The sequence below is a fragment of the Myotis daubentonii genome, chromosome 4, assembly GCF_963259705.1.
Source record: "Myotis daubentonii chromosome 4, mMyoDau2.1, whole genome shotgun sequence".
In the NCBI taxonomy this organism is placed as follows: Eukaryota; Metazoa; Chordata; class Mammalia; order Chiroptera; family Vespertilionidae; genus Myotis; species Myotis daubentonii.
The window spans coordinates 8782587-8923257 of NC_081843.1; the positions used below are offsets into that span (position 1 = coordinate 8782587).

Here is a 140671-nt window from a genome sequence, read left to right on the forward strand (position 1 = left end):
ACGGAGGCCGTGGCCCCGAGAAAGTGACCGCACTGCTTCTGGCCTGGGCTCCTCTGCCCCACTCCAGCCAGGCCATCAGTGTGACCAGCGCCAGGAGACCATTGTTGCCTCACCCCACACAGGCACCTCACAAACCCCATCACCATGGCAACCAGGCCAGCCAATCAGAGCACTCTGTTTTGAAAGGGAGCCTTAGACATTGAGCCTCCCCTGCCCGGCACAAGCACACCCAACATCCAGAGGCCTCCCGGGCTCCTTCCCTCTGGATAAGCCAGCTCAGCTGCCCCCCACTTTCCTCCAGGACAGGAAAGGGGACTCTTGTGGCTGGAATGTCCAGGGCCAAGATGTAAGCCTACAGCCGCCCTACTTAGAGCGCCAGCCACCCTTGCGGCCACGCCATGACACAGGAGCCACCCCGGAGCCCCTGAAAGTCCCCGGCAGTAACCTGGGACCAGCCTGGAGCAGCGGGAGCAGCGACAGCAGCTTGCGGAGCGTGCGACAGGGCAGCCTGCAGAAGGGTGGCCACCTCAGCCAGCTGAGCAGCGGGTACTCGGGGGACGAGGAGAACAGCGAGGTCAGCCTGGTGGGCGGCAAACGCACCGTGCAGTTGAACAGAAGACTCGGCACCCAAGCGGTGGGCACCCAGACCAGCCAGCTGTGCGCCACCTACCGCCCCGACCAGCTGAAGAGCCCGGCGGCCAGCCCAGCCCAAAGCGCCCGGCAGCCTGGAGGGGAAACGTGAGGCCAGCCTGCACGGCAGCACCCCCGACAGCAGGGCCAGCAGCCTGACCAGCCTCGGCTTCCTCAGCCCGGGCAGCAGCTTCCTGACCTACCAGGTGAGCGGGCTCACCGTGGGCAGTTCCCTGCGCAGCCTGCCCCCTAGCCACGCCGGCAGCTGCCAGAGCGTCCGCGTGGACAGCCCCGCGCAGAGTGGGCCGCAGAGCACCGCGGGCCCGCAGGAGGACAAGGCGGGGGACAGCGGCGGGGACAGCGCCAAAGCCGGCGACCAGGTCGCCGAGGAGAAGCAGGAGAAGCAGCCCGCCCAGACGCCCGTGCCTCTACGCGAAAGCCCTCGGGAATCGCAGATGTGACGTCACCCGGGTGAGGGCTCTGCCGGAACAAGGAGGGAGGCCCTTAGGAAGGGCACGTGGGCTGGGCCAGGACCAGCGAGGAGCAGCGCCATCTGCAGAGCAAGAACTAGTGATGGCGAGCGCCACCTTCACCGGGCATCGCCCTGAGGCCCCGCCGGGGCCCGCTGTGTCCAGACCCCCGTGGCAATGACCTCCACCCTCGAACACCAGTGAGTGACAGGCCGTCCCTCCCCGACCCACCAAGGGCAGAGCCGTCGCCTGAGACGGGCATTATCAGTGTCAAGTGCCAGCTCTGTTAAGACCCACCTGCAGCTCTGGCGACTCCACCCTGAGCGATGGCGCCTGCAGCCGCGCTCAGAAGGAACAAACACCAACCGCGCACTCGACGCAACGCGAGGAGCATGTCCCGGGCTCGGTCCCGGCCGCATGGTCACACAGCCAGCAGCACCCACACAGCCAGCAGCACCCCCACAGCCAGCAGCACCCCCACAGCCAGCAGCACCCACACAGCCAGCAGCACCCCCACAGCCAGCAGCACCCCCACAGCCAGCAGCACCCACACAGCCAGCAGCACCTAATGAAGTGCTCCTGACAGCCGTGCCAAGAGAGCCGCATCCCGGGCATCGCCCAAGGCTGCTTCCCACTCATTGTGAGCACCGTTCCCGGGCAGCATCCGCCGGAATCTGCCAGACATGCTCCCTGGTGTCTGCGTGGCTCTCTGGTGGATCCGGCAGCGCTGCCGATGGCGGGACAGCGCGGGACACGTGCTGAAAGGTGACAGAGACCAACCAGCGAAAACGCTGCCATGGGAGTGCTCTGGGCCGGGTAGTGGCCGTGCCCTCGGGGGCGGGAGGCCTCGGTCCCCGCCTGTCCCTTCACAGAACAACCACGCAGCCCTGGGGGAGTGAGGGGGGCCGTGGAGCAATGGAGGCCAGAACGGTCCTGAAGGCTCCACCAGGCGCCTGAAGGCAGCTGAGGGGGCACCGCAGACAATAAAGGTGTCAGGAGAGGTGGTCAGTGTGTGAGTCTGTGCGCGCGCCCAGCCGAGGTTATGGTGACAGGGCAGGTAAGAAAGCCAACACCCACAGTACAGCAGGGCTTAGCCGCCAACTCTGCCGCTCTAAGCTGGTGAGTACCTGGGAAACCCTTAAACTTCCCAAGCCTCGGTTTCCTCATCTGGAAAATGGGAACGAGAACCCACTTCATACATAGATGGGAGAGTCAGTATATGAAAACCCACAGGAAGTCCCTGGCAAGCAGTGGGCACCAAGCGTCTGCTTCCCTGTCCTCGCTCGTCCGTAAAGTGGGCTCATGGCCTCGGCCTTTCTCCACTCGGCACAGAAGGGACAGTGACTGGACCTGGAGAGGGGTCTTCCCCGCTTTCCTCTGGGCAGAGTCGCTCAGCGGGTCCCGAGCACCCACAGCCAGGCAGACGAGAGAAGCCCCGCTCAGTGAGCCCCGTCTGCCACGGCCCTGGGGCAAGCTCTCCCCTTAGGACAGTCCCTGCTCCCCAGGCTGAGAATGCAGGGTCACAGCAGCACTGGACAGCTGCACACACAGCCCTCGACCAGGGGCCGCCTTCCCCTGCCCACCTCCTCCTCATCCCCTCGCACCGGGTGGCATCATCCGCCCCCGGTGTCCAAGCCCAGTCCCTGTGTCACACGGGAGTCTGCCCTGGCCCTGCCTCAGCCCACATCCCATTGGTCTCCACCGCGACTGCTGACCCTCACCCGGGCCGCCTCTGCCAGGCCAGTGGCTGCTGGGCCTGGCTGCACATGAGGATCACCTGGGCCATTGACACATATAGATGCCCAGGCCGCCCGCACGGCTCAGGCTGGGCATGGGGTGGGGCCCTGAGCTCCTGGGACCCACTTCCACCCCTGACGCCTGTAGGGCCCAGGCAGGGGTGGGCTTAGGCGGACTGGACAGCGTGTGTCCCGTCTAAAGAGAAGCCAGAAGTCCAGAATCCCATGAAAAAATCTCTGATTTTAAATATTGGTCATGAATTCAAAATCCTTTAAAAAGTGGGGGCAGCGCATGAAAGCATTTCTGAGGGAAGCATCCGGCACAGACATCTTGCGGCTTCCGCTTCTACACGGACAACGGCGCAACCTCTGAAACAAACCCTGCTCACATTCGTTGGCCGCTCAGACACATCTGAACCCTCCACGGACCAGAGGGCTTGCATGGCATTTGGACAGACGGACACACTGGCCTAAACATGTCCGGCTCGACGCCCGCTGCTTCCTTCTCCTGACCGCCACACACCATCGCAGACCCTGGGCCTTGGCACGTGCATTCCTCTGCCTGGACTGATGGACACGCAGCATGATGTACATGTAGTATGATGTACATGCAGCATGATGTACCTGTAGCATGATGTACCTGCAGTATGATGTACCTGCAGCATGATGTACCTGCAGTATGATGTACACGCAGCATGATGTACCTGTAGCATGATGTACCTGCAGTATGATGTACACGCAGCATGATGTACCTGTAGTATGATGTACCTGCAGTATGATGTACCTGCAGTATGATGTACACGCAGCATGATGTACCTGTAGCATGATGTACCTGCAATATGATGTACCTGCAGCATGATGTACCTGCAGTATGATGTACACGCAGCATGATGTACCTGTAGCATGATGTACCTGCAGTAGGATGTACACGCAGCATGATGTACCTGTAGTATGATGTACCTGCAGTATGATGTACCTGCAGTATGATGTACCTGTAGCATGGTGTACATGTAGTATGATGTACATGCAGTATGATGTACATGTAGTATGATGTACATGCAGTTTGATGTACCTGTAGTATGATGTGCATGCAGCATGGATGTACCTGTAGCATGGTGTACATGTAGTATGATGTACATGCAGTATGATGTACCTGTCGCATGATGTACATGCAGTATGATTTACGTGCAGCATGACGTACGTGCAGTATGACTCACCCTTTGCGTGTACAGCTTCATGATCTTTGACAAAACACCCGGTCGTGTGTCCACCACCACACACACCCAGAGCCCAATTGTTTCATCAGCCCCGAATCCCCTTGTGCCCGTGGTCAGCCCCCTCCCCCTCCGCAATCGCTGAGCAGTTTCCTGCCCCCGCCCCCGTTTTCTAGAATGTTACATACGGGGCGTCACACGGCACGCAGCCCCTGAGCCCGCCGCTTTCACTTGGCTGGAGGCCCTGCGAGCCACCGTGCAGCTCATGTTCTCGGCTGCTCCGCGCCATGGCCTCTCTGGCTGAAAGCATTGTCCCCTCCAGCCGTCCACGCCTGGACCCGCCCGAGCCCCACGTCCCATCTGTCCCCTAACGCCTCCCGCCCCCCGCCCCCCGCCCCCCCGCTGACTCTGCCCTGGCGGTTCCCAGGTTGGGAGCTTGGGAAGCCACTCCTAAAGGCTGCCCACAGGACTTGGTGAGCGTGTGTTCGACGTCGCCTGGGTCAGCACCCAGGAGAGGGATGCCGGGTGGGCTGTGTGCTTAACCTCGTAAGAAACAGCCACTTCATCTCCTGGAAGTAGCTTCATAGTGGTCAGCACCTTGTCACCGTTTCGGGATTTTTGATTGGACTAACCCCCTGTTCATTCTGTTAACAACAGAAGGTAGTTTGCATGTCTCCCATTAGTGACTCCGTTTCACATATGGGGAAACTGAGGCATGGGGTGGCTAACTCTTCGTAAGTTGTTGGCAGGGCTGGGATTTGAACCCGGGCAGCCTAACCCCAGGCTCTCTGGTCTTAACTATTAAGCTCTCATCGCCCCCCGCCCCCCTCCCGCTCGGCGTTGCACACTCAGGGCCCCTCCAGACCCAGGCAGCAGGCTGCAGCCATCGAAGGGCCCCTACTGTGCGCATCTGCCTCCCTTAAGGGGAGGTGCTGACCTCCCCACTGTGTGTCCTCGCTGCCCACTTTCCCGTCAGCAGCATCAGTGACTGCCCAATGAATGAATGAATGAATGAGCAAGCAGGCGAGAGGAGAAGGAAAGGCTGAATCGGAGGGAGACAGCTGGGTCCTGCCACGTACAAACAGCAGTGTGGCTCAGGATCAGCGTTAAACATGGCGAGGTGTGCAAGCTGAGCCCACGGACCCCCCCCCCCCCCCCCCACTGTCGGCCCCAGACACCTCTGCGCTCTCCCGCCCAGCACGGGACGCGGCAAGTACTTGAAGTGAGGCCATTTTTCACGCGGGCATGGTGATTTTTTCTTTCCTGTCCACTAGCTCGGAGATCGGGGTGCAGTGGGGTTGGAATGATGGGTTGGCTGCAGGCCCTGGCTCCTAAATTATTAACTGAGCGGAGGAGAGAGCTGCTTACAAATGCTGTCTGTCCAGCAGACCGCGGCAGCCAGCCGCAGACTTCAAACAGGCCTGGAGCGTGCAGGCAGGAAGGGGGCAGGGTTCGCGGCGGGCCTCACAGGCTGGCAGCTCTGGGGCACCTGGGGCCGCTCCTCCTGAGCCGCCCCAGCCCAGCCTCGTCCCCTGGCCTGGCAGGAGGTCATTTCTCACACAAGCAGTGCCCGACCCCTCTTCTGCCCATTCAGACCAGGGGGCCGGAATGGATGGATTGCTTCTGGTGACTGTGGTTCTTTCTGAGCCAGGAGCTGGTGGGTGCGCAGGACTCTGGCTCTGAGGCTCATCGTGGGCAGGGGCAGCGAGTGGGGTCAGGGTGGGGTCGCTGGAGGCAGAGCCTGAGACAGGAGTCCTGTGAGAGTTCCAAGGAAAAGGGGGTGCGGACGGAGGATGGGAGGGGATGGGGATGGGGCTGGGGAGCGGCAATTGTAACTCGCAGCTGGTTCCACCTTCAGTCAAGGGTGGCCATCACGCCTGCACAGCCTGCGTGTGGGGAACATAACGTCCTGCTGGACGAGCTCCCCTCCAACCCAGAGCAGTTCTGCAGAGCAGGGACAGCTGTCGGCACCGGTGGCAACACCGGGCAGGTGGTCCAGGCTGGCACGGTGGCGCCACAGTGATGAGGAGCCCAGCCCCTTCCAGATCTCCAGTCCACCATCCTCATGGCCCTCCTCCTCATGGCCCAGGATGGCTGCCCAAGTGCCAGCAACACATCTCCGTCCAGCAGCAAGGAGAACAGGGGTCTGGCGAAGGAGAGAAGTAAGGCTTGACCCTTCTTTTTTGTAGATTTGTTCAATCCTCACTCAAAGATCTGGTTTTCTTTATTGATTTTAGAGAGAGAGGAAGGGAGAGCGGAAGAGAGAGAGAGAGAGAGAGAGAGAGAGAGAGAGAGAGAGATCAGTTGTGTCCTGTACACATCCAGACCAGGATCAAACCACAACCTGGGCATGTGCCCTGACAGGGAATCAAACTCAGCATTTTGGTTTATGGGACGATGCCCCAACCAACTGAGCCACACAGGCCAGGGTTTTACCTCTCTTTTTTAAAGAGACTTCCTAAAAGCCCCACACAACATGGCGACACCTTCCTGTAAGGGACATGAGGGAATCTGTTCTTATTCCAGCAAGCAGTGCGTAGGAATCACTGGACATTCTGTGACGAATGATGAGAGGCGGGGAGGATATTGAGGCAGGTACTGCCCCAATCCATTCTCCCCATCGAAGCTAACAGGCCTCTTTACCTCCCAATGAAATCACCTTTTTTAAAAATATATATATATATATATTTTATTGATTTTTTACAGAGAGGAAGGGAGAGAGATAGAGAGTCAGAAACATCAATGAGAGAGAAACATCGATCAGCTGCCTCCTGCACATCTCCTACTGGGAATGTGCCCGCAACCCAGGTACATGCCCTTGACCGGAATCGAACCTGGGACCCTTCAGTCCTCAGGCCGGCGCTCTATCCACTGAGCCAAACCGGTTTCGGCTGAAATCACCTTTTAATCAAGACCTATGTGGTAGCCGGCACGCATGGCCCAGCCCTGAGCAGCACCTCCCATTGCGAGGAGTGTGTCTCTCCGAGGCCTGAGCCTGGGCTGGTCTGTGATGTGCTTTCCCCAGCCGTGGGGGCAGCGATGGCCTGCCCTGCAGGGTTTGGGCCCTCAGGGCTGTGCAGCTCCTGCCCCCACCCTCTTCACTCCGCAGCCAATGCGTGAGCAAGCTCTGCCAGCCTGTCATGGGTGAGACAGTCCCCGGTCCCCGGTCCCCAGCCACAGTCAAGGCCGTCATAACGCAGGCAGCCCCGCGTCACCCACCAGCCCACAACAGACGCATGAGCAGCACGGCCACAGCTGAGCCGGGCTCCGACGCTGTATGAGAAATCTCCTGGTATTTAAACAGCATTTTCCATTTCCCCCAACAACGCACTGTTCCAACAAAGCATTCCCGCGGGCCAGACTCACCCCGGGAGCCCCAGCGCGAGACTTCCTCTGGTAAGTCTGGCCGGTGAAGGTGGGTCTCGGTGGGCACTGGCCGCCTTCCTACCCCGAAGCGGGCAGGGGCAGGGGCAGGTCTGAGCTGACAATGCGGAAAAGGGGTGGGCGGGAGTCCTCCTGGGGAACCCCACATCAGCTCCTTCCTGCCCCCACCCCTCAGAGCTCATGCGAAGGAGGGACAGAAGGGCAGCAGCAGCGGGAGGCTGGGTGGCCCGTGGGAACCCAAGGGCGCTGTTCCTGAAAGGATGACGCGATCCTGAGAAGGGTTCACACCGAGGCCTGAGGTTTCCACCAGAAAGCCAGCCCGCCGGCCCACCCAGCTCCCGGGATCTTTCCAAAACAGGCCCTGCTCCACCATCAGTGGTTCCCGTGGCCTTCAGGCTCACGTCCAAACGCAAATGCCTCACCCTCAGGGCCCTCCAGGCCCCGGCCATTTACCCACCCACCCACCCACATGTGTCCAGGTCGCCATGCAGTCCCACAAACACACTTTTCCTCCTCTTGCTTCGGTGCTTTTCATAAACTCTTTCTCTACCTGGAACACCCACCCCCTTTCCTTCTTTTCCTACCCAACTCTCCATAGGACTCAATCCAGGTGTCCCCTCCACCAGGAAGCCCTCCCTGATCACACCCCAGGCAGGGAACACCTTCTGCTCCGCTCCAGCCTTCTCCACTGGATTGCAATTGTCCCTTACAGGCTTCTCCTCCGCGGGCACGATGGCCCCGGGGTTGGCACGGAGCAGGCACTCTGTGAAGGCGAGCTGAAGGGAGGAGGGAGGGGGCTGAAAACAGAATAGACTCGCCTACACATGCTCTGGGCTGCAGAGGCCTCCGTGTTGCTCAAAGTCCCTCCTCAAAGAATCACCGTCCACTCAGAGATGGCAGGACAGCCACTCAGAGAGGGACAGCGTCTACCAGCGATCGCAGCCGCAGGGCAAAGCTGCCACCAAATTCAAATCGGAACCCGTTGCATTGCTGGCTCTTATTTCCCTCCCCAGGTGCCTTTCCCCACCGAGGTCAGGACAGCGCCCAGGTGCCCGGCGGTGGCTGGTGGGGGGACAGACACGGAAGGTCCATGTCCCGTGAATTATTCATCAGGAAATCGGCTTCAGGTGGTGCCTTGGTCTTAGTTTTCAATTCCCCTAATGCCGGCCAAGTAAGTCTCTGCTGAAACCCTCTCAATTATTCATATTTCTGAAACAACAGTTTGTTTTCCTGCATCTATCAGCAAACCACGCCTCCTGGCCGGCGATCCGCTAGCAAAGTCCCGAGAGGCCTGGCTCGCTGGTGAGGCATTTGGGGAGCGCGGGGGGCGGGGGGGGGGGACAGGGTGCTGGGCAGCAGCACCCACTGAGAACAGGAAGCCCGTGCGAAGACGGGCCCTTAAAGGCCCCCTGTTGCCAGGAGCACCCAGGACAAAAGCACCTACAATAAAAGGAAACGCCATTGCCATGCATTGGTGTCTCGTGTGCCAAGTGTGAGGCTAAACACTTCCCTTTTACTTTATTTAATTCCAACAAAAACTCCGCGGGGGATGATTTCTCACGCCCACTTCACAGATGAGGAAACCGAGGCCCGCGATTCCACAGCTCACTGATGTGGAATTTGGACTCAGGTCTTCCTCTTTGCCTTAGTGGCCAGTAGGTTCTCTACTTGGACACAACAATGTCCCCTGGGATTTTAGGTGCAGGCAAGAGGGAACTTTCTGGAAGCAAATTAGGCTCCTCGCCAAGGGCATTTGGAACAAGCCATTGCTGGGCAGGAGACAGAAATGAGACGGAATTCTGGAGCTGGGGTGGCCGAGCTGGGGGACTCTGAGTCTCTCATTATGCCACCTGGGCTGTGCCCCGTCTTGGTGGCAGTGGGCGCAGCCTCCATAAGCAGCGGCCAAGGTGTTCGTGTGCCACCTTGAGCTCTCAGACTCAAGCCCAGCAGAGACCAGGTGCAGGGGTGGAGTCCGGCAGAACTGGGACCCAGGGTTCAAGCCAGGTCAGCTGGTGGGGGGGCTGCCAACTGAGCCACCTCTGAGCCCGTCCCTTACCTTTCCATGCCTCGCTTTGCACACCTGTGAGGTGGGCCGTGGGCCACACGTCGGAGCCAGTGACCCTGTGCAAGGCTGCACACAGCAAGACCCAGAAATGCCGGCCTCCCCTTTTCTCCCCTCAGGGGAGCCAGAGACGGGCATTTCCCAAAGCCCTGCTTTCTGAAAGAGAAGAGGAGGGACAGAAAGTAGCCAGATAACAGCACTGCTTTTCAAGGCTCTTTCGTTGCAAGGGAAGAACAATCCGCTCTACAGGGCTGAAGCCGGAGGGCAGGTGAGGAAAGGAGCCGCTTACTTCAGACAGAGGGTCCCTCCAGCACACAGCGCATGAGGCTGGGTCCGTGGAGCCTCGTCCACCCCAGACCCCCCCCCCCCGCCCCCAAGGCCAGGACTGCTTCTCTCAGGGCCCCTTCCCCCCAGGATCACCGGTGCCTCTTACCCTGTCCCTTCCTGCATCTGCTGCCCTGACCCGCTCTGCAGACTCCCTCTCCCTCTGCAGACTCCCTCTCCCTCTGCAGACTCCCTCCCCCCTCTGCAGACTCCCTCCCCCTCTGCAGACTCCCTCCCCCCTCTGCAGACTCCCTCCCCCCCTGCAGACTCCCTCCCCCCCTGCAGACTCCCTCCCCCCTCTGCAGACTCCCTCCCCCTCTGCAGACTCCCTCCCCCCTCTGCAGACTCCCTCCCCCCCTGCAGACTCCCTCCCCCCCTGCAGACTCCCTCCCCCCTCTGCAGACTCCCTCCCCCCTCTGCAGACTCCCTCCCCCTCTGCAGACTCCCTCCCCCCTCTGCAGACTCCCTCCCCCCCTGCAGACTCCCTCCCCCCTCTGCAGACTCCCTCCCCCCCTGCAGACTCCCTCCCCCCTCTGCAGACTCCCTCCCCCCTCTGCAGACTCCCTCCCCCTCTGCAGACTCCCTCCCCCCTCTGCAGACTCCCTCCCCCCTCTGCAGACTCCCCCCCCTGCAGACTCCCTCCCCCCTCTGCAGACTCCCTCCCCCTCTGCAGACTCCCTCCCCCCTCTGCAGACTCCCTCCCCCTCTGCAGACTCCCTCCCCCTCTGCAGACTCCCTCCCCCCTCTGCAGACTCCCTCCCCCCTCTGCAGACTCCCCCCCCTGCAGACTCCCTCCCCCCTCTGCAGACTCCCTCCCCCTCTGCAGACTCCCTCCCCCCTCTGCAGACTCCCTCCCCCCTCTGCAGACTCCCTCCCCCTCTGCAGACTCCCTCCCCCTCTGCAGACTCCCTCTCTGGCTTCTCTAACAGGGAGAGGGACACAGCTGGCTCCGTGGTGTTCTGTCCTTTCTAGTGTTCAGCAGCCTGATCAGCCTGATCTCGGGTCTCAATTCCAAATTCTGGTTGGCCCAGCTTCCAGTCAGGTATACATCCCGGGCCAATCAGAACCCCTGAGAACCCTGCACCCCCACCACAAAGGCAAGGCTGTGCAGCAATGGGCACTCTCCCAGCTGCTAGAGCGGGGTGAAATGGCTCCTCCACTTTGGGAAACCGCTGAGCAGTGTATCTCCAAAGCTCAATGCGCCTGGCAATTCCGCTCCTGGGTGTACACCCAAGAAACACGGAGAACACACGGAAGTGTTCACGCAGCCCCACACTGGAAAAACCCTAACATCCATCGACGGTAAAATGAGTAAACTGTAGTGCTTTCTTTTTGTATTTATCTTTACTGTTGAAAGTATTGCAGATGCCCCCTTTCCCCACCTTGGCCCCCCCTCCCCTGCTCCCGCCCCCTCCCCGGGCCTTCCCGCCCTGCCGTCTGTCCATGGGCTTGCATATATGCATGTAAGTTCATTGGTCAAGCTCCCACCCCCACCACCGCTTTCCCTCTGAAATATGTCAGCGTGTTGCATGTTTCAATGTCCCTGGATCTTTCTTGTTCAACTGTGGTTTTCCCTCCAATGGGCTGGTGCGCCGCGGTGAGGAGAGTGGGCTGCGCACACAGCACACAGCACGGGTGAGTCACGCGGTGCACACGGAGGGAAAGAGCGTGCACAGGAGCAGACGTGTATGATTCCGTTTCCCAAAACCAGTCCGTGGTGGCAGAGACCCTAGAGCAGTGGTTCTCAACCTTCCTAATGCCACGACCCTTTCATACAGTTCCTCATGTTGTAGTGACCCCCCAACCATAAAATTATTTTCGTTGCTACTTCATAACTGTAATGTTGCTACTGTTATGATTCGTAATGTAAGTATGTGATATGCAGGATGTATTTAGGCGACCCCTGTGTAAGGGTCGTTCAACCCCCAAAGGGGTCGCGACCCACAGGTTGAGAACCGCTGCCCTAGAGGGCTGTCCCTGGGGGATCTCAGCTGGGAGGGCAGGGAGACGTCTCGGTGTCCTGAATGCTCCGGGACACGGGAGATTTGTGCCCTTTACTCTCTGCAGGTCATTCCCCAACCAAAATCAGCCCGTCTGTGTCCCACTCTGCCCCTGGGAAGGCTCGGCCTGGCCAGCTCCGAGCTCCCAGCTCCATCCCTCACCTGCGCATGCTCCCTGCTTCCCAGTCTCCCTCTGTTCCCAGGGAGCAGCTCCTCCTGATGCATTTTTGATAAAAGAGCTGGGTTTTCCTTTGAAGCAAACACGGGGAGAGTGGAGCCCCTGTTCCCACCGTGCCTGCTTGGGGCTGCTCAGTGGAGCTTTGGGACAGGTGTCAGCAGCGGGGCACAAGGTCAGGGGCTGCCTCCACGGGCCGGGACAAGCCGCTCCGGGAGGGGCTCTCACACCTCGAATGTGATTCGTCGGCAAACCCCGTTGCATCTACCGTCAAAGTATATCCAGGTCTCCACTGCTCACCACTCCCCCTGCCGCCAGCCGCTCTCACCGACCCCTGCAGTGGCCTCCGGTCTCCTGCTCCCGCGCCACCCCAGCCCCTCTGTGTCCTCTCAGCACAGCAGCCACCCCAGATCCCGACCCTCCTCGGCTCAAATTCCACTTGGGGGCCCACCTCTCTGGGCCTTTCTGAGCCCATTCCTCTCCCGCCCGCGCACTCCCTGCGTTGCCACATTTGCCTCACCGGCCCCAGGGCCTTGGCACGTGCTGTCCGCCCCATCCTGGAGTACTTGCTGCAGTCCAGCCTCCTTCAGATCACTCAGACATCACCCCAACAAGCCCCCCGCCCCCCCACCGAAACCACAGCTCCTCCCCACTCCATCCCCCAACCCTGACTCGTTTCCCCCCAGTTCCTCATGCGTTGGCATCGGACATCTCTAGCCTCCTCATCAGGAACGAGCATGCTACCTGTGCTGAGTAGGACGGCTCCGTGTTTGGTGATTACCTGGCTTAAGCGATGAATAGCAGGTGGGCTAGCTCAGGCTGCCACAGCCAACACCGTGGCCTGGGGACCTACCGCACGGAGACTCACCCCTCACAGTGTGGAGGCTGGAAGTCCGAGCTCAGGGCCAGCGCGGCCGGGTTCTGGTGGAGCTCTGCCTGGCGTGCAGAGGGCCACCTTCGCCCTGTGCCCTCACGTGGCCTAGGCTCGCTGGGGTCGGGAGGGGGTGGGGAGGAAGGGGAGGTGGGGAGACCACTCTTCCTCTTCTTTTTTTATTTTTATTTATTTTTTTAATTATTGTTTGTGTTGGGTTTTTGTTTTGTTTTTGTTTTGTTTTTTTGGTTAATCCTCACACAAGGATATTTTTCCCCATTGATTTTTAGAGAGAGTGGAAGGGACGGGGAGAGACAGAGAGAGAAGCATGGATTGGTCACCTCCCACACATGCTTCCGCCGGGGCCAGGGATGGAGCCTGCAATGAAGTACGTGCCCTTGACTGGAATCAACCCATGCGCCTTAGGCCCTCAGCTGACACTCCAACCACTGAGCAAACTGGCCAGGGCTCTCCCTCTTCTTATGGGGCCACCAATCCCACTGGGTTAGAGCCTCACCCTATGACCTCATTTAACTTTATTCCCTCCCCAAAGCCAGTACTGTCACCTCAGCCACAGATGAAACAGGAGGCCGAGCCCAGGCGGCCAAGGACACACGCTCCGGAGGGGCAGGCGGACCGCGGGCAGCTCACAGCCCCTGCTGGGCTGGCTCCGCTCCTCGCCTCCTCGGCGGGCGCAGCTCAGTCACAGCTGGCGCAGGGGGCCTCCCTGACCCGCTCCACGCTCAGCCACCCCTGCCTCCCCGTTACCAACACTCCGTCCCCTCCTTCCCTTCACCGCCCACTGGACCTTGGACACTGCCTCCTGCCCACCGTCCGGGTGCAGGCAGAGTGATGGGCTCAGGAGGGCGCTGTGGGCGGCGGGGAGTCCCTGGAGATGACCTCAGACACTGGGCAACACGTCCTCTCAGGGGACACTCACAAACGCATAGAAAACCAGTTTGCCAAAGGACCCATTTACCCGGTCGCTGATTCACTAAATACTTCTTTCTATTCTGCTTATGCAATTTCAGCAACTTCTGGCAGAAGGTAGTTTGGGCAGCCTTTGAGGACTGTAGCCAGAGAGAGGGGACAGCCCTGCACCCACATGCTGCGGGCTGCGTGCAGCCGGGGCCGGCATGGGGCCTGCTGAGCAGCACTGGCCCAGGCCGCGCCCGCGAGTGTAAAAGGCTGCGGGAACCAGGACCAGGACAGGCTGGGCCAGGGTGGCACGGGCTCGGGGGCAATATTTAGGGCCCTCACCAAAACGCAAAAACCAAGATAAACATTTTAATGCGATATTTCTCAAAATTAACAAACAGCCGTGGTGAACCAAATAAAAGCATTTTAAATTAATGCAGGGCTAGTAACATGCTGTGTCAAACCCTACGGGAGCCAAGGGCACTGACACTGACCCTGTCGTTACTTCAGATCTGTGGGTTTTGTTCGTCCTGATAGTCTTTGCACTCACTCTGACTTTTTAATATCGCACTGAACTATGACCTGTCGGTGTCTGCTTTCCCGTTCTCCCTACTTTAGCGCCACAAGAGAGCCCGCCGTCACGTACGGGACAGCCCTGAGGCCCTGACCGGTGGACAGAAGGAGACCAGGGGGCTCAGGACACTGGGGCCCAGGGCACGACACCCCCGCGAGTCCCTGGGTGTCCTCCTGGCCTCAGACAGAGAGCCAGACTCAGAGCCGAAGAAGCCAGCAGCCCCGAAAAGCCGCCAGGCACAGACACAAAGCCCGGACAGGGGACAGAGGGCGGCCTAGCGAGGCAGGGAGAGTGCGGACAAGCCCCTCCACATGCAAACTCCGCAGCGCCGGGCTCTGCCCACCCCCGCCCCCCCCCCCCCGACAAGGCCCAAGAGCCTGCACCCCACGCTCACCAGGCCGAAGAGGCCCGGCCTCCCCCGTGGGGGTTAGAACTGCATCCCCTCAGGGTGCTAACAGCTCCTGCACCCACATGGAGAACCCGATTTCCATCGGACAGTCATGGGCGCCTCTCACTGTCTGGAGCAGACCCGGTGCCCCGCCCATGGTGGTGAGGACGGCACGCCCGCAGCCTGGGTGTCAGTCAGGGCGGGTGACGAAGGCTTCAGAAGCCGATCTGAGGGACCTGGGCACGGCCTCGGGCAATGGGGAGTGTCGGTCGCAGACGGCGGTTTAACCAGCAGGATGGTACTGCTCAGCCCTGGAGGCTGGAGGCCCAGGGTCATGGTGTCCGCAGGGCTCCTTTCTGAGGCCGCTCCTGGGCTTGTCGCCAGCCATCCTCTCCGTGTCCTCAGCGGCCGCCCCCTGTGCCTGTCTGTGTCCCCGTCTCCTCGCACAGGGACACCAGGCACATGGCCCAGGACCCAGCTCTCTGCTCTCGTTTTAGCTCAGCCGCCTCTTTCAAGGCCATGTCTCCAAAGGCAGCGCATTCAGAAGGACGGAGGGTCAGACGTCGGCCTGTGCCTTTGGGGGGATGCGGCTCAGCACCTCAGGTGCAGCCATTAGAGCAGCGGTTCTCAACCTGTGGGTCGCGACCCCTTTGGGGGCCAAACGATCCTTTCACAGGGGTCACCTAAGAACATCGGAAAACACATATATAATTACATATTGTTTTTGTGATGCATCACTGTGCTTTAATTATGTTCAATTTGCAACAATGAAAATACATCCTGCATATCAGATGTTTACGATTCATAACAGTAGCAAGATTACAGTTATGAAGTAGCAACGAAAATAATTTTATGGTTGGGTCACAACATGAGGAACTGTATGAAAGGGTCACGGCATTAGGAAGGTTGAGAACCGCTGTATTAGAGGGCGGCCGGTGGCGCCAGTGAGGTTGTTCGTGTTTGTGCCGTGCGGGCTGGCCTCCGGCCTCCATGTGGAAACTGACAGCAGGTAGAGGGGAGGCAGGGGGCCTGGTGAGGAGCCTGTCACTGTCGTCCGGGGAAAGGAATCGGGGTCTGACTGGGCAGAAGAGAAGGCAAGGGAATTCACAGTCCGAAGGTGTCCCTGTCAGGCTCCCCGGAAGCAGAACGTGAGACAAGGGCTTGGGTGCAGGTGGTTTATCTGGGAGGCGACTCAGGAAGCACCGAGAGAGGGTGGGGACGGGATGGAAAAGAGGGGCGGACCAATCAGGTGCCCAAGGAGAAGTCACCTGGGCACCAGCAGGTACCACTGGGGCCACCTGCAGAACCGAGACGGACGGCCACTGGAGACAGAATTGGCCCCTGAGGACGGGCACCCCAGACACCCCGTCTCCAGGGGCTGGAGGAAGCCCCGGGTGTCAGCTCACAGGCCTGGGCAGGATGTGCACGCAGCCAAGGGCCTTTGCAGGGTTTGGGGCCGAGCTGCCTGGGAGACGTGTGTCCTGCATCTGTGCTGCCCCGTCTGTTGCATCGGGGAGCCTGGGAAAGAATGGATTGAGGGCATTGCAAATAGAACTTCAGTTGTTGCCATATTGTTTTAATTTCTTCAAGAAAGCACACAAAACGAGTCAACAACGGACTGGACAAAATCGTTCACATTTTATTAAGAGTTCCTATGAATGGGTAAGAAAAAACAAAATCCACAGGAAAAGGAAATGGGCGAACAACATGAACAGGCATTTCCCAGAAAAGGCAACTCCAGCAACCCGTGAACATTGAAAAGAAGCTCACCCTCATTGGTAACTAGGGGAATGGGGATGAAAACGGGAGGTCTCAATTCACGCCAGACAGATTGGCAAACGTTTTGAAGTAAAAGATGAGCAAATAGCACGGATGCGAAAGGCAGGAATTCTCACACGAGAGAACGGTCTGAGTGAACTGCTCAAACAGGCTGCATTCGCCTCTCGAGTTTTCGATAAGAAAATCCATGAGCGCGCAGCCAGACTCCCAGGCACAGAGCTCGATAAACCCTGAACCAGTGAGCCAGCGACACAAGTAAAAATGTCCACAGTTCCCGACGCTGAGAGCCACCCTGTGTCCATCACCAGCAGAATGAGAAACACTGCCGTCGACCCACGCACGTACCCCAGACAGCCGGCGTGGTGCTGTCATGGGGGCACAGGACGAATGGCCAGGTCCTGGGAAGGAGGCGCACCGCCCAGCAGGGCCCGCGGCCAGGGAAGTGAGCGGTAGGTGACGCGGGAGGTGCCGGAGGAGAGCAGACACACGTCTACGCTTTCAGTAGACTCAGTCTGGCAAATGCAGCCTCGGAGGAGGGGACATGATCAGGGCTATGGTGGAGTGCGGCCAGCGACGAGGGTGTTCACAGAGGGCGGGGGTTGCACAGAAACACCCCACCAGGTGGAGGATGCTGTCCTTTTCCGTGAGCTGTGCCCGCAAGACTGGCGTCAGCCATGGGTCACCTCTGAGTGGGCATCGTGGACTGCCCCACCGGGAGGCTTGTCCGGCAGGTCTCTGGGTGAGGAGGAACCTGTGAGGGATGCAGAGCAGGAGGGAGGTGAAACCTTTGCGGGTACAGCCTCTGAGGCTGAGCCGTGAGGGCGTTTGCTCCTGCAGGTTGCACAGGCCCTGGTGGCTGGGTCAGAGCAGGGAGCGGGAGGGGAAGGACTGGGATCACCCCCAGGTCTGGCCCCACGGAGCCGCCCGTCTAAGCCAGAGCCACACCCAGGCCGCTGGCACTCAGAAAGACGGACAGGAAGACAGGCCCGCTGTCTCCATCTTCATTCTAGGAACTTCACAGATTCCCGGGAGGGGCCTGGGGAGCTCTTGCTCTCTCTCTATTGCTTTCTGAGGATTCCTGGGCCCCTGTGTGGAGCCTGCGTGGATCCTGAACTCTGTCCGCGCCACTGAGCAGCCTTGAACCAGGAGCTGTCGGAAAGGGAATCCACAGAGAAGAGTCAGAGCCAGGGTCCTGGGGCCCAAGAGGGCCCTCCGAGGAGGGAGCCCCGCAGGGCCAGCTCTCACCAGCCGGCCGGCCTGGCATCCCCCCTCCCCCCAGGGAGCTGTCCGTGGTGGCGAATTCTGCCTCCGGAGATCCGCGGGGCCCATATTTCAGCTCATGGGAGAGGCCATTGATTGCAGGGGGCATCTTTATGGGCCACTAAGAAAGAAAAAACGCCGCCAATTAAACAGGGCATGCTGCTTTATTATCACGGAGAGTTTTTATTTTATGTGCATTGAAGGGGCCTCTTAGACGTATTTAAACTGAGTTTTATTACGTATGACTATTGTGCATGTACAAAACGGAAAATATCAGCACAACAATTTGGTCAAGTCGTCCTACAACATCTTCACCTTCAGAATTTGACCTTTGTGGGTGTCTTTCGGCTCAGCGTCCCTGCTGTGCGCTCTCACACAGTGCGGTCGTGGGGACATCCAGCAGAGGTGGCGCCCGTTCCCTGGGCGTGCCCGCCGCTGCCCGGGGTTCCTCTCCCGGAGACGCACACTCTCCGGGGTTTGATGCTGACACTTTTTAAAAATCTTGCCCAAAGGTTTCGGGCAATGACAACTGTGTCACGTGTTGTGAGAGGCCACGATTACCAGGCAAACCTGGTTCCGGGAATGTTGACATGTGCATGGGGAGCGGGGAGCGGGGAATGAGTATCTTTCAATGAGTTTTATCAGCACCCGCCTTCCCAGGTTCTGGTTCTAATGTCATAGTAAGTCTTTGGTGGGAAAGGTGTGGGTTCGGATCCCCGCCACCCCTCTTCCTGGTTGTGGGGTATTCATCAAGGTGGGCCAGAAGCTGCTGTGGTAACAGAACACCCCCACATCTCAGTGGCTTAACACAAAGTGTTTGTCTTTGTGCAAATCTACTCAACCTCAGGGCGGCCTGGCAAGACCTGTCCTCTGGGTGCTAACTGCTCAGCACTGTGGTCCCTCCACCCCAGTGGGTGCATGGTGGGTAGGAGACATGCCATCATCAGAGAAGGGTGCTCCCTGCTTCGGCTCAAAAAGACATCCATCACTTGCGCCCACTTCCTGGCCTGGGGCTAGTTCTATGGCCCTGCCTCACCCCAAAACCTGGGAAATGTACCTTCTGAACACGGAGAGATGGGGAAAGCCCGGAATGTTTGCACCCACAGTCTAGTCGAGCACAGTGATGCTAACCTCTCTGAGCCTTCCTGCCTTGTCAAACGAGGGCTATGAATATATTTTTATTGATTTCAGAGATGGAGAGAGAGCTAGAAACATCAAAGATGAGAGAGAATCATTGATCAGCTGTCTCCTGCATGCCCCACACTAGGGATGGAGCCCACAACCCAGGTGTGTGCCCTTGACTGGAATCGAACCCAGGACCCGTCAGTCCACAGGCCGATGCTCTATCCACTGAGCCAGTCTGGCTGGGGCTGTGCTGTTTCTTTGGATAACAGTTGGGACACACTCACATTGTGCCTGCTGTGGACGAAAGGGGCCACATGCTGACCTGACAGGCTCAGGGGAGGCCTGCGTGGCAGTCCTGCAAACTCAGACCTAGAGTAACCACAAAGGATGGTCTGAAATTAAACTTAAACTAAAAGCAGTGATGGTGGGTAGTCGCATCCTAAACTGGTATCTTCACTGACTAGGTCAACCTTTACCTTAACTGAGCCTATCGGTCTTTTTGCATCTTTGATAACATACCCTAGAAATGTCTGGGTCACTTGTAACCTCCCTTTGTCCGGACCCCTTGGGGCACAACCGAATGTGCTGGGCGCCAGGACAGAGACCACACATTCCTTCATTGTTATTCTTATATTGTTAATTTTTCCTGCACCCATGTAACTATTTGTCTATCATTTTACCTTTTATCCAATCCCAGGGATTTCCCTGCTTTGCTTTCTCCCGCCTCTCTAGCCTATCACCAATGGATGTCGTGTAACCCACCTACGTCCCTTCCTTTGATTGCAATGTATAAATACAGATGTAACCCGCCATTCTCCGGAGCATTATCCCTATCCGTTGAGATTCTGCTTCCGGGCAATTGTGGACAGATTGGCTCAAATAAACTCACAAAAATTCTTTACAGGTTTGAATGTTTTCATGTTACCACTGCCAAGTGGTGACACTGAATCCTTGGCTGCGATGCATCATAACCCCAAAAAGTTTCACGGAGCACCCTTCCCACCTGGAAATCACAGATGGAGCTCCCAGTTCCAGGAAGAAGGGCGGGGGGGCGGGGGGGGGGGGAGTAGTGTGTGGGGTAGAGGGGATGAAGGAAGAACGAATGGATGAAGGGAAGGAAAAGGTGGTGGTCTGCTGCCCTGGGCAGCTCTGGTCCTAGGGCCCAGGCGCAGCCAGAGCAGAGGGCGGGAGGGTAGCAGGGAGGAAGGGGGAGGCGGTGGAGGGAGAGGGCCACGCCTAAGGCTCCAGCAGCCTGGAGCCCTGCTGCAGTAACACTCCCGCCTCTGCTCCAACGTGGACGCATCCGCAGGCCCTTGCTGCCCTCTAGCGGCAGCATGCAGCACTGCAGGCCGGCCAGGGGGACAGGCGCGCCCCGCCCCGCCCCGCCACGGGCCCCGCCCCCGCGTGTTTCCTGGCAACCGGCGCTCCGCACCAGGGCCCTGAATCCCGCTCCGCACGCGGCTGCAAACTTCAGCATCTCCTGGGCTGGCATCCGCTGCAGGGAAGAGGGAAGCGTCTCCCGTAGCTTTTTCCTGAAAAGATTTTTCTCTTCCCTCCTCCGTGAAGAGGATAACGAGGTGGGGAGGGAGAAGGAAATGGTTTAAGTTAATTTAAACCGTGTTTGCCGCGGGCAACAATCCTGGAAAGGTTTCCCTTTTTTTTTTTTTTTTTTTTTCCTTTAGTCACGTTTGAAGCATCGAGGGAAGCTCTTTGCTGCAGCCCAGCGGCCACTGCTAGAGCTTGGACAGTCCGGCGGAGAGCTGCTTGGAGAGGGTCGCTGGGAGGTGGCGCACCCAGGCCGCTTTGAAAGGGTCCTTGAAAGGGCGCGGCTGGTACTGGCCGAGGCTTCCTTCGCCGGGCACTTTTCAAATGCGGGCTCATGTTATCCGCAGGCAGCCACGGGCAGGTAGGAACTGAGGCCCAGGGGAGCCTGTAAGAGGCGATGCCGGGGTTTAAGCCATGAAGGCCCATCCAGAGCTCACAGGCTTAGGGCCCCGCCATCCTACAAAAAGCGGGTGCCGCGAGGTCCCCACCTACAGATAAACACCCCAGCCTCCACAGGCGTCCTCAAGACAAGGCCCCTTGTCCACAGTCTGCTGCCCACACCCTACCTCCCCCACCCCCAAACCTGAAATTCTCCCTTCAATTCCAGGGGCTGAGCTCACACAGCCGCTGGAGCTGGTGGGGAAGTGTTGGGAGCCCAAGGCTGCAGGCCCTGCCAGCACCCCGATGGCAGGCTGTGTGCAAGGCCCTGGGTGTCAGGGAGGCTCCCACGGAGGCACCCAATCCCTCCACACCTGTCTCCTACCTCCTTCCTCCATGTCAGGAGGCGTAGCACTGACTCGTGAACCTCATTTCACCCATCAGCTCACTCATGCATTCGGCCAGTATTCACTGAGTGCCTACTAATGCCAAGCACTGTGCTGGCCTGTGGGGGGGAGTGGTGGAAAGTGTACTTAGTGATGAAGACAGACGACAAGCGAGCCAGCCAATGAGGGCACAAGATAATTTTGAATACTAAGAAGTGCTGAGCAATAAATGACAAACGGTAACTCAGCAAAAGAGGGTGAGGTGGAGACCACTGTTACAATCAGTTTCTATAACAGCACCTGGTACATTCTGAAGTGTGTCCCCTGCCTGCACCTGTTTCCCCACCAGGCGTGACGGCCTGAAGGCAGACTGTCCTCCCATCCTGTGCCCCACCCAGGGCCTGCGGCCGGGCAGCGTCTCAGGAAGGGGAGCCGCGTTGATCCGGTACTTGCTGCTTTCTGAGTAAGGGAGCCCAGACATGGCTGAGGCATCTGCACCGGGCGCTTGAGCTTGACACTGTTCTGGGGAAGAGAGATCAAGTGATGCTCAAGTGCTCTGAGCCCTTGCTCAGCCCAGTCATTCATAGGCCTCATCGCCATCAACCTTGCAACAGCCTCTCAGAGAGATGCTATTACTAACCCATTGCACGGAGGTGGACATCGAGGTCACACTTCTATTGAAGGAGAGCCAAGAACTGAAGCCTGGTTTCCACGCCATGCTTCTAACCGCTGCTCTCTGCAGCCTGCCACCAGCCAGCGGGCCTGCACTCCGTGGGAAGTGCCCTGCGGCAGAGAGGGGGTGGGTGTGTTGCCTTGAGCAAGCCCCTCCCCTCTCTGAGCCTCCATTTCCTCAGGTCTGCAAAACCAGGCACCGGCCTTGCTGGGCTGTTCACTTGGGGGATTAAGTGACAATGCAAGTGCCTGCCCAGCAAGAAGCCTGGCATCCAGGAGCAGGTTTTTGAGGTAAAGAATGAATAAATGAATGGATAAGAGTTGTAAATGTTAGTTTCCTTCCTTGTCCCCCAATTCTGTAAAATTGGGGAGACGGGGACTGAAACACTTCTGCTGGGGCTGCTGCTCTGCCCAAATCCAGCCCGTAGGCGGGCATGCGGCCTGGTGTGCTGGCAGCCCCTAGGCGGGCACACGGCCTGCTGTGCTGGCAGCCCTAGGCGGGCACGCGGCCTGCTGTGCTGGCAGCCTGTCCAGGCCGAGCGCACTGGCAGCGCAGCCCAGCTCGGGGCTGAAGTACCAGGCAAGAGGCCCAGCGGGTCCCCTGCACAGGGTGCTCCTAAAAGGCAGACCGGAGTCCAGACCCCCATCGGTGCCCGCGTGCGGGTGATCCCGGGCAGATCGCTTGTCCTCGCTGACGTCTGAACCCCTCACCTAAGAAGACGCCTGCCCCGTAAGGTTGTCCTAAGGGTGTTGTCCCTGAGGAGCAGCGAGGGGCCAGGGGGCAAGTCCCGGGGGTGAAGGGCCACCGCACAGAGCTGTGAGCTCCCCGAGCTTCGAGTGAGCCTGAGCCTGAGGCCTCCGCGCTCCCCTCCTCGCCCCTTCCTCAGGGCCTTGTCCCCCCCGCCACCCCCCACCCCCACCCCCAAGCCTCCTGAATTCCTGTCAGTCTCACCTCAGGTCACCCTGAGCCCAGCGCTGCTCTCCACCCTCCCTGACCCTTCCTGGTCCCCGCGCTGTCATCACCACCTGGACAACTAGACTGCCTCCAACTGCTCCCCCAGCCCTGGCCCTCCCCACCCCACCCCCACCCCACCCCACCCCACCCAGGCTCCAGGCGGCAGCCAGACAGCCGATCCCAGGTCAGATCACACCCCCCCGCCCCCTCCCTCCAGGCTAGGAGCTAAGAACAAAATGCACACTGGCGCCATGGCTCTGCGCCTGAGGGGGGATCCCGGTGTCCCCCAGACCATGCCCGTTTTTTACTGAGAGAGAGAGAGAGGGAGAGAGAGGGAGAGAGAGAGAGAGAGAGAGAGAACCATTTGTTGTTCCATCCATTCATACAGTCATTGTTACTTCTTTTTCTTTTTCATCCTCACCCGAGGATATGGGGCGGGGGGGGGGGGGGGGAGTATTGATTAGAGGGAGAGAGAGAAACTTCAATGTGAAAGAGAAACATCGGTCAGTTGCCTCCCATATGCACCCGATAGGGGATCAAACCCAGGGTTTGATGTGCGTCCCCTGCCTGCACCCGTGCCCTGTCCAGGATCGAACCACAGCCTTTGTGATACAGAAGACACTCCCACCCACTGAGCCACCGGCCAGGCCATTGGTCACTTCTCATATGAGCCCTGACCGGACCGAGCCCGCCACCTTGGCCTGTCAGGATGGCACTCTCACCCACTGAGCCACCGGCCAGGGCCAGGTCACGCCCCATCCTGCGCCTCCTTGCTGCTCCAGGGCTGGCCTGAGGGGCCGCATCAGCCTTCGCCCTCTGGATTCTCCCCATCGGACCATGAGCAGCAGATCTCGGCAGGGCGGGGGGGGGGGGGGGGGCGGGGGGACCGCGGGGAGGCTGGGTGTTACTCCCCAGCTTCCTCTCTGCGTGGCCGTGGTGGCCGTGGCGGGTCCCACTGAGGACAGCGGCCGGCGGCCTCCTACAGCCACAGCTCCTCCGGCTTCCCCACTGCTCCTCCCTGGCCTGAGACTAGGGGTGGCAACAGGGACCCCATTGCTGGTCCCAAGGCGGCTTGTCGCTCCCTGTTGGCCTCCCTCTGCCCACCCGCACCTCTGGAACTTCCTCTCCCAGCTTCCGTCATCACCCCTGAGCATGCCCTCTGGTCCTGCCTGGGCGGCGGCTGGTCCTCAGCCTCCCAGGTCCTCGCCACCGCCCGCTCTCCACCCTTCTCTCTTGTCACTACACTCTGGCCACACCCGGCTCCTGTCCTCCCTCCAGCCACCGAGCTTGTGGCCTCAGGGACACGGGCTCAGCTCCCATGTCACTCCTCAGGAAGGCTTTCCTAGGTCGGGGCAGCGATGCCACAGGACTGTGGATGGGACGAGGGACGTGCTGTTTAATTAATACAGCGCCGATGGCATGGCCGGCGACGAGCGGGACCCCTGGGAGAGGAGGTGAGCCTCCCGGCCCTGGAGGCGTGCAAGGAGGTACCGTCAGAGGCTGCGCTGTGGCTGGGGCGCCCGCCTGACTAACCAGGCTCCTTGGAAGCTCAATAGACTCTGAGGCTATAAGCAAAGCCCAGAGCGATGGGGAGTGGTCAGAGGCAGGATCCAGGGGACCTATGTACGGGGAGGGAGGAAGAGGAGGAGGGGGAAGAGGGTTGGGGAGAGGGAGGAGGAGGAGAGGGAAATAAGGGGCCCAGCTGGGAAGGAGACGAGGTTCTGGAGGCCCATGTTGGCAAAGGGCTCTTCGAAGGTTGTGTTTCCCACGTGTGGGCACAGCCGGAGCCGGAGGCAGGCACACGTCAGCCCCGCACCTCGGTGCCTGGCTCCTCTCATCCCTGCGAAGGTGGCCTGCGGCTGCGACGCTGGGACACACGGCCTCCGGGCCGCCCGCCGGGAGATGCCACAGCCCGCTGCCAGGGCCGGTCACAGGACCCACCCGCTGGGAATGCGGGGAGCACGCGGGTCTGGGAGCACGGGCTTCCCACAGAGCACAGGCGGGCCCCAGGCACCACACAGGTCGTTTGGGTGCAAATGGGCAGAGCATCAGTAGCACCGACGGTGCAGCGGAACGCGGTGTCCTGGCTAATGACCCCCAGGCCGTGTCATTCCGAGGAAGTCACAGTGTGGTGGCGGCAGTCCTTCGCTTCCTGTTGCTGTGATCTCCTTTGTGGATTCTTAAGTGTCTGCCTCAGATCCCAGCTGAGAGAAAACGGGATTTCCTGCTAAGTTTCCGAAATTGCTCTCCCCCGGACCCAGGACGGCCACTGGCCTGCGTGTCTCCCCGTGCGGTGAGTGATGCCAAGTGTCCTTCTAGGACGGCAGAGCAAACGTTCCTTTTCAATAACTGTATTTATTTTTTTCAGTTGAGTCTATTTAAAGAAGAATATTAATTCAGTTCCAAGTCAAGCTGTACAGCACATGTATTAATATTTATTTTAGAAGAGGTAATACATACTTCAAAAGTCAAAAAGTATTAAAGTCCAGAGAGTGAAAACTCCCCCCTCGCCGCCACTCCCAGCCCCGCTCCCTGTCCTGGGTGTCACGGGTGTTCACAAAGTGTATGAACGCTTCTGCTCTTACGAACAGCACCGGCGGAAAGTCGCTGTGTGCGCTCCGCTCAGCACGCATCTGGCAGCTACGCACATCCCTGCAGGTACGCACATCCCTGCAGAAGGGAGTTCTGGCTCCAGTGCAGGCGCTGTGATTCATGTGGTCCAGTCTGGTGCGTGGCCGCCATGTCAGTGGGACATGTTAGTGTCAGCAAAGCCCCAGCTCAGGGCACTTGGGGCCACGGGCAGTGTCACCTGTTCTCAGAAACATGTGCGAGCACCCACTCCGAGCTAGGTGCCCGCTGGCTCTGGAGCCAGAAGATGAATGTGACTCTGCACCTCAAAGAGCCCACAGTCCAATGGCGGACAGACGCGCAGCCGCCGCTCTGGATGTCTGCTGCGTGGCCCCTCCGGAGCTCAGAGGCGTGTGGCAACCACGATGCTGACGGCGTCTGTGGGCCAGCCCCTGAGGAAGGCACAGCCAGGTGGACCGTGTCTGCTCCCTGGTACCTGAGGCCTCGTCAGTGACTGGGTGCAGGGCTCACTGCCAAGCTGGCTTCCACACTCCCAGCTCTGGTGGCCGCTGGGTGGGTCAAGGACTGTCACCAGCGCACTTCACCTGTGGCCCCTCCAGGTGCCCTCACAAGGGGCCCGACTGCCGATGTGGGGCTCAGGGCTCCAAGGGCCAGTGTTCTCGTGGCCTGTGTGACTCGCCTTGGAAGCCACCCTGTCCTTCCACCACTAGCAGCCAGGACTCAGCAGAGGGGAGGGGAGGCGAACGCTGAGATAACAGAACCCACCATTCCTCCCGAGAGAGATGAGAAGGGCCTGGGAAAGCCTTTCAGAAGAGCTCACGTATGGAGTGGGAAAACGAAGGGGAACGTTACCAAAGGCTAAACCTGGAGCGGGCGGAGGAGGAGCGCGTCCCAGGCAAAGGGCCCGCATGTGCAGCGGCCTAAGGTGTTTTCAGGGGTGTGCGTGGGGAGGGGAGAATCAGGCAGCGTATGAGGCCTGACCGGGGTCGTGGGCCAGAGCTGAGGTCTTTGCTCTCCCACCTGCTGTCTGTGTAATAACAAGGGAGCCTCCTTTTTCTCGTGTATAAAAAGCCTCGGGGTCTTGAGGCCGGTGGGGTTGTTGTGAGGAATAGGCATGATGAGCCGTGGCCTGGAACAAAGCTCTGGAGGCATCGTTCACGTCATCATTATGAAAGTTTGGCTGCAGATTAGACTCACCGAGGGCCCGTTAAAAACTGATGTCGCGAAAGTGCAAACCCTCTACTCTGAAAATTACAAAACACCGTTCCAGGAAATTAAGAAAGACCTAAATAAATGAGTTGCCATCTTGGTACTTGCACGAGGATGTAAATAAAGTCCAGCACAGGGAAGACAGTCAATAATATTGTAATAAGTATGTGGTGTCAGGAGGTACTAGACTTATTGCGGTGGCGGGGGGGGGGGGGTCACTTTGTAAGTTATATAAATGTACTCTAACCACTATGCTGTACACCTGAAACTAATATCATACTGAGTGCCAACTGTAATTGAAAAAAAATTTTTAAATTTAAATGCAATCACTATCCATATCCCAGTTGACTCTTTTTCAGAAATTGATAAGCTTATCCTAAAATTCATATGGAAATTGAAGAGCACAGAACACAATCTTACAATGTTGAAAAAGAAGGAAACATTGGAAGTATCGCACTTCCTAATTTCAAAACTTGCCATAAAACCTCAGTGATCACGACAGTATGGCATTGGCATAGATATCAATGGGATAGAATTGAGAGTGCAGAAATAAACCCATATATTTATGGTCAACCGATTTTTAGCAAGAGTCCATTCAATGGAGATAGAATAGTCTTTTCAACAAATGGTGCTGGACAACTGGATACCCACATGCAAAAGAGTGAATGAAGCTGAACCCCTACCTCACACCACATACAAATATTACTGAAAATGGATCAAAGTCCTAAATGTAAAAGCTAAAACTATCAAACCCTGTGTGGGGGGGGGGGGGAGGGACATGAGAGAACGTCTTTGTGATGACCTTGGATTTGGATCTTAGACATGATACCAAAATCATAAGCAACAAAAGAAAAACTAGGTGAATTGAACTTCATCAAAATTTAAAAGGTTTTGCTTCAAAGGACACCATCAAAAAAATGAAGACAAGCCCTATCCGGTTTGGCTCAGTGGATAGAGCGTTAGCCTGCGGACTGAAGGGTCCCAGGTTCAATTCCAGTCAAGGGCATGTACTTTGTTGCAGGCTCATCTCCATTGGGGGTGTGCAGGAGGCAGCTAATCAATGTTTCTCTCTCATCAATGTTTATAACTCTCTATCCCTCACTTCTTCTCCCTTCCTCTCTGTAAATAAATCAATGAAATATATTTTTTTTAAGTGAAGACAATCCACAGAATGGGAGAAAAAAATGCAAATTATATATCTGACTTGTATCTAGAACACATAGAACTGTTACAACTCAATAATAACAACACAAATAACCCAATTTTAAAATGGGCAAAGAATTTCAATAGAGATTTTCCCAAAGAAGATATACAAATGGCCAATACCCACAGGAAATGATGCTCAACAGGGAAATGCACATCAAAGCCCCAGTGAGAGATCACTCCACACCCACAAGGAGGCTCTAATAAAAAAGACAGAAAATGACAAGTGTTGGCAAGGATGTGGGGAAACAGAAACCCTCTTACACTGCTGATGGGAAGGTTAAATGGTGCAGCCACTTCAGAAACAGTCCTGCCAGTCCTCAAACATGTCAGCATAGAGTTACCCCAGGACCCAGCAATTCCACTCCTAGGTGTATATACTCAAGAGAAATGGAAACACGTGCCCAAACAAAACCTGGTACAGGAATGTTTATGGAGCATCATTCATAATGGCCAAACATGGAAACAACCCAACATCCATTAGCTAATGAATGGATTAATAAAACCTGGTATATTTATATAGGGGTATGTTATTGAGCAATAAAAAGAAGCAAAGTACTGATGCACCCCATAATATGAACGAACCTTGAAAACATTATGCTCAGAAAAAGAAGCCGGCACAAAGGACCAAGCATTACATGATTCCATCTTCATACAATGTCCAGAACAGGCAAACCTATACAGACAGAGGCAGGTTGCTGTTGCCTATGGCTGGGGGTGGGGAGGAAGAGCTGAGGGGTGAACGCTGCCTTCCTGAGGTACTGAGAAGGCTTTTACATCGATGGTGGCAAACGTTCTCCTTTGCTTTTTTTAAATCTATGTGGGATGATGGATGTTAACTAGACTTACTGTAGTTATCATTGCACAATGTACGGCGGTCAAGTCACCTGTACAGTGCTGTGTGTCAGTGACGTCTCAATCAAACCGGGGGAAAAATGATGGTGGTGTTGGACGCACAACTCTAAATATACTAAAGGGTATTGAATTTTAAAAAAAAAAAAAGAAGAAGAAGAAGAAAGAAACAAAGAAAAGAAATGCTGACGTCTAGTCCCCATCCAGGAGCGCCTGCTGTGACGGGTCGGGAGGGCAATGTGGGCACCAGAGTTCTGCCAGGTCCTGGACAACTCTACTGAGCAGCTGGCTGGCGGCCACTGGGCTAGAGAAATGGGCGCCAGGCAGAGAGAGAAGTGAAGAAGCGAGGTCAGATGTGCACTCACTGACTAACAAAGGTGGGTCAGGGTCCACCAGGTGGGGGCCTCTGGGAAGGCCAGGCAGGGCCACTTCCGCTCTCACACAAAGTGTCTGCTGGGAGGGCGAGTGGCTGCACCCCATGCTCTGCAGACCAGCCCGTGCCCAGCCGTCCCCCTGCAAGCTGCAGGCCGCTCCTTTTCTTCCAGAGCCTGGCCCTGTGGGGGGCAGCACCCCTCTGGCCTCTGGGCCCTGGGACTCAGTGGGGTGGGCCTCCCTGGTCTGGAGACAAACAGGTGACCCCAGCCTGGCCAACCCGAGTGCTCCATCCCCTTGGCCACAGTGACAGGCTCAGAGAAAAGCATGTGACCTACAATAATTATATAAAATTCTCTCTCAAGATTTGAATCTTGAATAAAGTGACACAGGGTGGAAAGTGTAACAGCTGTTCATCCTGGTGGTGCAGCCTGGGAACAGCGCTGCCAGCCCCGCCGCCAGGATGGGCAGCCGCGGGCAGCGGTCCCCACGCCCTGCACACCTTCCCGGAAGCCCGTGTTGTCTGCACGTGTCGCTGGCTCTTGCTTGCAACGCAGGACCCACGCTCCGTCTGACTGTGCAGGTCGCCCCGCCAGGCACCCAGCCAGCCTCCTGAAGCGTCCTGTCCGGGTTCCAGGCGGTCTCCGTCCGTGTGCCTCTCCGCTCGGCATCAATAGCAGCTGCTCAGCAGCCCCTCCATCCCTGGGCCAGGAAGGAGGCCTGGCCTTTCCTCCCAGGGGCCCTGGCCTGGTCCCACAGGGGCACCAGGGAAGAGACCCCGCTGGGCCCAGGACACTAGAGGACCGTGAGACTTGAGACAAGTCATCGCCGTCGTGGGTCCTCCGTTTCCAGCTCAGAAAACTGAGGGGCTTGGCCTGTGCCCCGGACAGCTCCCATTATGGAGGCGGCGAGGGAGGGATGCTGGGCGGTTAGGAGCCTGGAGACGGCCTGCCCTCCTCGCTGTGCGGCCCTGGGCCAGGAACTTGCCCTCCCCCTGCTCCAGCTCCCTCCTCCGTCAAGTAGAAATAGAAACAGGACCCACCTCGTTGGGTTGTCCTGAGGCTCAAATGACTTAATGTTTGTGCGCTGCTAGAACAGTGCTGAGCACATAGAAACTTCAACACATCAGTGTATCACCAGGTGCCTCGCATCTCTCTTTTTTATTCTAATCCTCACCCGAGGATATTTTCTTCCATTGATTTTTAGAGAGAGTGGAAAGGAGGGAGGGAGGGAGGGAGGGAGGGAAAGAGAGAAACATCGACGTGAGAGAGACACATCAATTGGTTGCCTCCGCACCTGCCCGGAGCTGGGCCAGGGATCAAGCCTGCAACCCAGGTTCGTGCCCTTCACTTGGAGTTGAACCCACAGCCTTTCAGTGCACCAGGCCGATGCTCTAACCCAGGGGTGGGCAAACTTTTTGACTCGAGGGCCACAATGGGTTCTTAAACTGAACCGGAGGGCCGGAACAAAAGCATGGATGGAGTGTTTGTGTGAACTAATATAAATTCAAAGTAAACATCATTACATAAAAGGGTACGGTCTTTTTTTTCAATAGTTTTATTCATTTCAAACGGGCCGGATCCGGCCCGTGGGCCGTAGTTTGCCCACGGCTGCTCTAACCACAGAGCCACACTGGCCAAGACGAACCTCACCTCTTACTATGTGCTGTGTATACAAGGTCTCGTTTAAACATCACAAGACACAGGAGGTCGATCCTATTATTACTATTTCCTTAAAGAGGAAACAGCTCTGAAACTCTAAGTGACTTATCCAAGTTCCCACAGGCAAGGAGGGGAGGAAGCTGGATTCTTGCCCGTCTGCCTGGCTCTAAAGCCTGTGACTTTGGCCCTCGTGCCCTTCGAGCCCTGACATGCTCAGCCTCTGTTTCCCAATGTGTCACCACTGATGGGACACAGATGGTTTTAAGTCATATGGGAACAAACAGTGTCGCTCTTTAATGTCATGCATTTATTTTCATGGTTACCTCTACTCATGGCAAGTAAAGGCGGGCTTTCCCTCTCCTCAAATTTACTTAAGGAAAAGGTTAAGTCCATGTTGGTACTAGGTAGTGTGGTGGACATCATGATTGTTGGCAATCTGTGCTGGGGCAGGAGTGTAATTTCTGCCCGTTGACATCAAGCCCGGTTCCGTGTTAAGAGCAGACACATGGTTCGTCATATTGTGTTTCCTCTGCCCTTCAGCCTGGGTCCTGGAGGGCAGGTGACATGCAGCAGGGGCGCAGCCAGCCCGTGATGGCCACGCAGCACAGGAAAGAAAGGTACCCCTTTCCTGAGGCGCTGAGATTTGGGGATTGTTTGTTACCACCGCCTAACCCAGCCTGTCCTGACTGATACCAGTAGTAAGTAAATAAAATGCAGGTGGCAACAAGAAATGGTGAAAGTCATGACGATGGCATTGGAAGGAGTGATGGGAGTTTGGGGCTCGGGATCTACCAGGTAAGGAGAGTGGAGAGTAACCATTCTGCTCCTCTCCTGGCCACACCGGCCACAGGCTCCGCAGGTCCAGCCTGGGGCAGAGGGAACCAGGATCTTACAGGCATGCCCCCTTTAACTGGCCTGAAGGGTTTGTTACTGAGCAAAACCTGTCCTATCCTGACTGATGCACCCCACACGGCAGTCCTAAGGTTGCACTCCACGCCCCGTCTCTGGATGAAAAGAGCGGGTCCTTTACTTCCTGAAGCGCGAGAGGGAACGGCTCTCGGGACAGCGTCTCACCGTGAAGACATCTCCCTCACAGTCCTGGGCCTCCTCTCATCCTCACGCCTTTTCTATTTCCGAGGTCGGTCCAAGGGGATGGGGAGCTGTGGCACCTGTTTCCAGCCATCGCCCTTGACAGGGAACTGGCACCTCACTTTGAAACCACACGCCTGTCTTATCTCGGTGTCTAACTGGAACCTCAGTTTTGACACCCTGTTACAAAGACTGTGTGCAGATCACAAGACGAAATGCTAGTCATCGCTATTCTGGGAGCAAAGTTCTGCTAAGCAAGTAACATGATCACCTTGAATCCTTACAGCGATTCTTCGAGAGAAACTAACTCTTGTTCTGATCCCCCCTTACAGATGACGACACGGAGGCGCGGTGAGGTAAGGGCATGGCCACACCCTAGGAAGCGGCAGAACCGGGTTTTGAATGGACGTCAGGCTGGTGCCAAAGGCCCTGCTGTTAAGACGTGTCCCCCTCCCGACCTTGCAGTCCTTTAGTCACAGGAGACTGAAGGCCCCTGATGTCACGCGTTTACCCGCTGGTCAGCAGCGGTAGTGACACCACCAATATGTGTACCAGGTCCCTGCCGCCGAAGCTGGTGCCTCCATTGTCTCCACGTTTGCTGGGCGCCCAGGACACAGTAGGGACATGATAATGTCTGCACCCGCTTCCCTCCACAGAGCAGCTTACCTGGGACCTTCCTCGCAAGGAGCCCTCTCGCTGGCGGACACAGCAGGCACACGCCAGGTTTCTTAGGGTTCCCGCGCTCCCCACTGCCCGTGCCATCCCTTAAGAAGCGCCGTCCGTCCTGCGTCTCGCTGTCTTTGGAAAGACCGAGCCTTGCTCTCCCTCCTCCCTGGGCGCTCACTCCAGACCTATTATTCACAGTGAACTCATTTGTCCCAAACGCAGATGCCAGGCGTAATTCCCCAAGAAGTCAATGTAATTTACAGTTATTTACCAATACCCAATTTGCCTTTTATTTATTTCGGGCAATATTTCAGTGGCAGCCTCCCAGCCCAGTGCCGAGCTCATTTACAGCGCCCAGCCCCTCCTCGGCAGGGAGCCACGGGCCCCAGACAGGCGTGTTACCGATTAGAAAAGTAATTACAACACTGAACACAGCCCTAAATAAAAGCGAAAATGCAGGAGACAAGAAGGGAAGCAGAAACATCAGTTGGGAACAATGTTGTTTTCCCCAGACGTTTTGTAATATTTGCAGCCTGCCTGGTGCTGGCTCCCTCCCAGGCTGCTTCAGACACGAGGACAGCATCCGGCAAGGGCTGGCTCTGCCCTGTGAAGAGGTGAGATCGCCTGTCGTCCTGTTCGCCTGTCCGTCTTTGTTTAGTGTCTTTCTCCAGTGAGAATCCTCTTACACTGCTGCTCAGGGGATGAATTAATGTGCTATATTATGACAAGTGGCAAAACTGAACCCAACTCAAACCGACTTAATTGGAAAATGGGTAGGTTCTGGCTCATGCAAAACCATCAGTAGTGTTAGCTTCAGGCACAGTTCGATCCAGGTGCCCAGAACTTTCAAGAATCCCTCCATTTCCGTCTCTTGGTTCTGCTGCCAGCAGAGTTTACTTCATCCTCAGCCAGGCTTCCTCCAACGGGTGGCCGAGATAGAATCCCAGCTAACATCCTACCAGCTTAGCATTCCCGACAGAAGGGAAGTGCTCTCTCCCCTTAGTTCTGACAAAAGCTCAGGTTGGCCTTTCATTGGCCCCATTGGGTCATATGCTGATCCTTGAACTAATCACTGTAGCCACAGAGTTTCAGTCCTCTGATGGGCCTGCCTGAGGCAGATTCCCAATTAATGACCTGCTATGCCAATCAAAGATTTTCAGAGAAAGGGGTGGAAGAATTGAGTCTCCACGCTACCCACGTAAGGGGCCGTCAAACCCAAAAACTGCAGCGCTAGCACAGCAATTCATTTTTAGCCAGTGGCACTTCAGCTTCAGTAAAACAACATCATCTCTCACATTGAGTACATAATATTAATTGAATGTTATTACTTTTATTTGTATTTAGTTTCTAATTTTTAGTCATATAGTTGTTTATGGATTTCTTTTGTTATTGATTCTAAAACATAATTTTTGTCACATTGTGACTCTGAAATTGGGATGCACCTTAAAATCTATAGCTTCTTACAATTACTATTGACAGTCTGACAGTAATGCTCTCTCCTGATGCTGCAGAAAAAACAATGCATCTTATCATTTTTGTAGTAGATCTTCTGAGAAACCATGAGATGCTAAACTGGGGGAATACAAGGGAAGATGCAGACATAACTTGAAGAGACAGGAGGCAGAATCCATCGGATTTAGAGGTTGATTAGATGTGCCAGAGTGAGGACGTATGGAGAGGGGAAGGGAGAAGGAGGGTCCAGGGATGGAGGGAGTAACATCCCCAAGGTACAGAAAGGTAAGGAAGGTTGAGACGGTGTGTTTGTGGCGGTCATGATGGTGGTAGTGACAATGGTGTTGAAGGCTGCAGTGATGATGGGGGTGGGAATGGGGGTAGTAAACATGGTGAGGATGGAAATGACGGAAATGGTGATGACAGGTGGTGGTGATGAAGCTCGTCTAAGTAGTGATAATGGTAGTGATGGTGGTGGTGGCGATATTGGTGGTGGTGATGGTGATGGTGGTGGTGGTGGTGATGGTGATGGTGATGGTGGTGGCGATGTGGTAGAGATGATGAAATAGTGATAATGGAGGTGGTGGCAGTGGTGGTGGGGAAATGGTGATAAACACTGGTCTAAGTACTGATAATGGTAATGGTGGTAGTGATGGTGGGTGTGGTAGGGATGGTGGTGGTTAATAATATAGTAGAACTAGACGCCCGGTGCACAGGGGGCCAGGGGAGGGGTCTCTCAGCCCAGCCTGTACCCTCTTGCAATCCAGGACCCCTTGGGGGATGTCCCTGCGGGATCAGGCCTAAACCCGCAGTCAGACATCTCTCTCACAATCCAGGACCGCTGGCTCCTAACCGCTCACCTGCCTGCCTGCCTGACCAGCCCTAACCACTCACCTACCTGCCTGATCGCCCCTAACTGCCTCTGCCTCGGCTCCCACACCTGGGACCCAGGCTTCCCTCCCTCTGGCCAGCCACAGGCACCCAGGACCCGGGACCCAGGACCCGGAACCCGGGCTGGCTTTGCCCGAGCAGGCTCCAGCACCATGGGCAGTTTCCCCCGGGCCAGCCGTGGCTTTGTCAGGAAGGACATCTGGAATGATGTCTGGAAGACGTCCGGTCTATCCAGTCTAATTAGCATATTACCCTTTTATTAGTACAGATTATAATCATGTTATAACCAAGAGGACTAGGAGACCTGCTGGGGAAGGTGCTGCCTTCCCAGGCCTCGTGCATGAAATGAAAGTCACTCCGCTCTCCCATCACAACTGGAGGTGCCCCCTCACTTTCTAATTACGCAATGGGAAACAAATTATAAGTAAGTGCTAGAACCAACGGGTTCCCTCACAGCAGGGAGATCCACTATTTACCCATAAAATATTTCAAGGGTTATTATTATGTAAACTGTGATTAATTAAATTCACAAAAATTGTTTCTGATGCATGCAAATGAGGGGGTTCCCAGCGGGTGGCAGGGGCCCTCCCGCGCTCTCTGCTGGAGGACGCACTTGTGGGAAAGTTACTCATCTTGTCTCCTGCCCCCGGCGCTTTGGGGAAAGACAGCTATCGGCTCCATCTGACATGAGGACGGCCCCGAACGCCGCCAGACTCGCGCTTCCGTGTCAGGAGATGCGTGTGGACGCCGGTTTTCCCCACTTGGGAGCTTAGTCACACCCTGGAGGGCCCTGACATCGGAGCTGAAGGAGGCGGAAGGGAGAATCCAGTCCAGTCTGACCACTGGCTCCAAGAAAGAGCAAGACTCGCTCACTGTTCCACCGGCTCCTTCCCAGGCTTCCGGATGCCACTCTGGATTCTCACAGGCTTTCCCTGGGGCCCGCGAGACCTGGGGCTGCATGTCCGAGGGAAGCTGGCCCACAGTCTGTGGCCACAGAAGAGAGTGAAGGCAGGAGGAGGAGCCAGGCCGAGCAGCTCCAGGATCCACAGCGTTTGCCCTGTCTGTCTCTCAGGCCTGCAGAGAGCCACCTGCTGACTCTGGGCATTTGGGGGGCCATGTGGGTCTCAACGTGCATGAGCACAGGCAGGTCCCCAGGGGCCACCCCAGGGCAAAAGTCTTCAGCAAGGACCATCCTCCCTCAGCCTCTGAGTCCAGTCTGTTCCCCGTGCCCAGCAGCGCCCACCTCAGCACAGACACCTGCCCCTGCCAGGCTGGAGAGAGAAAGGAAGAGAGAGAGAGAGAGAGAGAGAGAGAAAGAGAGAGAGAGAGAGAGAGAGAGAGAGAGAGAGAGAAGACTGCCGCAGGGAAGTCCCAGCTAGATCCACACCCCAGGAACACACTCTCTGTAGTAGGACCCACCCACCCAGATGCCACCAACACCTGCCCACAGGAGGCCAGACCCCGCTGTGCACTCCCAGACAGCCTGGAAGTGACGGCACTGCGCAGGTATCCAGGTGAGAACAGGAGGCAGCCCATAGGCTGTGAGGTCCCTACAGGAGCCCAGCCACAGCACCTCATTAGTAACTGTTAGTGACCTGGGATCTTCACAACCTCAATGTTGCATTGACTGGGTTAGTGCCATGGCGACGGGGTGATTCCCAAACCTGGTGGGCATCCCAGGCACCGCGCGACCTGTCTTTCTGCTGAAAGGCACACGGAAGAGATGGACGTGGTAATGGCTGAAGCAGTATCAGAGGGTGCGGAGTCAAAGGCAATCCTCCCGCCTTGCTCAGGCCCCCTCTCCCCACTTCCAACCCCCACTGGCGATGCTGTGACAATTCGAGGCGTGTCCCTTCCAGAGAGAGTCGTGACGGTAGTCCCTGCCTCCGCCTGCCCCTCCGCGGAGACGCTCCGTGAAGACTTTCGCCGTCTTGCTCCCTTCACGTAAGATTTATTGGAGAATGTGTCATAACTGTATGTGTAAATCTGTCTCATCGCTTTCAAGGCTAAGGATACTCATCACTTATTGAACGGACGTCCTTCTGATGGGCCTTTAACAAGTTATTAACTGCATCACGTTTACACCTCACACCTACCTCAGGAGACACCACGCTTTGCCTATGGAGAAACTCAACGCCATTCAAAGGCCAAGTCCTCGCACCCCCTACAGCGATTAGAGCGAGAGCCCGTAGCCCGGCAGCCCCATGGAATTGCCCGGGCCCAGCGCCCGTCCCGAGTTCGGGGCCACGTGGCCCACTCTTCCCCACCTCCAGCCCCGGCTGCTGGCGCCTGTGCGAGGAACCGCCCATGGGTTTTGATTCTGTACTGAAGTCGTATTCCTTCCCGCTGCCAGTGTCTCCAGGCTGTTCTCAGGACACTCACCTCTATGGCCTCCTCTGCCACTGCTTCTCAGGTGGCATTTTTTTAAAATATATTTTATTGATTTTTTTACAGAGAGGAAGGGAGAGAGATAGAGAGTTAGAAACATCGATGAGAGAGAAACATCGATCAGCTGCATCCTGCACACTCCCTACTGGGGATGTGCCTGCAACCAAGGTACATGCCCTTGGCCGGAATTGAACCTGGGACCCTTCAGCATGCAGGCTGACACTCTATCCACTGAGCCAAACCGGTTACGGCTTGAGTGACATTTTTGACTCCACTCAGGACCTGGGATGTAGCAGCCGCAGCAGCAGCCACTGGGCAGCAATGCTCCGGGCCCCGGCAGATGCCCTTGGCCGCTGGGAAAGACGAGGAGAGGGGCGGAGAGAAGGGAGACAGGTCTGGCAAGGCAGCGAGCTGTGCCCTCGTCCCGACTGCACAGACAGCATGTAGGACTTGGCTCCAGGCCACGCGCACCCACTGTGTAAATAAGTCCTTGTTAGGAGGCCGCTCTCAGTAGAAAGAATCACAGTTACTGAATGCCACCTGGATGCCAAAGGTAACATACATATCACGCCTGGTTCTCTCTGAAGCATACAAGGAGGTGTTGTTGTGGGAAAACTACAGCCCAGAGGATCAAGTTCTTTTGCCCAAGTGTACCAGTCAGCACAGCCTAGGTACTGCTGTGTGATAAACAGCCCCACGAGGCCCAGGGAGTGAAACAACGGGGAGCGGAAGAGTAGCTCTTGCTCACGTTACATGTCCACCCATCGAGGGTTGGCAGTGACTCCAGCTCTCTGTCTTTCATGGATGCTCTACTCCGTCATCAAGGAGGCCCAAGATGGCAGTGGTGAGGGAGGATGCTGACCTCGGCCCTCCCAGGAGCAAAATCAGATACGCACGGACATAGGCAGCCATCACTCCTGCGAGACAGCCACGCACTGAGTGAGCAGCTCCTGACAATAAACAAGAGAAAGAGACCAAACAGAGAGGCTGGGAAGCCACAGGAGCCTCAGGCCAGAGGAGCTAGTGGCACATTCCTTCCCCTCCACTGGACAGGGCGGGCGGGGCTCTGTGGGTCTGCAGGGCCCCTGCAGCCTGCCCACGGTCACGGTCACGGTCACGTCACCTGGAGCCTCTGCCTCTGACAAAGGGGCAGGAACCACAGGGCAGCACCACGCCCACCTGCTCCCCCTGCTGGGAGCCGCCCAGCCAGCAGGTTAGTGCCCCAGGTACCAGAAGTGCCCACTCATCGCCCAGGCGCAGGAAGTGTCTGCTTGTGCCCCAGGCACCGGAAGTGCCTGCTCCTCACCTCGACAGGCCAGAATGGGCGGCAGGACATCTGTGAAGAGCTGGAAGGAAGGAACCCACCCAGCAAGGTTATCACTCAGGATCGAAGGAGCGATGGTTTCCCAAAAGCATAAACTAAGAGTCCACACCACTCAACCAGATTTACCAGAGATGCTCAAGAGTCTCTATAAGCAGCAAGGAGAGGCCATAACCAGGAATAAGAAAATATGAGAGAGGGAAAAATCTCACAGGGAAACCAAATATTCAACAAATACAGTAAACCAGACCTTTTAAAAGCTACTACCAATGTTTAAAACAAGTGTCAAGTTCAACTCAAACTGCAATGAGTAGTAGGAGACCCACAACATAAAAAGAGATCAAATAAAACATCAATAACCTAAAGCATGGAGGAGGAGTAAAAATGTAGTCATGATAGCATATGTTCAAACTTCAACACCTCTCAGCTCAGCACGGTCTGCTGTTGGCAAAGAGTGATGTGCATAAACCTCATGGTAACCACAAATCAGAAACTACAAAGGCCATTCAGAGAACAAAGAGAAAGGAGCCCAAACACAACACTAAAAAAATAATAATAAAACACACACACACACACACACACACACACGCACGCAGAGGTCAAGAGAAGAAGAAAGGAGCAGAAGAAAACTATAAAACAGAGATTAAAAATGGTGGCGGAGTAAGTGGCTGCTACACAGACACACTCCCACGACCAAACTGAAATTACAACTAAAATACCAAAAACAACAACAACAACAAAGCCGTCCTGAATAACCCACTGAAGACCAGCAGAGAGAAGCCTGCTGACCCAGGACGGAAAGCGGATCCCCACAGAGGCCGAGGGGCTTCTTTCTGTGTGCAGGGCCCTTGGCAATGTGCCTCTCCCATTAGGAAGTGAAGTCCACTTCTCCGTGTGTACTTGAAAAAAATGTGTATTCTGCAGGTGTTGAGACATGCCATAAAAATGCCCATTAAGTCTATCTCATCTATGGTGCCATTCAAGGCCATTATTTCCTTGTTGACGTGTCTGAGCGATGACACCAAGAATTTCTGCCTTGTCTTTCTGTTGCCTGAGGATGACGTTGTTACAGAAGGATGAAGGGTGACAGAGCAAAGAGATGATAGAACCTTGGATGCTTCATGACATTGTTACACAACTGCATCTCTCCACCCTGTCCTACCTCTGGACTTCCTAGTTATGTGACAATAAATCTCCTTATTGTTTGAGGCGGGGGTGGGGGGGGGGACTATAAAACAGCCTGAAAACAATGAACAAAATGGCAAGACTTACCAATAATTACTTAAAAGTAAATGGATTAAGTGATCTAATAAAAAGACACGGGGTGCCGAAACCAGTTTGGCTCAGTGGATAGAGCGTCGGCCTGCGGACTGAAAGGTCCCAGGTTCGATTCTGGTCAAGGGCATGTACCTGGGTTGCGGGAATATCCCCTGTGGGGAGTGTGCAGGAGGCAGCTGATCGATGTTTCTCTCTCATCGATGTTTCTAACTCTCTATCTCTCTCCCTTCCTCTCTGTAAAAAATCAATAAAATATATTTTTAAAAAAAAGACACGGGGTGACTGAGAGGATTTAAAAGCATGATCCATTTATATGGTGCCTACAAGAGATGCACTTTAGATCGAAGGACACACACAGACTGGAAGTGAAGGGATGGAAAAAGATATTCTACGCAAATAGAAACAAAAGGAAAGCTGGGGTAGCAATAGTCATATCAGGCAAAATAGACTTTAAAACAAAATGTGTTTTTTAAAAAGACAAAGAAGGACATTACATAATTATAAAGGGGTCAATCGGAGAAGAGGGTATAACAATTGTAAATATATATGCACCCAGCGTGGGGCACCTAAATATGGAAAGCAATTGTTAATGGACACACAGGGAGAAATTCACACAATGTGAGGATAGCAGGGGTGTTTATTAGCCACTTATATCAATAAACAGGTGATCAGACAGAATATAAGGAAATAATGGCCTTGAATGGCACCATAGATGAGATAGACTTAATGGGCATTTTTATGACATGTCTCAAAAACTGCAGCATACACATTTTTTTCAAGTACACACAGAGAAATAGACTTCACTTCCTAATGGGAGAGGCACGTTGCCAAGGGCCCTGCACACAGAACGGGAAGGGTTTGGGCCGCTTTGCAACCTACCACAGCGGTTGAATAAATGAGGAGGTGCCTGCGTAGGGAGGTGGAAAGGGGCTGACAAAGGGGTGCGTCCAGGTCGAGGTCCTGAACACTGTGGGGCTCAGGGAGGCGCAGGGGCAGAGGAAACTCAGCGTCTGGGACGGGCACCGCAGGAGCCAGGCGCTGGGCAGGCCTGTGCTCACCTGAAGCTGGGCTCTGACCAACTCTCGCCCCCAAGGCCTAGGGCCCCAGGCAGCCCCGCGAGGAGGAACATGCTCAGGTGGCCCGCTGTCCCTGCACCCCCTGTGTCCCCCTCCCCCAAATCTGCATGCCTGCCTCTTGCCCAACCCCCGTCACGCCCCTGTGAGGCCCAGAGCTCCGGGTGTGCGATTGCTGTAGTGATTACTTACAGCCATTACATTAAGTTTTTAAACGCTCCCTTCAAATTGAACAATGTTTTTTCAAAGTCAACAGCTGGTTCACAGCTTGAATGCAACCGTTAGGATAAATTAAATAAAAAGGGTAATAAAATCACAGTCTAAATTTAATTTCTGAAGAGCGCATCGGCTCCAAAAAAAAAAAAAAGGCATTTAAAAAAATGCCTTTAAAATACAGCCAGAAAAGCAGAAGCTAATTCACTCCCTGATTATGTCAGCTAACGGGCACACTGGAGCGATTAGCCACATCATTGCCCTGGTCTGGACGAAGCCCCGAGCTCACTCCCGGGGCTCCCCTGCACAGCCACAGGGTCAGCGTGGGAGGGGTTACCAGACAGAGGACTTGCACATGCAGATGTCCCCACAGCAGGCTCAGAAAAGGGCCCCTGTGCCCTGACACAAAATAATGAAGATGATGTCGGAGGAGACGGGCCTCCATCCCAACCCATCCTCCCCGTTAACTGCAGCTCCCTGACCTGCGGGGCAAGTGTGAGCTGCCGAATGGCTGGAGGTCGTTTGCACTTGCTTGTGTGCAGTTTGCAAATTCAGTGACTGAAACCCTGTGCCTCTGAGGGGTTAGCAGGAGATGCCACTTTGGTGGAGGACTATTTCTGAGCTCAAGGCAACTGAGGAAAAGCCAGGCACAAGGAAAGCTCTCTGCCCTGCCCCCGTTTGTCTAAAGGCTGGGCATAAATTTCTAAAGGTGTCTCCCCCTCCTCTCTCCCCTCTCTAATCATTGAAGGTTAACCGCTCTAACAATGCACCGTATTATTCTTTTGTTAAGCTGCTATGTAAGCCCAAGTTCTAACCACGCCTTTGGGTTACTCAGCACTGGGTACTCCCCGGGTATGGTTGATGCACATGTTAATAAACTGTTTCTCTTGCTCTTCTCATGTTAATCTGGCTCTTGTCTAATTCACATGACCCTAGCCAATGACTCTAAGACGGGTAGAGGGAGAAAGAATTTTTCTCCCACACACTTACCTGGGGACCCACCTGAAAAGACTCGGCAGCACTGTTCCAGGACCCCGCCCTGTACTCCATGCTTCGGAGTCAGCCTGGACTTGCATCCCACTCGGCCACCTGATCGTGCCACCTTTAGGGTGAAATCTGGTAAAGGGAGGGCAGCTGCTGGCACATGGTAAGTGTCAATATGGCCGAGAGCTGGGGCCCTGCGTCCTGGGCAGGGAGGCGGACACGTTCGGGAGGCCTGTGTCCTGGCTCTGCTTTCTGCCCCTGGGTGAGGACGCTGGTTCCAAAACCCCCAAAACCGGTGGGAACTGCCCTTTACTGGCGTGTCCAGGTGGCTGGGGTCACTTCTTCCCAGATGTCGGTCCAGACACAGGTCTGTGTCACAGCAGGAGCGCTGCGGTCCGGTTGCCTCTCAAGGCTGGCAGCTGTGTGGAGGGGCAGGAACCGGTCCCTGTGGGGGACCGCGGGAGGGCATGGCTCTGGCTCTGGGGAGCCACCGGCTGCAGCACTGGCTAAGAAACTGGTCACCTTGGGCAGGGCATGTGCACACACATGCGTGCGTCTGTGTCTGCACGCTTGTGTGTGCCCATGTGCGCAGTCTCTTCCCTCCAAATCTGTAGCCCACCCTCAATACTGCAATTATTTAGTTTTTCTCCCTTGTTACCACCCAGCCGGACACCCTTCCCATTTATTACCCAGGTCAGGCAATTAGGGTGCTCAGTGCCCCCCTTTGCCCTCCTCCGACAAAGCCCGCGTCCCACCTACACACACACACACACCTACACACACACACACACCTACACACACACCTACACACACACCTACACACACACCTACACACACACACACACCTACACACACACCTACACACACACCTACACACACACCTACACACACACACCTACACACACACACCTACACACACACACCTACACACACACCTACACACACACACACCCCTACACACACACACACACCTACACACACACCTACACACACCTCTACACACACACACCTACACACACACACCTACACACACACACCTACACACACACACATACCTACACACACACCTACACACACACACCTACACACACACACACACACCTACACACATACCTACACACACACCTACACACACACACCTACACACACACACACACACACCTACACACATACCTACACACACACCTACACACACACACCTACACACACACACACACACCTACACACACCTACACACACACACACCTACACACACACACCTACACACACACACCTACACACACACACACCTACACACACACACACACACACATTGCTGTACTTTCATAAAAAACTCTTGGAAAAAGACACACAACAGTAATAACTGTGGCCCTCTAAGGGGAGAGAGCACACAACGGACAGGAAAAGGACTGATGCTTGTTTGTAAATATCTTTTGGTATTGTTTTTTCTTTTATATTGTTTTGATTTCTGAGCCATGTAACACAATGTAATATCTATTCAAAAACTTAAATTAAGAGAGGAAGCATATCAAAAACGCAAGTGACTTTGACATTCTTCCTGGGGCCACAGTATGAACTGCTCCGCAATTCCTGAGCTTAAGATACTAGTATGTCCCATTTCTTCCCATTCCTAAATCAAGGCACACCCCCATTAGTTAGTATACATAACAGGTCAGTGTTATTCCATTTCTGGGTCTCTGTTCTCCGTTGGTCTCACACGCATCCAAGGGTGTGGTCCAAAATAATTGAGAGGTTTCCATCTTCAGTTAGTGCGGTCACCATCCCACAGTCCCTGCATGCGGTTGCAAAAATAGACTCTCCAGCTACGGCCCAGTTTAAACCCGAGCTCTGCCTCTCACTGGCCGCGTGACCCCGGGCGAGTGGCTAACTACCCTCTCTGCTCCTCAGTGTCCTCATCCGCAAACGGGGGTAATAACTGTGACTTAGTGTATTCAGTACAGCGAGGCCAGGCCCAGCACTGGTGAGTGACTGAGAAACGTGTGCTACTGTCATCGTCGCCGTCAAGCACAACGCCCCTGTCGACAACTTACCCTTGGGAACGGGCGACAGATGGCCCTCGAGAGTCCCCGCCTGGTGCAGGCCGGTTCCGGGCGCCGCGGACAACACTCCCAAGGCTGCGGCCGGGGTCCTCGTGGAGCCACCCCCACCCAGCGCATGCCACCTTAGCGGGTCCTTTGTCACACAGTGTCACCCCCAGAACCTCAACACCTTCTTACCAGTTCCAGTGACCGAAATACCCCTCCAAGCACCAGCCCCCTCCACCTCGGCCCCCCCTTTCTGAAGCCAAACGCCCTTCAGAAAGGCTCAAATTCCCAGCCTTCCCAGCAACCAAGTCTAACTCTCCTGGAGTGCCTGCTAACGAGCCTCCGGCCCTGGGAGCAGGACCGGGAGTCTGTGTCTCTAGCCACGCTCTGCATCTGCAGCAAGGCCCTCAGAGCTGGGGGAAAGCTGTGAGCAAACAGAAAAAAGACACCGATTAATGCCCCAGCAGCTCACACAGCTGCCCGGACCTATCTTTGAGTCAGCTCTAATTTTGTTAAAGTGAATCCTTTGTCGATGTAGGGACCTGTCAGGTGAGTATGACCCAGCCTCAGCGCTGGTTACAGCTCCCCCAGTCTGGGAGGCCTGCAGCAGGGCACAACCTTCTCACCCCGGGAAACATCCTCCCACCACATCTCGCCCGGAGCCCTGAAACCTGTGCGGTAGGTTTCATGCAAATTTGCATTCTGTGACTTGGAAGCTGGGCAAGTCACAAGCACCACTGAAGACTCGTGTCTGTGCAGACTTTAAATAATGCAGGTCTTGCTTTACATTCCTCCCTCCAAGAAGCTCGGCCTTGAATAATGCACAGTGGCAGACCTGACCCCTCCTGTGAATCTGCTAAAAGTTGATCTGCTTCAGGCAACGGTGGGGTGAGGGACCAACCACTTAACCCTCTGTTCCCCTCCCTGCCCTCCCCATTTCTCCCACAGGAACCTGTGGCCCAGGAGCTCCCTGGTGTTCTTTTAGCTTTTTAGTTACGATCTCTTGTACGTGACTCTGCTGCCCAGCACAGTGGTCCACTCCATAGAAATCGGTTGAGCACCTACTGCGTGCCCATGTGCAGTGTGGACACATCCACGTAAAGCCACAGTGCTGTGTGGGCACATATTCCACATAAAGCCACAGTGCCGTGTGGGTACACTGTCCACGGGGAGCCACAGTGCAGGGTGGGCACACTGTCCACGGGGAGCCACAGTGCAGGGTGGGCACACTGTCCACGGGGAGCCACAGTGCAGGGTGGGCACACTGTCCACGGGGAGCCACAGTGCAGGGTGCGCACACTGTCCACGGGGGGCCACAGTGCAGGGTGCGCACACTGTCCACGGGGGGCCACAGTGCAGGGTGCGCACACTGTCCACGGGGGGCCACAGTGCAGGGTGCGCACACTGTCCACGGGGGGCCACAGTGCAGGGTGCGCACACTGTCCACGGGGGGCCACAGTGCAGGGTGCGCACACTGTCCACGGGGGGCCACAGTGCAGGGTGGGCACACTGTCCACGGGGAGCCACAGTGCAGGGTGGGCACACTGTCCACGGGGAGCCACAGTGCAGGGTGGGCACACTGTCCACGGGGAGCCACAGTGCAGGGTGGGCACACTGTCCACGGGGAGCCACAGTGCAGGGTGCGCACACTGTCCACGGGGGGCCACAGTGCAGGGTGCGCACACTGTCCACGGGGGGCCACAGTGCAGGGTGCGCACACTGTCCACGGGGGGCCACAGTGCAGGGTGCGCACACTGTCCACGGGGGGCCACAGTGCAGGGTGCGCACACTGTCCACGGGGGGCCACAGTGCAGGGTGGGCACACTGTCCACGGGGGGCCACAGTGCAGGGTGGGCACACTGTCCACGGGGAGCCACAGTGCAGGGTGGGCACACTGTCCACGGGGAGCCACAGTGCAGGGTGGGCACACTGTCCACGGGGAGCCACAGTGCAGGGTGGGCATGTCATCCTGGGGAGTGTACACTCTGGTCTGCCCCACCCCCGGCCTGAGAAGCCGGCATCGTTATCATTCCTGTTCGAGATGGGAAATTGGGTCTCCCCCTGAGGTCACACAAGTTGTGCAGAAGCCACATGACCGCTGATGGTCTGATTCTCAAGCAACCATTCCACCTGCTGGTTGAAGAGGACGGGGTCTGGGAATCATAGATCTGGCCAGACCCCATCTCATCTCAATCGTAAGTCTGCTGGGGGTCACTGTGACCGGATCACACGTGAGAAGTGCTGGAGGGGGGCGATGCCTGCATCACACCCGCGCCCTCCCTGAAGGGAGGTTTGGGAGGTATTTGGTGAGCACCCTGTTGCCTCCTCTCCTCCCAAAGATACGTATGTATTAGAGTTTCTGATATCAGAAGGCTCCCCAGGTAGCCCGTCGCTGAGAGGAAACTGGAGGAGGGTCTGAGGAAAAGGCTGGAGAGAGGCCAAGGGCTCGCCTAGTTCAACATTCAGGCAGGAGAAGGCATCTGCTGTCTTTGGAGACCCAGAGACGGAGGAGGGGCCGGGCGGAAGCAAGGATGGGCAGCTGCTGTGAGGACACAGCTGTGTGCTCTGGGGTGGGATGGAGAAGTGGGGAGGGAAACTAGATGTTTTAATTCACTGTTACAGCGGCCTCACATAGGCCACTTTGGCCCAGGGTGTTCCAGATTGAAGCAGCTCATTTTGACTTAGAGCATCTGCAACCCTGGGATGAGACGGGCCTCATGGGTGGGGCCACCGAGAAGATCTGCGTGTCTCCAGCTTCGGCCAGAGCAATGTCCTTGATGATGGCTGATCCCTCCTGGGTACACCTGCCCACCTCACGGGGAGCTCCTTCCTGAAAACTACCCCAGGAGGATGCGCTACCTCGGGGCATTCCATGGCACCTGGGTCCCCGCAGCCTAAGTTCTAAGAGAGGAAAAGTCCATGCCTTCTTGCCTTCTGCTATATCCCTCCTCTGAGGCAGCAGCTGCCTGCTTTGATGAGAAGGAAAGGGTGGAATGGCGGGGGGGGGGACTGGAGGAAGGAGGGACAACAGAAAACATAAAGTCACACAGTCTCACACCGCTTAGCGAGGGGAATACATCCTGAGAAATGCGTTTATGTGACTTAGTGGCTGTGAGCGTCCGGAGTGTGCTTACACACTAGGTGGCACAGTCTACTAGCACCCAGGCTAAAGGTGTGCCATGTCAGATGCGCTCCAGCGTTGACTGAATCGCCGCTATTCAGCGCGTGGCTGTGTATAGAATATAATGCTGCCTCGTGTGGGGAGATGGAACAGGGCAGACTGGTCACTGGGACTCACTTGGGACCAGGCCATTCCTCTCTGTGGGGCAGGGGTGGTCGGGGAAGGCCTCTCCCAGGATAAGGCACCAGCTGGAAACTAACCAGGGAGAAGGCACCCCAGGCAGAGGGAGCGGCGGGTGCACAGGCTCTGAGGGATGGTCAGAGAAAGCGAGGAGGCCAGAGGGCCGGGCGCAGTGAGGGAGGCCGATCAGCCATGCACAGGGACCACAGGAGTGTGGAAGCTGGTGCAAGCCCTTGCGGAGGAGGGTGAGCGGAACAGCAGGATCTGATTGTTAGCGCCCTCTGGCGGCTGTGTGGAGAACGCACTGTAGGCAGCGCTAGAGTAGCAGCCGGAGCAGGTAGGAGCTGTTGTCTGGCTGGGAGGTGATGGTGGCTCAGACCAGGGTACAGATGGAGGGCCTGGAGCCCGGTGCTTGCATGAAGGCGTGTTTGAGAGGTGCTGCTGGTCACAGGCACTGGTGTTGGTCGAAGAATAAAAGTAGGAATCTGGATGCCAACTTGTTTTTGCCTTGGGCGTGTTGAGTGTCATCTTGAGTCATTCTGTCAACTCTTTGTTCACCAACCATTTATTGAACACCTACTGTGTGCCAGGCTCGGGGCTAGGCCCTGGGAAGCTACAGAGATCAAAAATATAGTGTTGGTGCCCCTAAGTGGCCGGGGCTTTCTGTAACACACACACCGACAATGTGTTCCCCAAGTGAAAATCCTTTCAGTGAGTCAGCAAGTATTTGCTGAGCCCTTACTATGTGCCAAGCACACGTCAGCAGGGAGCAGGTAAGATGAGGCCCCTCTCATCACGAAACGTGTATGGAACCGGCAGAAATTAAGCTTAAACGCATGCTGTGTTAGGAAGGTTGTGTTAAGAAACTGAAACCAGGGGAGAGGGAGGCATGCTAGAGCTGAGACGTTAACTGGGGGTTCTGGGAAATGTCACCGGAGCACAGATTTGAAAGAAGAGTGAGCCCTACAGACAGCAGATGGGAGGAGAGCTCCAAACAGAAGCCGGAGCCCAGAACCCCCGAGCGGGAGCACCAGCACTCGGAGGCGGATGGCTGCAGCAGACCCAGGGACGCAGGCGAGAGCAGAGGGAGTGAGGGCAGAGGAGGACAGGGCACGGTCATCGGGGGGCCTGTGCACCCTGGCAAGGACTTCGTGTTCCACCCCAAGTGAAATGGGGACACATCAGAGGGTCCAACTTGCTGAGGTCCACTCCTTTGAGCTACCCCGCTGTGCCCCCCTCCCCCACTGTGTCCTGGCCCACCCAGTGTGGCTGCGGTCTCTCCAGGGCTGGCCGTGGGGTTTACAAGTCCCTTCCGGGCTTCTGTATTTGGGGGCATCTGTTCCGTTTTTACTGCTTCTGGCTAGGGCTTTGGTACTCCTTCACAGATCAGATCACTGCCCCCCCCCTTCAAACAGCTGGTTACCATTCCCCAACCCCCTGCTCCAATTGCCAAGGGAAGAATTAGAAATCAGTGTGTACAAGCAAACAGATGCTGTCATTTAAAAAACAGATCCATCCAGCAAAAATGCCCACTGAGGACCAAAGTGGCATCCCGCGGAGCGTGTGTCTTGGTGACATTTTTAATGGAAGCAGAAACACAACGGTGGAGACACTAATAAATTCCCAAGGAGCAAATGGCCAAGGACGGAGGGTGGGTAGGGCATGGGCCACTTTGCGGCTCCAACATCCGGGACCCAGAGCCATAGAAGGAACTCAGGGCTCCATCACCCCCAGCTGCGCTTCTCCTTTCTGCTTCTTCCTACCCCCCTGCCTCTTCAAACTGTGACGACATCAAGTCAGACTCATTCGTTGTCACCTTGAGAGTCTCAGAAGCAGTTGGCGACCCTCACTCTGTGTCTCTGAAAACCACAGCGGCTGAGGTGCATCCTCTTTGCTGTCCCAGGCGCACAGGTAGGCCATCTCCCAGCTTTCCTGGTGGCCAGGTTTGTACTGGGAGGCCCCTGGAGCCAGAACAGAAGTGACCCCTGTCAGGGCCGCCCATAAAAATCTCGCACACGAGCCCTCGCCAGTTTGGCTCTGTGGAGAGAGCGTTGGCGCAAGGACTGAAGGGTCCTGGGTACAATTCCAGTCAAGGACACCTCGGTTGCAGGCTCAATCCCCGGCCCTGGTCTGGGCATGTGTGGGAGGCAAGCAATTGATGTGTCTCTTTCATATCAATGTTTCTCTCTCTCTGTCTCTCCCCCTCCCTTCCACTCTCTCTAAAAATCAATGGAAAAATATATTCGGGTATGGATTAACCCAAAAAAAACCCCACAAAAACGACTCACACGAGATCCATCCACCACCATCTTTCCCATCCATGGGCTAAAGCAGGGGAGGGAATGTCAGGCCCACCAGCCACATAAGGCCCTAGAAATTATTTGGTCTGGCCCCACCAACGCAACCACAGACAGAGGACTAGAAATTCAATAAACCTAGGAGCTTCTTTCACAACAACATAAATTTATATTAAGTGAATTATATTAAGCAAATGATGTTATAAATATCCAAATGGCTCCTGGGCTAAAGGAAGAGGATCTTGCAGCCCCTGCAGAGGGCGGAGCCTCAGTGGGAAGGAGTGAGGGGCCCTGACTGACTGCTCAGGACAGAGCTTTCTGACCATCGGAGATGGTCTCGGGGAGAAATAACTTATCCCGTCAGGCCAAATTCGGGGGTAGTTTGTTACGGTAGGGATCCTACCCTGACTAACACACAAGTCCCAGAATTCATTCATTGAGCCCATAATAAAAATAACACCTAATTCTCTCTTTCAGACATCACAACCATGTGGTGCAATGAATGGCATGAGCCCATTTTCAGATGGAGAAACTGAGGTTCAGAAAGATTACATAACCTGATAACAGCTGTCATTTACTGAACTCTCAGTATGTGCCAAGCACTGTGCTAATGCCTCAAACACAGTATCTTTTGTATTCCTTATAAAAACTCCCATTGGTGTTGCTATTATTTCTATTTTACAGATGAGGAAACTGAGGCTGAAAGAGATTATTCAACTTACTCAGAAAGGGAGACAGAAGTGAGAAAGGAGGAGGAAGGGAGGAGAGGGGAGAGAGGGGAGAGAAGAGAAGGGAAAGAGGGAATAAATGAGAGCAGTAGGTTTCAAACCAAAAAAGCTATTACTGCCTATTCGTTCAGTCCCAAGGAGTCTCTAATAATAATCGCATCGCAACTTCAAATACCAGCTAACTTCTAATCTGGCAGAGAACTGGAGAGCTACACACACCATAAAGGTTAAAACCATTACGTCAAAATAAAACATATGGCCGTTCAAATCTGCATTTATTACATCTAATTGGAAGAGACACGGTCAAGTACATGAATATTTTAGCAGTTTCCAACAGGCAAAGCACTGTGCCAAGACCCAATTGCTCACGAATCGGCACACACCCGGCTTTGCGGGTGTTGACAGGAATGACACCCCACCCCCCCCTCGTGGCTCCCACACCCGGTGGTCTCCCATCTTGAGTCAGGTGCCATTTGCTTCTGCCTCTGAGTAGCACCCCAGGCACAGAGGGACTTGAAAGCTCCCTCTCACCACGTTCACTCTTGATTAGCATCTGGGGAACCCGACAGGCAAAGACAAGCTATTTGGCTCTAAAATCAAATAGAAAATTCAGATCTTTCCATGTAATCCTTGACTAATCAGCTTTAATGAAGAGATTTTGGTGATTGCTGTTTAAACCTCGGGACATACAAGGGAACAGAGGGGAATTAACAGAGATTTATGCTCTGGGCAAGTCCCATAAAGGCCCCAGTTCCCATGCAGGGAACACGGTGAGAACACAGTAATGTCCCCAATGTCAGTCATTTGAGTCCCCGCCCTGAGGAGTTTCCCATGTCTGAGTATCACCTCGCAAATTATTCATCTGGTTTTCTTTGAACCAACTCACCTTTTATTGGTAAATTTTGCATCATTCTGTACATGAAAATCCGGTATCACTCACCCTATTTAAAAGGTGTACTAGTGAGGAAAGGTTAGGCAAGGCAGCAGTAACAGTTCAGGAGTTCAAAGGTTTAACACGACAAGTGCTGCTTGTGCAATGTGGGCTGGCAGAGGGCCCCCAGGCAGTGACAGTCTCAGGCCGGGGGAGGGCATACCGCTCAGAACAGGAGGCGAACACCTGGAGGGTGGCTGTCCTGATTTTATTTCTTTTAATATAGTTTTATTGATTTCAGAGAAGGAGGGAGGACGGGAGGGAGGGAGAGAGAGAGAGAGAGAGACAGAGGGAGAGAAACATCAATGATGAGGGAGAATCATCGAATGGGCTGCCTCTAGCACACCCCACACTGGGGATCAAGCCCAGCAACCCAGGCATCAAACTGTGGTTCATAGGTCACCGCTCAACCACTGAGCCACGCCGGCCAGCACTCACGATTTTAAATCTTCCACACAGAGCCCATTGGCCACGAACAGTCACATGGCCCGGCCTCGCTGCGAGGGGAATGGGACATATGGGTGCACGTGCCTTCTGTTGGCAGCAAACATCTCTGCTGCGAAGGCAATGGCCCAGGTAATAAAACAACAACAAAACAATATACATTCTACCTCAGAGGCTGTGCTGCAAGCCAGCTCTGAGCAGAACGTTAAGAAAGGAAACCAATTAGCAAGTGTTACACACGTGTTAACGACATTTCTAGACCAGCTGAGACTGGGGCCAACAAAAGGACTGCAAAGAACTGATGCCCATGTGACTTCGTGTTAGTCATGTGCCCCTGTATCAACTGACCATCTTCAAGAAGAACCAAACTGGGAGGTGGGGAAGGAAAGCATAGCCAAACTTCAGAAAGACTTTCTTTGAAGCAAAACAGAAACCAGACAGGGATGAAAGGTGTTTTAAGTGACATACAAGCCCTTGGTGCACAACAGCACCACTTATGTGACAGATGGTATTTTCCAATGATGACACCGATATATCCCCTCATTAGCTCTCACGTGTGAAATGACAGACCTGCCAGGGGACGAGCCTGTGTTCTCCTTGATTCTGAGTGGGCCTGTGAGTGCAGCAGAGGTGAAATCCATGCCTTCCGGGGCTTATTTTAAAAAGGTGACAGGTCTTAGTTTCCAGTACCAATTTCCAGTAAAAGGAACCGGAGCTCCTGGGAGAAATGGCTGATTCTAGACGGGGCAGGAAAAAACATGAGTCCGGAGCATCTCCTAGTGGCAAAAGGTAAGGCTGTGCGCAGGCCCACACACACGCACACACACGCACGCACACACACACACATGCGCACACACGCGTACGCACACACACGTGCACACGCACACACGCACACACACAATAGGAGAAGGAAAGGGACATGGAGCCAACCCGAAAGAACTCCCAAAGGCCAAAGCTGGACCAATTTAAGCAACAAAATACATGATGTACTACCGGACCACAATCCAAAGTATAAAATAAATAAGCATGAGCAAATACTGAGATAAATCATGACTGGCTAAATAAATAGGTAGAACCGGCAAATGCCCTGTGCAGAAGTTCACATAATTCATGAGGATTCCTGCCCTCAGGGAGGGGGGCCTACCTCCCCACTCCTGAAGCATGAACTGTGCATGAGTGACGTGCTTCCTAAGAAATCCAGCATGGAAAAGGGGAACCTCCCAAACACCACCTCAGCCACGTGATCAAGGCTGGCGTCAAGCGACCAGTCGTGCTGGTGGTCCGTGCCCCAGATATGACCTGATGATAGGGCACTTTCCCTCTGGGGTCTTCTCCCCCCAACCCCACAATCCCAGCCTAATCATGAGGAAAACACCAGAAAGACCCCAGTGTGGGACCGTCTACAAAATGCCTCACTACTCCTCATCACTGTCAAGGTCGCCAACAGGGAAGTGGGAGAAGCTGTCATAGCCACGGGGCACGCAGGAGACAAGACAACTACATGTGATCCTGGATGGACTCCTAGGACAGAAAGGGGACATCAGGCACAAGCAAAGGAGCTCCGAATAAAGCATGGGCTTTAGTTATGAAAGTCTATCAGCCTTGGCTCATTAATTGTGACAAAGGTACCACACTAACATAAGATGACAGGGAACCTGGGGGGGGGGGGTGTATATTGGAACTCTGTTATCTTGACAAATTTTCTGTAAATCTAAAACTATTCTAGATTCGGAGGGGGGGCGATTTAAGCAAAAACTACAATTTTATTATGGGTTTAACAAATATGTTAAATGCAATAAGCTTTCTGAGCAAACAAAATTTCTGAGTTATTATAAAATCACAAAAATAAATTCACATATATTTAAAAAAAATTTAAGAGATCATGTATTAGAGATCTTGTTATTATATCTGACTTCCTTAAATTTTATAAAAATCAAATCACTAACTTTTTGCCTCTTGCCTCTTCTTCTAATGTATAGATAATCAGCCTCACTTCCTTTCTGGATGTAGAAGTGGTATAAATAATGCATGAGAAATGTAATGTCTCAGTATTTAGAAACATGTTGAAGATGAGGTAGTGCATGGTAATGCCACCACTTTTGTAACACTCAAAAGTATCTGTCAGCTAATGGCCAATTCCAAGACTGCTGGGAATGAGGGTGTGGGGAGGGGGGTGGTGGGGGGCAGGTGGCAATGACACTACAGGAAGTGAAGCCCCTGGTGAAAGGTTGTGGTTCTTCTCTTGTATGAACACACTTCATCTGCACCTGTAATACACTTCAACAAGCCAGTTTTGAAAACACAAACAAGCTGGCAAAGAGGTGTGTAGAGGGCTGCCTGGGAGGCACCTAGGCATTTTCTTATAATTATTGTCAATTGAACTCAGAGCACAGGCAGAGCCACGCCCTGGGAACATGCTTCCCCAATAAGGTTGGACATGTTAATCAGGCAGGGGCGGAGCTAGATATGTAAATCTAGGCCTTTAAAATAAACCTGCTGTGTGGCTCAGCCCGCTTTTTGCCGCCTCTCCATCAGAGAGGATGGCGCCCACCTGGCCCCAGCTTAAAATCTATTTCTGCGTCTTGGTCTTTCTTTAATTCCTTAATCCCCAGCTCCTCCACTCAGCAAATGGACTGTTTCCTTTTCCATGCGGGACATGGAGAAGAGAGAAACAGCCCCCCACATTTGGCGCCCGAACAGGGACTGAGTACGGAGGCAAGAGAAGAAAGCGAGGGGGTCACTCCCAGAAGCGTGTGCACACAGATTCAAAGGAATAAGGTAAGGGGAGTGTATTGTTGTGAATTGATATGAAATAGCTAGGTGTAAAACGTGGGTAATCCTCCAAAAAATGCTTTAAACTATGCTCTGTTAATTATAGTCAAATTCTTGATTTCTTTCTTAAGCTTTGTTGATGAAACCTGTGAAAAGGTTAGAAAGCAGTTGTGTGACCAATACTCAGCAAAAAGTCCAGAGGAAATTCCTATTTTAATCGGTGATGGTCTTGATTCAGCACAGGAGAGTTTAAGAATGTCTAAGTGGGGTGCAGCCATGGCCTTACAGTCTGGAATGGAATGGCGCGAGTCTCTAAGAATACCATCTGTACCTCCTCTGCCTCCACGTGTAAACTACTTGTAACCAAGTAGAAAAGGATTAAAGGAATTTCTCAGCAACTGCCGATGATTCTTTATCTTAAAAAATCTTTTCTTTCCTTAAAAAAAATAAATAAAAATTGAAAAATAAAGTAAAAAGAGTAAATGCCAGATCATTTCTGAATCTTCCCCTAAGAAACAAGGAGGTGGGGGAAGCTCACGTGGCCATCGAATATGGACGTCACTCCCCAAGAAAGCCACTTCTTCGCCTCATCTTCGCCATCTTTATCCTTTTTTTCCAGCTAATGACTTAAAGTTTTTACAAATTCATAAATGCATCTGGGATTTCTGTGCACAGGTAAAGGGAAAAGGCCAGTTTAAAAACGAGTGTGCATAGTTTTGAGCTGATCTTGACCTTTTGCTGTGTACAGAATAAAAATCCGAGACTGTTTTGGCCTTAAAAATGGCGGAGATGAACCTGAGAAAGAAATACAGGCTGGTTTCCCAAGGCGATCTAAAGTAGCTCTTTTGAAATTTCTTGACTTCCCCAGCAGGAAAATTGTGACCATTTTGAAATTTAGCAGTTATGCCAGGCTTATTGGCTGGAAACTTAAAACTTTTAAGTTCAAATCATATAAAAGTATTGAGATTTATAATACTGAAATGTTGATCTGTGTATGCCTAGTATAAAGTCTAGATGATAGAAGTTAATCTATTAATTGAAAATGCTTTATATTTTATTTGAAATGTATCCTTAAATGTAAAAGTCTCTTTTCTTGCCATTGAAAAAGTTTAAAGCTACATACTTTTTTTAATGGAAGGAGGGGTAGACACGCCCTTCCCCTAGTGTGTAGGTAATCCAATTCCCGCCAGCAGCCATCTTTAGGAATGTTAATTTGCATTTCTAGGGCTACACCTTTTGCTAGAGACCTTCCAAGAAAAGGTCAAGCAGCCAAAAGGTGGCTCCTTTGAAATCAGCTTTCCGCCAGTAGTCATTTTGTTCATACCTACAAGTTCGCTTCTCAGTTTCCCCGTGCAGAAAAAACATGGTTTAAAGTTAATTATTAGATTTTAAAATTTATTCTTAAAAATATAAAAGTGTAGTTAATCAAAGAACTGCTAACATTTGACTTGTAAGCTCTGAAAGTTTAAAGTGCAAATTTGAATCAGGAGAAATTAAATATCTAATGTATAACTTGTTTTTGAAAAAATAAAATGTGTTTTCTCTTAAATGATTAGGAATTCAAAATATGTTACTCATTGGTCTGATTTAAAAAAGAGGATTAATTTTATCTCAACTGAAAATTTTTAATACAAAAACCAGTTTAAATTTGATTGATATGCTTTAAGATAATTATAAAAGGTATAAACAGCTAATGGGATTTCTGCTTGTGTGAATATAATGTTGGTCATCTATCTTTCAGGGGTTTTGGTTTGCTCTGTCAAAGAACAGTGTAGACAGCCACCACTTTGAGCTGCCTAACTTGGCAGCCGCCATGTTGGCCGCATGGCCTGCCGCTCCCCTGGGGGCTGCCATCTTGAAACAGCGAAGGCCCCTCCCTCTGATTTAGTCAATCACCAAAGGAGTGTCTTCTCACTGAGGCAGGATGGAATTTCAGGGGTGGAGCTTTAAGGCGGAGTTTTACTACAGAAATGCGGATGGGGCAGAAAGTGTGCTTGCCTCTCGAATTTATTTAATACTATTTTTAAGAAAATATTTTTAATACTTAATAAATTAGCAATCACGGTCTTAATATAATTTCAGTGGTATGATAGACCAATGTTTTGAGCAGTTGGCTTTATAAAGGCCAACAATAGAGCTCGTATTCCTTAAAAAGGCTAAGTCATTTTTCTAGTCTCTTAAATCTAGAAAATCCGGCTTTCCTTAAACTAAGGACAATTAAAGGTTATATGTTCCCTCCCTAAACAAAAGTTAAGTAGCTTATGTCAAAGTATTTAAAAGGGACTGATAGCAGTGATCCAATTTCTGTGATCCCAGCCGAAATTTTAAAACCAGTTTAAATTTAATTGATATCTCTTAATAATTATAAGAAGTATGTAATTTTTAAATCATATATACATATATATATAATTTGATGGTCTTTTCAAGTTGGATTTCAAAACTATAACCAAGGAATGACTTTGAGAAATTTCACGGGCCCTGAAATGTTTTCAAAGGTTTATTCTCTCTTTTTAAAGGATATTTTAGGGTCAGCTTTAGCTCAAGCGGTTACTTCGGATTCTGCTTGTTGCAGACACATAAAGGATATTTTAATTTAGCCAAATTTAATATACTTGAAATCACATGGAAAGCTTTATCAAATAAAAATTAATAAATATATTTTAAGTTTTTGCCTCTGAAAAAGGGCAAAACAAGTTATTTTGTTTAATATTTCTTAGAATACAGCAGTGGAATTTTAAGATGTAATTTGAAATAACAAAAGCTACTTGCTGCTGCATTTTAAATTAGGCTGGAAGTGGTGCAGCGTTTGCCCCTTGTGAATCAGAAGTTTACTAAATTTACTTGCTTTGCTTTTTTAAAAAAATACTTACTTAAATTTACTAATCTTTGTAAGCAATTGAATCCTAGTAAAGTAAAAATCTTCTAAAAAGTTACTGAAGGCTTCCCATGATCCCTCTGTATATGCAAATAAGCCAAAAGGGAACGCTGTTTAAAAATATTATTTTAAATTTAATAAAAAGGAGAAATTTTAATATTTTGAAATATCTTCCACTAATATTTATAGGATAATCTAATGATTTGCTGTTAAAATACCAAATCTGAAAATAAGTACAGTCACCATAAATGTTTAATGACTTTGACTTGAAATACATGGCCTTGTGGCACTATCAGTCAAGATCTAAGAAGTAATCCTATAGGTTACTTGGTGTAAAAGAGAAAGATTTTTCTTTTTTAAGTTGAAGTTCTCCAAGTGTAATCCAGCAGGAAGAAGACAAACCAGACAACCAACAGCCCAGAGACCACCTGGGGCACGGTAAAGTGAAGTATGGTAAAATTAACTCAGGTGAAAACTGTAAGTTTCATATTGGTCTTAGAAGGCACATTTTTCCTTTACCTGGGAAGGACAGCACAACTATCCCAAGGTCAGAGGGCTCCAGTTGGTGTGTCAACTCAGTGTTCTGGAGACCCAAAATTGTAATCTACATAAAGTGCCTAAGTTTAACCCACGTCACCCAAAGATTCAAGACCCAAAACTGTAATTTTGATAACATGCCTAAGTTTAACCTGGGTTACCCAAGGACTCTAGATAATGTGTTTACCCAAAACTGTAGTTTGGATGGCATGCTGTCTCTGTTTCTGTAAATTGCCTTTTTTTGCAAACGAGGTTCCTCATTCCAAACTTGAGACAGCCAATTTAAAATTGAATTGTCATGACCTAGAGCAAAGAATATTCTTACATGGTATTATTCTACAAGTTTTACTCATAATTTTGATGCTTTAAAACAGTATATTGTACATTTATCCCAAACAAACTTACAAATTAATTCTTTGAATGTTTGGCAACAATTAATATTTAAGGACATGAAGGGATTTATTCCCCCTGGGAAGGCACTTAAGCATTCTGTATTGACCTCTCTTGACCTTTTTGCCAAGAGGATTTCCTCTTCTCACAATCCAATTGTCTATAGCTGTTATCTGAGCTCTCCGTTCAAGCTGAGATCATGAAAAGCTGGTACCATGGATCTGTCTCTGGCCCAATGGCGTAAGTTGGGCCCTCTCTGGAGAAGAAACCCGGGTTCCCTATGATCAATGCCGGGGTCCTGCCAGCAGGCGAGGGGATCCAAAGGTAGTTTCTGGGCATGGAGGCCAGAGGGACATAGGCTACCAAGGAGACAAAACTGAACCTCACATCACCCTACTTGGCCCAGAGATGGCTGGTAGTCAAAGACGGGTAAGACCTCACAGGGTGGGGCGACCTAAGACAGGCACAGTCGGGGGCCAATAGGAGAAAACTTGGGGTTCAACAGAGGTGGGGCACAGATCCTCACCCCCACAATGGTGCAGGGGCTTGAACACTCGCCCCTTCTGAGGAAGGTCTCCTGTCCCCATGGCTGCTTCTTGCTTCCCATGCCCAGCCCAGATCAGGAACCAAATAACAGAAGAGACTTGGTCCAGCTGAAAATGGTACCCAGAAAAACGAAGGCTTAGTTAACAGACCCTAAATTTAAATCTAGCCTAACAACAGAAATGCTTAAGCCTCCTCAAGGATGTAAAGTGATCCTTTCAATTAATATTTACAGTGTAAATTAAGATTATTGTTAAAATATTAAATTTGACAGTAAAATAGTTGTTAAGTTTTCAAATTAATTAAATTTGGCTAACTTGAAATAAGTAATTATTCAAAAAGTATTAACCAAACTTCATTTCGTGGTAAAATTGCTTAACATGTAAAAAAGTTATCTAGACTGCATTATATATTTTCCAAAAAATCCTCCTAATTAAATAAAAAAAGGGGGGGATAGTGGAAAAATATAGTGGAAAAATGCCATGTAAGAAAATAAATCCTGTAACTAAATTAAAATTTTTTCGTTAGCGAGACACCCAGAAAAAAACACACATTATGTCAGGGAAAGCCAGGAGAAGATCATTTCAAAGAAAAAACCCCAAGTAAGGTTTTGTTTATTAACCTTTGGTCGAGAATACATTTGTATATTTTCAGAAGAACAGCTCCGAGACCATGTGGATTCCTGCAACAACAGATCCCAACTGACCAGATTGCTCCAGCCACAAAGACAGGAAAGACAATTCAAAGATAGAGATGGTGAAGACGCCTTGTCATGATAGCAGTCAGCACCTGTGCATTGCTGCAGGTTGCCCAGGACCAAGAGCAAGGAAGAAGGAGCAATGCAGCCAATTCGGGTGCCAGAGCGTTACATCCGTCACCACAATGGACTCAGACATTCACTCAAAAGGACTAAGTACTGCCCCAATGACAGCAAAGGGGAAGAAGAAAACTGAAAGATGCAAGGGACTGTTGTGCCAATATGGAGTCATCTGAAGAAGTTAACGACTGAAGTGCAACAGATTGTGGAAAAGTAAGAAGTTGAAGCTACTTCTTCAACCATGTTCCTGCTTGTGCTAGCATCTGTTAGCTGTCAGTCTTCTGCAAAGTCTTGCACAGCCAAGTCCAAGGACTCTGAGTAAATATACACCAGCAGCAAAAGAGACTTTTTTTTCATTTAGTAGCAAAAATGTTAATATGTCTATAGTTCTGATTTCTCATATTGTTGTTTTGCATTGGCATTGTTTTGTTATTATTTAATAGCCAGTTTTGTTCTTAATGTTCAAATTTTGAAAATGATAACATACATGTAGTTTAGTTTTTGCATTTGTATTGTTTGCAATTGTTTTAATTCTAGAGCCCTACTATTAATGTTTAAAATTTTACTTTTATTATAGTAGCTTAAAAACAAAAACGGGGGAGATGTAGAGGGCTGCCTGGGAGGCACCTAGGCATTTTCTTATAATTATTGTCAATTGAACTCAGAGCACAGGCAGAGCCACGCCCTGGGAACATGCTTCCCCAATAAGGTTGGACATGTTAATCAGGCAGGGGCGGAGCTAGATATGTAAATCTAGGCCTTTAAAATAAACCTGCTGTGTGGCTCAGCCCGCTTTTTGCCGCCTCTCCATCAGAGAGGATGGCGCCCACCTGGCCCCAGCTTAAAATCTATTTCTGCGTCTTGGTCTTTCTTTAATTCCTTAATCCCCAGCTCCTCCACTCAGCAAATGGACTGTTTCCTTTTCCATGCGGGACATGGAGAAGAGAGAAACAGCCCCCCACAGAGGTGTGTTTCTGCCTGGTGGGCAGCCCCCTAACTCACTGCTGGTCATTGTGGAAGAGAATCAGAGTTTCCTGAGTTTGGCCCCTCCTATGGGGCCTGTCTGGGGTTCTAGAGGCCAAGGGCCCACCCTACTAGTCTCTGCCACCCACTGTCAAGTAAAAAATAAAACTGGACTTAGTAAAGGGAGATGTGTTTGAAAGGATGATTGCAAGGGGCATGGGGACTGCTGCAATAGAGAATGCTGTGACCAAGGCCTGCAAGTGTCTTAAGGCGTAGGGCTCAAGATGCTTTCATAGGGAGAAGACAACAAGGCTAGAAAGGACTGGAAGTGGGAGGGAAGGGTGGCATGAGGGGACAGTACTCCGAGGCCAGCCTTATCTCAGGAGGGGCTGTCTGCGGGCTCAGGCTGAGGGTGACCCAAAGTTCAGGGGCTTGGAAGGAGAGAATTTAGGCAAAGTTTTGTTAACAAGCATTTTGCTCCAATTGATTAGCAGGGACAAGCAGTTGGGCTAATCATTGAGGAGACAAAGAATGGGAATTGGAGTCTGTGATTGGCCTTTTCAGAGGTAAAAGCGGGGGGAGCATCTCTGACTTACTAATCACAGGGAAGGGTGATTCTTTGCAGTGAGCTGTTTTCTGGAACACAAAAGGGTGAAGGGTGAGGGAAATTCCTTTTACCATCACTGTCTTCCAGAAGCACAGGGCTCAAATAAAATTCAACGTTGTCACTACTCAACTGGGGATGAAAATTATAATAGTTACCTATGATTTTATTTTATTATTTTTTAATATATTTTTATTGATCTCAGAGAGGAAGGGAGGGGGAGAGATAGAAACATCAATGAGAGAGAATCATGGATCAGCTGCCTACTGCACGCCCCCTACTGGGGATTGAGCCCACAACCCCAGAGCATCTGCCTTTGACCAGAATCTAACCGGGGACCCTTCCATCCACAGGCCAATGCTCAATCCACTGAGTCAAACCGCCTAGGGCAGGGGCGGGCAACCTTTTTGTGAGTGCATGCCAAAACCAGCAAAATCTCTGACTCAAAATTCTTCTGCGTGCCAACCCTAATTTTTTGAGAACATGTCACGCCTACTTGATATCTCTTAAGGTGTACGTATGTGAAGAACCTTGAAGAAATAATAAAATTCATTCGAGTGACAAAAACACAGTATATGATGATGAAAAATACATTTATTTTTTAATGTATGCATGTACACTGATAGTCTGACAGAAAACTTTATGACTCCATTTGATAATATCAGTGGGACTTTTGCAGCTGCATCACTGATGACAGAGATTTTACAACAGGTTTATATTTCGTGACCTTCAGAGATATGCAGGAGCTACTTCTTTCATCCGTCAGGTTGCTCCTATTACGAGACTTAACAAAATTCATCACTGAGAACAAAGATTCACAAGCGTATGTGGATGAAACCAAAACACTGGTCGGATCTAGGAAGGCAGGGAGAGTTAAGGCAGAGGCATAGAAATTGCTCTTCCCCTCTCTCATCAATCCATGTCTATGGTCTTTAAGATAACTTGTTATGTAAAATTATTTATTTATCTAAGATGCACCTACACTGAATTTATCTGCAAAATAAAAAAGTCGATATTAAGAAAAAAATTGTAAATGGAAGATTATAAGAGAGGGTTTCGCATGCCAACAAAAGTTACTGGCATGGAAAAACTAAGATGGCGGCATAGGTAAACACCGGGAAATTGCTGCCTCCCACAACAACTTCAAAAATACAATGAAAAGACAAAACGGACATCATCCAGAACTACAGGAAGGCTGGCTGAGTGTAAATTCTACAACTAGAAGAAAAGAGAAAAGCACACTGAGAGCCAGAGGAGCTGCGGAAGTAAAGTGCAAAGGTACGAAGGCTCGAGCGTGCGCGCTCGGAAAGGGGCTGGTACCTGAGGACCCGGCTGTCTTTTTGAATCAGGAGGGAGTCACAAGCTCCCGAATGCTCTGAACTCCGGTTCCGGGAAGTCTCTGGGGACCCAGGACTCATACGGGGAGAAACTGGACTGTCTGGCAGTGGGCAGAACTTGGAACTTGAGAGCGGCTTTCTCTCAGAGGTGCTTGCAGCAATTATCAGGTCACTGAGATGCGAGGCTCCTTAGGGCAGGGCTGAGGATCTGCCATAGCTGCTTGCTCCGCCCTTTGATTCCCTGAGACCCCACCCCACCCAGGTTTCGGCAGAGGCTTTTGCATATGAATGCCCTGGCCCTTTGCAACCTGATAATTACCTAACAAATTACAGCTGGGCCAGACAGACCCAGAGCTTCCAAGAGAAGGCCAAGGCCCCACAGCAGCTTGCATTGCTTCACAGCTGGGCCTCATCAGGGCACCTCCAAACTCCAAAAAAGGAAGGGGAATCTGCAGTTCTCTTCATAGCTCCTGCTGGGTAGCCTCAGGCAGAGGCTAAATTAGCACCTCCTTAGATCCAAGAGCCAGTGTACCCAGTGGTCAGAGGGGGACCATCCAGATTACAACTCCTCAGATCCATAAGGGACACACTCAGGGGGCAGACTCAGTGAGCACCAAAGCCCCACTGAAGCAAGTCTTGCCCCAGAAGGGTGTCTTCAGCACAGAAGTTCTCCCACTGCAGACACTGCCGATTCTCACTGCCAATTGGCCTGGAGGTCAATTCCTCCCAGTGATCCTACAACAATCAAGGCTTAACTACAGCAAGACTGTGCACAAAGCCCACAAGGGGGTGCACCAAGAGTGTCCACCTCAGGTAACTGGGGAGGCTGAGCCACTGGGCCCTACAGGACACCTAGTACACAAAACCACTCTACCAACACAGGGAAGCATAAAAAATGCAGAGACAAAGAAACAGGTCACAAATGACAGAAATGGAGGAAAGCAAGCGACTGGATATAGAGTTCAAAACCACGTTTATAAGGGGTTTCAAGAATTTTATGGAAACCACTGATAAATTTAGTGAGACCCTGGAGGATATGAAAAAAAGACCAACTAGAAATTAAGCATACACTGACTGAAATAAAGAATAATATACAGAGATCCAACAGCAGACAAGAGGATCCCAAGAATCAAGTCAAAGATTTGAAATACAAAGAAACAAAAAATACCCAACCGAAAAAGAAAAAAGATTCCAAAAATATGAAGATAGTGTAAGGAGCCTCTGGGACAGCTTCAAGCATACCAACATCAGAATTATAGGGGTACCAGAAGAAGAGAGAGGGCAAGATATTGAAAACCTATTTGAAGAAATAATGACAGAAAACTTCCCCCACCTGGTGAAAGAAATAGACTTACGGACGCAAGCAGGAGGCTTGCTTGCTCCAGTGATGGAGGAAGCCAAGGTTCCTCACCTGCCACAGCCCAGCTTTAAGCTCCAAAAGCAACAGCTCCGAAAGCAACAAAGTTTCAATTATAGAAGCTAAACAAACCCCAGATACCTGCTTTCAGCCAGCTGCAGCCTCAGAACTGGAGCGAGCAGGATGGCAACAAAGTTTCAATTATAGAAGGTAAATAAATCCCAGAATAAAAAAAGAAAGAAGGAACAGAACCAAGATGGCGGCATAGGTTAACGCCGGAGTTTGCTGCTTTGAACAACTACTTCAAAAGTGTAACCAAAAAACAGAAGGGACATCACCCAGAACCACAGGAACGCTGGCTGAGTGGAAGTCCTACAACTAGGAGGAAAGAGAAACGCACACGGACACTCAGAGGAGGCGCAGTGCTGAAGTCAAATTCTGAGGTGCGGAGTGCGCGGAGCGGGCTGGCGGCGGAGGGCGCGGTTGTTGTTTTCAATCGGGAGGGAGTCGCAGACTCTGAGCTCCAGATACAGGCGAGTCTTTAGGGACCCAGGCTCAAACGGGAGAAGCGGGACTGTCTGGCTTCGGTCAGAGCGAGTGCAGCTTTCTCTCCGAGCCTTGCAGCGGGTGCTGGGACTCAGAGAGGCAGAGCTCCTGGGGACAGGACTGAGAGCCGCCATAACTGCTCTCTCCGGCCCACCCTGTTGATCCTGTGCGACCCGCCCTGCCCAAGCCCTGCACAGAGGCATTTACCGGATAGCCTCAGGCAAAGGCTAGATTAGCACCTCCCTAGAGGACAGTTCTCTCACTGCTGACACAGCTGATTCTCATAGCCACTTGGCCTGGAGGTCAAACCCTCCCTGGAATTAGCTACAACAATCAAGATTTATCTATAAGACTTCGAACAAAGACCACTAGGGAGTGCACCAAGGAAGCATAACAAAATGCGGAGACAAAGAAACAGGACAAAATTGTCAATGGAAGAAATAGAGTTCAGAACCACACTTTTAAGGTCTCTCAAGAACTGTTTAGAAGCTGCCGATAGACTTAATGAGATCTACACGAAAACTAATAAGACCCTCGATCTTATATTGGGGAACCAACTAGAAATTAAGCACACACGGTCTGAAATAACGAATATTAAACAGACGCCCGACAGCAGACCAGAGGAGCGCAAGAATCAAGTCAATGATTTGAATTGCGAGGAAGCAAAAAACATCCAACGGGAAAAGCAAAATGAAAAAAGAATCCAAAAATGCGAGGATAGTGTAAGGAGCCTCTCGGACAGCTTCAAGCGTACCAACATCAGAATTATAGGGGTGCCAGAAGATGAGAGAGAGCAAGATATTGAAAACCTATTTGAAGAAATAATGACAGAAAACTTCCCCCACCTGGTGAAAGAAATGGACTTACAGGTCCAAGAAGCGCGGAGAACCCCAAACAAAAGGAATCCAAAGAGGACCACACCAAGACACATCATAATTAAAATGCCAAGAGCAAAAGATAAAGAGAGAATCTTAAAAACAGCAAGAGAAAGAAACTCAGTTACCTACAAGGGAATACCCATACGACTGTCAGCTGATTTCTCAACAGAAACTTTGCAGGCCAGAAGGGAGTGGCAAGAAATATTCAAAGTGATGAATACCAAGAACCTACAACCAAGATTACTTTATCCAGCAAAGCTATCATTCAGAATTGAAGGTCAGATAAAGAGCTTCACAGATAAGGAAAAGCTAAAGGAGTTCATCACCACCAAAGCAGGATTATATGAAATGCTGAAAGGTATCCTTTAAGAAGAGGAAGAGGAAGAAAAAGGTAAAGATACAAATTATGAACAACAAATATGCATCTATCAACAAGTGAATCTAAGAATCAAGTGAATAAATAATCTGATGAACAGAATGAACTGTTGATTATAATAGAATCAGGGACATAGAAAGGGAATGGACTGACTATTCTTGGGGGGGAAAGGGGTGTGGGAGATGTGGGAAGAGACTGGACAAAAATCGTGCACCTATGGATGAGGACAGTGGGTGGGGAGTGAGGGCGGAGGGTGGGGCGGGAACTGGGAGGAGGGGAGTTATGGGGGGAAAAAAAAAGGAACAAATGTAATAATCTGAACAATAAAGATTTAATTAAAAAAAAAAAAAAAAGAAATAGACTTACAAGTCCAGGAAGCACAAAGAACCCCAAACAAAAGGAATCCAAAGAGGACCACACCAATTAAAATGCCAAGAGCAAAAGACAAAGAGAGAATCTTAAAAGCAGCAAGAGAAAGACAGTCAGTTACCTACAAGGGAGTACCCATACAACTGTCAGCTGATTTCTCAACAGAAACCATGCAAGCCAGAAGGGAGTGGCAAGAAATATTCAAAGTGATGAATAGCAAGAACCTGCAACCAAGATTACTTTATCCAGCAAAGCTATCATTCAGAATAGAAGGTCAGATAAAGAGCTTCACAGATAAGAAAAAGCTAAAGGAGTTCATCACCACCAAACCAGCATTATATGAAATGCTGAAAGGTATCCTTTAAGAAGAGGAAGAAGAAAAAGGAACTCTTACCATTTGCCACAGCATGGATGGAACTGGAGAGCGGATAAATACCACATGATCTCACTCATTTGTGGAATATAATGAACAACATAAACTGATGAACAAGGACTGATCCAGAGACGGAGAGGCATTGATTGGACTGTCGGGCCTTGGAGGGAAGGTAGGGGAGGGTGGGGGTAAGGGGGAAAGATCAACCAAAGGACTTATATGCAAGCATATAGGCCTAACCAATGGACATGGACAACGGGGGGGTGAAGGCATGAGCGGGGAGGGGGGGGAAGGTAGGGGGTAACGTGGGGATAAGGACACATATGTAATATCTTAATCAATAAAAAATATATTTTTTAAAGAAAGTTACTGGCGTGCCATGTTTGGCACGCGTGCCAGGGGTTGCCCACCCCTGGCCTAGGGCATTACCTATGACTTTAATATTTTTAAGTGTTCTGAAAGTGCCAGGTGTGTAGTAAATGCGACATTAATATTTGTTAATCGTATTTACCTGTGAAACCCTTGAGGGCAGGGGTTGAGTTTACTGTGTTTTCTTCGGGGCTAGTACAGTAGCTGGAGCCCACTGACCTGATGCACTGGCTTTCGGCAAGCCTGTCTCCATCTGTAAATAAGACATAATCTCCACCTCACCGGGCTGTTGGGAGAATTACACAATGTTGAGGAGTCCGACGGGCCCAGACAATATCGGACACATCCCTGGTGACCAGCAGCAAAGACTCCCCTTGACATAACTTGGGTCAGGGTCTTCTGTTAGTTTTAGCAAGAATCCTGCTGGGTCCGTTTAGTAAAACTCCCCGCCCTTAGTCTATCATCAAATTCCTCGTCCCTCAACCTTGATGGCTATGACCCTGGCCTTCCGGCAAGAATCCCGTGAAGTCGATTTAGCAGAATCGCCCTTACCCCGGGTTTCCTCTGTAATATTTCCATCCGCGGACCCGCCCTGCTCTTGGTGACCGATCTGCACTTGCTGTGTCCCATCGTCCGCCCCATCGCAACCCCCCATCGCGGTTGACCCCTGAACCAAGCCCGCTTCGTCCTCTTTTACAGCTGCCATGGGTAATTTTCTAACACCATATAGGATCCGCTTCTCCTTTCTACTCGGAGTCCTCACCAAGTATCAGCAGAACTTTCTACTGCCTCTGTCCAAGGCTGCAACGGCCTGCGTCCCTGGTTCCCCAAAACCACACCCCCAGGGGCGCCCCCGCTCAGCATCAGGCGGCCAGGCGGGAGGGGGGCACCGGCCGCGCACTGAAACCCAGTCCCCACTCCCACCGGCCGCGGGTGCAGCACCCGGAGCTCAAAGTCAGCATCGGTCACTTTCCAAAGGACAGGGTTTGCCACTTTATGACACCGAGCTCGGGCTACCCCGCTGTGAAACTGAAAGCTAAGAACCTTAGTTGTAAAGATTGGATAAACATGATGGCTGTGAAGCTGTCGTCGCAGAGGAACCGCAGGCAGGACGCAGGTGGGAAAAATATGAAGCAGCCCAGCCATGCGCGGCCCCCGACCGCAGGCCTTTAACCCGGACGGTCCGCGGCACTCACCGCTCCTCCACGGACTCCGTGTGAGAGTCGACTCTGCTCGCGCGAACATCTGACGTCTCGGGGGCGGGGCGGTACGGACCAATAGGAACGAGTTCCCGCGAGACGCGACGCGGCGCAGGAAGGTCAGCTCGGGTACTCGAGAGGGCGGAGTGACTCCTTACAGGAGGAGGGGAGAATTGCGCAGGCGTTGGATTAAGGAACCAATCCAGAGAGGATAGCTTCGCGCACGCGCCTTGGAAGGCTCGTCAGAGACGCCACAGAACCAACGCATGCGCTCTGAGAATGCGGGGGGTAGCAACTCTCCAGAGCAACCGCGGGTAGGAGAAAGGCCCTGCGCTTGGACAGTGATTTTATTTCAGAATTTTGCGCATGCTTGCAAGCCAGGATGTTCTGCGCCTGCGCAGTTCTTGTGTCGCCTTGGTTTGACTCTAGTGCGCCTGCGCGGTCTTTTGTTTCTTACTCGTAGCTGCCGGACCAATCGGCGTTGTCTTCGGCCTGGAGCTCGGCCGACTGGGAACGTTTGAACCGCGGGGCTCCGAATGGCCCGCCACAGATGAACCCCAACCCCGGGGGCAGCGCCGGGAGGGAAAGGGTGTGAGGCCTGGGGGAGGCGGGAGGGTGTGGGCAGGTGCCGCGCCCGAGGGAGCAGGTGGGGCCCGCGCGCTGGGCGCCTGCAGGACCGGGTTTTCCCACTCGGCCACTCGGCAGGAGCTAACTCAGCATCAGCATCGCGTTGCCCCTCAGGATGCGAAAACCGGTAAGTCACCATGCTTAGGGGGGGCCGTCCAGGGCGGCGAGGGCTGGGGTCACGGCGACAGAAAGCGCCCGTCCACCCGGTGCAGGCAGAGCCAAACGCTAGACACGGGGGCTGAAGTGGAGAAATACGGGCTGTCTTATTGAGGAAGGGCGCCATCCAGGAGACGGGCGCTAATGCCCAGAAGCAGGAACTTGGCTATAGATTATTCCGGCAAAGGCACAGGACGCCGCGGGTTAGGGGTTCCGGTTGTGCTGGGTGCCCATGATGAGAAGGTGAGGGGAGGGAAATGAATCTTTTCTTAGATCTTGAGAGCTTTGAGGTCTTTTCCGGTCCGTGTGTCAGGAAAGTAGGAGCTGAACCATAACGTAGGTCAAGATGTCATGTTCAGCCGGACCGAGGCCGGGACTGGGACCCCATTCGCAGGCCCCGCTGCTGCCTTCTGATGCCTGGGGGCAGGGGGCGGGTCCTGATTATCCAGGGGAAAGCCTCGGTCTCTGAGTATTGAGAGAGAAAGGGATGGGATTTCCAGAGCAAGGATTTGAAACCAGGTCAGTCCTAAGGACCTCAGTTTCAGATGGTGCCCTGTCGTCAGGTTCCTTCCTGAGAAGTTAAGGTCTCGCCTGTTCAGCAGCCTCCGTGGAGTGCCCGCTGTGAGCCCGGCGGCTTACAGGTTCCAGGGCAACGTAGAGCCATGCGATGTGTTTGCCCTGGAAGAGCTCACAAGCTGGTATTCGAGAGAGACGTGTGAGCAGGTATTAGCGCTGCATGTGGCAGCTATCATCAAAGACGCTCCAGGGATGTTGGAACAGTAAACCCTGCTCACAAGCCTTGGCGGGCCCCTGCAGGGGGTCACTAAAGGTGGGATAGGTTTGCAAGAGAAGAGGAGTAAATATTCTTCCGGAACAGATATTTATCCTGTGCCCACTGCACGCCTGGTATTGTGCCGGGCCCTGGAGACACAGTGGTGACCCAGCCAGATGGGGCCCTGCCCTCCGAGTTTATGCCCAGCAGAGAAGCCCATTGTCGAAGGACCCTCGCACTGGCACATGAGATGTGTGTTAGAAAGGACAAGTGTAGGAAGCTGCAGGAACCTACCGGGGACCAAGTCTGTATGTGGTCGCCCTCTCTCTGTATATATTTTCTAAATCTCAGTGGTTGACATGTTGGCCACTGGAGTCATCACAGTTTTATTTTATAAAAAGAGAATTGTATGGATTTAAGTGTCCCTCATGGTGTTTGCTGTAACTTATTTCTTCCTCCACCAGCACTCAGCCTGAGCTGGCGGTGGGCCTGATGGCAGAAGACAGCAACCGAGACGCGCTGGCGGGGCCAGGGGCTCTCTGGGAGGCCCTCCGGGCGCTCCTGCCCCCCACTAAAGAAGAGCTGCGGTTGGACCTCGGTGCGAGCGTGGAGGGGAGTGTGGTGGTGCTGCTGCAGCAAGCCGCCGACCTCTTCTACGGGGGCAGAAGGAGCGAGTGTCTGCAGACGAGCGAGGCGGTCCTTGACTACTCCTGGGAGAAACTCAACACCGGGCTGTGGCAGGACGTGGACAAAGACTGGCGTCGGGTTTATGCCTTCGGCTGCCTCCTGAAAGCCATGTGTCTGTGTGAAGCGCCTGGGGACTCGGCCACCGTGGCCGCAGCCCTCAGAGCCTGTGACATGGGCCTGCTGATGGGAGCGGCCATCTTCGATGACATCCTCATTAAAGTCGCTGCCGTCCTCCAGGCGCACCTTCTCCCTGGAAAAAGGCCTGCCCAAGGTCCGGCCCCGGAGCAGCCCCGCTTCAAGGTATCTTGGTGGCATTGTCCGCGACCACACCTAACACAACCCAACAGCCCTGTTTTTCTAGAAGGGACAGGTCACCTCTCTGGCTGAAAATAGCATCTCCATCGACTTGGAAATAGAACAGCTCCATCTATTTTCTCAATTTCTTCTTCCGGTTTCTGCAGAAGCAGTGTCCTTTTGGGAGAGGGGGGGTGCAGCTTCGTCGTTCCTAAGAGAAACAGCTCAGGGATTGTGTGGGTGAGAGTGCAGCCAGCTAGCCCATCTCTTTCAGCTTCTTGGTCAGCTGGTTGAAGTACCACCCACTTTCCTGGCTGCCTCTGTCCCTGTGTTGCTGAGTTGGGGGGAGATAGCACAGTTAGCTGTCTTCTGATCAGGTGACTGATCAGTCCTGCCCTGTAGATCCTTGCACATGTCCCTGCTGGTATTTAAGTGCACGTGGCAAAGGATGGTTTACTGAGACGGCTTCAAAGCCCAGTGCTGACACACAGACCTCTGGGCAAGTCTGTTCACAAAGAGGAAACATCTATAAAACAGTGTGGGGAAATGTTCACCCTCATCTTGGTTTTAAAAAACAGGCAGTCATTTTTAGCTGTGAAATTATTAAACAAGCTTTTGTACAATATCTAGCATTGCCAAGGGTGCCAAGAGCTAAGTACATGGTGTGTTCACTGACCCCGGAGAGGGCAGGGCAGACGTGTAGATCAAGGGACAAAAACCTGTCCCCTTTGACCCAGGTGTTACAGTGCCCTTTCCCATGCTAAGTCTGTCCCAAGGGCATATGGAGGTGGCTTCGTGGCCAAGGTGGTACTCATGGTGTGGGTGGTGTTGGCCAGTGGACATGCTAATGGATAAGGGCCTGAGAGCGCAGGCTCTGGAGCCAGCCTGCCTGGGCCCAAGCTCCCGCACTACCATCCACTACCTGTGAGTCAGGCAAGTGTCATAGTCCCTCTGTGCCCCCGCTGCTCCCTTGCCTGTAAGAGGGGGTTTTCTCAGCAGCTTTATGGAGCACCAGCAGTGGCCCAGGTGTGCCAGCGCTAGGTGATGGTACAGAAGGGCCCAGGCCCTGTCCTCTCAGCACTGACAGTAGAGTGAGGCTGTAAAAGATGGGGGGAGGCAGCTTCAGGGAGTGTTCAGGGAAGGCCTCTTTGATGAGGGACATCTATATATATAAAAGCCTAATATGCAAAGTGTCCCCTCGGAGTTCAACCGACAGGGAGTTCGATTGCTCACTATGACGTGTGCTGACCGACCACCAGGGGGCGGTGCAGAACGAAAGAAGGCCCTGCCAGCAACTGGCAGCCAGTGAAGGGAGGCCCCGGCCCGCAGCAGGCAGCCAGCAGCTGCTAGGGACCCTACCCATGCATGAATTTCGTGCACTGGGCCTCTAGTGTGAACATAAAAGCTTGTTGTGACAGTGAAGAGAACAAGCAGGTACAGGTCCAGCACATCGCCTGCATGTAAGGATGTTAGCTGCGCTGCTGCCACTGCTGCAAATGTAGAGAACTGGCTTGGGGTCCGGTGATGGGGTCAGAGGACACTGACACACGCCAGGCGGTCATCCTGGGTTCACACATGGGAGCTCATCTCCCAGTAGTTTAACATGAGGAAACGGAAGCTCAGAGAGTAACTTACTCAGGTCAGTCAGTGGGAGATGATTAAGAAAATTATAACGCAACCACTCCCGGGACATTGCAAGGACTGGTGGTATCAGGGAAACTGCTTTAGATAAATTATTGGACGGGAGAGGCGGAGTTGTGTGTTCATCATGAGTATATTACCCACAGATCAGCAATGTGTCGAAATGGTGGGGAAGGCACTAGGGAAGGAGAAAGAATGCCCTTATGTTAGATGGTGGAGTGTGGGATAGTAAGTTTTCCTCTAATGCAGAATTTCTGTGAAAGCAACATACTACTTTTATAATTGAACAAACATTGGAAATGACCTGGTAAAGAAAAAAATATCTTGCTCTTAGGAGAAGTGAACAGTAGAAGCAGCAGTAATAATGATAATAAATGTTAGCTATTACTGTTATTAATGACCCCAAAGCTCGCCTACTATTGATGCAAATTCCTTGGTGGTTGCCACCTGTTTTGTTTTATTTTAAACAGAAAGCCAGGAATGGCCATGTTTCGATTCCCGATATGAGGTCAGAGAAAGCAGTCCCCCGGCTTCACTGTCCGTCCCTGCAGCATTTCAGGAAGCATTATTTGATTCCACAGACGCCTGTGATCTTGGAAGGCGTGGCCGACCATTGGCCGTGCATGAAGAAGTGGAGGTGGGTGGCTGCTGAGGGCCAGAGGTTCTCCCTCCATTTCAGCATTCCCAGACTCCCTGCACTCCTCCCCAGCATCCCCAAGTAGCACAGCCCCTAGACACGTCACTACCAGGCCCTGGGGTGGGTGGCTGAGGGTTGAACAAGAACTGACAGCCCTGGCCTGGTGGTTCAGTGGTTAGAACATCAGCCTGCACACTGAAGGCTGCAGGGCAAGGGCACATACCTGGGTTGCAGGTTCGGTCCCCAGCCTTGATCAAAGCGCATTCGGGAAGCAACTAGTCAATGTGTGTCTCTCACATCATTGTTTCTCTTTCTCTCTCCATCCCTCTCTTCCACTCTCTCTAAAAAGTCAATGGAAAAATTATCCTCAGGTGAGGATTAACAACAACAACAAAAAGTTGTGGATTCAATTCTTGGTCAGGACACACACCTAGGTTGCGGGTTCAATCCCTGGTAAGGTGCATACAGGAAGCAACCGATTGATGTGTCTCTCTCACATCAGTGTTTCTTTCTCCCCCTTCATCTCTGAAATTAAAAAAATAAAAATGGGGAAAAGGAGACATATGTAGTACTTTAAACAATAATAAATAAGTAAATCCTCGGGTAAGGATTGAAAACAAACAGCAACAGTCACAGCTCTGGCTCTTCGCCAGATCTCAGACTCTCACCCTCCCACGTGCTTGCCCGAAGCCGTTTTTAATTCGGACTTCAGGGCAGTCCAGGATTAAGTCTCTTAAACAGTTTTATAGGATCTTGGGAATTTCGTGCACTTTCTCGAGGGCCCTGAGGTTTCAGAGTAGAAATAAGAGCCCCAGAAACAGCCTGTCCCCTTCTCTTGGCACCTTCGGCTCTCGTATTTGCTTCCTCCTCACACCTGCCTGTAGTCCCGCCTCAGGCTCAGGCTCAGGGAGACTGGCAGCTGGAGAGTGGCCATATCACCATAGCTGCGCATGTTTTTGGAAATGAGGAGGGTCTCTAGGGAAGGGTGAGCGAGTCAGCCTGCCACGGTGGTAGCCTTGTGGAGGAAGTGGCTCCCACTGAGACAGAGGAGCTCTGACTGCAGCAGCCCACGTGCCAGCAAGCATGTGGCATACGTGCCAGGCATGTTTCACTGCGTGCCAGGCGTGTTCCATGTTTCACTGCATGCCAGTGGTGTTGCATGTTTGCTGTGTGCCAGGCATGGTACATGTTTCACTGCATGCCAATGGTGTTACATGTTTGCTGCGTGGTACATGTTTCACTGCGTACCAAGTGCCAAGACAGGCCCTTGCCATGTGTAACTCTTTGTCCTGGTTCCTGTGGGACAGGCACAGTCATCACCACCATTTTGCAGTGATGACCAGAGGCTCAGCGAGGTTAGGTAACTTGCTAGATCCCCAGGTCTATTGCGGCAGGGTCTGGAGTCAATGCCAGGCCACCGGGGTTGAGACCCAGGCACTTCTCCACCCTGTACTGCTGGCCACTTACTCAGCTGCGTGACAAGGCGTGCAGAGAGAAGGCTCCTGGCAAGCCGTGGCAGAGCAGCTGGGGAGAACTGAGGCAAATGAGGTTTATTGGATCTGTCCGCAAAGCCGTCCAGCGCCAGGTGGGCGGAGCCTCACCTCTGCCCATGGGGTCTAGTCCTGTGGTTGCCAACCGGTGGTCCGTGAGGTCCAAAAGGTTGGCGACAGGCGTTAGTCAGTGCAATGGCGGTGGCAGCTTCCACCTCGCAAGTGGTGATGCTGAGAGGAGCCCAGCGTCCAGCGTGCTGAGCAGAGTGCCCTGCAAGCGCGAGCAATAGTGATGAAATGACGTGTATATTTTCTGACAGCTTGGAGTATATACAAGAAATTGCTGGCTGCCGCACTGTCCCGGTGGAAGTGGGCTCTAGGTACACCGACGAGGAATGGTCCCAGAGGCTCATGACGGTCAGTGAGTTCATCAGCTGCTACATCCTCAACGAGGTATGTCATTCTGACTCCTTCCTAATACTTATTGGAGGAACACATTACATTTGGGCACATAACTCCGTGCGCTGCACTGGAGGGTTGGGAGTGGTCAGTCTCTAAGAGTCTTGTCAGGAGGCGGCCACAGCCAGGAAGGCAGGCTACTGGGTAGGCAGGTGGGCCACGTGACAGGACGTGAGGGGCTCATTTCAAAAACTTTGTTGTACATTTCAGTGTCTTGAGTATATTCTAACATTGTGCAACCATCCCTACTATGTAATTCCGGAAAATTTTTATCACTCCCAAAAGAAACCCCAAACTAAGTCATAGTCGCTTCCCACTCCCTTGTCCCCCATCTCCAGGCAACTACTAACCCGCTCCTGTTTCTGTGGATTTGCCAGTTCTGGGCATTTCCTGTAGATGGAGTCATGCAATGGGTGGCCTTCCGGGTCTGGCTTCTGTCACTGAGCCTCAGTTTCCAAGGCTCAGCCGGGTTGTGGCATCTGTCAGTGCTGCCCTGCATTCCTCTTTACGGCTGATCGCATTCCACTGTATGGAGAGACCATGTGCTGTTTGTCCGTTCGTCATTGGGGGCATTTGAGCTGTGTGCCCTTTGCGTCAGTATCAAAATGCTGCTGGAGCCCTGGCCGGGTGGCTCCGTTGGTTGGAGCATCGTCCCATACACCAAAAAGGTTGTGGGTTCGATTCCCTGTCGGCACAAAGCTAGGTTGCGGGTTCCATCCCTGGTCGGGGCGCATATGGGAGGCAACCAGTCGATGTTTCTCTCTCACGTATCTCTCTCTCCTTCCTCTCTCTCTGGAAATCAATAAAAGCATGTCCTCGGTGAGGATTTAGAAAAGAAATGCTGCTACAAACACTCGTGTGAAGTGTTTGTGGACATCGTTTTGTTTCTGTTAGGTGTATACTGAGTGGCACTGCCGGTGACACCTCATGGTAGCTCTGCGCTTCACCTTTTAGGAACGAACTGCCAGACTGTTTTCCAAAGCAGCTGCGCTGTTTTGTCATTTCAGAGTCTGACTAGCGAGGCCGGAAATGCAGCTTGTCTGCGGGGGCCTGAACCATCCCTGTTGGCCAGGAGAAGGGGAGCTTTCGGGGGGGCTGTCCACCCGCACGTGTGGTGGGCAAGGACCCCCACAAGGTGTGCGCAGTCAGCATCAGTGCTTTGCAGCTCTTCCGCCGCACCCGGCAGCCCGCCCCCAGCCCAGGGCTCTGTAAAGCTCTGACCAGTCTGGGCATGGGTCTGCTGCATTGACGGTCCAGGTCAGTGACCATGGGGCTAAGGTTTCCTCGCTTGGCCTTCTCAGCTTCTCACCTGACGGACCACCCCGTGGCCCTTCCTGACCCATCTCTGCGCTCCTACATTTCCCCTCCTCCACGGCACTCGGTGCCGTTCACTTGGCTGCGGGGCCCCTCCAGCAGGGCTCACAGACGTCCTTCCATTCCTGCTTCTGCATTCCTCCCGGCCCCATCTCTGCTCAGTGCACTGTCACCTGGAGGCCTGGAAAGGGAGCTGTGGGCTAGAGACGTGCCGTGTGCACGTCCACCTCCCCTGTAGGCATGCACCCCGTGGGCCTGGGCATCTCCCTCTGCCAGGAGGAAGCCTGCTTTCTCGGCAGAGGCGGAGCCAGAGGGTGTGCGTGGGTCAGGATGTGCACTTGCAGTTCAGGCAGAACAGCACTGTATCCAGCACTGGCCCTGGCTGGCTGTGTGTCGTTGGCTGGTTACTTAACCTCTCGGGTCGCCAGTGCCCTGACCTTTGGTTGGTTGGGGTCGGTTGGGGTCGGTTGAGGTTACCCACGCTTCCTAGGGTCATTGCGGGAGTAGCACGGGAGCTCCAAGAGCACAGCCGACACTCAGTTACCACGGCCTTCGGTGTCCTCTGCACCAGGGGCTGGAGGTCACATTACCTCTGGCTCTGCCCGGTGCCTAGTGCAGGGTCTGGCATTCTGTAAACTGTTTGTGGGAAGGAAGAGAGAATGAAGGAGAGAGACAGAAAGACAGATTTTTGAGGAATCCTGGAGGAACTTCTTTCCTTCAACACCGTTTCAGCCTCAGACCTTGAGGCCAAGCCAACTCCACGCTGGAGCCCGAGGGCCGCGCCCGGCATCCCTCCACTCCTCCAATGGATCCTCACCGAGGCCCGGGGCCGGTGTGTGAAACTGACCTTTCACACAGTGATAATCTCCAAAGATGTAGGAAAATGGGCGCTCAGATTAATTGCTGGAAAGAGTCTAACTCATTTAACTTTGGGGCAAATAACCTGGCAGAAGCTATGAAAATTTAAAAAGCACATACTCCTTGTCTCAGTTCTGCTTTTGGACATAGTATCTTATGTAATAAAGAGCTAATATGCATATGGTCGTCACGCCCTCGTGACGGGGCCCGGGGACCTGAGGCCGAGCCCCCTGCCTTGTAGGGCTTGACGGGGGTGAGGCAGGCTGGGTCTGGGTCTCGCGCGATTTCGAGTCGTGCACGGGTGGGCAGGGACTTGACTCTGGGTCCCGCGGCACACCCCAGACTCTGACAGGAGGGAGGTTTTTATATACATTTTACTAATTTTCTTTTGTCCCTGACATTTCTATTATAGAGAAAGGGCAAACAACAATATTAAAATAGTTCCTCTAATTAATTCCATTTTAATGTGCACGAATTTCATGCACCGGGCCACTAGTGTGAATATAAGGACCAAACTATTAGGCTGTTGATGAAACACTAGCGAACACCCCAAATGGGCAGAACAACCCCAGTGTCCACCAGTAGGGGGAAAGGTGAGTTAATAACAGTGTATCTGTCAATAAAGAAGTATCCATCAAAAGAATGAGTCAGACACGTATGTATCGACTTGAGAGATTCGTGGTGAAATGACAAAAGCAGATTTCAAAGTAATACATATAATATATTAATATGATTCCATTTTTATTTTTTTAAATCATCCCCTTCATTTTTTCTCCAAGAGGATATTAAATTGTTTATTGATTACACATGGTAATGGGTGATACACAGGTTTCATTCCCATCTGTAATTTTATCTGCTGCTGTAATTCAGTGTAGATATATTACACAGGACATGTCACCAATCAGTAATAACCTAACAGACTCCATGACTCTTCGTGGGTGACCCTTTTAACGGTGAACTCCAGGCCACGACACAGTAGATGTCAGTTCAGCACCCCAGGGTTCCTGAAGACACTGGCTTCTGTGCCCAGCAGTTTCAGATGAAACCTGACATCACTCTGAAGTGATTCCGACGTCACACCTTTGGGGTAATTTACCAGGATGGCTTCAGAGCAGCCTAGCCTTACCCAGCACGTGTAATAAAAGACACGTTCGCTCGGTGTCATGATCCAACTATTCCATTTAGCGATCAACAGCATGGTGCAAAAATCTACATCAAAACCCTTTGTCGGAATGCTTTCCACTTTCCACAGAACAGAAACTAAAATAACCTGTTACACAATTAGCCACAAGCACAGTCCTCGAGGTTTTTGCCCTTTCACATGAGTGTTGTCTAAACCAGCGGTCGCCAGCCTTTCAGACCCCACAGACCTCTGCGGACCACCGGACCGCTGATCTAAACCACGTCGTCTGGGTAGCAGCGAGACCCTGCCACCACTGAGCTTGGCTGAGTTCACAAGTCGCTGTAGCCTGCAGCTTCCCTGGCCCTTCTCTGCTCTCCTCCCCTGCTGAGCATTGTTTCCTGTAATTAAACCTGACGCTGCTGGAACTCCCACAGCCACCTTGGTTTCGTGGTTTGGCAAAGTGTTCGCTTCCACCACCATAGGAGCCAGAGCTTCTGCCTCCAAAGTTTCCTCCTTTCACGGGCCCACAATTTGAAGATGCCAAAATCACTGTAGCTTCCGCCACCTCCAAAACTGCTTCCGTCATTTCCAACCCACGACAGCTACTATCCCCACTGCCACCAGAGCCACTCAGCCACACAGTTCCCTCCACGACCAAAGTCGTCATTCCCGCCAAACCACCTCCATGGCCACCTCCGAAGTTTCCAGAACCTTCGACCTCTTTGGCGCTGGCCACCTCTTGCTTGGACAGCGCTCTCCCTACTTCTCAGTGTGGCCATTCGCAGGATGTTATTTCTGAATGACAGTCTTGTCTATGGAGTCAGGTCACCAAAGCCAACCTCGCCTCTCGCCACTGCCTGGCTCAGTCATGATTTCAATCACTCCATCTTCCCACAGTTCAGAATAGCCTGTTAGGCGAGTTCTCCTGTCTCTTCTTCAATGCAACCAGCAGGAATCTTCCTCACAGTGCGATGGGGACCAGGTCTTTGAGATTCCGCTGGACACAGCCCTTGCTGACCTGGCATTCGTGGCTGCATCCACCTGCTTGGCATCATGACAAACCCAGAGCCTCAGGGGCACTTGGTGATTGATCTCATCGCAGCCTGTGTCCCCCTGGCTCAGAAGGGCTCCTCCGACTCACATCGTTTGTTTCAAAGCTCACACCTCCGATGAAGAGCCTTGGCAGCTGTGGGCTCTTTGGGAGACTCGGACTTAGTCGGGTTGATGACTGCGGGAGGGGAGACCAGCGATGCTGACTCCGCGGCTCCACGGCAGAAAGGAGTGATCTGACCAACGTATTTGCCCTTTTTAAATTGATTTTAGAGAGAGGAAGGCGGAGAAACACCAGTCTGTTCCACTCTGCGTTCGCTGATTGCCTCTTGTATGTGCGCTGACTAGGGATCCAGCCCACAATCTTGGTGTCTGGGGGCGATGCTTAGCCAACTCAGCTGCCTGGCCAGGGCCTGCCCCTTCATTTTTAATCTGAGTCAGCTGAGCCCTGGGCACAGGCCGACGAGCTCCAGCAACCTCTGGCCGAGGCAGCACGGGTCCTGAGACCACATCAGCCGCTGGGTGGGAGGAGGGGGACCAGCAGGACAGAGGGGGCCCTCCGTGTGGCTGCCCAGGGCTGGGCAGGGGCAGGGGCATGGCGTGCTGAGAGCCAGCTAAACAGTAGTAGCACCTGGAGGGCGTCCATCACCACTAACGGGCTTTCCGTGTTGCCTCTGGTTTTTCTCCCATGGACCAGCCGAGGGACGTCGGGTACCTGGCCCAGCACCAGCTCTTTGACCAGGTAGGTCTGAGTCCGCGCTCCTCTGCCCTTCACTCTCAGCTCCTCTCCTCCCTTCCTGGGCCCTGACCCCAGAGGGCAGCAAAGGGTAGCAGCCTCATCTGCCACCCACTGCTGCTGCTCCCTGCAGAGAGCAGACTGGCACCCTGTGCATCGCCCTCCTCACCAGTAGGTGGCAGGAGAGCAGGCAAGGCCACCAGGCCTGAGAGCCCAGGGCCCCAGGATGGCGAAGCGGGTGGAGCGGGAGCGGGGAGTAGGGGCGGGGGTAGCTGGGGGAGTCCACAGCTTCAGGTGTGGTCAGAACTGGAGAAGGAGTCCCGGGCAGCCAGGCAAGGGCGAGTCGCTGCCTTCCCTGCAACAGTTTTCTGGGCAGGTCCTGGCACCGCCCTGACACGTCTCATGTCCCCCCCAGCAAGGCTCTCCCCACCCTGGGCCTGCGCACTCGTGGCAGGGGCCGGGTTTGACTCCCTGGGTACCCAGCCTGGTGGGCCGGATTTAAGGCCCCGAGGACACACCTGCTGAAGACTGAATGAGGAAGGGGGCGCAGGCTGCAGCTGGGAGGAAGGGCGCGCAGCGAGGCCAGAGGCAGGAGGAGCTCCCAGCGGGCAGTGCCTCACTCAGAGGCCAGAGGGGCCAGTGGGACGGCCGTGTTGGGTACATCAACCAGCTGGGGAGGGTTTGTCCAGAATTGCAGAGCAAGGAGCCGGCGAGGAGGAAAGCTGGGGCCAAACTGGGGAGGGCCTTGAATGCCAGGCCAAGAACTCAGATTTATCTGGAAAACAGCAGGGAGCCCTGTGAGGTGTTTAACAGGAGGGTTCCTGTAAGAGGCAGCATTTCCAATGGAATCCGGCAGGACAGCCAGGGAGGGACAGTGATGGGGGTTGGGGGGAGGGACACAGTGTAGGGAGCAGAGGTGCCGTTGCCACAAATCAGCGCCTGTGAACAGACAGCAGAGCGTGACCCTGGCCGGCATGGGCATCACTGGGAGCTCCCAGCCATGTGGCCTCCATCCTGGGGCTCGGTGGCTGGGCTCGAGGTGACGGGGGCTCCAGAGCCGCCAAACTTGGAGCTCACGAAGCGGTCCCGGGAGCTCGGGACGTCCTGGCTGTGGGAGGGAGAAAACCAGGGTGCAGGACTACGTAAAGGATGCGCTTCGCTGTGCTGAGGACGGGAAATGCCACAGGAGATAGCAGTGATTGTCTGTGGGCGCTGAGCGGTCTTTTCCTTCTCATTTCTGTAGTTTCCAAATCCTCTAGAATGAGTGTGAACGCTCATCATAATGAGAAAAGGTAGACTTGTTTTTAAATGCAAACAACCCGAGAACCAAGAGAAGTGGCAGGAATGAGGTTGCGCTCCGTTTGCAGCGCTGTCTACTGAGGACGCTGGGCAGCCAGAGGAGGCTCGTCCTGGGGACAGGGGTGAAGTTCGGCTTTCTACCCAGACCCTTCCACGTGCCCACCCCTCACTTCTCACTCAGCACTTGGGGGTGTGGCTGGGCCAGGACCCGGGGCCACGAGGGAGTGGGCTTCTCTGTAGGCCCCTGTGCACCAAGCACTGGGTCTGCCCTGGATACGGGGCTAAAGACGTCAGAGTCACTCCCTGCCCCCGGGGCCTAAGACCATCACCTCAGATGGTGAGGAGCCCCCAGAGGAAGGAGGGGCTCCAGGAGGAGGCTGGCGGGAGAGTGGCTCTCTGGGTGGGGCAGCCAGGGAAGGTGTCTTGGGGGTAACATTGGAGCAGGGACCCAAAAGGTGAGGAGTGGCCAGGGCCTGGGATGGGGTGATCCCCGGAAACCGCGGACAGGGCCTGGGATGGGGTGATCCCGGAAACCGCAGACAGGGCCTTCTCCCTTAGCCCAGAGCAGTGCCCAAAGACGCGTTTCTGTGTCTACACCGGCTGCTGAGACAGACTTAGACCGCAGACTGCAGGGTCTGGTCAGGGTGCCTGCAGGACATTCCAGCTGTTCCCAGCACCCCAACTCGCAGTAGCCCCCCTGCAGGGATGGCGTGGCCAGGCTCCCTGCCCAGGACACCTGGCACCTGACACTGGGCACCTTCAGACCAGGCGCTTCCTCTGAAAGCCCCCGAGGCGAGTAGCAGAGGCGGCTCCAGGCGGTCCCATCCCTCTCAGGCTGGGAAGGCCCCTGGGCTCAGCTGGCCCCTCCGGGGGCTTGTGAGGGACCCACACCCCTCGGGGTGGGGCTGGAGGCTGCTCTGGTGGGGCCGGCACTGGGGGTCGGGGCAGGAGGTGGGTTCATCCAGGGTGAGAGGTGTCTTCACTGGGAGCCGCTGGCTGGTTCTTTCCGCATGAGGCCAGGACCAGCACACCCTGCCCGCACCGCCAGGGTTGCCTGTGCTGGCGGTGGCCCTGAGGCTCTGGGAAATTCAAGGGAAACTGAAGCCTGGGCCCAAAAAGAATCGCATGAGTTAAAGCCATAAAGGAAGGCTGGTTGAGTACAAAATGGGCTGGGCTCGCAGGGAAAATGTCTCCTCTCACTCACTGAGCGCAGACTGTCTGTCTCGGGCGGTCCCTGTGCCCGGCCTGTGTGCCGGCTCTATACCCTCCCCGGCTTTTAGAGGAGGAAGCCACCTTGATTTCCAGTGTCCTCCCTTCCTCCTCCTCTGAGGCAAAGACGACAGGCTGCCTCTGCCCAAAAGAGGGCGTGGGCTGGGGAGGCAGGGGCGGTGAGGAAGCAGTAGAGGGACCATCTTCAAGTACATCTTATCGGACGCACTGACGTCAGACGAGATGCAGACACTGATGGCGCGGGCAGCGAGCCCACAGCACCTGCTTTCCTGGCAGCCTCCTCCTCCTGGGAGCGGGACATCACAGCCTCAACACCCCACCCGGGAGCGCAGCACAGCTCGCTTCCATCTGTCAGACGCGCAGGCTTTGAAGCCTTGTGCACAGGACCGCCTCGCTATCTGAATGGCTTCCCGCGTGGCGCACCAGCAGCCCGGCGTGGGCACCCCTTCCACCACATCCTCACCACGCTGGCTGCTGTCACTCTTCAGTCTGATGGGTGGGAAACGATGACGTCTCATTTGGATTTTTTGCTAACGGGACTGAACCGCGCCTTTATATCTCATTCACTTCTAGGTATTATCTCGTTTTTGTCCTTTGTAGTGGGATCCTTATAATTTTGAACGAACTGTGTACGTTAACCCTTACTTACCACAGTTGCTCCAGTCGGGTGCTGGTCCGCTGGTCTTTATAACTACGGTACTGGGCGCGTGCGGCGTTGCTCTTTACCTTTGGTAGATCTGGGAGCTCTTCCCCCCAGAGATGTGATCGTCAGTCCCATTTTCTTTTTGTTCTGATTTTTTAAAATAATTAACTCTTTAGAAAATTACTACCTGAAAGAAAAAAAGAAAAAGAAAATTACCAACTGGTTTATTTTTTTTAAGGGTGAATTAAACCCATTAAAGACACATTTATAAGAAATTATATTCACGTAGATTGCCTGAGCCCCTTGTGCAGCCTGAGAGAGGAGATGAGCACATTTAAGTGAAAATGTCGCCGGACACCCCAACTGGTTTATCCTTAAGTACAAAGACAAAGCACTGGTGTTGGGTTTTTAAAAGCAAAGACACATAAAATGCATATGACATGGAAACAAATCTGACATAAAATCAGCTCTTCCCTATGATTACATTTTTCAAATTGAGTTTTAAATTGCTGTCCAGCACGTGATGCCCAGTCGTGCATTACACAGGAGGACAGCGTGCATTTGGCCTTCTGTCAGGTAGTCCTGTGACTTCTGGGCTGGCGTGCCCGGCCTGGCCTTGCCTCCCACGCCTGCTCTGCCACCCACAGATCCCGGAGCTGAAGCAGGACATCAGCATCCCTGACTACTGCTGCCTGGGCGACGGGGAGGAGGAAGAGATCACCATCAACGCCTGGTTTGGGCCCCCGGGCACCGTGTCCCCCCTTCACCAGGATCCCCAGCAGAACTTCCTGGCCCAGGTGGGAGTCCTCCAGAGCACCTGCCGCTCCCACGCCCGGCCCAGTGCTGCCTCATGGCTGCCTCCCCTCCCGCCCCTGCCTGGCTGGCCTCTCCTGCCAGAACCCTCCCCATGGGGAGCAGCTGCTCGGCCCCTGGTTTCCTGGGACCTGGAAGAGGGCAAGGAAGGGCAGCTGTGCAGCGGCCTTAGTGTTTCCTAAGCACAGGGTCCAGCCGATGGGAACATGCCTCCAGCCAGGCGGATGGGTGCACAGAGCAGGCTGCCCCCTGCACACCGCTCGGCCCCAGCGCTTTGTGAACCGGGCAGCTCACGCTGCCTCACCGGCCCTGTGCTCTGTGGTGGGGAGGACCCGCCCCCTGGCGGTGGGGTCGGAGCTGGTCCACGTGAAGCGCACTGGGACGGTGGCTGTCACAGCAGTGCCTAGCGATCGGCCACAGTGACAGGCGCTGGTCTGCAGTGGGCCCGGAGGACAGACGCTGGACTCGGCACATGTGCAGCGGGGATGGGGATGGGGCTGGGGCTGGCTGGTGCGGGAGCAGCGTAGAAGGTGCAGAGAGGCAGGGAGGGGGTTCAGGGACCTGCGGTCAGTGTGGGGCAGCTGCAGCGGGAGGTGAGGTCGCAGCCGGCTCCCTGACGGTCGCTCTCTTCCAGGTGCTCGGGAGGAAGTACATCCGCCTGTATTCCCCGCAGGAATCGGAGGCGGTCTACCCTCATGACACGCACCTTCTGCACAACACCAGCCAGGTGGGCCCGCGTGGCCTCGCAGCTCCTCCCCCACCGCCTGGAGGCAGGTACCACCGCCTGGAGGCAGGCATGTGACTTGTTCTGCTCCCTCCAGGTTGACGTGGAGAATCCTGACTTGGAGAAGTTCCCCAGGTTTGCGGAGGCCCCGTTCCTGTCCTGCATCCTGTCCCCGGGAGAGCTGCTGTTCATCCCCGTTAAATACTGGCATTACGTGCGGGCCCTGGACCTGAGCTTCTCTGTCAGCTTCTGGTGGGCATAGGCCTGCCCTGCGCCGGCCAGGTGTGTGCGGCAAGAGCCCAGAAAGCCATTCCAGCCGTACGGCAAGGCATGGGCCTGATAAGGCCTGACGTGTTGGGAAACGGCCTCTAAGGTTGGCGGCCTGGGTTCAAACCTGGCCCCATGGCTTAAGTGCCATGTGATTTGGGCAAGTGTGTCTCCACCTAGAAAACAGGGCATTGGTCCTCACCAGAGGGTCTGGGAGGTGGAGCGTGTGCAGAGCCCGGACAGTCATGCTTGTCACACAGCTGTCATGACGGGGCCTCCACACTGTAGCCTGCAGGTTCTGGAGTCAGGTGGGCATGGTGGGCATGGCCCTGGTCACAGGGAGAGTCCTTGCCAGCTTGCTGGAGAGCTCAGACCTCTGCTGGGCAATGGGAAGTCCACAGACATCCTTTTTGGTTCTTTTTTTATTTATTTATTTTACTCATCGATTTTGGAGAGAGGAAGGGAGTGTGGGAGAGAGAGACATCAGTTTGTTACCTATGCATTCATTGGTTGGTTCTCACGTGACCGGGGATGGAACCTGCAACCTTGGCACATCAGGACGACACTGCAGCCGAGCTCCGTTTCCGTGCTGTCACTGTTGAGGTGTGACCTGCCTTCAGGGAACTGCGTGGTGCATTCCCTGGGCGCCCTCTCAGGAGGCTGTTCCCAAAGCAAGAAAGCGACCCCTCGCCAGCGCCGGGCAGCCCCTCCTGCCCCCCGGGGGCTCCAGCCTCCCAGCTCCCAGCTCACTGCTCTCTGGGGAGAGGCCCGGATGTCAGGCTTTCCATGTACTTTTATTTTGTTCATATAAATGTGTTGGTTTTGTTTGTATAAACGTAGCTTGTTGTTTGTGTTTAGCCATTAAGACTTCCCCCAGCCCTGTGACTGAAGACAGGCAGGCAGATCCCCACAGCTGACACCAGGAAGGCCCTGGACCTGCTTGCCGTCCACGAGACCCCCATTAGTGCCATTTATGCAGGACTGCCTGCAGGTGACACTTGTCACACCGTGACCGTGAGGTAAACAGTAATCTGTTGCAAACCAATCACAAAAGAAATGTTAAAAGCTTATAATAAACCTTTAAAAAAGTGCAATCTTCCCCTGGCTGGTTGCTCAGTGGTTAGAGCACTAGCCCAAGCACTAAAGGGTTGTGAGTTCAATTCCCAGTCAAGGGCATGTACCTGGGTTGCGGGTTCGATCCTCGGTTGGAGTGCGTGTGGCAGGCAATCAATTGGTGTATCTCTCTCTCAAACTCAATGGGAAAGTGTCCTTGGAAGAGGAATAACAACAAAGTTCCACAATCTCACTAATACTCAACATTATGCAGTTAGGACAAGCTCCCAGCTACATTATAGCAGCTTGTTTAAAACTCCTCCGTGCTGAGGAGGAGGATGTCCTGCTGGCAGTTCAGCTCGGCAGGCTCGCAGCAGCCCAGCCTTACAGGCTCACGCCCGCTGCTGGGCCTGCTCATCCTCTTCTGGAACCCATCCCAGGAGACAGCGCACGGCGGTCGGAGACACACGCCGGTCCATACAGGCGGCGTCACCTGTAACAGCGGTGCTAAGGGAGGAGCCCCACTGTTTTCCTTTTCAGTACACACCAGGCTCTGGAACACTCCTGACACTTCTGCTCACCACATGGGCAGGGGGCACCAAGCAAGTCTGCGACACGAGCTGGGTGTCCTGCAGTTTACTTCGGTTCTGACATGTCTCCCGGGGGAGTGTCAGATCCACAGGGTAGGGCTCAGTCCCACAGGCTGTTCTGGGCAGGCAGCACTCGGGCACTGAGGACAGGACAGAGCAGCAGGCTGCTCCCAGCCTTGGGCAGGCCGGCGGGGGCAGGGGAGGGGCGGTCCAATTCGTTGGCAGTAATCACGGTGCTGGAGGCTGGTGGGACCATGTGAGGTGGTCACAGGGAAAAGGAAGCATTGGACCAGGGGATTCGAGGGCCTCTGGTAGGACACACAGAAGACACAGTGTGGGCCTGGAGGCAGGGGTGCAGCTCCTTTGTTTGGGATTGCAAGAGGCCAGGACAGGTGAGGGCTGTGGCACAAGATAAAATCAAAGGTCATGGAGTCGAGGCTGTGTCGGCTCTGGCTGCCAGTGGCTGGGGCTCACTGGTGGCAGAAACCCAGCTCAGGCAGTTTAAGCAGAAACAGCAAAGCAGGTGCAGTGGCTGCATGACAGGGATGCCGTGGAGGAAGCCCAGACCAGGCCTCCCTCCCGCCACCTGCTGACCTGGCCCTGGCTTCAGTCTCTCCTCTGGCAGGTGGGTCTCCCCAGGGGAGAAGATGACATAGCTGATCAGCTCCACATCCTCCGGCACCAGGACCCAACCTGGGGGCTCAGAAACCCCAGGCCACCTGGTCACTAGGAGAGGCTGGAAAGTCGGTGGTGAAAGCTGAAATGGTGGCTAATGTAACTGGCCAAGGAGATTGAACTTGATCACAAAGGTCTCGGGGTTTCATAGATTTGAGCAGAGACTTGGAATAAACACAGGAAAGCTGGCTGGTGGCAGGGAGGCAGGCGGTGGAGCTGATGTGATGAGTGATCTCAGTGGGCAGCGTGCACGAAGGATGGCCAATGCCAGGGCAAAAGAATGTGGAGTCGAGCTCTGAGCAACTGCCTGTGAGGATTTCCTCCCCCCTCTGGCATCATTAATAGTTACTCACCTAATTCTTCACATGAAGAATTTCCAGCAAATACCACCACTGAAGGTAGTGAGGCATGGCAGCTGCTGGCCATGGAGGAGCGTAACTCAGGGGTCTTGAGCAGAACTCACCCGTCACAGGGGAGGGCGGCTGCGGCTCCAGCTTCCGCCATGGGCCCAGCCTTCACAGCTGCCCACTCCTGCTCTGAGCCGCTGTGGAAGAACAGCGGTTCATCTGGAATGTGATTCTAACGGTAGGGACCAGAGGAGAGATCATTCAAACCTGATGTGGCCCTAGCCGGTTCGGCTCAATCGATAAAGCATTGGCCTGCAGACTGAAGGGTCCTGGGTTCAATTCCAGTCCAGGGCACATGACCAGGTTGCGGGCTTGATCCCTAGTAGGGCGTGTGCAGGAGTCAGCCAGTCAATGATTCTCATCATTGATGTTTCTATCCCTTCCTCTCTGAAATAATGTGTGTGTGTGTGTGTGTGTGTGTATTGAAAAAACTGACATGGAGGCCTGCCTACCTCAAGCAAACGCCCCTTGTCAGATGGGCGTGTCCTCTGGGCAAGGCTCCAACGTCGCCTAGATATGCAGCTAGAATTGAGATAAGCTTGGGGAAAAGTGCCAAACTGCTGTTCCCTGAGCCCAGGGCAGGTGCTGGCACGAGGACCCGCCGCCCGCCCATCGGACAGGACTGAGCCGGGGAAGGCCCCTCCCGTGTGGTTCACACTGCCGTGGGGGCCAGTGAGGACAGTGACAGTGGGATCATGCCGAGTGATGAGTGCGACGCAGACAACAGAACGGTCACAAGTTAAAATGTGACAAGGGGAGGGTTGGTGGGGACATGAAGGAGCTCCAAGAGCAGGTGCAACGGTCCTGAGGCAGGAAAGTGTCAGCCGTGGGCGAGGAGGAGCTGGTGCGACGGGGGCAGCGGGAGAATGGCAGGGGCAGGGGCAGGGGCTGGGCTACAGCAGCAGAGGGAAGGACGGGGCTAAGCCAGGGCGGCAGGTGGGCTGCGTGTTGCTGTGAGAAGGGCCTGAAAGGAAGACAGGAAACCCAAAGAGCAGGGAGTGTCGGTGCAGTCAGTAACTCCCGCGCGACTGTCAGGGGCCACAGAGCAGACAGGCTGCGCAGGGAGCGGGCAGGGCCATCACAGCGGCCTTGAGTGTCAGGCAAGGACTTTGGGGTTTTGTGTACGGGTTGTGGGTGGGCCGGGCCAAGGAGTCCGCAGGAAGTGCAGGTTGGTGTGAGCCCAGGGGAGACTGGTAGCAGGAGGGCCAGTCTCCCCAGCAGCAAGGAGCTCAGCTCCTGGGTCACAGTTAGGACTCAGCTGCACCTGCAGGAAGACCCTGCCCCCCCTGGCAGCTAAGACCAGCCACCTGCCCGGACAAACGAGCTGCCCTGCCCCCACTCCGGGGGTCGGTTTGCTCTTAGCCCCGGCGTCTAGCCTCCCTTCTTCATGGGTTGCATTTGGGAGACTACCTTTCCCGGGAGAGCAGCCTCGCAGTCCTGAGGACCAGCCCTGGGGCTGCATCCCGAGGGCGTCGGGAGGATGACTGAATCCGCCGGGGTTCGTTTACGGTGGCAACAGTGCCCTGTGACCGGAGTGACTGACCGCCCGGGCTTTTCCGGACTGTTCTCCGGCCTTCCCCACGTCTCTGCAAGCTCCCTCATTCCCTCCCAAAAGTCCTGCAGCCGCCAGGATGGCGCCTGCTCCTGCCTGACACAACTGAACCCGCAACCCAGTCAGTCATGGGCACCCACAGGCCTCTGCCAATCGGCTGGCACGTGCCTTGTGAGGACGGGGCAGGACCCCAGCTGGCTCAGAGCTCAGCCTTCTCACTGCCTGGGAGGCTGGCAGGAGGGTCCAGACGCAGGACTGCACGGGGAGGGTGAGCCTCCCACCAGCAGGTGTCATCCGTCCACGCCTAGTGCCACTTCACACTGGTTTATGGAGGGACCAGGCAGAGCACCCCTGCCTTCCCCGATGGAGGCCTCCCCACCCATCTGGTACCCACAGTTCACTCTCTGCCTGGTAACAGCACCTGCAGTTTGCTCAGCCATGTGGTTTCTGAGGGGCTGCTCCCAGGTCCATAGGTGAGCCCCAGGTGCGCATGCCAATTGGACCATCCGTCCCGCCTCTGCAAGTATCCGATTGAGCTGTAAACCAGGAGGATGTTTGCCGAGTGGGGGAGGCACTAACAGCCCCCCCTCTTCCTGCTGACACGGGGGGGGGGGGGGGGCCTGGATGCTCGGTGCCGTCAGAACACCGGGTCAAGCCTCTCCGGAGGCCCCTCTGGCCCAGGCCTTCCTGGCTTAAACCAGTTGGAGCTGGGTTTTCTGTCCGACTAACAGGGTCCTGACTGACACCGAGGGGAAGAAAGACAGGGACTGAAATTGCGTGGCAAGTGTGATGACCCAGGAAGTGACGCCCAGCCAAGACCTAGAGGGTGGGCAGGTGTCAGCAGGCCCAGGCAGGCTCCGAGGAGGAGGTTCGGGCAGGGGGACAAGGCAAAGGCTCAGGGAGGAGCAGGACCTCGCTCAGGAACCGGGAGGAATGCTGCCCGCTGAAAAGGGGGGAAGGAAAGGCCATGAGATGTGCAAGGGCCTCATCATCTGGGCCCGTGAGTCCTGTGCCTGGACCTGAGTCCTGTCAGCAGTCACCGGGGTCTTTAGCAGGGGCGCCAGGCTGATTGGCATCATGGGACGGTCACTGTGGTAGAAAAGACGGAGCAGGTGGGCCGCTTGGAGCCAGGAGCAGTGAGGAGCTGGTGCAGAGGAGGTGGGGGAGGGACCTGGCCCAGGGCAGCTGTGGGGGGCTGAGGGCCACCTGGCAGGTGGGCAGCCAGGTGCCATGACAGGTTTGATGCAGGAGGCCAGGGAGGAGGAGGCACCGAGGCCAAACCCCCAGTTCAGGGCTGGGGCAGCTGATGGGCAGGGCTGCCAGGCACTGAGCCGGGACAGAAGAGCCACTGAGGAGAGTACCTTCAGCCGAGCCTGCAGGCTACCTGCCCATTTGGGCCAGTTGCATCATGGGCCAGAGGAGAGTCCAGACCAGGGGTCCTCAAACTACGGCCCGCGGGCCACATGCAAATACAAATATTGTATTTGTTCCCGTTTTGTTTTTTTACTTCAAAATAAGATATGTGCAGTGTGCATAGGAATTTGTTCATAGTTTTTTTTTTTAAAACTATAGTCCAGCCCTCCAACGGTCTGAGGGACAGTGAACTGGCCCCCTGTTTAAAAAGTTTGAGGACCCCTGGTCCAGACCATGGGGAGGTCAAGGCCAAGGCCCTCACCAGTCCAGGTCTGGCTGGCCAGTGCTGGAGGGACAAGTAACCAAAGCTGGAGAGTGATGGCGAGGCCACCTGAGCAAGGACAGTGGCCCCTGGGCCGGCACTGTGCAGGAGCTGTGGCACCTCCCCCGCTGGGACCCGACCCAGGGCTCCCGTATCAGAGAGCTCCAGGGAGACCTGATCGGCCAGGACGCACTTCCCATGACGGGCGCGTGACACAGGGGGCTGCGGTGAAGTAAGTTTTATTCAAACCTGCTAATAAGGGAAAATAAAGCTCGGAGGAGGTGACACGTGTGGTCTCGAGGCACGGGGTCTTCCAGCCGGGCCCGCGGCGCCCGCTAGTGCTGCCTGGGCCGCAGGGCCTTCCTGCTGGGTTTGGAGGGCCCAGCCCCCCGCTCCTTCTCGGGGTCGAAGACTTCTACACAGAAAACACCAGGACACTGAATGGCAGGGCTGGTTGCACCTGACAACAGCCACGTTCCCAGCTACACGTGACGTGCCCGGGACCCTGGCCTGACAGTGCCCACTGCTAACCCTCCACCCACTGCGAGGACGGGGAGTGAGCCGGTGACACGTGCACCACCCGAGGGAGCTGCTGGGAGAGAGCCTCGTCTAGACCAGGACCCATGAGCCTGGGGCTTTCTAGTGAGTTCCAGGGAGCCTCTGACCGCACACACCAGGCAGCCCCGCTGACCGCAGAGCCCTCTGCGTGTGGGGTCCCGGCCCTGCTGATGCAGACCCCACATCCGCCCCACCTCCCAGGGCCCCTCCCACAGGCCAGGAGAGCCCAGGAGCCGCAGGGACACCAACCTGGGATCTCGTGGGGCCAGTAGTCGTTACAGTTGGGGCAGCGCGGCTCGGAATTCGACTGGAAATACTTGGCCACACAAGGTAAGTGCATCCTGATCCCACAGGTCTCGCAGCTCTGACCCTGGAACAAATACGGACAGCTTGGAGTCCCGTTCGCACCTCCGCGCACACACCTGCAGGAGACTGTCCACACGCTACATGTTTGTCTTCCAAACCCCAGAGGAATGATAATCATCCCAAAGTCCTTGGTGCAATGGGCTGATTAAAGAATTCCAACGAACGCAGCTCAAGACTACAGGCCAGGGCCGGCAGTGGTGGCTGGCAGGCCCCGCAGAGCAGCAAGGGCACCCCGAAACTCAGCTCCCTGCACGTGTAGGCCTCATATCCTGCGGGTGGATGTGATACAACTTTTCAGAAAGCACCAGGCGATGTATTTCAAACACTTAAAACACCTACACTCTGTCCCAGGAATTCCACCTCCAGGGACTCAGCCAAAGGCAGCAACCACCAGGCACCCAAGGGGGCAGGTGCAAAGTGGCTCATCAGAGCGCGGTCAGCGCTGCACAAAGATGCACGTTAACGAGGAGGAGCCCTAAGTCTAGCACTGGCTCAGCGGCTGGGAAGCCCCAAAAGTCCACCGTGTAAAACCAGCAACGGGCACACTGACTCAGGTCGGCATGAGCCCAGGGGGAGCCTTTCAGAGTTGGAAGCAGAGGATGGTCAGGGTCAGGGAGGTAGAAAGGCCCAGGAACAGGTATCTGAGCCTGCTGTGGTCTTTCTGCTTTGCTCACAGCCCCAGCCTGCTTTCCCACAGGCCCCTTGCACAGACTCCCCAGTGTCCTCCCAGCACTGCTGCCTGGAGCCTCCACAGCAACGGGCACGGGAGGACGGTCCCCACACAACAGCCGAGATGACAGGAACACGGCCGACCTCGGACCGCCTCCTGGAGCAAATACAGCCAAGAGCCCTGGGACCAGCAGAGGGCCAGGCGCTGCGTTCATCGGGTCGTCCAGACACCTCCGAGGAGAGGCCCGCCTGCTCACATCGGGGGTGACGGCAATGCCAGAGGCCGGGGCCCACAGAGCTCAGTGAGGTGGCCTCAGAGCGCCGGGGCCGCACACCCCGTGGGGAGCCCCCCAGCGGCACCTGGATGAGGAGGCCGTGGCAGATGTTGCAGATCTTCACGGCGTCGGGGTACGTCTCCCGGATGTGCTGCTCCATCTCCAGGATGGCCCGGGTGTGCAGGGTGAACTCGCCTTCCTTCTGCAGGGACACAACGGGCAGCATCTCTTAGGCCACCGCACACCAGCCTCCCCGCTGGGTATCGTTCCCTGAGCCACACGCTCACGGCCCAGAGGCACAAAGGCCGACGCCCCCGGCACTGCGGGTGCACCAGCCCCGGCCACGGTGTCCACGCTGGCCCCTTGGCAGCGCCCAGTGGGAACCTAGGCAAAGACCTGGAAGAAATCGAGGACCCCCAGCCCGCACATGTTCTTAGCGCCTCCCTCGTGCCTAGACAGACGAGTCGCGAGTCTGCACAGCAGCCCACCTACAATGGGGCCAACCAGGAAGGGAGACAATCTCCCCAAGGGGTGAACTCAAGACAGCCGCCCTCACTCCCTGGAAGCATGCCAGGCGCCTCCCCGCACTGCTGCCTGGAGCCTCCAGAGACCAAGGTCACGTCCGGCCTCATCACCTTACAGACAAAGCTGGGAACTGTGCCAACAGGGCAGGGGCCGGCCCCAAGTCGCACTGGGGGGCGGGGGGCGGCTCCCCAGTCCCAGGTCCAGACACAGTCCACACGCCATGTGACCTAAAATCCCTGGGACCAGGAAGTGCAGGAAACCGGAGGAAAGAGCTTGGCTGGCCTGTCACCAGGTTACAGGGAAGAGGCGGCTGGCTGAGGGGGACCAGTTCAGAGGCAAATGCCACCGAAGCCCCTGTAAGTTTATCTTGATTCATAAAGTCACCCAATGAACTGGGATGTGCTCTGTTGACCATTCTGTTACGTCTGAGCCTGGCCTCTGATGGGAGAGGGAGGCGCCTTGCCAGAAGGTGCCCCTGAAGACGGACGCCTCCACGTCATCCCCAAGGGCCCCTGCACTTCTGCTACTTTCTGTCTAATTTTTACAACAAGCAAGAGCCATTTCTCTCACTTTGGACATTAAACACCCCACCCCAGCTCCTGCCCCAGGAAATGGTGTGCTTGCGTGACCAAGCCAGGAAGTGCACTCACTCCGGCCACCACAGTGGCCCCAGTGACCACACAGAGGGAGACGGGCCCACGGGTGCAGAGCGTCAGGCCGAAGAGCTGGCTGCAGGGAGCAGGAGAGCGGCAGGAGGCGCTCGCGTCCAGCACTGTGGGCCGTCCAGCGCCAGAGCGCAGGGCTGTGCCTCAGGTGTGGTGGGCATCGTCCTGTTGCTGTTTCCTTCTCAAAAGCTCCCAAATCCATTCGGAGTCCCTGTCCACAGCCACCACCCACCTCACTCCACCTCACTGCTCTCCGCCCCTCCTGCCCTTCTGCAGCCTTCTGCAGCACCCTGACTGCAGCACCCTGACTCTGCAGCACCCTGACTCTGCAGCACCCTGACTGCAGCACCCTGACTGCAGCACCCTGACTCTGCAGCACCCTGACTGCAGCACCCTGACTCTGCAGCACCCTGACTGCAGCACCCTGACTGCAGCACCCTGACTCTGCAGCACCCTGACTGCAGCACCCTGACTCTGCAGCACCCTGACTGCAGCACCCTGACTCTGCAGCACCCTGACTCTGCAGCACCCTGACTCTGCAGCACCCTGACTGCAGCACCCTGACTCTGCAGCACCCTGACTGCAGCACCCTGACTCTGCAGCACCCTGAGCTGTGCAGGGCAAACAGCCTTGTCTCTGCCTCGATCCATCAAGACTGCCCCGTTCTTGCTGAAGAGCCAACCCGTCACCATCGCGCAGGCTCACTGTGTCCCACGTCCCCCTCACGCCTGTGCTCAGCACGCTCTGGCCTCCGCTCCTTGAGCACTTGTCCCCTCGGGGCACCGGGCCTTTGCAGAGGCTGCTCCCCCAGCCCGGGGTAAGCTTCCCCACCCCAGCTGCCTCCCGCAGCCTGCAGCTCGGGCCAGTCCTCAGCGCGGGCAGGCGCCTTTGTTAACGTTATAATGACATCATGTTTGCTTTCTCTCTGCAAGTACTTCAGGGAGATGGCTGACTAATTTCTGGGCTCTTTCCCTGCACCCCCGGCCATGAGCCCCTGAGAGCATGAGCCGGTCCGCTTTGCTCCTCTGTGTCCCAGCACTGCAGTGACCAGCCCTCACCCCATGAAAAACATCTGAGGGGAGACAAGCGGACCTTGTTCAGCCGAGCTGGGCTCGAACCGTGTGTACGGAATACCTGCTACATGCCTGAAACTGCCCAGTGCTCATCATTCATGACTTTCCTCAGCCCTGTGGGCGCGTCACAGGGAGGGCCGTGTCGGGTGCCCAGGCAGGTGCCAGGCCCTCCAGGGAAGACCACACAAAGTGACCTCCAATGCCTTGCATCTGACCACCCCACCCAGGGCCTCGGACAGGCCGCACAGCCGCCAGCGCACCTCCATGCCCAATAGGGGGCCGCACAGGGCACAGGAGCAGGGCCCCCGGCACTGGAGTCCTCTGTAGTAATGAATGCGAGGTGCCCACAAGTGTCTGTGAGGGCCCATTCTGAGGGTGTCCCTCTGATCGCAGTGCTGCCCCAGGGAGGCTGGTCGGGGGCCAGCCAGCACCCCCAGGCCCCAGCTGCTCCTCCACAGCTCAGAGAGGGGGTGCTGTGGTGAACTGGGCAAGAGCGGAGCCTGTCTTTTGTGGGAAAAGGATGGAAGCACCAGTTCTGTTCATCAGTAGAACAAGAGATGACTGTCTAGAACAGGGGTGGGCAAACTTTCTGACTCGAGGGCCACAATGGGTTCTTAAACTGGACCGGAGGGCCGGAACAAAAGCATGGATGGAGTGTCTGTGTGAACTAATATAAATTCAAAGTAAACATCCTATCTAATAAAAGAGAAAAATGGTAATTGGCGTACGACGATACCCTTTTCATTGGCTAATCAGGGCTATATGCAAATTAACTGCCAACTAAGATTGGCAGTTAACTGCCAACAAGATGGCGGTTAATTTGCATATGTAGGCACAATGCAGGGAGGCGAAAGGGAAAGCAGGAAGAAGCCCCCTGCCACTGACAGTGATCGGAAACCCAGGGGGGAGCTAAGAGCTGGGGGGCAGGGCAAAGGCGGCCCTGGGGCCGCCTTTGCCCTGCCCCCCAGCCATGATCGGAGAATCAGGCGCCTTTGCCGCCCTGGCCAGTGATAGCAGGAAGTAGGGGTGGAGCCAGCGATGGGAGCTGGGCACGGTCGAAGCTGGCAGTCCCGGGAGCTAGGGGTCCCTTGCCTGGGCCTAAAGCGGAGCCCACGATCGTGGGGCCGCTGCAGCTGGGGGTCCCCGCTGCCCGGGCCGGACACCTAGGCCAGAGGCGTTAGGCCTGGGCAAGGGGCCGATCCAGTGATTGGTGATCGGAGGGTGACGAGGGTCAACTCCTCTGGCCGAGGCATCAGGCCTGGGTGGGGGGCGGAGCCGGGGATTGGGGGGATATGATGGTCCCCTTGCCCAGGCCTGAAGCCTGGGTCAGAGGCGTCAGGCTTGGGCGGGGGGTGGAGCAAGCGATCAGAGGGAGATGGGGGTCCCCTGCCCAGGCATGATTCCTGGGCCAGAGGCCTAAGGCCTGGGCGGGGGCCAGAGCCAGTGATCGGGGGGATATGGGGGTCCCCTGTCCAAGCCTGACACCTCTGTCAGAGGCGTCAGGCCTGGCCAAGGGGCCGATCCTGCGATTGGAGGGTGATGGGGGTCAACGCCTGAGGGCTCCCAGTATGTGAGAGGGGGCAGGCTGGGCTGAGGGACACTCCCCCCCACACACACCCAGTGCATGAATTTCGTGCACCGGGCCCCTAGTCATTACATAAAAGGGTACGGTCTTTTTTTTTTTTTAGTTTTATTCATTTCAAACGGGCCGGATCCGGCCCGCGGGCCGTAGTTTGCCCACGGCTGGTCTAGAAGCTGCAGTCTGATCCTCGCACAGGCTCCCCACGCCCCAAGCTGGTCTGTGTGTCCTCGTCAGGACAGTGCTCACCATGACAATGAAGGCAGTTCCTCTGGGAGCCCATCTCCGGGCCCCTGACACACACCACTCATCCCGTCCTTCGCAGCCCTGAGGTGGATCCTCTACTCCCTCTTACAGACGCGGAACTCGAGGTCACCGGGCCATGATGCGGGCCCAGACCTGACACTGCACCTGTGCTCTTACCCGCTGCACACACTGCCTGCAGCCCACAGGCCTGGGTGCCACCCCGGCTCTGCCACCGGCTGTGGGCCCTGACAGATCGCATGTGGGCATCACAGCAGATGAGGGCCCTGGAAGGAAACAGTATGAATTCTAAAAAGGGAGCCGCGCTAGCTGGGCGCCCACGGGGCAGCGTACCTCAATCAGCCACTTGTTTTGTGCGAACTTCTGCAGCACCTGCTCGGCTTCCTTCTTCCGCATCTTCTTGCCTTTAAGCTGATCAACCACATTCAAAATATTTGTGGAAGAGGCAAAGCCGGTTTCCGAGTCAATAATCAGTTCCAACTGGAATAAACAGCAGGTATCACATTCATCTATTAAGTTGGCAAACACAAGTTTTAAGCAGGGACACCAATCCTGGTGGGGGAGGGGGCTAGTAAAACTACCCATATCACAGGCAGAGCTGCACACGGTACGATCCTTCAGGAAAACAACCTCATCACATGCATCAAAAGCCATAAACTGCCTGGCCAGTGGCTCAGTGGGTTGAGCACTATCCTGTGCACTAGAGTGGCTGTTCAATTCCCAGTCAGGGCACATACCCAGGTTGTGAGTTCGATCTCCAGTGCTCTAGTTGGGGTTGTATGAGAGGCAACCGATGGATATTTCTCTTTCTCTCTCTCTCTCTCTCTCTCTCTCTCTCTCTCTCTCTCTGTCTCTCTCTCTCCTCCTTCCTTCCTCTCTCTAAAATTCATTAAAAAATAAATTAAAAAGCCACAATCATGTTCACTCCTTCTACATCAACAGTCACTCTTGTAACATTGTCCCAATAAATCCTCTCAACGCTTCCAAACCAAAGAGGGTCACCTCACCGCTCATGTCCCTACCTCCCCGAAGATGGAGAAGCTGAAAAATGGATGAGTGAGTAAATGAGGCTGCACCCCTACAGCTCAAAGGCGGCCAGGCCCTCAAGGCTGCCGGACTGGCAGGCCGGAGCCAGGCAGGGCAGAAAGCAGAGCCAGGGTGGGCTGGAAGAGCGCAAGCCTGGGAGCCGCAGAGCACTGTGGACCCAGGCAGGGGAGGCTGACGGGTAAGCAGCCCGAAACAGGGCGGAGTCGCTGGGGAGAGGCTTCCTGCACACACAGGTATGCAGGGTGTCTCCGAGCCTGGTTCTCAAGCCTGGCTGCCGACTGTCCCCAGAGGAGGCTTAGAAAGGAATGAGTCTAGGACTCCGTCCTCAGGGACCTGGATAGATAGACCTGTTGTGAGGCCCAATGTCAAAATGATTGTTACCGACCCGGTTACCGTAATGTGCACCCAGGGCGGAGAACGTCTTACCCAGCTACTCTGCCAGGTGAGTGAAATGAGGACGAGTGCCCAGCTCCGAAGCAGGGCATGCGGAGCAGCGCCGCTCCGTGTGATGAGCCAAGGCGGGTGAGGCCGGGATGAGGCCCTCCTAGCAAGCTCCCCGGTGCTGCTGGCGGCGGCCCCAAACCGCGTGCCCGTGCCTGCAGTGAGGCTTGTTCGCCCGCATCACACGCCCACGAGGCCCGATGCTCGTCAGGGATCAGGCCGGGGCCAGCCCTCTCCCAGGCGGCCTCGGTGACCTCCCCACCAGCGCGGGGCAGCTGTAAATTCGGGGTGAGCGCTCACTGACAGCCCCCTGCGAAGGCTTTCTTGGGCAGCAATGGCAGGGGCCCCTGAAGACGCAGTTTCCATTTCTGATGATGAAGGCTTCCCATAAGAAGCTCAGCTGGTGGGAGTCCCTATTACTTACAGCCTTTCTAAACAAATCCAGTTCGTTCTCTGCAAAATCTGAGGCCATTTTGGAGATCGCAGTTGTCGCAAGATTCACCTAAAAAAACAAGTCAGCATGATGGTCAGGCTGTGCCTTCACTTGTCAGCTAATGCACTTGCTGGTGCTCCCTCCCAGCAATGAGGACCTATGTCCAGGCCCTGTGGGCCACAACGATGGATTCGTAACCAGGCTGATATTACAGACATAAATCTTTAGCTCAGTCAGCATGTTTAATTCTCAAAGATTTGAGAACTCCAGAAGTTGTACAATATTTTTCAAACTCAAGATACATCTGGAAGACTTGTCTGCATACTCTTGGAGCTTCGCACGCACAAGCACTGAGCAGGGCCGCAAAGAGGTCTGACCCACCGTTTAAACTGCATTTCCAGTTATTTGACTCCACAACCCTTTCTTCCCTGGTACAGAGTTTGGGAAACGGTGCACTGGAGTCTGTCTGTGTGGGCCTGACTGAGAGGAGCCTGATCTTTGATTGGCCTAAGACAGTTCCCTCGCCGAAGAGGGGGGCTTGTCAGCTTCTCCCACCTCTCTCACCTTGTTCCCGAGCCAGGAGGGAAATCTGAAAACAGCAGGCTCCAAATGGGCTCAGTCCCTTGTGCCCCACACCTTTTCTTTCCACAGTTTCTGAGTCTTGCTCCAAATGAAGAGCATTTTATCCCTTTAATGCTAATATTCCATACATTTGGGTGACTTCTTGCAGAACCCAGTCAACAAACAAAACAAAGTCAAATGCATCCCACTGGGGCAGTGAGGCAAGCACTGAGGGCAAGAGTCCAGGTGCAGGTTCTGGTCACCCCGCCCTGATAAGAGCAGGGGGTTCCATAGAGACCACAGGCCTGGGGAGCACAGAGCGGGCTGGGTCGGGAGCTGGAGGGCTCAGCCATCTGTCTGGCTCCCTCCTGTCTCAGAGCCCTTGTTGAGGCGGGTCACCCTCGTTCGTCCCCAGGAGGCACCGGGCAGTTGGCTCGGTCCCAGTTCCTCACAAATGCCACTAGAGGGCTCTGCCTGGCACTCACCAGCGCATAGATGGGTCTCCCGTCATCTTCGGTGACTCCTTTCTTTATCTCAATATACAAGGACTCCAAGACGCTGTTAATGTTGTGGATGAAGTCCTCCAACTTCTCCACAGGAGCGTTGCCTGGAAATAAACAGGCAAGGGGGAGGGGGTGCGCTTCATCAAACGTGTGTCAACCTGAACGGGAGAGCAAAGCCAGAAATGGGCAAAGGCCCAGCCTCTTCGGTGAATGTGCCTTCTCTCTTCCTGGTCTGTTCGGAGAGACAACGGGTCCTGGGAGGTAGAAAGGCCCAGGAACAGGTATCTGAACCTGCTGTGGTCTTTCTGTCTTTGCTCACAGCCCCAGCCTGCTTTCCCACACAGCTCCGATGCCCAATACCGTCCCCACACGGCACCTCGCACACCCTTGTGTGCCCAGAACCTGTGCTGAGCACCTGCTACACGCAGCTCACAGCCCAGCTCCCACCTCGTCCCAGCTCCCTACGCGAAGCCTCTGTCCCTGAATAGCCTCACAGACGCGTGGGTGTGACAGTGAACAGCAGCCAGGGGTACAGACAGCAGCTCACACCGAGCATGCCCAGCAGATGCCCTGATCCCAGCGTTCTGCACACAGTAATGCACTGACCTGCCCACAGCCCTCCGAGCAGGCACTGCCGTCCTCCCCCCAGATGCGGGGGGGGGGGGGGCTGATGCCCCAAGCATCACACCATCAGGCACGTGAAAGCAGCCAGGCTGACTGCTCTCCCACCTCCACGTTGCCAACAGCCCCGAGACTACAAGAAGGCAGCTACTACTGGCAGGGTCCATCAGCCCATCGGAGGAGGGGATGGACAGAGCGCCAGGGGGGCCACCCAACCCAGTATTGTAGGGGTCTGGGGTGAATGGAAAGCGGAGAGCCTGGGAGGGAAGAGGGGGCAGAAGGGCCGAGAGGCTGCAGTGGAAGCAGGAGCCAGATGGCACAGGGCCCTGCGGACAGGGAGTGTGTGACCTTCCTCCTGTGGACAATGGGGAGCCTTTCAGAGTTGGAGGCAGAGGATGGTCAGGGTCACCTTTCCTCTTCATACCATTTATACTAGGACACATTTTAAAACCAAGAGTATGTATTATTCTTTTCACTTATTTCAATAATCAATTGAACTTCCAGTCAAGATGGCAGCTTAAACAGTACTCACCTCCTCCCACAATCACATCAAAATTACAACTAAACGACAGAGCAACCATCATTCAGAACTGCCTGCAATCGGGCTGGGTGGAACTTCTACAATTAGCGATTTAAAGAAGCAGCCACAGTGAGACGAGCAGGAGGGGCAGAGGTGTGGAATGAGCTGGTCCCACACCCGCATGTGGTGGATAAAAATCGAGAGGGCTATCTCAGCTGTGGTGGTTCCCCCTCAGGAATGAGGCTCCCAGCCCCACACCAGGGCCCCCAGCCTAGGATTCCAGTGCCAGGAAGATAATTCCCCAAAACTCCTGGCTATAAAACCAGCAAGGATTGTGGCTGAGTGAGACAAAGGGCTGCTGGAGTCCCAGGCAATTCCTCTTAAAAGGGCACACGCACAGACTTACCCAGACTCACTCGCTTGAGCTCTAGCTCTGGGGCAGCAGCTTGAAAGGCGTCAGAGACATATGGGAGGAACTGAATTGTCCAGCATCAGGGCAAGAGCCGGAGGGGCAGCTTTCTCCCAGGCAGAAGTGCTGGCAGAGGCCACTGTTCCTTTGATGAGCCCTCCCCTCCCAAAGGATTCCCTGTTTTAACCTTTCTCAATTGCAGGTGATCATTGTTCGTGAGCACTTTCACACCCTTAGCAACATCGGCACTCTTGATGGCCTCTTCATGTTTTAAAATTGTCCTGATAGTCGATTTTGCCATGCCATCCTTGATAGCCAGATCAGACACACACAAACACCTCTACCATACTTTGCAATTTCCTTTTTTTTTTTTAAATCCTCACCCAGGGATATTTTTCCCATTGATTTTTAGAGAGAGTGGAAAGGAGGGAGGGAGGGGAAGAGAAAGAGAGAGATCAACTCGAGAGAGACACATCAATCAGTTGCCTCCTGCATGCGCCCGGAGGTCATAGATCAAATCTGCAACCCAGTACATGCCCTTGACTTGGAATCAAACCTGCGACTCCTTCACTCCTTGGTGCACAGGCCAGTGCTCTAACCACTGCGGATACCAGCCAGAGTGCAAATATTTCTTTTTTAAGCTCTATCACTGTTCTCTCAACTTTCCTTTTCACTTTGCTGCTACCACTAACCTCCTTAGGACCCATGGCGAGTTACTGTAGATATTTAATAACAATAATAAGCAGCAACAAAAAGCAAAAGAACATGAAAATAATCATAGAACAATTTCCTGAGATGTTAATAATGTGAGGTTTAGCAATAAACTGACTTATACTCATGCATTCTCTCCTTTGTTGCCTGAGACACGTGACTGATCACATAGCTTTCAGCAGTAAAGGGTTATCGGGTTGAGAACTGAAGTTTTGTTGGACAACAGACATTTTTTCCATAAACAAGTTGGTTGAGAACTGAGTTGTTCAAGATGGGAGATGTTTGAGAACTGAGATTTGTATTCAAAGTGATGAAAAGCAAGGACCTACAACCAAGATTTCTCTACCCAGCAAAGCTATCATTTAGAATCAAAGGACAGATATAGAGCTTCCCCAAACAAGAAAAAACTAAAGGAGTTCACCACGACCAAACCATTATTATATGAGTCTTCTTTAGGAAGAAGAAAAAAAAGATAAAAAATATGAATAATAAAATGGCAATAAATACACATCTATCAACAATTGAATCTAAAAAACAAAACAAACAAGCAGAACAGAAAAAGACTTATAGATACAGAAAATGTTTTGACAGTTGCCAGATGGGAGGGGAGTTGGGGGATGAGTGAAAAAGGTGAAGGGATGAAGAAGTACAAATTGATTGTTACAGAATAGTCATGGGGATATACAGTGCAGCCTAAGGAACATAGTCAATATTCTATTAACTATGTATGGTATCAGATGGGCGTGAGATTTATGGGGATGATCACTTAACAAGTTATATAATGTCTAATCACTGGGGTGTATACCTAAAATAATAATATATGTCCACTGTAATTGGAAATTTAAAAAATGATAAAAAATTTTTAAATAATTGATTTCAAAAGATTTGTGCCTTAAAAATCACTCTGAGAGGGAAAAACCAGCAGAAAACACATTTGTGGTGCCATTTATATTAAAAACAATAATAAAACCAAGGAAACATTACTGCAGGGAAAAGGCCTGGCAGATTACCCACCAAGGTGATGACCACGGGGGTCATCCCAGGGCATTTAAACGCTCTCTGTATTTGACTCCCGACAGAGAAAGGTATTTGTAAGCTCCTTGTGTACAGAAATATCATTAAAGAAGAGATCACGCTGGTGGCAGGGAAGGCACCGCCATGTGGGCCACGTAAAGGAGATAGGCAAGAATCTTGACAGTAGAATGACAATGAAATTTAGCCACAGCTGCTGAAAACTGGTGATCAGAGGGGTGAGACACGACTATTTCCTGCCTCCGTGCCTTGCTTACGTCCTTCCTTTCTGAAAGGCCTCCCTCCTTCTCATTCCTATTTCTGCCTACTAGTTATGAAAGCCAACTCAAATGACACTTTTTTCCATGAAAGCTTCTCGGCTGCCCCCAGTGCAAAGGGCTTCTGCACCGTCTTCCTCGGCTCCACCACCCAGAACGGGGGGTGGGCCTGCTGTTCTGCACAGGCCTGGGCCTGGGCTTGCTGGAAACCTCCCTGCAGAGCACACACTCTGGGAACCTCAGACCTGCAAGAACTACCTCTCACTGACTGACTGAGAGGGTTCTTCATAGCAGGAACCACTGTTCGCCTCGTGTGGTACAGCGGCAAGTCCCACCTCCCTATGAAAGTGATAGTTCACATTTTCCACTGAAAAGGCCTCTCCTGGGTACCATTCAGAAAAATGCACTCTGGGGGCAGATCAAACGCATTCGAATACATCAGACTTTCCAGACATCTGGGCCACGTGAAGATGAGCCACCCTGCACTGTCCTCTCTCCCCACTACCTCTGGTTTGCTATCTAGTCTGATTTCAAAAACATGAATGTTTTTACTGTATTTTTATTTTAAAAGCTACTTCCGACTGCTGTCCCTACTTATTACGGAAACCAGCCATCTGCTCAGTTGCTCACGTTCCCTTGAGTCCCACCCTCTCCTACCACACAAGCTTCCTTCAGGGCCACGGGTCCCTCTTCACTGTTGATAGTCTACGTGTCACAGACACCCTGTGTCATAAACCTGAGAATAAACTTCTCTTTTGCTCAGTGACACTCCCCGACCAACTTAACTTTCTGGCAGCAACAGAAGCAGCCGGTGCCATGGGGCCAGCAGTGAGTGGGCTCCAGCCCAGACCTGCCCGCCTCTCTGTGGGTCCCTGGCAAGTCTCCCCCTTTCTCCCATCTCGGAAGGCCACCCATCGCCTTACCCCCAACTTCACACATGCCTCGCATGCATGCCTGCAATCGTGTTCCCACCACCACTGCTGGCTCCAACCACCCAGGCTCCAATTCTCTAGCATTAGGACATGTCCCCTCCTACACAGGCCCTCCCTGACCCGACCAGACGCGGTTCCCACGCCACCCTCCACAGTTCCCAAGCACCGCCTTCCCCAACACACTTTGTTCCAGTGACCAAACCCGGCTCCCCACTGAAGTCATCTGGTGATACCTGGCTGCCTAGCAGCCATTTTCAACCCTAACCAGACCCTAGCTTTTCTTGTTGTTGTTTTAAATTGCCTTTCCCCTATATGTATGATTTTGGTGGGAGAACTATCCCATATCCAGAGAACCAGAGGGCAGGAAGCTAAAGAGGCAGATCTTAGGTCAGCCAGGAGTGGGCCCAGCAGCTATGCTCAGCCTGTCCGGCACACTCAGTCTGAGGCAGGGCAGCGGGGAGAGCTGGAGGTGGCTTTGGCCATGAGGTGCAGCTATGTATGGTTGAGCCCTTGTGCTCCTTGGCTCCTGCCAATCCCTCAGCCTGGCACCCAGCCATCAGCCAGTCCTGTGTGCCCCTCCCCAGGAGCCTCCCAACGCGGACGTTCCTTTTGAAGCTGGCCATAGCTGGGGTCTCTGGCTCACTAACAAGATCCCCAACATGCTCATTACGTGTCCAGGTTATACCAGACTAGTACTTCCAGTGCTGTCTTCAGACCAGCTCATCCTCACTGCCCTCCCAGCCCCTCGCCTATGGCTACAGCTCATGGTCGAGGCTACCGTTTGCAGATCTGCAGGGATACACTGGGCTACAGGAGCATCGGAGGGTCCGTTTGGCTCCAATGTCCTATGAGTCCACACTCAAGATAAGTGCACAACATAAAAACGGATCACACAATTCTGAGGCAACTATTTCATTTCCAGTGTTGGTTCTACCACTTTAAGGACTTCAGAGAACTAATTAATAAAGCACTTCTCCCTTCAGAATCCCAAACTAATTGAAAAAAAAAAAAAAACACTACAAACTTCATGTAAGTATGATAGTATCAGGGGTTTTTGCAGCTAGAGCTGAATCAGGGCCCAGGTCCCTCGATCCTACTGACCCACAGTCAGTGACATGGGGTGAACAGCTACAAGAAGTGAGGAACAAGGCCTGCGCCCATCACATGAGCCTCTCCTCAGAGAGCAGACACCCTAACCCGGCACTTAGCACCATATCTGAAGCAAGCAAGGGTCTACAGAGCTTAGGTGCCACCTGTGTTCTCTCTGCTTGTCAGCAGGCTACACCTGGGCACGTTCTGTGGACTGTGATGAAGTTGCTATTGTTAGGCCTGCAGATGTGGGCTGTAATTCACCTTAGAACGTGCTGCCCACCGTTCATTAGCTTGGTTCTTCCCATCACTGCAAGAACAGTAACTCCGTGAGTTATTAATATCATCTTTACATGTAAGAGGCTGGGAGATGTTAAATAAGTTCTCCAGAGCTCCCACAACTTGGAAATGGACCCCAGGCCTGCCCTACTCCAGAGCCCAGGCTCCTGGCACTAAGCCACAGCCTCTGTAGAGCACAGCCCATGCTCTCTGAGAACACTCCCTATGCCGGACCTACCACAGTCACACGGGCATCCTCTGAACCAGGCACTGCATCTTCGGAGTCACAAAGAGGGACTCAGACACCAGAGAAAGATGGAAGTGTCTGCAGTGCCTGGGAGACGCCCGAGGCAGTGCTAAAGACAGAGGGCTGCGCTCAGAGGACACTGGAGGCTGAACCCAGGCCATCACCATCACTTCCGTGGCAAAGAAGGGAGGTCCAGCCCTCAGCACTCATCCAGGTCCCAGGGGGTCAGCACACAGTGCTGCAGGAGGAGCTGAACTAAAGGCCAAAGACCCAGGAAAGGACAGAACAGCACTGTCTCTGGCAGGAAATGCCTTTTTGTTGGGGAAATTAAAAAACTGGACTCAGGGCAGTGGACACGCTGGGGCAGCACTGAGCAAAATGGGACACTTCTCCTCTGAGAACCGGGGATCGGTTCAATTCATTCTGAGAGATTGTTTTCTGGCCACCCCTGTACATATTATCTCCTTTTCTAAAAAATTAAAATTTTAATTTAACCAACAAACCTCTTCTTACTAATCAAGGCCCCCTACTGGGTTCTGGTACCTAGGGCTCGCTGCATTCTCGGCCAGCAGGCAATCGGAAGTCTGCTGCCCTAACTTCTGAACAATAAGTAGTTTTGTTCCAAACTAGACATAGATAGGAAATGCTATTTTTAGGCCGAGAAAATAACAGCAAAAAATAAGACCCCAGGGGACCAAACCACTGTGGGCCCTGTCACAGCCCTCGCATCCGATGAGGCTGGCTGGGGGGCCCTGCTGACTGTGGCCCCGACAGTGGGGAAGCTCGGCCCCCGGAGCAGACAGGGGAGCGGGAGGGGGAGCACATTAGGCCTGAGAAAGCAGACCCCCGGCCTGGGAAAGGCTGGCAAGCAGGGACAGTGGGCCCCCAAGGTGTGTGAGGGGTCACTTTTCAGACTGTGGCTTTTGCATCAATTTCCAGGGGAAAAAGGTTCTCTCGAAATTCAGATACGTGAGTGAAAAGATGGGAGGTGACAATGGCGCTCCCCAAGTATGGCTGGTGAACGGTGCTGAGAAGAATGGAGGGAGGAGAGCTGTTTTTTGTGCAGCAAATATATTAGACAAGTAATTCTCTCCATCTGCACATCATTCACTCTGTGCTACAGCTCTGCCCCTTACGGTCCATCAGACCCTCCACAGAGGTGAGCTGGGATGCGGCACAGTCTGTTCTTCAAAAGAGGACACCAAGAGCCACAGAGGTTAAGGACTTACCTGAGATTACAGGCCCAGGAAGTGACAAAGTCTGAACCAGAAGTCAGATGTCTGAACTTCAGTTTAGGGCAGTGACAAAAGGACTTGAGCATGCATTGTAAAAAAGAAAAGTCTTATTTAGATACGCAATGATGCCTAAGAATTACTTTAAAATAATACGGGGTGCCGAAACCGGTTTGGCTCAGTGGATAGAGCGTCGGCCTGCGGACTGAAAGGTCCCAGGTTCGATTCCGGTCAGGGGCATGTACCTGGGTTGCGGGCACATCCCCAGTGGGAGATGTGCAGGAGGCAGCTGATTGATGTTTCTCTCTCATCGATGTTTCTAACTCTCTATCTCTCTCCCTTCCTCTCTGTAAAAAATCAATAAAATATATTTAAAAATAAAATAAAATAAAATAAAATAAAATAATATGGGGTAAGTAGGTTTGAGTATAGATAAAACAAGATGAGTCATGAGTTATCATTTTAATTGGGTGATGGGTACAAGAGGTCTCATTGTACTATTCTCTCTACTTTCTCTCTGTTTGACTTTTTCCATAATAAAAGCTTAAAAAACATTTCAGTGCTCAACAACAATGTAACTTGACACCTTAACCCTCAGGAGTCTGAATCAAAGAGAGGAAAATGACAGCGCCCTATGACAAGGTGGATTAGCCAGCACTCCGCGGGTACAGGCGGAAAGGCTTTAACAATGGACTGTTTCAAACCTTTGGTTGAGAGATCTGTTTCCAGGTGCGTGTATGTAAATCTCTTCTTTTTTAATCAAGAGCTTATTTCAGTTAGGAAGTCTTTGTCCTTTCTTCAAATGACAGTGCATAAAACCTATTTTTCAGTGCTTGGCACAATTCCTGCATATCAGCCGCATGCCCTAAAACCCATAAAACAACACGGCTGGAGGGGACGTAGGCCCTTGTCCCCACATGTGCAGGAAACACACCTATCGCCATCCCTCTCACCAGAGCTGTGCCGGTCAGTGCCCCAGGGAGCAACAGAGCAGCACCAGCTCTTCATCGTGAAGGCACTGAGTCAGGGCAAGTCCTGAAGTCCAATCTGAGTCATCACAGAAAACTAAACCACTTTCAGCTCAACTTTACTGTTGATGCTGTTAATGTGCATTTCATTTTTATCTCACTCTTTGAAAACAGGTGGTCTGTTGAGATGAGGGGCAGGCCCCACTCCCACCTGCCTCGGGGAACCCCAAGTTGCTGATGAAGGCTCTGCAGGGGATGGCCGACCACCCTGAAACCAGAGCAGCTCGCTCTGTCCCTGCTGTATAAGCTTCCTCTTCCTGAGATTTCACCTGAGCAAAGCTGAGACGACCCATCAAATGCCCAGATTTACATTTTAGATGTTACTTTTCATGCTGATTTTAATGCCACTTTTCAGTTATGACCACAGACATAATTCCCCTTGATTAACTGGAAAGGCAAGCAGGCCCTGACAGTGGTAAGTTTATTAACTGTTCATCATGTCCAAAGAGGAGAAATGTACAATGAAATCACTGTAGGAGGAGAAAGTACTTGGAGCCAGCTTCGAGTCCTCCTTGGAAAGAGAAGGTATTTACAGCCACAGATACGAGATGGCACACTAACCCAAGATGTCAACAGTATCGCTGTGACTCACATGCATGCGTGCAGCCTACTGTGTGCGTGAGCCTTAAATACTCACCAAAACAACGAAGCAAGTCTAGTCTCCTAAGTCAGAGTGAGAAAAAGAAAGCTAGGATGAAGGCAGATCGAGGTCTGACAAAACAGAAACTATCTATCAAACCCCAATGTCCTTCTGATACTGTACTCACTGATCTATTCTTGGTACAGGTATTTAAATTAACTTGTTTTTTGCCTGAACATATTTTATTTATTCTGCTCAGTGAAATAATGCCAGATCCTAATTTTTTAATCTAAAATTTTAGATATTTTACCTAATTTGTCCTTAGAACAATAGATAATTTTATTTTATTTATTTTTTTTTGAACTTAACTTTATTTTCTTGGTTTTAAAAAAGTAGTTCTATCATCTACAAATAATGATATTGTCTTTGCTTGCATTTAGGTATTCTAATTTCTTGTATGTCCTTAGGACAATAGATAATTTTAAACCCCACTAACAGTTATAAAAAATAAAAATAAATTTAAAAATATAAAGCCCACTAACAGATTAAAAATAAAACATAACACAACATAATTACAAAAGGTTGGTGCTAGAGTACAGAACAGCTCCTCATAGCAAGTTGGTAACCAATAAAGGATGAGTGCATTTAGGGAAGAAATACCAACAGACGCTAAGACTCGTGGGTAGAAGTGGGTGCTGGGCCCTGCAACTTGACTAAACTCACTTACCACGTCTGGTAGCTTTGGGGAGGACTCCATAGACTTTCTACACAGAAGATCATGTCTGCGAATAGAGTTCTACTTCTTCCTTTCCCGTCTGGAGGCCTTTATTTGTTTCTTGCCTGAGTGTACTGGTTACAACAGAAATGGTGAGAATGGATGTTCTTGGGGGAAAGTATTCAGTCTTTCACAATTAAGTGTGATGTTACACTTAATCCTTTATCAAGCTGAGGAAGTTCCCTAGTTTTCCTACTCTTTTAAGGGTTTTTATCAGAAATAGCTGTTGGCTTTTTAAACCCTGTGCAGAGAGTTGTTGACTAGTCTCTCCTCTCTCGCTCCAAGCCCAGAGGTTCTGTCTATCTCGCTCATGCCCTGCTCCTTGGGGTCTCTTTAGTTTTCTGTAGGAAACATCTGCTGCATCAGCCGGACAGGCGTAAGCAGAGTGTTTTCCCAGTATCTGTAAGCCACTCTAGCAAACTGTTAAACCTGAGGAGGTGTCAGAGGAGAAGTAGGGTGGCCTGACATCTGAAGTGGGGGTACCCTTGTGGGATTGAGCCCCTTTAATGTGTGGGATCGGATACTAATGCTAGGCAGTCAGTATCAGAACTGAATTAAGTTACTGGATATCTAGTTGGTGTCTAGGGAATTGGAGGGGTGGTGTTAGAAAAGAGAACATGTATTTCGTGCCAAGAGGGGGAAAACCGCCCTCGCCGGGTGGCTCAGTCAATTGGAGCATCATCCTGTGCACCAGAAGGTTTTAGGTTCAATCCCCAGTCAGGGCACATACCTATCTTGCAGGTTCAATCCCTGGGTGGAGCACGTACAGGAGGCAATCCATCCATGTTTCTCTCTCACATTGATGTTTCTCTCTCTCCCGCTCCCTCCTTCCTTCCCTTCCTTTTTCCCTCCCTCCCTTCTTCTTTCTCTAAAATCAGTGAAAAACATATCCTTTGGTGAGGATTTGAGAAAAAAAAAGAGGAAAAACCCTCACTGTCTCTGTCAAAAGATTACTGTCCTTCATTGACTAATGCCCAGTGTTTCATATAGTCTGTCCATTTTTAATTATTTCAGACAGAAGGTAAACTAGTCCCTGTTACTCTGTCTCAATCCAAAGCAGAAATCCTCAAATCCAAGTCTTCCTTTTTTTTGTTAATCCTCACCCGAGAATGTTTTTCCATTGATCTTTTAAAGAGAGTGCAAGAGAGAGGGAAAGACAGAGAGAAACACATCGATTGGCTGCCTCCTGCATGTGCCCTGACCAGGGCCCAGGCCGGGGAAAAGCCTGCAACCAAGGAATGTGCCCTTGACCGGAATCGAACCCGGTCCTTTGGTCCACAGGCCGACACTCTATCCACTGAGCCAAACCGGTGAGGGCAAATCCAAGTCTTCTTAGCCACCACTCCTGAGGCCTCCTGTACCTACCACCATTAGGAGTGTCTACTGGAATCATCTGATTCTGTGTGTGCAGGACGCCCAAGACCCAAGATGCAGCCAAACTTCACCTCTGTAGCAGCTGTCCCTCGCAGAGGCCGGGTGCTCGGGAGTCTCAGGAAGCTGTGCTGGACGACCACACGCGTGTACACAAGGCCTGGCACAGATCTAAGGGGCACTAGGAATACAAGTCCCAGTGCCACTCACAAAGGCCAACCCCAAGGCTTTCCACCAGGACCTCAGAACAAAGTCTACATTCTTCACTAGCCGGGAGATTTGGGAAATTTGTTTTCCCCTAGTGACAGTAAGAAGAGACCCCAAAACAAAGCCCAGAACAGGAAGCTCTTTGATAAACTGGACAAAACCCAAGGGAAACTGCAATTAGAGTAACTTGCAGTTTCAATTACTCCTTTGTTTTTACTTCTCTTAAAAGCTAAATATGTTTCCAGTTGGTAAAAGGGCCTTTCCTAGGCAACTCTCAAAAGATAAGAGACTGACAATACTGGTTTTATAAGTATTTACTTAATTTTAGGTCTTCTCTTTCCATCATTCTTTGTTTAAAACCTCTCAAGTAAGAATAATACTGTGAATGACCTTTTTTTTCATGAACAACAGGAGAAAACAAACTATAGTTCCACCCTGATTAACCATAACCATATCTTGATGTGCAGAAATGGTACATAAAGTGTAAGAATAAATCATTTCCTAGACACATTCTACAGGACTTTTCTATATTAGATCATAACTACTTTAAAGGTCAAATAAAGGCAAAAACACTTTCAATCTTAGTATTAAGGCATCATACGGCTCTATGCAGTGAGCTATGAAACTTCCCCATCTATCGTAACGTTCTTATCCGGGACATATATAAAATACTAATGGGAGAGGGAATGAATTGTTACGTAGAGACAAGAAAAGCTGCTATGCCCATCACTGAAGAATGCTGAGGGTTATGTTTAGAGCCCTGTTGTGCCTTTTAAAGAGCAAGAGAAGCTAGCTTGACAGGTGTAATATTCCATGAAGGAGGCTCTCACCGAAGACCCCGTCCACCACAGTGCAGGCAATTAGAGCAGCTATGTTTAACTCTCACCAGGAGAGTTCCCAAACACGGCACTAATTCTGTCACTTCTAGCTTCAAATCCTCCAGGAGGTCCTCACTGTCTACAGAATTAAGAGGAGAGAACAACACTACTATGGTAGCCCTGGCCAGGTGACCCAGTTGGCTGGAGCATCACCCCATTCAATTCCAGGTCAGGGCACATACCTAGATTGTGGGTTCGACCTCAGGCCAGGGCCTATGAGGGAGGCAACGGATCTATGTTTCTCCCTTCTCTCTTCTCTCTCTCTCCCTCTCTTTCTCTCCCTCCCTCCCTCCCTCCCTCCCTCCAAAATCATTAAATCATACCCTCAGGTGAGGATTAAAACACACACACACACACACACACACACACACACACACACACACACACACACACACCAAAAGAAAAAACCACTACTACGGTATACATACTATGGGTTTTTCCAGATCTGTAAACCTACACACAAAAAACTTATTCTCTTCCCACACATCATATAGTTTTATCTAGGGTTTCCTGAGGTCTGTTATTTGTTTGTCAGTTAAGTTTGGATACATAGGATTAACAAAGGTAAACAGGTTTCCTTACTATAGACCTGTCAAGCCTTTATTTGTGGATGTATAACAAAGCTCCCAGAATTCCCCACAGAACACCTCAATGGACCAGTGGCTCGATCCGTGCCTCTTCTCTAACCTGCCACCCTCTCCATCTCCCTTCTGCATAGCATGAATGGACTTGTTTCTGTACTCTCTCCCTCCTGACACACACACTCCACCCTCCGGGACCTGGCTTCCGCCTCTATCATGCCGCAGACTGCAGTTCTCCAAAGGTGACACTGGGCCTCGTGTCCCTTCACCTAGGTGCTTGAAGCCTCTCCCATACCTTTCCTCACCCCTCCTGACTTGGCTCACGTCTTTTTTCCACTCTTCTTTTAACAATTAAAAATAGAGAGAGGTCCTGGCCTGTGTGGCTCAATTGGTTGGAGCATCATCCTGTACACCAGAAGGTGGGGGCTTCAATTCCTGGTCAGGGCACATGCCCAGGATGTGAGTTTGATCCCTGATCAAGGCCCATGGGGGAAACAACTGATCAATGTTTTTTCTCTTACTTTGATGTTTTTTTTCTCTCTCTCTTCCTTCTTCTCTCTCTCATATCAATAAAAAAACATATTCTCAGGTGAGGATTAAAAAATAATTTTAATAGAGAAAATACAAAAACATAGCCTAGAAACTTATATTCCCATTCATCACAAGTGACAACCATTAGACTAAACTAATAATGCCATGTTTGAACCAAGATGGCGGCGTAGGAAGTAGACCTGTGCGTGCTGCCTCCCACAACATCATAGAAACTACCAACTATAAGACAAACCACCACCATTCAGAGCCATGGGGAAGTTGGCCCAGTGGGAGTTCTACAACTGGAAGGAAAGAAAGAAGAAGCGCAATGAGACTGAGTAGGAGCTACAGAGGCGCCACAAACAGAGGCACACAGTCACACGCCAGGCAGGCTGCAACTGGATGCACGGGTTTTTTTTCATTCGGAAGCGGTTACAAACCCTCGAATCCTCTGGGCTTGCTCAGGGTGGGTCTCTGAGGCTCCAGGCCCCACGGGGAGAGGACGAAACGACCCTGGCGATGTACAGCACCAGCAAGGTCGAGACGGCCCCGGTGAGGTTGAGACGGCCCCGGTGAGGTCGGGACGGCCCTGGTGAGGTTGAGACGGCCCAGTAGGGTAGGGATAGCCCCATTGAGGTAGGGATGGCCGCAGTGAGGTCAGGACAGCCCCGATGAGGTCGGGACGGCCCCAGTGAGGTCAAGACAGCCCTGGTGAGGACGAAACGGCCCCGGTGAGGTTGGGACAGCTCCAGTGATATTGGGACAGATAATGGGGACCAGTATAGACTGGTGAACAGGGGTAGATGCAGAGGCAGAGCAGCATTGAACAGACTGTCAAACTACAGTGGGAAGCCTGGGGAGGGTTTGGGGGGGTTGGGGGTTAAGAGATCAACCAAAGGACTTATATGCATGCATATAAGAATAACCAATAGACACAAGACACTAGGGGGTAGGGGCCGGGGGAATGTCAAGGGGAGAAAAAAAGGAGACATATGTAATACTCTTTGTAATACTTCCAGAAATAAAAACTATTTAAAAATAATAATAATAATGCCATGTTTGCCTCAAGTCTGTTTTTGACAATAAAAGAACAGAACAGGGTAAAGATGAAGTCCTTTGATTTCTGTTGACAAGCCTAGTCCTCTCCTCCTCTCTCCAAAGGCAAGCATGTGAGTGTGCTGCACATCTTTCCAGTCCACTTCCATATTTTCACATGCAGATGTATACTCATGAACAATAAAAATCACTAAGTTTTACACAAAACCTAACACAACGACATCATACAGCAAGTATAATTTATAAACTTCCCGCCCTAGCCTGTTTGGCTCAGTGAATAGAGCATCAGTCCCCAGATTGAAGTATCCCGGGTTTAATTCCAGTCAAGAGCGCATACGTCAGTTGCAGGCTCAATCTGTGGCCCTGGTCCGGGTGCATGCAGGAAGCAACCAATCAATGTGTTTTTCTCATATCGATGTTTCTCTCTCTGTATCTCTCCCTTACACCCTCTCTGCAAATCAATGGGAAAATATCCTCTGATGAGGATTAACAATAAATAAATAAATATTAAAAATATAAACTTCCCTTTTCACTCCATAAGACCTACCCAGGCTGACACTCGACAAGACCTAATACTGATTTTATCAATCTATCAACATTGATCCCATTGCTTTATTGAAACCTCCAGCTGCTGAACTTAGTATGCACCAGCGGTCCTGTCTCTAAGTGCTTCACATGTATTATCTTATTTACCCTCCCAACAACCACTGAGATGTTCCAAATGCCGACAGCCAGCAAAGCAGGAAGGCACTTTTCCAGGGATGGACACGTCCCAGGCTGCGCCCTGAACCACTACGCTAAGCTGCCCTCTGACTACCAATAGCCAACTAAGCACTTTTCCTGTGCCAGGTGTTCTTTATGGATCATGTCTCTTAACTCTCTGAACCACAGTATGTCAAGTACAATGAATTCTCCCCGTTTGGTGGTGAAGAAACTCAGGCTCGAGGCGGTGCTGGAGCCCGGCTGTGAACCATGACTCCACTGCTTCAGAGGCCAAGTCTTACCTGACCTGAGCTAAGTGTAAGATTTACTTAAAAACAAGTCAAAGATGAGATTTGAAAGATGGGCTGAAGGGAGATTGTGAGAGCCCTGAATGACCAGGTCGGGAGGATGGGCTGACTGGTTACCTGGCATTATACCAATGTCACTAGTCCCTGATCACACAGCTCCAGAGCCTCCTGGGAACAGGAAAACGATACTTACAGTCATGGACCTTATAGCAGTGCTTCTGCAAGCGCTTAACCTCCCATTCCTCCAGCACTCCGTGAGTCATCAGCAACTGGAGGAACCGCCGGTGGACATCAGTCATGGTGCCCGTTCTTCTGGAGCTACCCTGCATGGTGACGGAGCTAAAAAAGACGTAAATGAAATCAACTTACCTCTGAACACACCAAAAGCAATGTGCTAGATTGTGTATGAATTTGCTTTCACAAATATAAGTTTGTTATGGTTTTCAAAATCAAGGTCAACATGCTGAATAGTACAAAAATGAAAAGGACACAAGTCAGGGGCTAGTCAAATGAGTACTGGGCAGTGGTGAAACGCGTGGGTCGGCGCCAACCCGAGGCCGGCATTCACAGCCTGCTCCATCGCCTCGGGTGTGAAATTGGGAAACGTCACCTCCAAGTGCTTCAGTTTCGGATCAGTAAAATCAGAATAATGATAAAAACGTTCTCCACACAATTACCATGAGGAATAAATGAAATAATACACAGAGAAGCCTGGTGACAAACTAAGCACTAAATAATGTTAGCTATTTTCACTATTAGATGATTCTAGATCTGAAACTTGGCTTAGTCACTTTCCAGCTCTATGGCACTGGATAAATTTAGCTGAGGCCCCATATTCTCACTAAAAAATTAGAATAATATTCACTGCCTAGAGAAATGCTAGCACACACTAAATAAGTGTTAGTTTCCTTCCCTTCTCCCAAACCACTAATAAAACTGACCTCACAGGACTACAGGGTACTTTCTAAATCTCCTGCTCTATTAAAACAGTATCTTTCCACAAACCACAAAGATCAGAGCTGATCAAAAAGCCCGCTGCTGCCAGAGGTCCAGTTGTTGCACAGGGGCTAAGAGCGCGGGCTCAGAACTGGACAGATGGCTCTGAGACCAGTTCTTGCTAGGCCTGCCTGAGCTTAAAAATAACGCAATCTGTGCATTAAAAATATGCACCCATGGCTTCTTTCCTGGAGGTTCTGACTGCATAGGGGCCTGGCATTCTGAGATTTTTAACATTCACTTCAGGTGATGCCATGATCTGACAAGAAATTTGCCGTTACTTAGGCAAATATAACACAAACATTTTTAGCTAACACGTTTAATCTCCCTGAGCCTCAGTCTTTTCACCAATAATATGAGGGTAATAATAACTATATTTAAGGCATAAGTTTAAGTGAGATAGGACTACCAAATGTTTGCCAAGGACCTGGCCCATAGGAGACGCACAAAAAGACTAGTTACTGTTCTTTCCAACAGCATCACCAGCTGGACCTCAGAGCTGGAAGCATGCACTGTCCCAGGATCGGTTTCTCTGCCTGCCTACTAGCTTTCCTCGAGCCTCTTTCACCAGCATCTCAACCTCAACAAATCCTAAACCGGATTCCTTCTCCTTTCAGCATCTGCAACCCTTTTTCTCCTGAGTGCTCTTTGCAAATCACCTGCTTTAGGTGGTACGGTCCACAGTCATGCGAACACCACAGACCTGATCCTCGTTTCCCTCAACCTCAGATCCAGTGCGCGCACTCGCTCTCTCTCTCTCTCTCTCTCTCCCCCCTCCTTCCCCCCCCCCCCCCCCCCCCCCGCTTCCTCCCCTTCTACTCTCTAAAAGCAATGGAAAAAATATTCTTGGGTGAGAAGGAAATTCCTTTGTCTACAAAAACCTACAGCAAACATAACACTTAGGGACAAGATGTTGAAAGCAGTCGCTTTAAAATCCACATTAGGCTCTGGCCAGGGAGTTCACTTACCTGGAGCTTCATCCCACACACCAAAAGGCTGTGGGTTCCATGCCCAGGCGGGGCGCGTGTGGGAGGCAACCGATTGATGTTTCTCTCACAGTGATGTTTCTCTCTCTTTCTCTCCCCTTCCCTCTCTCTCTAAAATCAATAAAAACATATCCTAAGGTGAGGATTAAAAAAATTAAATCCAAATTAATCCAATGCAACTAAATCAACGCAATTCCAGTCAAATTCCCAATAGGCTCTTGGAAAAGATAAAGGAGAACTTGTCCTACCAGGTACCAAGTAACTGGAAAGCTAGAGCGGTGAATAAAATGTGATACTGGTGTAGAAATAGACAAAGACCAATGAAACAGAATAAAGGACTCAGAACAGAATTGTAAATATGTACGGGTACTTGACATGTTGGAGAAATGGAATGCCAGATCAAAGCAAACTTTTCAATAAAAGGTGCCAAAACAACGGACTATCCATACATGGAAAAGAAAAAAAAAAGGAGACGCTTACCTCACACTATGTACAAACATCTATTGCTAAAGATTAAGGTCATAAGAAAGGAAACACTATGAAACTTTGGTACAACAACACCGGAGAATATCTCCCCCCACCACCACCATCCCTCCCCCACCCAGGCCACACTGCCTACAAGAATATCTTTTTGACCAAAAGTAGGGTAGGATTTCTTTAAAAGATTTTTTTAAAAGTATAAATCATAAAGGATTATAATGATATATTCAGCTTTGTTAACATTAATGAGTCTGTTCACCAAAAACACCCGAGAATGGAAAAGAGAAAGAGAAGACAAGCTACAAACCAGAAGGTATTTAAGCCACAAAATATTTAATATTTGTATTCAGAACATATAGGGAACGCCTACAAATAAGGGGAAGACAACTATAAGAGAAAAATAAGCAACAGAAAATTTACAAAGAGGATGCACAAATTATTAATAAATACGTAAAAAGATGCTCCGCCTCAATGTCATCAGGCAAATGAATACTAAAACCACCGTGATTAAAGTGTTAACCATCACCAGAGAGGAAAAATCCTTCAGAGTGGCTGAGGCCGAAACTTTCACCCACCACTGGTAGAGCATACACTCTTATAACCACTTCAGACAACTGGGTACTGCTAGCCCATTTGGGTGTCCTTAGAAATCTGTTAGATATATACCTTATAGAAACTTTTCCACACTGGCCCCAGAAAACAGGTTTGTAAAAGCACCGCATAATAGCATAAATCTGGCAAGACTACAAATGACGATCAACTGAAGAACACCTACCTAAAGCATGTGTAATCATACCATGGAATTCAAAGCAACGAAGACCAAGTAGAGAGCTGCATCTAATACATATATTATATGCAAAAGTCAAGTCCCACAAGATATATATTAGGATCCCATTTATAAAAAATTCAAAACCGTGCATTGCATTCATTAGAGATATATCAACAGTAAAAAACGACAGAGAAAAACAAGAAAATTAGTAGCAATACTCAGAGCAGTGGTTACACAGTATTTGGCAAGAAGAGTGAAAGATTCAGTGGGGATTTTGAGGATACGAAAATGTTCTATTCCTTAAGTTGGTAGTATTCGTTGAATTTTCATTCTTCAAACTTATTTTTACAGGTATGTTACACATCTTAATAAAGGAGAAATTATGTAAATACTAGAGGCCTGGTGCACAAAGTCATGCATGGCTGTGGGGGAGGGGCAAGGGTGGTTGGCAGGCTGGCCCCACCCCTGATCGGGGTGAAGGAGGGGCCTCGGGCAATTGGCCAGCCACCCCACATCCTGGTCAAACTCCCGGTTGAGCTGTAACCAGTTTGGCTCAATGGATAGAGCGTCGGCCTGCGGACTCAAGAGTTCCGGGTTTGCAATGGACATAAGACACTGGGGGATAGGGGAGGCTAGGGGCTGTCTAGGGCGGGGGGAAAAAATGGACACATATGTAATACCCTTTGTAATACTTTAAGCAATAAATTTAAAAAAAAAAAAAGGAGTTCCAGGTTCGATTCCGGTCAAGGGCATGTACCTTGGTTGCAGGCACATCCCCAGTGGGGGGTGTGCAGGAGGCAGCTGATGGATGTTTCTCTCTCTCATCGATGTTTCTAACTCTCTATCCTTCTCCCTTCCTCTCTGTAAAAAAATCAATAAAATATATATTTTTAAAAAAGCTATCTTATTTAAAAAAAAATACACAAAAAAAACTCCAGGTTGAACTCCCGGTTGCGGGGACAATTTGCATATTAGTCTTTTATTATATAGGATGTTATGTAACAGCCAAAATAAATGTTAAGGAGAAGGAAGCATAGAAAGGAATACAATGCTATAATCTGGGGTAAAAGGAAAATGGGGGTGAGAGATACAGACAGGCTTGCTTATGTCTAGAAACCGGTGATCTCTCTGAAGACTGACTGGGCAGGGGAGGTTAACCATGGTCAGGTACCGCCTATCCAGATAATTTCAAAATACGTAGAAACGTTTGTGGAATAGGCAAACCTCAATCTTAACCATCTGTGCCGCGTGCTAGACACAGTGTTAGTGCTTCACACCCGCGGTCTCATTTACTCCTCACCAGAACCTCAGAAGGAAGGCATTACTGAGCCCATTTTACAGATGAGGAAACTGAGGGCACCAGGTGGCACACACTGTTAGTGATGGAGATGGGGGTGCCCATGCAAAGGCACAGTTCAGCAACCGTGGCACACCCCTCCTCGAGGAGGAGGAGCAGACAGTGACATCAGCAGCCCAGTCCCTTATCTGCAATTCTCCAACCTGTTTTCTGGAAAATCTCTTAAGTTTGAAAACTTGATCTGATCTCAGGTAAAGCTACTTATGGTTGTTCCTTATTCCTTAAAGAGTTACTATAGATGATAGATAGATAGATAGATAGATAGATAGATAGATAGATAGATAGATATCTGTGAAAATATTACTGTATTGATTCCAAACACTGCCTCGAACCCCGCTGAATGTATGCAGAACATGCACCATGTCACCTTCCGAGACCCGAGAACTGCGGGACTCTGAGCACGGCTAGCCCAGGGCTGTAAGATAGGGGCTGGGGACGTGCACAAACAAGTTTCATACACAAAGTCGAGGGCGGCAGCAAGTACGGCGAGAGAACGGAGGGTGCTCGGCGAAGGCCTATCTATGTATTCAGTTCGGATATATTTTGTATTCTGCTTTTCCACGTAATATGATGAAAAGTGTTTTTTCACCTACTATTGCGATTTTAAAACGTCTGTGTGTGAGAGGGTCGAGTTTCAGGTCTATGTGCCTCACTGCCCCTCTCTGGGCCTCCGTTTCCCCCTCCGGAAACGGGAAACCCCTGGGTCCCCGCACCTGGCGGGCCGACCGCGGGCCTGACCGCACCTCCCGTCTTCCCTCGCCTCTCGGGACCGCTCTCCCCCGTGCCCCCACCCCACCCCCTGCCCACGCGCGCCACCGAATTACCCTCCGCGGCCCCGCAGCGCGAGTCTCACAGCCGGCGGCGCTAGCAGAAAAGCGGTTCGGTCCCTCCTTCCGGGCGGAGCGAACGCGGATGCGGCGCTCCCATTGGTGGTCACGCAGATTCGCCCCGCCCACTGGGTGACACACTTCCTGTTCTCCCGCCCGACGCGTTGCCATGGTGCCGCGGGATGCTCCGTTAGGTAGGGAATTGCGCGCTTCCCCGCAGCTCTCGGCGCCGCCGGAGAAGGGCGTCCGCGTCCGGCCCAGCGGTGACAGACCGCCGCCGCAGAGGGGGGAGAGCAGGCGGGCAGCGCACCCCACGCCATGGCCGGGCCTCAGTCTCCCCCGTGTGTGGAACTAGTAGGGTGAGCGCGTGGCCAAGAACGAGGGCTCTGTTGCCAGGTCCCCTGACTGGAGTCCTGCCTCTGCCCTTCACTGGTTGCTGGGTCGGGGGCAAATCCCGCAGCGGCGCTGAGCCTGTTTCACCTGTGAAATGGGGAACAGTCCCCGTGAGGCAGCGTGTTTGTGGGTTCGCACCCGGCCGTGCTGACTGAACGTTCCTGCTGCCCGGCCCCGGGAGCGCCGTGAGGGGTCCGTGGAGGGATCAACAGCAGCGAGCGGATGGCTCGTGGGAGGCTCCGGGCGGCCCTGGCCCACGTGCGTACAGTGTTCGGGCCTCAGGTCTGAGCCGGGAGCGCAGCCCAGCGCGGGGACCGGTGCGGGGACCCAGCCCCCTGGCGGGAGCTCAAATCCTACCGGGCCAGCCCCCGGTCCCGCGACCTTAGACACCTCCGCCGCCGGACCTCCGTCTCCTCCTCTGCTGAGCAGGGAGGCGCGGCATGTCTGGTTCGAGGCCTGAGGTCCCAGCTGGGCCTCCGGGACTGGGGTCCAGGTTCTGAAACTCGGCGTCTCTGCGACCAGGACAGCCACCGAAGCCGCCCCTCGCAGTGTGCTCGTCTAAGCTGGATAATGGTTGCCCTTTGCTGATGTACTTGTTGTGAAGGTTACATGAGCTAATGCAAGCAACCCACCTGGGAGAGTGTCTCGCACATAGTGTGCCCTCAATCCGCGCATAGTGTGCCCTCAATCCGTGTGAGCTGCCATCGCTAATGAAGAACTTTATAGGCTGCCTTGGGGGCCCTGGAATAAGAGAACAGCCCTGGGCAGGACCACCCGCGTTTTGTTTGTCCTGCACAGTTTTGTGTACGTTTGAGTTCATTGTCAATATTTAAAGTTAAGGGAGTTCACATAAAACTGTGACGGCTCCTGAAAAACGGGGCAATGTGGCAACAGCAGACCACACTGGAGAGCTTAGTAGAAACTCCACCATTTTGAAACGAAACCTGTGCTTTCCCGGTGTGTAAAGAAATAAAGACGGAGGGTTGTAAATAGGAAACACTTGGAACCCTGACATTTCAGGGTCAAAGAACAAAGGAGGGGGTAGCGAGAGAAGAAAGGGAGTCAAGATTGAGTGGTATCAGAGGCAAATAGGTAAGAGAACGTTTTGAGGTGCAGGGTGTGGTCAGGATTGTCTGTGATCTGGAGAAATCACGAAAGATAGGCCTGCCAGGCTGGTGTGCTCAGGGGTTGTGTCCAACCCTGAACCAAGAGGTCACGGGTTCAATTCCTGGTCAGGGCACATGCCTGGGTTGCAGGCTCAATCCCCAGGAGGGGGAGTGCGGGAGGCAGCCTATCGATATTTCTCTCTCGTGGATGTTTCTATTTCTCTATCCCTCTCTCTCTCTCTCTCAAATTAATAAAGACATTTTCTAAATAATAAATAAAAGATAGGCTACGCTGATCTAGAAGCTAATGGTCAATAAGAGCCCATTAGAGAGGCGAGGAAGCTCACGTCAGCCTCCAAGAGGAGTGCCGGCTGCTGTTAGGAAGGATGGCCTTGGGAAGGGGAGATCAGGAGCAGAGTGAGTAATGGATAAACTCAGGGAGACAGGGGAGGGTGGGGTCAAGGGTATAGGGAGACAGGATTACTCTTACCCTAGAGAAGAGGGGAGACACTTCTGAAGCAGAAGGAAGGGGGTTAGAAAAGGCTAAACGAAGGCTCACCCTAATGTTTCTGTTTTCTCCATAAAGTAGCAAACGACCATTCGGCTGAGTAAAGGAGCTGGGGAGATGCTGGAGATTTGAAGGGGATCAAAAAGCAGATTCCGAAGGAAATACAAAAGTGGGGTTCCAGCTAAGGTTGAAGCCATGAACGTGTAGGGAGGACAGTTGCTCACTGATCTCCCCCACAACCTCCCATCCCCATGCCAGGGGCCTCCGAGCAGAAGCTCAGTGTGGATTCCACCTGGGATGATCTCTGTTGGGCTTGTGCAATTGTCTCTAGAAGGCAAAGCACTGGACAGCACTGTGGAAGGGTCCTTGTATGGGCAGGCGGAGATGGGAAGGGGGAAGTGCAGAGAAATTAGCATGCAGGCTCACAGCAGCTGGAGGTCTCAGAGAGCCGGGTTGGGTTCAGAAGGAAGAAGTAGTGATGAAGATTGGAACTGGCGATGAGGGAGTGACCCACCACAGAGCAGCTGTCCAGCCTCAGCATGACTCCACCCTCAAAAGACAACCCATTCAGTGAGATTCTATTAGGATCTTTGATATGCCAGACCTTGGACTGTCCGCTACAAGACAACTCTGACAGTTCAAATGTTTCAGAAAGTTGACCCTAAAAGGTACAAAAGCTGCGTGAACATAAATTTTTTATACATAAGGAGGTGGCCGAGCCTTGGCTAGAGAGGAATAAGCTAAGTCTTAGGATAAGGGCCCAAATCATAGGCGAAGGGGCTCTGTCTTTCACCTGAAGACCATTGAAGCTGAGAGAGGAAGTGGTAACATCTGGTTTGTATTTCAGAAAAAGAACATCGGCATATCTGTCTTTTCAAACATGTTTGGAACATTTACAGAAATTGACTGTGTACTGGCCACAAAGGAAGCCTCAATGAATTCCGAAGAATCTATAGATCGTATTCACGAACCACAATAAAATAAAATTTAAAATCAACAACCAGCCTTGGCCGGTGTGGCTCAGTTAGTTGAGCAACATCCTGTGCACCAAAAGGCCTTGGGTTTGATTCCCAGGCAGGGCAACATGCCCGGTCATTGATGTTTCTCCCTCTCCCTTCCTCTCTCTAAAATCAGTAAAACATATATTTTTTAAAAAATCAACAACAAAAAGATATCCAAAAAGAAACCCATACAATTCATAAAATATATCTTAAATTAGTAACAGCAGTTACTTCTGAGGAAGGACTAGGAAGACAGGATGGTTTATTTATCTTATATATCTATGACATCTATACTAATAAAAGGATAATATGCTAATTAGACTGGACGTCTTCCAGACAAAGCCACAGTGGCAGGAGGCCAAGACAGAGGCAGTTCAGGGCGATCACGCCTGCAGGGGAGAGCAGTTAGGGGGCAATCAGGCTGGTAGGCAGAGGCGGTTAGGGGTGATCAGGCCCGCAGACAGGGGAGCAGTTAGGGGCATCAGGCAGAAAGGGAGGCAAGCAGTTAGGAGCCAGTGGTCCCAGATTTCGAGAGGGTGCAGGCCAGGCTGAGGGATCCCCACCCCCGCCTCCCCGTACACAAATTTCATGCACCGGGCCTCTAGTCAATAATAAAATTTATAAGCATATGTTCTAGTTTTATTTCTTATATTTTATACTTTTTTCTGTTGACAGATTTTATAATACATTTTAAAAAGAAAAAGAACAGCCCTGGCCGGTTTGGCTAACTGGATGGAGCGTCAGCCTGGAGACTGAGGGGTCCCAGGTTCGATTCCGGTCAAGGGCATGTGCTTTGGTTGCGGGCACATCCCCAGTGGGGAGTGTGCAGGGGGCAGCTGATTGATGTTTCTCTCTCATCGATGTTTCTGGCTCTCTATCCCTCTCCCTTCCTCTCTGTGGAAAGTCAATAAAATATATTTTAAAAAAAGAAAAAGAACATACATTTGGAAACAAAATCACATATGTTTTTTAAAAAATCAATATGGAAATTACAAAATATTTAGTAGTGAATGACAAAAGTCTTACATAATCAGACCTGTGGGATCCAACTAAAACAATAATTAGAGGGGGATTTATAAACTTCAGTGTACTTAATTAAAAATAAGAAAACAAAATTTAATTTGTATCGATTTAAAAGGTAGAAAAATATATAAATCCAGAGAAAACAGAAGGAAGGAAATAATAATAAAGCAAAAAGCAGAAATGAGTAAAACAAGAAGCAAAAGAAAATAAAGTTGCTTCTGGAAACCATATACTCACATTTTTATTTATTTATTACATTTTCAGTTGGATCTGGTGGAGGTGATGGGCATGTGCTGGGGAAGCAGAGAGGGACAATGGTTCCCCTCAGCTTATCTCTCAGCAGAGAGGGATGGTGACAGGCCCCAAAGGTCATCTTTAAAAACGGTTCCTGTGTAAAGTCCGGGGCGGCTTGGACACTGGGCAGGGAAATATGCACACCGCCCGAAGCCGTGCGGACCCTTCACCCCTTCAGCACAGACCGCTGGGGGGAGGCGGGGCGCGCTCTCTAAGAGCCTGGACGTAAATATTGTTGGACTGGGTGATTCCACTTCTGGGAACCTGCCTGCGGAGATAACCAGAGATGCTCACAAAGGTAAATGCAGAGAAGGGCATCACGGCCTTGATTTTTCCAGGGGAAGTGGCAACAGCTCACACATCTCCAAATACAAAGGGAAATGGTGGTCAAGATAAGTGAAATTCTGTAAAATCTTATGCAGCCTGAAAATCATGTTTTCAAAGAATACTTGAGGTCAGAAGGGGGGAAAAAACCCATAATGTATATTTTAAGAGAGAGAGAAAACTAGAAGACTCTATATACCAAAATATTATTGGTGAATATTCCTGATTGGATGGATATTAGGTAAATGTTTTCTTGTCACTTTTTATGTGTTTCAACTGTTTCCAGAAGCATGTTTTATAATCACAAGAAATATTATTTTTCAAAATAAATGGACTCTATGTGATCACAAAGATTTTAGATATAGTGAAATTGAAACTATATAAAATTGGAATATACTTAAAGCCACATTTATCCAGCATCATCAGAGAATTGTTATACATTAGTGAATTTGCTATATAACTAGAAAACACTTTAAGCACAAACATTTTTTTAAAATTCTATTCCCTATATGAATAATCCTAAAGTATACACTTATCTCTTTCTTATGACACGACGAGCACAGGGATGTCTTTGACGACATTTTCTACATCTCGGGCTTTTTGCCTTCACCCCAGGATTAGCCCTGTTCCTCTGGCACCTCTGTTTTCATTTTTAATTTCATGAGTTTTCATTTTTTATATTATAGAGTCAGCTTTTCATAATATTTTCATGTCCTTCCCTCTGTCAAGTATCAGCAGTCCTAATCTCTTCTTATAATTACCCTCTTTCAGCAACCCCTGGCCTGAGCAAATAAATAGCCAGTCTTATTGTAAAATGGGAAAAATAAATAAAGCTCAATACCAGGAAAATGCACACATTTCAGTGTGTGGAATTGGTTACACCTTTTCCACCTCTCAGGCCTCTGTTTTGCCTGCTTCTGTGTTCTCAACTAGTGTCTAAAGAGACAGTGAAGTTCCCAGAGAAGTGGTTTCAAGATAAGAGACAAGGCTATGGTGATGTCCTAACAGACGTAAAGGAAACTGATCAAAGGTTGAATTCAGGGCAGCTTGATCAAAACCCCAAGTTCAGTGTGGTCCCAGGTGGGCCTGTCAGGAGCTCTTGAACGGCAGGGCTGATTCTTAGCGCACTCAGAGCGCCTCCAGCTGCTCCTCCAGGGTGGGCTGGGGACCAGCAGCAGCAGAGCCTGGGGCCCCGCCCTGACCTGTTGCAGCAGAATCTGCATTTAACCAGGTCCCCGGTGAAGCACATGCCTGTGGTCCAACACACCCACATTTATTCACCTCTCCGATGTCCCGTGCCCTTCAGGTTCCTTCCAACGAAAACACTGTGCCAGGCTGTGTGGCGCAGTGGTTGAGTGTCAACCCATGCACCCGTAGGCTGCGTGCAGGAGGCAGCCAGTTGATGTTTCTCATCGTTGTTTCTCTCTCTCCCCCTTCCTCTTGCACTAAAAATCAATAAAGATATATATTCAATATATATATATATATTTCTGTTCAACTTTGGTTTCCCAATTCATTTTCAAGTGAGCATTAATTAAAAGAGATCCTAAAATATGATTACACCGCTGTTTTTATGATGAAGGTGGCATATATATATTTTTTTTTCAATCACATTATGATGTCATAACTTCAAAAACTTTATTAAATGCCAAAGAGTAAAATACTTTTGAAACCCCTCTCTCTCTCTTTCATTGGGAGCAGATTGTAAATTATTTTCATTTATAGGTGTTTCTTTTTTCTTTCTTTTTTAAATCTTCACCAAAGATATTTTGGGGTCAGGAATTAAACCTGCATCCCAGGTACATGCCCTGATCGGGAATCTAACCCACAACCTTCGAGGGCACTGGAAGATGATTCAACCCATTGGGCCACACTGGCCAATACTACAGGTGTTTCTTTTATTTATGTATTTTTTACTTTGTATAGACATAATTTAAGCAAAAAATCACCAACTTTTTAAGTAAAGAGGAGCAAGCTTATTTTAATATCATTATGTCAGGCTAAGCTCATTTTTCTATACAGAATTATTACAGGTTTTTCTTTTAAAGTGGAGGATCTGGTCAAGCAGATTCCTGAGGCACTTTTCTACTGATGTGAAAATTATTAATTTATTCAGGAACAATAGACAAATACATCCAAATTGCTGCTTCTCCTTTTGTCTACAATCTGATGTTAAACATCAGGACTGGGAGTGGGGTGGGACAGGAAGATGAAAAACTAAGCAGCCTGCATGTAGTGCCTGTCAGGGGTTGAGAACGCACTGAATTTTGCTGTTGTTCTGATGTTTTCAAAAGTATTTTACTCTTTGGCATTTAATAAAGTTTTTGAAGTTATGACATCATAATATTATTGAAAATATATGCCACCTTCATAAAAAAGAGGTGCAATCATATTTTAGGGTCCCTTTTAATTAATGCTCCCTTGAAAATGGATTTGGAAACCAAGGTTGAACAGAAAGTATCTAGTTGATTCATCCAACTTTTCATTTTCATTCCATTTTTGTATTCATTCAACACATAATTATCAAGAGCCTTATAAGTGTACCCTAGTGTGATAGGATGCAAAGTTGCTCTCAGCTGAGAAGGAAAAATAAGACAGATGCATGTTAATAAGTGTATGAAGAAGAAACTGCTAAGGACTGGGAGTTTATCAGTTAAGCAGTTTTAGGTGCAAGAAACTTGACTCGGGTAACTTGAGAAAAAAAAAAGCATATTGGAAGGGTAGGAAGGGTATGGGGTATGTGTTATTCAGGTTATGGTGCTGTAACAAACACCCTCCAAATGGTTATTTCTAGGTCATGCTACATATCACATGAGGGTCTGCAGAGGCTCCGCTCTGCACTCACTCAGGGACTCAGCCAACAGAGCATCTGCAATCTTGCAGCTGCATCCCCTAAAACACCTAAAACACAAAGCCTCCTCGATGACCGTGCAGGGGTCTCTAGGGAGGGAGGTCTGCATGGGGGCTTTTTTACCGCCTCAGCCTGAAACTGGCACGTGTCATTCCTACTCTAATGTCGTCCGTCAGCGCTCATTACAAGGTCTGCCCTCCCTGCAGGTGGCTGAGAAGTAAATGTTTGAGGACAAATGGAATAATTGGTGAGCTTGCTGCCTCTGCTCCAGGCGGGCTCCGAGACTCCATGGAAAAGCTGAAGAATCAGCTCTTGCCCTGGACAGGGATCTGAGCAGCTGGGAGACCTGGCCTGCAGGAGCTCGGTCAGGCAGTCCTCCATTAGGATCTGCCCTGGAGGGAGAGAGCAGCTGATTGGCCCCGTCAGGTTTCATGTCCGACCCAGGACCGGTAAGTGGACAACTTGATTGACAGTTCCCCCACAAAGGGGGAGGGATCACGTATCCAAACAAAACTGGTGTGCTGCTACAGGCGGGCAAAAACACATACCTGCTCCAGAGCCGGTCAAAATACCCAAGTGCTCAGAGCTGACGCAATCGAGAAGGTTTTATAGAAGAGGCGGCATTCAAGAACCAGAGTCTTGAGGGATGGGATGTGTGTGGTGAGGAGAGCTCATCTAAGCTGAAGGGGCAATATGAGCAAAGCATGAATGCAGATGAGTAGCCATCATGGACTTCAACTACAAGTAATTTTTAGTTACTTTCTCACCCAGCTTACCCTGCCTGCCTTTGCTCCACACGGCGTCGGCTCAGGGGAGCAGTGGGGAGGGCTGGCTGGTGTGGCCCCAGCTCCCTCAGAGTCGGGCCTTGCTAGTCTGTGCTGCCTGGGCCTCTCGGTTCTTTCCAGGCACCCCTCCTGTGATCGGGTTCCACTTCCTCACCGCTCGGTGGTCTCAGCGCAGTTGGTGGCTCATCAGGAGGCTTGGGGCTGCTGAGGGCGGAAGCAGAGTGTCCTCGGTGCCTGTGGCCCATGTGGCACAGCTTCGCGCCCTTTGCATTCTGGGAGTTAAACTGCTTCACAGGCCCAGGGCAGACGTGGGGGAGGGCTGCACAGGACTGTGGACCCGGAGATGGTTCCTGCGGGGCCATCCCTGGGACCAGCTACCGTGAGGACATACCTGCCCTTGGCCTTCCCACCCCCAGGCTCCCTGTGAGGAATGTGGGAGGCGTGGGTAGAGCTGGAGGAAAATCAGTGGAGAGCTGTGGTCCAGGCCTCGCATGCCAGCCTGGAGAGTAAACGTCTAAAGCTTAAATGCTGCATGGACTTTGAGGATGGCGCTGGTGGGAGGAGTGACAGAGGTCTTCCTCTCCATGGGCCTCTTTCCAGATTTCCCCTGCATGTCTTACCGGCCAGACCCGAATCACCTCGCCAGCCCGTGCTGCAAAGGAGCCGGGACAGAGGGGATCTGCGAAGGGGCTAGGGTTGCTGTCACTGGCTTCCTCGATCACGAGTCAGTCTCTGGCAAGGCCTCTGCCGCTGGATGGAGTGGAGGGAAGAGGGGACAACGGGGCTGGTGGCTCTGCACAGAGGCTGCCACCAGCAACAGAAAGCAGGGAAGGAGGCCCCCTTAGTTTGGGCGAGGGAGACTTAGGGCTGGACCAGGGCAGAAGCAGTGGGAGAGGGAGTTAGGCCTGGACCAGGGCAGGAGCAGTGGGAGAGGGAGTTAGGGCTGGACCAGGGCAGAAGCAGTGGGAGAGGGAGTTAGGCCTGGACCAGGGCAGGAGCAGTGGGAGAGGGAGTTAGGGCTGGACCAGGGCAGAGGCAGTGGGAGAGGGAGTTAGGGCTGGACCAGGGCAGAAGCAGTGGGAGAGGGAGTTAGGGCTGGACCAGGGCGGAAGCAGTGGGAGAGGGAGTTAGGGCTGGACCAGGGCAGAGGCAGTGGGAGAGGGAGTTAGGGCTGGACCAGGGCAGAGGCAGTGGGAGAGGGAGTTAGGGCTGGACCAGGGCAGAAGCAGTGGGAGAGGGAGTTAGGGCTGGACCAGGGCGGAAGCAGTGGGAGAGGGAGTTAGGGCTGGACCAGGGCAGAGGCAGTGGGAGAGGGAGTTAGGGCTGGACCAGGGCAGAGGCAGTGGGAGAGGGAGTTAGGGCTGGACCAGGGCAGAAGCAGTGGGAGAGGGAGTTAGGGCTGGACCAGGGCGGAAGCAGTGGGAGAGGGAGTTAGGGCTGGACCAGGGCAGAGGCAGTGGGAGAGGGAGTTAGGGCTGGACCAGGGCAGAAGCAGTGGGAGAGGGAAATAGGCCAGATTCGAAGAGGAATGCAGAGGTGGAGCGGACAGACCACGGCGGCTCCTGGCTACCTTCCGTGAGAGAGACGGGGAAAAAAGAGAGAGAGAGAGAGAGAGAGAGAGAGAGAGAGAGAGAGAGAGACAGAGAGGGAAGCCAAAGATGACGGCATCGTTTCCAACTTGCTTAACTGGAGGCCACACCTTCACTGAGGCTGAGCGCAGAGGGAAGCAGGGCTGGAGAAGGCTGATGACTTTGGTCGTAGGCCTTTGGGGTTGGAGGGCTCAGAGGGAGAGCGGGGGACATGCCCGCATGGTGTGGGCGCCAAGCACTGGACATGCGAGCCCGGGCAGGGCCAGGTGTAGAAACGGGGCATCAGCACAGCGCTGCAGGCACAGCCACGCTCTCGCCCCGGCCTCTGCTCACACGTGGCCCGCCAGCGCGCGCATCTCCAAGGGCTCCTACAGGGTCCTCCCGGGAAGGGGGCCGGGCGGAGTAGGTCCGGGGGGATGTCCGCTGACTATGTACGTACACACGCTGAAGCTTTGCACGTGGACATGTATCCGATGAGGGAAGGTGAGTTTCTGAATGAGCTGAGCAGGGAGGACCTGGGGAACGAGTCTGTTTAGAGAACAGGATGAGAAGGAAGAGAAGACCTGACTAGAGAGTCGGTCCCAAGTCCTGTGAGTCAACGCAGGAGAGCATCCCATGGAGAAGGAGCGGCTGCTGAGCTGGAGGAGAGGGGAAGAGGCCTGTGCGCTCAGTGCCGCTGCCATTGCTGGCCCTAGAAAGTGCGCGAGGCGGAGATGAACTGTGGTCAGATTCACGGAAGCGTGGTGCCACCAGCAGAGAGCGCCCAGCTCAGAGAGCATCGGGCACAGAGAGGACATTTCTTGGCTACAGGTGACCAATCATAGTCCTAAAATTATCCCACCACTCCCCACTTTTGGGCTAACTTTTGACTTGCCACAGGACCAGCACACCTAGAAGCATGAACGTAAGTATTACATGAACCTGTATGAGGCACACACCAGTCATTCCTGCTACATCCTGCGGGGCCAGGGGACCGGTAGTTGTTGTGGTAAAACTGGGCTGTGCCTGTGTCTTTCCCAGAACATTTTTCTAGCCACAAAATTAACCAGAAACAAGAGAAGCACAACCTCCTCCCCGCTTTTCTCAGCAACAGAAAGGCAGCGTCTCCAATCGAAGAGAATAAATAACGGACCAAAACCAAGTTAGAAATATCGGTGAGGCCAGGCTAGATGGCATGCAGCGGGCTCTTTGCCAGCCAGCAGCTGACTGAGCTCAAGGTTGCAGTTTAGATTACGACGCCCATATTACATGAACTAGGGACAAGACTGAGCAAAAACAAAGCCCGAGGGTTTTGGACTATTCCCGTCCTTTGCACTCGCTTTTGCCACGAGTTCACCCACGTTCCTAGGGGCAGGCTGCAAAACCGCCCGAGCCAGCACACGTGCTGGTGGACCGAGAAGCATTACCCATCTATGACCTCCGTTGGCAGCCAGCTCTTCCCTAATGTGAGTCTGCAGGATGGGGGGGGGGGAGCGGGGGTTGGGGGCCGGGGACCAGGGCGCACTCATCGAAAGCCCGCTCACCTGGGCCTCAGTGTTCAGGATTCCCATCCTGGCCCTGCCACCTTCTTTCAAGAGTTGCCAAGCATCACTTTCTATAATAACGTGCTCAATGAACTATATTTCAGCTGCTGATACTCACAATAAGGACATTTCAGATATCACTGAACAAAGTGTTCTCAGCTAGAAGGTGCCAGGGTTGGGGCAGAGACGCCACGTGCTGCGCAGGCCCACGCCGCCCCTCTCTCTGCTCTGACAGCTTCAGCGCGTTGGCTTTCAGCCGTAGCTCTGCCCTCACGGTCACCAGGTGGCTGCCGCAGCTCCGGGCACCTCCGCTCTCCACGGCTCTGTCCAAAGTCCATGTCTATCTCTCTTTTGACCAGAGAGGTCATCCTTCCCAGAAGGCTTTGCGCTCCTCCACCCAGGTCCCTTCGCCTAGGTGGGTCACAGGCTCATGTCCCAGCTGCACAGGACAGGCAGGAGAGCACGCGGCACCCTCAGTCTCCGTAGCGGGAAAAAGGAGTCGGGATGGCTGTTGGGTAGGCAGCCAACATCCACTGCAAGCAGCAATAAGGAGAATAAAAAGTAATATAGCCGCTACCATTCGCGGAGCTATCGGGGCGTGTCAGGCAGTGTTCGAGGGACCAGCTCGCCTTACCTTGGTTCATCCCAACCACACTGCCACGAGACTGGTATTTTACAGGCCAGGAAACTGAGGCTCAGAGAGATTTTTAAAACTTGTCATGGTCGGTCAAGGGCACGTGCTGGGGTTTCGGGCTCGATCCCCGGTAGGGGGCACGCAGCAGACAGCCGATCCATGATTCTCTCTCATCATTGATGTTTCTATCTCTCCCTCCCTCTCCCTTCTTCTCTGAAATCAATAAAAATTTATTTTTGAAAAAAAACTTGCCACGATCGATCTACCGTTAGGAAGCCCGCTCTCGGCCCGCAGGAGACCAGTGAGGCAGCCCTGACCTCGGAGGACCCACAGTTCAGAGGAAGGCCAGGCGGGAGCTGAAACAGCGCAAAGCGGTGAGATAAGTGCTATCGATGTAACAGGGCGTGAGTTAGTAAGAAACCGCTGGCCTCAGCCCCCCTTGCCTCTCTCCTACGCACGCGAGACCCACATGGGGCTTCCAATAAAAGCTCCCAGGGGCCTCAGGAGGGGGCGAGCTCCCCAAACTGGGAGGAGGGGTGCAGGCATTTCGGGCTGTGTGACACTGCAGGGCTGCCTCATGGTGCCCAGGGAGGTGACAGGACCCAGGGGAGTGCCTGTGTGATGCTCTGAGGGGAGGCTCCCCCCGCACACACACACACCCTGTGCTGCCTGGGCACGCATGTCCAAGCTGGGAAGGAGCAGCGAGGACCCGCCTACCAGGGCAGGCGGACTTGGACTTGGACCTTGGATGGCAGCTGCTCGGATCGGAGCCCAGAGGGCTCACCGTGAGTGTCTGCCCTGCACGTGACGCCTCGCCCTCTCTTTCACCCTGGAGGCAGGGAGAGATGCCAGCAGCCACAGAGAGTAATTGATTATATTCTGGGGCCAGAGGGCTTGGCATCAGACTTAGTTTTATTTGGAATAACACACTCCCATGGCGTTCCGTACATCCAGGGAGAAGCCAGCCTGGCCTGACAGCTACAGGCACAAGGAGAACAAGGAGTCGCTGCTTCAGCCCTGAGGAGAAGAATTCCAGGGAAGTCCGCACAGGGGAGGTGCAGTTTAAGGGGCTGAGGGGTGACCAGGAGGTCGGGGGGGGGGGGGCGGGGGGAGGGTAGGGGGGGTAGGGGGGAGGTCTATGCAAAGGCAGAGAGGTCTGCAGGCCTTGCTGCTCCTCTCCAGTGTGAGCAGCCTGCGCGGTGGGGCACTGAGGGCAGGAGGGGAGGCGGCTGAAGAAAGCCCTGCGGCCTCATCTTGAGCTCGAAGACGTGGGTCGGTCACACCCACGTGCAGAAACAAGTCTGAATTGCAGGCTTAAAACGGCAGAAATGAGTTGGAATCAAAGTTTCTAAACTTGTACTTTTAAGTAGAGCATTTTCTTATTCATGAGCCGCTGTATGCGTTGACGTTAACTGCAGCTCCGATCTATAACTAAGACACAATAGGGATCAGTTTTTCCTGACCACAATGGTCTTGGATGCAGGAAGCATGATTTTCCTCGTGTTAAGCCTGACCTGCGTGCCCAGTGACAAGGCCGGTGAAAAGCTAACCGCTGTCACTCTGAAACCCTCCCCAGCCAGAGTCAGTGAAAATCCAGGGTGTGACCTGGTCCAGATGGTGAGGAGGGCCTGCAGTTTCAGTCCACACGCGTGACTTCCAGAACGCGGACTCCCTCTGCGGTCACCCGAGCTGGCTCCCCGATGCAGGACACAGGGCCTTTCCCTGGTCCAGCGTCCCTGGGGACACCAGGCAGCCATTGCCTCTGAGCTGGGCACAGGCCCCGGCTCCTCCCAGGACCTCCCGTGGCCCCCCCGAGCAGGGAATCAGCCCAGCTCAGCCCACTTCTGGGGGCCCGGATCCCCCAGGCCCTCTCAGGTTAAAGTTCAAGTGTCAAAGCCTGCTCTAAAGCAGTGTTTTTCAAACTGAAGATCATGGCCCATCAATAGCTTATCAAATCAATGTGATGGATCATGGCCTATAACGCTGTCATCATTATATGTATTATTTTTTATTGTTTAAGATTTGAAGGGTGAAACGACTCGTTAAATTTTATTTAATGATCCATTTGTTTTGGTCATGCATACATTTTTTTTCAACCATCTAAGGTCTTTTTACTTTTTATTTTTATTTATTTTTTTAAAAATATATTTTATTGATTTTTTACAGAGAGGAAAGGAGAGAGATAGAGAGTCAGAAACATCAATGAGAGAGAAACATCGATCAGCTGCCTCCTGCACATCTCCCACTGGGGACGTGCCCGCCACCCAGGTACATGCCCTTGACCGGAATCAAACCTGGGACCTTTCAGTCCACAGGCCGACGCTCTATCCACTGAGCCAACCCGGTTCCGGCTAAGATCCTTTTAATGTTTTTTGCCAAACATCTGATGACGAGCAGGTTCAAACACATCAAAAGTTGAAAGAATTGTACAATGAAAATGCATACCCCCATCCTCTAGAGCAGCGGGTCTCCGCCTTCCGAATGCCGTGGCCCTTTCGTACAGTGCCTCATGCTGTGGGGACCCCCAACCATAAAATTATTTTCGTGGCTACTTCATCACTGTAATGTTGCTACTGTTATGAATCGTCATGTAAATATCTGATCTGCAGGATGTATTTTCATTGTTACAAATTGAACATCATTACAGCATAGTGATTCATCACAAAAAAAACATGTAATTATATATGTGTTTTCCGATGGTCTTAGGCGACCCCTGTAAAAGGGTCTTTCGACCCCCAAAGGGGTCACGACCCACAGGTTGAGAACCACTGATCTAGAATCTATCGTGAATTTATATTTTTTAATTTTGTAGATTAAGGTATAATTTAAATACAGTGAGATTCGCCCGTTTTAGTGTATAGTCCAGTGGTCGGCAAACTGCAGCTGGCGAGCCACATGGGGCTCTGTGGCCCCTTGAGTGTGGCTCTTCCACAAAATACCACGTGTGGGCGCGCATGTATAGTGCGATTGAAACTTCGTGGCCCATACGCAGAAGTTGGAATCTCACAGCGCCCCACCCCCGCCCCCGGGCTCCTGGCCACCACTGGCCTACGTTGTCTCCCTATAAACTGTCATATAAACAGTCATACAGTGAGTGGCATTTTGAGTCTGGCTTCTTTCATAAGGCATTGGAGATTCTTCTGCAGTGTATATAAAGCAGATGTTTAAAAATTGCTAAACAGTATTCCCTCGTGTGGATGTACTGTTTATCCACGCACCAGCTGCGACGTCTGGGTTGTTTTCATTAGTTGGCAATTGCCAATAAAGTCGCCACAAACACTTGCAGATGGGTTTGTGTGTGAACCTGAGTTCTCCAGGGTAAATGCCTAGACGAGTGGGTCGTGCGGTAAAACACATTTTATGTTTATAAGGAACGGCCACACTATTTTCCAGATGACGGTACCGTTTTGCAATCCCCGCAGCCGTATGAGAATCCCAGCAGTTCCAACCCTCACCATCCGCTGGTATTGTCTACATATTTAAAGTGTTTGAGCCATTGCAATCTGTGCGTCAAGGGTCTCGCGGTGGTTTTATTTTGCAATTCCCTGATGACTAATGCTGTTGGTCATCTTTCACGAGCTTCTTGCTATGCGTCTGTATTTATTGGCAAAATGTAGGTTCAAGTCTTTTGCCCATTTTTAAAAATTGATTTGTTTTCTCATTGAGTGTTGAGGGTTCTCTATATATTATGGATATAAGACCTTTGTCAGATATATAATTTGCAAATATTTTTCACAGTCCGATGCGTACCTTTTTATTTCCTTATTTCTTCAACCTTTGAAGAGCAGAAGCATTTGCTGAAGTGCAGTCTCATTTTTCATTTGTGTTCACATGAAGATTTTAAAACAGCTTTACTGAGATACAAACCTTACAATCCATCCATTAAAAGTGAGCTTCTTGGCCTCTTATATATCTTTTTTGGAGAACTGCCTATTCAGATCCTTTGCCCATTTTCAAATTGGGACTTTATTGTTATTACTGAACTAGTGCCCCAGTGCATGGATTCGTGCACATGAAAGGAAATGAATTAGAAGGTGGCCTGCAGGACAGGACTGGGCGAGACGGGCTGGACACAGTCCCTCCCCAGCTGGCCCCACATCTCTGGCAGGTGGGGTCCCGGCCTGGCCTATGGGGATCAGTCGAAACCAGCTCTCCAACATCCCCTGAGGGGTCCCGGACTGTGAGAGGATGGTTCTCAAGTGATGCACCCTGGAATCGGGCTCCCTCCTCTCTGGTTCAGGGTGCATCATCTGAGAACTGCTGCTGCCAAGTCACCGCAGCTTAGCAGCTCCTGCGTTGAGCATCTGCCCCCTGGTGGTCCTTGCACATCATAGCTACTGGTCGGACGGTCGGACGGTCGGACGGTCGCTTAGCCTTTTTTATATATAGATTGTAATTGTTGTTTACATATTCTAGATACAACTCTCTTATCTGCTATCTGATTTGCAAAAGTTTTCTTTCATTCTATGGGTTGTCTTTTCACTTTCTTGATGGTGTCTTTTAAAGCACAGAGGCTTTTAAAATTGATGATGTTAAGTTCATCTGTTTTCTTTTGTTGCTTGTACTTGTGTGTCATAACTAAGAAACCATTGCCTAATCCAAATTCAGGAAGATTTACGCTTATGTTTTCTTCTATGAATTTTGTACGTTAGCTCTTACATTTAGATCCTTGCTCTATTTTGAGTTAATTTTTGTATATGATGTGAGATAAGGATCCAACTTCATTCTTTTGCATGTGGATATGCAGTTATCCCAGCACCATTTATTGAAAAGGTTAGTCTTTCCTCACTGAATTGTCTTACCATGCATTAATATTTTATTATATTTGCTTTATGACATATCTGTCCGCCTTCCCATTCCTCTATCCATCCATCAATATATTTTATTTTTTCATGTATTTCAAAAAATGAGTTGCAAACACCAGAACACTTCAGCCTGAATATCATCAACTACAGTTTGGTGTTTGTCCCCAATTTTAATGTAAAATTTACATACAATGGAATGCACAATCTAAGTGTCTCATTTGCTTAGTTTTGACAGATGCATTCACTTGTGCAATGCAAATCCCTTATCAAAATATAGAACATCGACACCACCCCAGAAAGTTCCCTCACATGCATTTATTTTTATATATTTATTTTTAACAAATGCATGTGCCCATGTAACCACCGCCCCAATCAAAATATGCACCATTTCCATCTCCTAGGGAAGTTCTCTTTCACTTCTTTGCAGTTAACCTTGCCCCACCCCACCCGCACCCAATCAACACTAACCTTGTTTCTACCACAATAGCTTGGTTTTGCTGTTACAGAATTTCACATACATAAAATTCTATGATGTGTACTATCTTGTGGTCGGCTTATTTTGCCCCTATAGGACTGAATAGAAAATATATGAATGAGTGGCATCTTGCAAGGTGAAATACTGCTTTGTTGATGTTTGTGTGTGCGCGTGCGTGTGTGTGTATGATTGTACTGAGCCAAAATAGAAAACGCATTTCTTTTTTTAATATATTTTTTATTTTTTTAAATATATTTTTTTATTGATTTCAGAGAGGAAGGGAGAGAGAAAGAGAGAGAGAGAAAGAGAGAGAGAGAGCGAGAGGGAGGGAGAGAGAGAGAGAGAGAAACATGAGAGAATCACTGATTGGCTGACTCCTGCATGCCCTTAATGGAAATCGAGCCTGCAGCCCGGGCATGTGCCATTGACTGGAATCAAACCCAGGACCCTTCAGTCTGCAGGCTGAAGCTCTGTCCACTGAGCCAAACCAGCTAGGGCTTAATATATTTTTATTGATTCCAGAGAGGAAGGGAGAGGGGGAGGGAGAGAGAGATAGAAACATCAATGATGAGAGAGAATCATTGATCAACTGCCTCTTGCAAGCCCCCCACTGGGGATCAAGCCCGCAACGTGGGCGTGTGCCCTGACTGGGAATTGAACCATGACCTCCAGGTTCATAGGTCGATGCTCAACCACTGGGCCACGCCGGGCGGGTGAAAATGCATTTCTTACTGTGGGTTGTAATCAAAGAGACTTAAGTTACTGTTCTCCTGGAACAGAACCCTGTTTCTTTCCTTCCTGCCCTGTCACTCTCCCTGCCTCCTCAGCGTCCCAATCGCATATCAATTACCCCAGTGATTGGTCTCCCCTTCACACCTGTCAAGTTCTGTTCTTTCCCTTGGGTCACTCGCCGCATGGTCTCACTCGCCCTCACACTGGAGAACTACTCACCCATCAGATGCCCTCCTAGTTGGCCTCTCCTCTAGAAAACGCTCTCTGTTCCTGCCCTCCCCTTTTAGAACAGGTACCAAATCTTACTCACCTTTGCAGTCCCCAGCTCCTAGGATGGCTGATTCATAACAGGCATCAGTACATATTCACTGAATGAATGAATGAACCCCAGGGCTCTGGGTGACAGGGTTTCAGATACACCAACCTGATTCTTTCCCAAGGCCCCATTCCTGCTTATGTTATGTCTCTGATTTGTTAACCATCATGCTTTGCAATCTCCTTTAATTGCCCTGAAACCTTAGTCTTTCCGTTTCTTCTCCCTATGCCCAATGTTAGGCCTTTCATCATCGTTACTCCCTCCCAGACATGCTGAGGCAAACAGCTCTCATTTATGAGGATGACATCATAGCCTTATCTTTGTGGCCTTTGCCCCAGGATCCTCCCCCATCCTGCCAAAGTGACATAAATTCTGTGACTGTGGATATGGGAGGAAGTGTGTAAGGTGTGTGCACCTGCACCCAGAGAGATGTTCACCAAAATGTCCCAGTGGCTACATCGGAGATTTCAGATTATTTCACTTAATTTTTTTTTATTATATATTTTTATTGATTTCAGAGAGGAAGGGGGAGGAAGAAAGAGATGGAAACATCAATGATGAGAGAGAATCAGTGATTGGCTGCCTCCTGTACTCCCCCTACTGGGATTGAGCCCACAACCCGGGGCATGTGCCCTGACCAGGAAATAAACCGTGACCTCCTGGTTCATAGGTCAACGCTCAACCACTAACCCACACAGGTCGGGCTCTCTTAATTTTGTATACTTTTCTGTATGGCTTTAGCTTTCTAACTGAGAATTGCATTCATTACCTACTGCTATGGTAATGTTGCCACAAGCCCTCCATGGCCTGCAACAGTAAGCATTTATTGCTCACACTCGGTTGTTGATTAGGTGGCTCTGCTGATCTTGGCTGGACTCTCAAGTCTGGGCATAGACTGGCTGATCTAGATTGGCCATGACGGGGACAGTGAAGGTGACTTTGTGCCACATTATTTCTAATCCTGTGGGAGAGCCTGTCCTGGAGACATGCCCATGACAATGGCATGAATGCAAATAAGTCCAATCATGGAAGCAAATTTTCAAGTTTCTGCCCCATCACATCTGTTAACATCCCGTTTTCCCAAAACAAGTCATGCAGCTGAGCTCGCAGTCCAAGTGAGAGACACTTATAAATTACATGGCAAGGAGTGTGGGTACAGGGAGGGAGGGATAAAGAATTGGGACCATCATTACACTCTCCTACAAATGTGTTCTGACTTTATATTCAGAAAAAGCAGTAAAGCTGGTGTTGTACAAGATGGCTGCCAGAGCTCCAGCCCCAATCCTCCAGCTGGTACAGGTGAGAGACGCCTGTGGAAAGGGGAGGCAGCTATTTCACCCAGGAAAAATCTCAAAGTGTCTCGTGGGCTCTGATGGGTCACATGCCCACCTCTGACCAAATCACTAAGGCTGAGGGACCACAGTGTTCTGATGGGCCACTCCTGAGTCACTGCCCACTTTGGGGGTTGGGGTGGACTTGTCTGGACTGAGCGCTGGAGAGGGTGGCTCTTCAGAGGAATACCAAGGGTGCTGCCAGAGGGACCCACTTAGATAAGATGGCCCAGGGGCTCCTGAGACGAGGGCTGGAGTGCACTTCATTGGCACGGGGGACAGTCCCAGAAGACACTGAGGGAGTGGGGAAGTGAAGGAGGAGGGAAAGAAGCCAGTGAGGTGTGTCCATGA

General features: G+C 52.4%; 2 protein-coding genes across 6 annotated transcripts; one reads left to right on the forward strand and one right to left on the reverse strand.

The window, feature by feature from the left end:
* Nucleotides 1-68418: 68418 nt before the first annotated feature.
* Nucleotides 68419-86048, forward strand: KDM8 (lysine demethylase 8). 5 transcript variants are annotated; one of them, XM_059692142.1, is made up of 9 exons: nucleotides 68736-68892; nucleotides 70158-70680; nucleotides 72786-72952; nucleotides 74763-74895; nucleotides 79944-79988; nucleotides 83802-83951; nucleotides 84602-84694; nucleotides 84789-84973; nucleotides 85517-86048. In XM_059692142.1, exons 2-8 carry the CDS (start codon nucleotides 70186-70188, stop codon nucleotides 84951-84953), a joined length of 1248 nt encoding a protein of 415 aa, XP_059548125.1. In that variant the 5' UTR covers nucleotides 68736-68892; nucleotides 70158-70185; the 3' UTR covers nucleotides 84954-84973; nucleotides 85517-86048. The 5 variants fall into 5 exon arrangements, with proteins under 5 accessions (XP_059548124.1, XP_059548125.1, XP_059548123.1 ...); XM_059692141.1 differs by lacking the exon at nucleotides 68736-68892 and adding an exon at nucleotides 68419-68727 and having other exon boundaries at nucleotides 84789-86048; XM_059692140.1 differs by having other exon boundaries at nucleotides 84789-86048.
* A 5085-nt stretch (nucleotides 86049-91133) lies between these two features.
* On the reverse strand, nucleotides 91134-120751 carry NSMCE1 (NSE1 homolog, SMC5-SMC6 complex component). Its single transcript, XM_059692145.1, has 8 exons — nucleotides 120628-120751; nucleotides 115409-115554; nucleotides 99852-99973; nucleotides 98797-98874; nucleotides 97218-97364; nucleotides 92864-92980; nucleotides 91718-91838; nucleotides 91134-91325 (listed from the first exon to the last, which is right to left on the reverse strand). Exons 2-8 carry the CDS (start codon nucleotides 115542-115544, stop codon nucleotides 91246-91248), a joined length of 801 nt encoding a protein of 266 aa, XP_059548128.1. The 5' UTR covers nucleotides 115545-115554; nucleotides 120628-120751; the 3' UTR covers nucleotides 91134-91245.
* Nucleotides 120752-140671: the final 19920 nt, after the last annotated feature.

Coding starts and splice junctions, on each gene's coding strand:
- KDM8 (XM_059692141.1), top strand. CDS start 70,186: ATGGCAGAAGACAGCAACCGAGACGCGCTGGCGGGGCCAGGGGCTCTC. Junction 74,896..79,943: donor GCTGCTACATCCTCAACGAG/GTATGTCATTCT, acceptor CCCATGGACCAG/CCGAGGGACGTCGGGTACCT. Junction 79,989..83,801: donor AGCACCAGCTCTTTGACCAG/GTAGGTCTGAGT, acceptor TGCCACCCACAG/ATCCCGGAGCTGAAGCAGGA.
- NSMCE1 (XM_059692145.1), bottom strand. CDS start 115,544: ATGCAGGGTAGCTCCAGAAGAACGGGCACCATGACTGATGTCCACCGG. Junction 98,875..99,851: donor GGAGACCCATCTATGCGCTG/GTGAGTGCCAGG, acceptor TTGTTTTTTTAG/GTGAATCTTGCGACAACTGC. Junction 92,981..97,217: donor AAAACAAGTGGCTGATTGAG/GTACGCTGCCCC, acceptor GTGTCCCTGCAG/AAGGAAGGCGAGTTCACCCT.